This window comes from Bidens hawaiensis, unplaced genomic scaffold (genome assembly GCF_021521415.1).
Source record: "Bidens hawaiensis isolate Kalapana, Puna unplaced genomic scaffold, B.hawaiensis_p1.1 tig00019940_1, whole genome shotgun sequence".
Taxonomy (NCBI): domain Eukaryota; kingdom Viridiplantae; phylum Streptophyta; class Magnoliopsida; order Asterales; family Asteraceae; genus Bidens; species Bidens hawaiensis.
Genome location: NW_027493030.1, coordinates 1 through 127585, shown reverse-complemented (window position 1 = coordinate 127585; position 127585 = coordinate 1). Strand labels below are relative to the sequence as shown.

The window sequence follows — 127585 nt, the reverse complement described above, 5'->3', positions numbered from 1 at the left end:
ACGCACCCCTTGTTTCTCACCTCCATATCCTCTCCCCATCTATATATCTAACATCTAAACATATGCGAACGTTGATCCCCATGGATATCTTCCTCCGTTCCTCACTCTTTTCTCCACATCATGCCACGTCGGCCAGATATATCGTTAGAAGAAACCACGGAGATGTTCTTATGATATTTTGTCACATACTCAATTTTTTATATAGACACGTGTTGGTGTTCATATCATTAAAACAATGTCTTAAATTAAATATGTGATGTGTGACAAAAGCAAGAAAAGTTTTAGATATTGTTTGTTATATCTAAGAAAAAAAACAAATGAGTAACATTTATAAAGGTGACTATACCCGAACGCATCTTTAATACGTCTTTTAAATTTATTTATAACATAATTACCGATTTGGAAAGCTAGAAATGCAATGACGTTCAAGTGTTCAACAAGGTGAAGTTTACACATGACTATAAAAGATATGAACACACAGTTGTTATGATGGATTGTAGATGCATGATACTGGCTTTGAGTTGGTCATAGTGGTGTTTGTTCTTCTTCGTGTTTCTAAGGTTTTATGATCCAACCTGAAGAAACACTAAGTGACCCCGATAGATTATGGATAATCCTAGGGTTAAGTAAATGTTTCCCACGAAGGTTAGGTCCGGCAAAGATGGTTATTCTTCTCAACCTGCAAAACAGACACCGTAAGCTCGTCACTGAGAAGGGGGGGTTCCTCCTTGTGACCACTCTCCGGCGTGAGAATCAGACTAGGTTGCTCTGAATATAAGTGTATATAAAGAGAAATAGCTAGAGAGAAGATGATGATACCGTTCCAAGATGTTGGAGTATTTATAGCCGAAGGTAGGTTTCCAAGCAGGTACGGCCAGCTGTATATAATATTCCTTTTCCACCAACTATGGGCTACGTTCGTGCCATGATGAGAGTTGGTGGGTAGGCAGCGGCTGATAGTGACATTTGGTACTGGAGCGTGCTCCTCCTCGTACTATTGTCAGTGAGCTGTCACCCTGTGATTGGTTCATGGGTTGCTTTTGTCAGATCTTGTCTATTTGTCCATACCTTGGTAGGTATAGTACAAAAGATCTTCTAGAAGCGTACGGACTGGCTCTTTTAGGCGGGAATATTCCCGCCCTGCTCATTCCTTCTTCAGGTGACATTACTGAAGTATAAGAGTTAGTGCCTTATGCGTGTAGCCTTACTGTTAGTGCGGGTAGCCTTCCTTCTTGGCTTGTACCCACAGCTGTGGGGACAGGCAGGGTACTGTACCAAGGGAGGCTTTCCTGCGGGGACAGCTGGCTTACTGCGCGTAAGGTCTTCATCTCTCTGAGCATGGTGGGTTCTGCGGATCCAGTTGGTCTTTGCGTAGACGTACCTCTTCAAGGTGACTCTTGTGGGTCCAACTGGGCTTTGCGGGAACCTACCTCTTCAAGTCCCCCCAGTCCATTGTTCTTCTCATGAATTGTTAATAAGTGAGGGGAACTTTTGGGCTTTTAAAAGGGGTTTTCGTTTTTTAAGGTTCTCCGTGGGGATTCTCCCCGCAGTTTTTCTAATGTCACTTGCAGAAAATTCCCGACTTTTCTGCCTGGTCTTTGGGTATGATGCGGGTAGGTGTGTAACCTCTTCGCAAGTCGGGAGCGTTGAGTTTCACTTGTGTAGATTCTCCACGAGGTTTTGGTAGTTTTAGACATAGTGATCAGTTATGTTAAACAACCAATTCCACCTTGAAGCTTCAAACAATCTAGTTCTCAACGTTCCCCGCCATGCGGGGGTGTTATTTCTCTTTCCGCAAGCATGACCCATAAGATCGATCTTCTTGGCTTCAATTCCCTGCAAGTGCTAAGTATGTGAAGGGTTTCGCCTTGACACTGTACCCGCACTTGTCTTATGGTTTCTTGTTTTCCAAGGTAAGGGGGTATATTCCCTCTTATTTTTTAATCTTTTTGAAATTCTGAGGGTTGGTGAAAGGATAAGGACAGTCCAAACGGTTGAAAGGACGTTGGCGTCTTCTGACGGTTTCAGGATGTGCAGGAAGTTGTGACGACGTGACAGCATGTGGTCAATCTGAACGCTTCTTCAGGCGCGTGGGCGCGAGTTTCATGGCACGCGCCATTCTGACATCTGTTGCCAGCTTGCTCCTACGCTCTCTCTCATTCGCATTAAATTCATCGCATTCATTGCGATGAGTATATAAGGTGGAGAGGGTGTATTTCGTCCATTATCTTCACTTCACTCTTCTTTTACTTTTAAGCGATTTCCGGCGAATTCTCATCTTTTCCGGCGAGCATTCTCCTGAAACCGCTTTCTTTCATTCTTAACATTAAAAAATGTCTTCTTCTTCTCTTGACCCAGAGGTTAACGTCGAAGAGTCCAATAAGGACGATAAGAGTACTGCTGGCGAGTGTCAGTGTACTCTTTCTCTCGATGTATACAATTACATCGTCAAGAAATTCATGTTGGTGCCCTATGAGCCGGAGTTGCCGAAGGCCAACCAGTCGGTATACGACGCCCCTAAGAGCAAGATAGGGGTTTACGCTTCGTTCTTCATATATGGGAATCTAAGATTCCCATTAACGAAGTTCGTATACCGTGTTTTGGAGAAACACGGTGTTCATTTGACAGAGGTGCACCCAATGGCAATTGCTAAAGTTCGCCATTTCGAATGGGTGTGCCGTATTTTGGATATCGAGCCTCGAGTCGACCGCCTGATGACCTTCTATACTTGGAGGTGCGTCCAGGGTTGGTATACCCTTGTCACTCGGATCAAGGGTTTGAAGATCTGTACTACTGAGCGTAGTCTTCGTTCTTGGAAGCGTGAATTTTTCTATATTTCCGCTCGTGTCGTTCCCATTGCGATGACGTTCAAGAATGGGAGGGCACTTCCTAATCTTCCGGCTTCCAATTACCAGGAGACGGAGTGGTTCACCAAGATTTCCCAGATTCAGACTTCTGTTTATCGCTTCTCGGAATCTGGGATGGTCATGCTTGGGATGAGTCGCGTGTGGAAGGACGCCGGGTCTGGGACGCCGCAAATACCCATCGTTCTTGAATACGGTTTAAACTCTATTCCTTATGGTACGCCCCGTCCTTTGTGTTGGTTTAGGGTTTTCCTTATAACATTGTTATCATTTTTATTTCAGAATGGAACGACGTATAGTCGCTTTTGCACCCGCGGGAGACTGGTGGTCCAACGCGGTTGGGTACTCGTGATCTTGATGAGAACGAGTTGCTCGTTTTGGAGAAAACTGCGGGTAGGTTCGTAGAGGTCTATCCGCCAGGCCATGAGATTTTAAGCGTCACTCGGCCAGGTAATGAGTTCTTTAATCCTCGTCCTCTTCATGCTCACACTTCTGCTGGAATTCCTCTGATCTTGTCATCTTCTGATGAGGGATCCGCAGATGGGCCTTTTGTTGTAAGGAAAAAGAAGGCGGCTAGCGTGAAGGGCAAAACGAAGGTTTCTACCTTCATTGACTTTGGGGGATCAGTCTGATTCCGAGACTGAGAGTGAGGAGGCGGCGAGGAACCTTGGTGGTGGTGACGAGACCATTGTCTCAGAGGTTGAGACAACGACTGTCACTTCCGAGCCGCTAAGCATTGCGAAGGTAACTGGCGTGAAGAGGCCATTTTCATCGGGTCCATCTCCGTCTAACAGGACTTTCCATCTCCTGCCGCCTTCGTTTTTGATATCTTAAGGTTTTTCTTTATGCAAAAGTAGACTTATCTGTTTTTGAGGAGAGTGGTGCGGGAGGAGTTGGTTCAGGACCCACGACGATAGGTTTGGTCAACCTATCCGAGGCGATGACCCAGGCGGCTGCGTCTGTTTCTGGTACTGGTTTTGTTGCTTTTACTGTTGAAGCAACTGTTCCGGTTATGACGTCGTCTGTCATGGCTGCTGTGCCGACGATGGCGTCCAGTTTCGTTGCTGCGTTGAGCAGTTCAACTTCTTCGCCAGCCGTCAGTGCCATATTTACCACGTCATTCACCGGACCGGCGGTGACTTTTTCCATGAGCTCATCTGCGATGAGCTCATCTGCAGCGACTGCAACGGTTATGAGTTCATCTCAAATAAGTTCATCTCCGATGGTCTCTACCTCTGTGACTTCTACGGTGTCACATTCGGCGTCAACGACTATTTCGTCCTTGGCCAGTTCTTCAGGTATGTTTAGAGTTGGGACCTCTAGACTTACCTCTGTTGATGAGGGGGTCCGATCTTTGCCTCCTTCCCATCTCCTTGACCTCTTGGATGGATATCCTTTAGGTTCGGGTGATGGGTTTAGCGGCTCTCGGCCTGTTCTCGACCCTACAGGTGCGTGGGGTTACTTTGGCCTATTATCCATCCTTGTCATTTTTTCCTAATTGTATTCTATTTTTTGCAGTTTCGGATTCCAATGAGGTTTATGCTCCAACGTGGAATATCCGCCGAGGAACAACTCTCAGGACGGCTTCAGACTGCGTCGATTGGACGCGCCATGCCGCTCCAAGTGGTGCATTGGGGGAGGCAATATTTAGCTACCAGGAAGGCAGGTTGTCCACCGAGCTCCGAATTCTACTTGCCCGGATGCAGCCGCGTGTCGAATTACTTTGTCGTGAAAACGATAAGTTAAGGACTGCGCGTAGCTTGGAGGGGTCTCAGGTGCGATCACTGAGGGAAGAGAACAAGAAGCTTGCCGCCGCCGTCACTGAGAGAGAAAAGGCCTTCAAGGACCTTGAGGCCGAAATGCAAGCTAGGCATGAGGCCCGTTCCTAGGCTTCTCAAGCTGTTAACGAATAGCTTAGGTTGGCCAAGGAAACTGCGCATAATGCGACTAAAAGGGCCACAAAAGCTGAAGCTGTTGCTGAGCCTCTACGCACTGAGAATGAAGAACTGAAAGCTAAACTGGAGAAGCTTCAGCAGGCTCATGAGGCTTTGGCTTTGGAGGACGCCAAGAAACTACAAGAGCTCTTGGATCAGAGGGGTGTGCTTGATCGCACTGAGCGCAAGCTTAAAGGCGTTGAGGAAGCTACTGCCAAGGAGGTGTTGCTTGCCAACCTTAATAAGAATGAGGCCAAACGCGCACGCGATCAAGCTCAAGCTACCCTTCAAGAGTCCTTGTCCAATAACGATTGGCTTCTGCGAGAAGCGTTGCCGCAGGTACGCATAGCTCAATTATTCTTTGCTTTTTGCTTTTTATACTTAGAAAAGTTTTTTTTTTGTAGGTTGTGCATCGGATTTTCGCGAACACATCCTATGATGATGCCATGAGCACAGCCCTCAACGCTTCTCATGAGGATGGAGAGAAAGTTGGTTTCTTACTTGGCCTAGGATTTGCAGAGAAAGGCATCTCGCCTTCCAGATTTCCTCTACACGATGTTGATACTGAGGCTGCCTATGACCAAGCTGTGAACCAGTATGCTGCTTTCTCTCATCCGGTCGTGGAAAAGGTGAATGAAGTTGCTGCTGCTGATGACGGGCTAGCTGTTCTCAAAGCTTTCCTTGAACAGCCGCAGCCAACTGATGGTGCGGGTTCAAGTGGGTTTGGAGGGAGTGGTCCCGAAGCCTGAATCTTGAGATTCCTCCAAGCCGTTATGATAGATTTGCACTTTTTGTAGGCGGGTAGATACCTAGCCATTTTGTAATATTTGAACAGCTTTTAGCGTGAATATAAATGTTTTGTTAATGCCTTGCCTTATAAACATTATATGATTTGCTCATGCAATTTTCTAAGTGTTTTGAATAAGTTAACCTTTCGACGCGTGTTAGATAATAGGTTAATGTTCTGTTTCCTCTATCATGATTGTGCGGGTAGGACCATCACTTTCACTTAGTAGGATGACCAAACTTCATCTATATCTGACCTGCGTGAAGGTTTTCCTCATCTTTTCCTTAGAAATTTTTACTGTTTATTTGTGTTTATGCGGGTTGTGCCACTTTCCACACGCAACGACTTACTTCCTCCCTCACTTATTTATGCGGTGAATACCGGCATATCAGTGTGGTCAGAACATAAGTATAAAGGTAAGGCTATCAGCATCAATGTGATAAGGAGAATCATTTCCATTAGAAGTGGCTCTAGGCCTGTTCGTTACAAGTTTGGAATTGATCTACATGTAGCATCTGCGTAATTGAGCTCCATTCCATGTTCTTGGGATGGGGGGTGCCATCGAGCCTTTCGAGCCGGTATGCGCCCTTTCCTAGAACTTCTTTAATAATGTATGGCCCATCCCAGACCGGGGCCAGCTTTCCTGGGCGCTCCTGGTTCGAAGCCTCGTTGTTACGCAGTATGTAGTCTCCGACATTGAAGTTGCAGAGTTTCACCCGCGTGTTGTAGTACTTTTGCATTTGTCGCTTGTAGTTCTCTTCACGCGCTGCGGCTAAGTCTCTGCGCTGATCGGTCAGCATAAGGTCTAACCGTCTTTCCGCCTCATTGTCTTCTGGTTGAGTTATGACTCTTGGTGAGGGTAGACCAATCTCGATTGGAACCATGGCTTCAGTGCCATAGGTGAGGCTGAATGGGGTTTCGCCCGTGCTTGCTTTTTTCAGCGTTCTGTTTGCCCAAAGGACATGTGGAACTTGGTCCACCCAGCCGGATCTATGCTCCAAGAGTCTTTTCTTTATGCCGTCGACGATGCTCTTGTTTGTTCTTTCCACCTCACCATTACCCTGCGGGTGTGCCACTGAGGTAAAGGTGTGGGTGATTTGAAGCTCTTTCAGCCACTTTTGTAGCTTCTGGTCAGCAAAGTTGGTGCCGTTATCGCTCACCAAATTCTGTGGAAGTCCAAAACGACAAATAATAAATTCCCAAATAAATTTTTTGATATGTTTTGCGGTTGTTTGGGCTAGGGGTTTTGCTTCTATCCACTTGGTGAAGTAGTCGATGGCTACCACTAGGAACTGAACGTTCCCTGCTGCTGTGGGAAATGGGCCTATAACATCGATGGCCCACTTCTGGAATGGTCATGAAGAAGTGACTGGAACAAGTTCGTTCTTCGGGCGATGCGTGTTGGGTACGTAGAGCTGGCAGGACCTACATTTTCTGATGTAGGCCAGCGCATCCGTGTGCATCCCCTGCCAAAGTATCCCGCGTTGTTTAGCTTAGCTACAACTGCGCGTGGACTTGCGTGTATTCCACAGATGCCTTCGTGTACTTCCCTTAGGAGGTAGTCGGCATCTTGGTCGTCAACGCATCTGAGGAGTGGGCCAAGAAAATTACGCCTGTAAAGTATGTCATCAACAAGTTGATAGTTCAGTGATTTACAGCGTATCTTTCTTGCCTGTGTCTTTGACTCTGGTAGTACACCCGTCGCAAGGTAATTTATGATTGGCGTCATCCATGTTTCCGTGCCGGTTTGGATGACACAAATTTCCTTGTGCGGGACTGATGGTGCTCCAAGAAGTTCAACGCGGATGTCCTTTCCCAAGTGGGTGAAGGCTAACGATGCAAGCTTGCTTAGCGCATTCGCAGATTTGTTTTCGCTTCGCTTGATGTGCACAACTTTGCAATCGTTGAAATCGCGCATAATGGTTTTTGCTTGTGCGAGGTACAGGGCCATTGTGTCGTTCACGGCCGTGTACGTCCCGTTTATCTGGTTGGCTACTAGCATGGAATCCACATGGGCTTCCAAGTTTTTCACCCTCATCTTACGCGCAATTCTTAATCCGGCCAAGAATGCTTCGTACTCTGCTTCGTTATTCGTACTTGGGAAATCCAGCCGAATAGCGTAAGTGTATTCTTAGCCTGCTGGGTTAGTTAGTTTCAACCCTGCGCCTGAACCTTCGTCGTTGGCTGCTCCATCAGTATAGAGTCGCCAGACATCGTTAATGTCTTGTGCTGGAGAGGGTTGAGCCTCTTCCTGGCACTTTTTTTCCCGCGAAAAGCGGGGACTTCTGCAATAAAGTCGGCCAAGACCTGGCCTTTTATGGCTGGTCTTGGCTTGTACTTTATCGCGTATTCTCCCAACTCAATTGCCCATTTGGCTAGGCACCCTGACAACTCGGGTTTGCCTACGTTTGCAAGTTTGAAGTTGGTGAGAACGGTGATTGGGTGGCCTTGGAAATATCGTCTTAGCCTGCGTGAAGCTTGTACAAGCGCTAAGACTAATTTTTCCAGGATGGAGTACCGGGTTTCCACGTCTGTTAAGACGCGGCTTACATAGTAGATGGACATCTGGATGCCCTTTCGTTCTACTAGTAAGACTGCCCCAGTTGCTCTGTCTGTGGCGGAGAGGTAGAGAATTAATTACTCCCCCACTTCTGGTGCTGTGAGTGTTGGGAGTTCGATCAAGCGTGACCGAATCTCTTGAAAGGCTGCTTCCGCTTCTGGTGTCCAGAGGAAGTGCGTTTTCTTCAAACAATTTCTCAATGTTGACACGAATGGGAACGACCTATCCGCCTGGTTTGCCAAAAAGCGGTTAAGTGCGACTATTCGTCCATTCAGTGTCTAAGCCTGTTTGATGGTAGTAGATGATTCCATTTTCATAATGGCTTCAACCTTTTCGGGGTTCGCTCTGAAGCCATCTTTGGTAACGATGACTCCTAAGAACTTCCCCTCTTCCATCCCAAAGGAACACTTGCTCGGGTTGAGCTTCATGTTTTTCTTTCTGAGCGTGTTGAAAGTTTCTTCGATGTCTTTCAACATCGCCTCTGGCTCGAGGCTTTTGATGACCAAGTCATCCATGTAAACCTCCAAGTTCCTCCCGATTTGGGCATGAAACTCTTTGTCCATCAGACGTTGGTATGTGGATCCGGCATTCTTTAGTCCAAATGGCATCATTTGGTAACAAAATGTGCCATCGGGCGTCCGAAATGCGGTTTTATCCTGATCGTCAACAGCCATGTGGATTTGATGGTACCCTTTATACACATCAAGGAAGCATTTAAGGCGAAACGGTGCTAATGAATCTACCTTAAGGTCAACAGGTAACAATCCTTGGGGCATGCTTTGTTTAGGTCTTTAAAATCTATGCACATGCGCCATTGTTTGTTGGATTTTGGTACCATGACGGGATTTGCAACCCATGTTTGATATTTACTAACGCGTACGATGCATGCGTCAAAGAGTTCCTTGACTTGGGTTCTACACGCGTTAGCCTGCTCAGCACCCATTACGCGACGCTTTTGTATGACCGGCGCAAACGCCAAGTCGCACTTGAGCTTATGCTCAGCCTTACTTCGAGGTACACCAGTCATGTCAGCTGGTGTCCACGCGAAGATGTCGGCATTTTTTTGCAACAAGCGTTTGAGTAAGGTGCGTGTGGGATTAGTGATCGTTGGGCCAATGGTAACGGCCTGGTTAGGGTGTTTGCCATTGAAGGCCCATTCTTCTGGCTCAGAGGTGGTTGGTTTAGCCATTTTTGGTTTGGGTTTATATGAGACAGATGCGATGCATACCTGGGGAATGCCCGTGATCATAGCGACGCCCTCAGCTGTTGGCCATCCCATCATACCATGGACCGAAGACACTACGGCATTAAATCTTGCTATCTCATCTCTCCCGAAGAGAATGTCGTATGTGTGGTGTGGCTTCCTCATTACAACGAAGTCCACGTCTTCTGTGCGGGAGTACTTCCCGTCCGTGAGAGTGACGGGGAAAGATAGGATTCCCAAGGGGGTGTTTGTGCTGCCGTCGAACCCTTCTATCGAGGCGTAAACTGTTTCTAGGCGTTCTTTGTCTTCGTCGTCTAGCTTGTCGAAGAACTGCCTATACATGACCGTTGATGAAGCGTCATTATCAGCAAGGGTGCGGGAGGTGATGTAGTGCCCCAGCTGGCTTTTGATGACTATGGGGCCTTCTTTGTTGGGCCCCCCTGGCACACGCGGGAAGCGCACTTCTGCTTCCTTCCACGCACTTGGCTCTGTTGTTCGTCGTTTTCTTTCTCTGATGTTGCCGTGAACCATGTGAATGCTGATGTCGACGGGCTTCCGTCCATTGCCCTTGTACCGATTGTCTTTCCTCCCTCCGTTCTTGAATGACGCCACGAGTTGTGTGAGTTTCCCATCTTTGACGAATGTTTCGATGACATCCTTCAAGGATGTGCATTCCTCAGTGGTGTGGCCTTTTGTCCCGTGGAAGTCACAGGATTTGCTCTGATCAGCGTTTTGACGCTGTCGGATTATTGGAGCCTTTGGCCATGGGAGCTTCTCGGTGGCAAATATCTCGGTGACGCTTTTGGTGAGTAGCGTCCATATGGGATTCCGGTTCGACGACTGCATGTTGTCCCTTCCGCCTAAGAGAGGGCGAGGGCTGGATGAGGTGTCAAAGTTTACCCTTGACTGCCAAATACCAAGCTTCCTCTTTTTGTTTTGTCGGGCGGTACGGACGTTATTTTCTCTTGTTCTCTGGGTGTAGAGGTTTGTGCTCTGGGGAAGATTTCTACCCAGTTGCTTCTCCGTTTCGGCAAAGCGTTTAGCTGTCGTCATGAAGGCATCCCACGTGGATGGCATGCCGTCTTTACCTGTCAACGTGCGGATGAGCTCTGGGTACTCAGCGCCCTGGATGAAAGCGGCGCGAACAAGATCTTCGCTAATAGTGCCCAGACTTAGCTTCTTTGAGTTGAAGCGAGTGATGAAGTCTAGCAAAGATTCGTCTTCTTCTCGGATGCAGTTGAGGATCGTCCATTGCTCTTCAGTATATTTTCTTTGTTGACTGAAGTGCTGGCTAAATTTGTGCTGGAAGTCTGCTCAATCGTAGATGTGGTGGACCGGTAGACGATCAAACCACGCTCTGGCTGCCCCGACGAGCGTCATTTGGAACATGTAACACCATGTGGGTTCCGTCCAATTACTGACGGTTGCCCCCGCTATAAATCTGTTCATGTGATCGTCCGGGTCAGATATGCCATCGTAAGTGCCTATGTTGGACATCTGTTTGGCACTCTTTGGAGCGATTGCTTCCGCAATGTCCCTTGCAAATTTGGACGTTCCCGCATTCGCAACAGTTGGTCTGAAAGTTTTGGAGAAGTCACGTGGGTTTCCCCCCGTGTTCTTTGGTTTGAAAGTTTCTGCGAAATTTCTTCTCGAGTGGAAGTATGCTTCTTTACGCTTCCCTTTCGCCTTATGACGTGGGTTTGCGTCACTGTCAGATTCTTCCCAATCTTCATCATCCACATACTCGCAATCATTGCTCATGTTGAGCTGTTATCGAGTGCTTCCGAATTTGTCATTGGCCTGTTGGAGTGAACGTAAACGTTCGTCCAACTCGGCCTGGAATTATTTCTGACGTGCTTCCGCCCAAGCTTTAACTTGTTCTGGTGTTTGTCGGGGAAGTCTCGTCTGTTGTTTCCCTAACTGGGTATTAATGAATCCCAGGAGAGGATTGTTTACTGCACTTGCCCCGGCTTGGGTAACCGGGGTAGTGTTCGTAACAATCGTGTATTCACCGGTGTTCCCCCCAGTAGCTGGGGTTGTGGTTACCGAAGTTTCTTGGTTACCCGGTGGCTTTGGCATCGGAGTAACCTTAACCATCTTTCCAGAAGTTTGAAAAAACTGAGAAAAAGAAGAGTAAGTTCTAGCTTAATGCACGGATGGCGCCAATGAAGAAACACTAAGTGACCCCGATAGATTATGGATAATCCTAGGGTTAAGTAGATGTTTCCCATGAGGGTTAGGTCCGGCAAAGATGGTTATTCTTCTCAACCTGCAAAACAGACACCGTAAGCTCGTCACTGAGAAGGGGGGGTTCCTCCTTGTGACCACCCTCCGGCGTGAGAATCAGACTAGGTTGCTCTGAATATAAGTGTATATAAAGAGAAATAGCTAGAGAGAAGATGATGATACTGTTCCAAGGTGTTGGAGTATTTATAGCCGAATGTAGGTTTCCAAGCAGGTACGGCCAGCTGTATCTAATATTCCTTTTCCACCAACTATGGGCTACGTTCGTGCCATGATGAGAGTTGGTGGGTAGGCAGCGGCTGATAGTGACATTTGGTACTGGAGCGTGCTCCTCCTCGTACTATTGTCAGTGAGCTGTCACCCTGTGATTGGTTCATGGGTTGCTTTTGTCAGATCTTGTCTATTTGTCCATACCTTGGTAGGTATAGTACAAAAGATCTTCTAGAAGCGTACGGACTGGCTCTTTTGGGCGGGAATATTCCCGCCCTGCTCATTCCTTCTTCAGGTGACATTACTGAAGTATAAGAGTTAGTGCCTTATGCGTGTAGCCTTACTGTTAGTGCGGGTAGCCTTCCTTCTTGGCTTGTACCCACAGCTGCGGGGACAGGCAGGGTACTGTACCAAGGGAGGCTTTCCTGCGGGGACAGCTGGCTTACTGCGCGTAAGGTCTTCATCTCTCTAAGCATGGTGGGTTCTGCGGATCCAGTTGGTCTTTGCGTAGACGTACCTCTTCAAGGTGAGTCTTGTGGGTCCAACTGGGCTTTGCGGGAACCTACCTCTTCACAACCCTTTGATGTTATTCATGTGTAGGAGCTTGATTGAGTTGTAGTTCTTTTAGCTAGTGATTGTTTTCGAAACTCTTGTAAAAAAATCTAACTAATTCATCACACACTTCTACGTGCTTGTTAGTTGTTGGAGAGTGGGGTTGTTCACGTATGAAGCCACACAGAGTTTTGCGAACGGATGCATCCCTTGTTTCTCTCCTCCATCTCCTCTCCCCGTCTATACATCTAACATCCAAACATATGTGAACATTTATCCCCATGGATTTCTTCCCCCGTTTCTCCTCGCTCTCTCACCCACATCATGTCACGTCTGTTTGAGACATTGTTAGATGAAACCATTAGAGATGCTCATGTGATGTCTTGGCACATACTCAATTTTTTTATATAGACGCGTGTTGGTGTTCATATAATTGAGAAAATGTCTTAAATTAAGTATGTGATACATGACAAAAGCAAGAAAAATTTTAGATATGTTCCAATGAATGACTATATAAAACTTAAATGGGAGAATTTTATTATTATATCAAAAGTAGATTCTTTTAAACATTACCATTGCATTGACCCTCTTTTTGTATGTAATTATAATAACAAAGCACTAATTTTGGTCAAAATATATATTAACTAGAGTTTCAATGAAACAAAAAAACATAATCGAACTAAAAGTTCCGGTTAAAATAACCATGTCCTCTATGAGATAGATAACTATATAAATGATGTTGGTTTTTTTACAAGTTTTCTTCTTATATAAAATATATGAATTATATACATCCCACAATCTATAAATCATGTTATGATGTTACAAATTGTAGTGGTCTTTAGGTTGATTGGCTACAAAGGGAAGTTGGTTACAAAGGGAAGAAAAGTAGTCATACTTGTTTTTGGATGGCCAATAAATAATCAATCTTTATTAGACACCCCACTCCATAGTCCTTAGTATGCAAAAGAGAGCCAACAGAGAGGATTCCCCTCTTGGTGATATTTGTGGTCATCACTTTGCATCCTCTAAATTTATACCTTTTCCAAACCACTTTCCTATCTTTGTGTTTATATATTACACCCAATGTACTGATTTCAACACCTAAATATCTTATTTGTTAGGGAATTGATGCATCAACCATGACATCCATACTTTATGTTATTATAAATTGCATAAAAAATAGATTTAATGGCTAAAAATTGATGACGAGTTAGAGACAATAGCATATTTTAGTGTATTACAGTTCGAAAAGCCGGATTTCTTCAATATAAGTGAAGGTTGACGACCACTTACTCTTTTGTCTTAGGAAAAGTAGAATCCAATAGAGTGACAAGTTGGTAATTCACAATCAATATCCACTATTGGACAATGAGTCTTTTTAACAATGTTTGTAGATAATATATGTTCCGAAATTCGTTAAACGTTTGTTCTAGTGTTGATTGTGAATGTTCACATATTAATGATTGGATATTGAGGCTGCAATGTTGATGGTCTATATTTCAAGTCTTAAAAGACAAGAAATCTAAAAAGGTATACAAAGTTTTAACAGAAGAAATTGCACCCATGTACAAGGCGCCTACCAATAATAATATCAATAAAGAGAGGCTAACTATGTTAAGAATATTAAAAAATAAGATCTAATAAAAAAAATAAAAAATAAAAACCTCTTATGTAGGTAGATTCAACATAGTATAAAGTTTAAACTAAGTAGTTAATTTTAAGAAAATAGTACAAATATTGACAATTTTAAGAGGTGTAGCTAACAAGGACTATCCAAAAAATAGTACAAATATTGACAATTTTAATATGGTTAGTTAATGATCAAATTTGGTGCAAGGAATGATATTACATCCATTCAATTTAAATAACTAAATCCTAAACATGAAGAAAAAAAAAATGTAGTTGGATAATATTTAGATTTCTTGTCTTTACAATATAGACCATTAACATTGCCCTCCTTTGTGTCCAATCCTTCCCAAAAATCTGTATTAACAACGACAAAATCCCTCTCGGCTATACTCTTTTGTAATCGTTTTGAAACTACAAAGCTTTTGGTTCTGTGAGTGCAGTGAAGGTTAGAACATCAATCAAATGAGGGTTCAGTTGCAATAGATTATGATAAGTTGCACAACTATCAGCTTTATATATATGTTAAACCATGTTACTTGTTTTCCAAATCAGTATAGTTGTAATCTTTGATGACAACATTTTAACTTTCTTGTAAATAGTTATCATATAAATATCTTGACGCTTTTGTTTCTATATATCCAGTAGAAAGTTAGGGTGAGCAAAACCCGAACCACTAACTGAAAAAATTAGCCATAACCGAAAAAAACGACGGTTATGATTACGTGAATATGAATAACCGACATTCGGTTAGGGTTATGGTTAATGCGTTTTCATTAACCGGCGTTAACTGAAACCGAACCGAACCTTGTATGTTTGTGTTTTTCAAAATTTATACCTTTATTTTCATTTTATATACACATTTGTGTTGCAACTTTTTATAATGTAGCTTGGAACACCATAACCAAGCTTGAAACATACATATTTAATCTTCGAAACTTCATAACTAAGCTTGGAACAGCATAACCGAACTCCCTTCAACTAGAACAAAGAAAAAAAAAATACACTGAACAATTAATCAAACTTAATCGAAACCGATACATAACCCACGGTGGGTTATATGGTTAAGCCCCTATAACCAAACCGAACCAACTTTGCACACCTATACTAAAAACTAACAAGTATACTATCATTTGGAAGGGAGACAAATACCCAGTGTAAAGGTGGATAGGCAATCTATTGATTACCTGAACTGTAAAAATGTTTGCCCTAGTAGAATATTGAAATTGATGCAAATGTTATGTAAACATTAAGTTATTTTAAATTTCATAAAGCCATCTGTTGAGTCTATGCAATAGGTTGTAAGTGTTCCTTATTACAGAATAATGACAAACATGGTTAAAAAGTTAGGCTGCAAATTGGGCTAAACATAAAATACAACTTTTGTAATTAATTGGTTTGTTTGTGAGTGGTCTTAAATCAAACCCAAGACAAGACCTGTACCAAATACAACGAATCATTTATTGTCACGTTTATGTAGAAAAAGATGCTCCTTGGTTGGTACTAAATATTAGTTGATATAAATGAATATATATATATATATATATATAAAATTCATTTTTAATCAGCTACGAGATTTGAACGCACTAATGGCGAGACGCCATTAGACTAGATGCCCTTTGGAATTTCAGTTCATGGATGTTTTTGCCGTGTGATAAAATATTAGGGTGACTTTCAGGACAGTTTCGGATCCGAGAAAGGATGAAGATAGGAACCAAGAACCAGACCAAAAGATAGTGGGTTAGTTCTAGCTTTTCACAAGCTCACTGTAGGTTTTTGGACTATACTAGGTTTAGTATTAGAAATAGAATTTATTCCTACAAGAATCATGTTTGGTTAAATATGTGAGAATTGAAATAGAATGTCGAATTTTACAAATACTCCCAGCCACTCATGGAAAGTTTTATATGCAATGGAGTCTGTAACAAATGACAATAAAACCCCTTACGCAAACGATTTATACAGAAAAACCGAAACTAGCTGGCAAACAAGATTATAAGAAACTAAATCGAACAAAAATCATAAAAATTAATCTGTAAGGAACATCATAGTACTAAAATTGAGCCTTAATCGTCTCCAGTTGCCAACCGAAATCACAAATGCACCATAGAAAGCAATTGGTTCTCAAAATTAACCTTTTATATAAGAGTCATCAAAACAAAATATTTGACAGAAAAAAAAGGAATGAAAAAAAAACAGGAAAAGACCAACCCCACAGTTACAGGTAACTCGATTTTGATTATCATCACTATCAGTTTTTGGAAATAAATTGAAAGTTAATCACTTTGTTAATGAACACAATTTCAATAATTATCAGTTTGTAAAAACAAAACCAACAATAATGAGATAATTTATAATTTATTATCTGATGATCTCCGAAGATGTGTTCGTAAATAAAGTGATAAAGCAATCACTTTCACAGCATGACAGTGATGATGATTATAATCAAATACATGCAAACTGTTTATTGGACCTTTCTTTGTATTTTTCAAATTAAAATCGAGTATTGATGATTTGATGATTAAGATCAAATAAGCTGCCACAGTTCTTCCTTCCCACCATATGGGTGCTTTTTTTAATTATTATTGTTAACTAATTAATCCATATGGCTTAATCCTTAATGATAAATTATTTGGTTTTTTAATTACATAATCAATTTTATTAACCGAGGGCGAGAGATAATTGTTAAATTCAAAAATACACACCAAAACATTTGAAACAACAATCCGGTTTCAGATAATAAACCTCAAATTAGTTTTTAGGAAAAAACTACTCAACTGCCAGAAACATAGATAAATCCAAATGCAGAATACAAAACATCTCATACATCCTTATCTTAACCTACAAAAGGATATATAACTGTCTTCTAGATATGTTAATTCAAAGAGATGTAAAACTAGATAGAAAGGTCATACCTAAAACGTGACCTCTACTCTTCCTGCTTAATTTCAAGCTCCCTGAGTTTGGATCCCAATTCATCACCATCACCATTCTCGTCAGCATCCTCGTCCTCGTCATCATATTCTTCTCCTTCAGGGTCATTATCGTCCAAAGGCCCAAGCAAATCAGGCGAATTCTTGAAGATCTCTTTCACATCTTCAACACCTTCATCAGATATATAATTACCATTAATATTCAGCAACTTAAACCCTGGTTTACCAACAACAGTCTGAGCCAAAACCCTAGCACCAGCCCTTCTGATCATATTAGTGCTGAAGTCAACTTCAGTCAACCGTGGAAAGTCTCCTTCAAGTGCCTTAGCAATCACTATAACACCTTCATCCTTCAACTCATTCTCAGACAAAAGTATCTTAACTAAAGATTCTTTCCTCGCAGTAATGAGATCAGCCAAACCAGAGGCTGCTTCTGCAGTAATGTCGTTTCCCGCAATTTCCACAACTTCAAGAAACTTAGCAGAATCTTTTAGAGCATTAGCAATAGCTAAAGTTCCTTCATTATCCAAATTTAAGTAACTGAGGTAAATCTCAGTCAAATTAGTGAGTAAAGAAATAGTTTTACTCAAAGCAATCCCCGCTTCTACACCAAAAATATTATCACGAAGATCGAGTTTTTTCAAACCAGTACATGTGGCGAGTGCTTCAGATAATGCAATTCCACCTTCAGACCCGACCCGAGTGGACGAACACCTAAAATCCTCCAAGATTGAGCATTTTTTCAAAAGTTGAGAAATTGCAATTGCCCCTTCATCTCCAGTCATGTTATTATGAAAATGAAGGATTTTTAGCTTCCTTGTGGAAGGAATTAACTCAACCACCGCCTTTGCAGCCTCCTCTGAGATACCATCGTTCAGCAAATACAACTCCTCAAGGTTACTCTGTGAACTTAAAAGCTTACTAAATGCCCTAACTCCTTTTTCACCCAATGCGTTGTCTGAAAGGTTCAAAAACCTCAAGTCAGAACCTTCGAGTGCTGATGAAAACAAATTCATAACTTCAAGAGCCTCTTCTTCTGGTCTACCAGCAACAAAATCTGATAAGTCAACTTCTGTAAGTTGACCCTTTATAGAGGACAAAATGGGAACAGCAATCTGGGCTGCATCCAGCCCAAAGCTTCTATTGCTAAAGCATATCCGCGTATACTTGTTTCCAGGCTCGTGTAGTGGTTTTAGCAGTTCTTTCGCTTCATCTGCTTCAATGAAGGCCCGTGTCCCTTTAGAAATGTCAAAAAAGGTTTGGTGATTTGGTGCACCGGATTCAAATACAGTTTCTTGTGGTTCTTCTTTTACTCTTGGACCTCTTTTCACAGCTTCGACCATGAGTGTACTGGACTCTTTAGCATAAAGTTGAACAGCAGAACCACCATCACCATCTGGTTCCTTTTCAAAGTGTTGGTTTGCAACTTCAAAAGCTGCAGACTCAATTCGGTTAGCATCTTCTTCCGCTTCTTCCTTGCTTAAAAGACCATACTTACGAGATAAAATGGAAGGAGTTGTGAGGTTTTTGGTTATGCGTTCCAAAAGTGTTTTTCTGGTGCTTTGGCTTGGAGGCCACAGCTTAATCGAATGCAAACGGTTTTGTGGAGCTGAATCCATGTCAAAAACCCTGAAACAACAATATAATTCATACATATTTAGCTCAATACTTCCAATTCAAAAGACAAGAAATCAACAGTGTTTGAAGCAAAACCCTACATTAGCAAAATGCTTATATCCTAAGAAAGAGATAAGCATTTCATACCAAATATTGGTACTTCATTTTTCATGTTTACGATATCAACACCATATACTTTCTCGGTATTTTCAATAATCAAGACACCAATATCTACCAAACCAAACAAATCAGTACAGTAGTTGGTATTATGGAATATGAATTCACTCGTTTTCAGTATTTGTATTTTTCGATCCGAACTGGTACCGTACCGATCTCAACCCTAAACTTAAACCTCTTAATCAATCTAATATACACTTGATATACAATAGATCTTAACCTAAACAGTATACAAACTTTATACCTTAAACCTCTTAAATCTTTTAAGTCAAACCACAAATATAAAAAAATATAAAAAATAAAAAAATAAATAGATGAATACTCAAACTTTTTATCAATAAAAACATAAACTTGCTGTAAGTAAAAACAAGCAGAAGTACTCTCAAACCCTAACTCGTCCGTACAAAACACGATTTGTGGAAAATATCACACACAATCTCAAATCAAGTCGTTACACTAGTCTCAAAACTACTAAAATCAGGTTACACAAGTTAATTTCATCTCAGTACTCTCAGATCTAGTTTATAAGATGAAAAACCCTAGATTTGAAGAAAACGGATGGTTGAATTCAGCGATTAAGCATAGAGGATATTAAATTAGGTTGAAATGAAGGAGTAAATGGAAGTGAAAGAAGTTACCGGCGGTTGAGATGACGGAGTTTAGCGGCGGCAGTGGTGGCGGAGAAGAATAAGGGTTTGCAGAGAGAGAGGTTAATGATAACTGATAAGTAGGCGTGGAGTGAGTGGGGTCTGTCTGGGGTTTTATTATTTATATATATATAATTTATATTGTTTTCAAAATTGTGGTTTTTTGAAATTGAAATTGAAATTGAAACCACGACCCAAACTTATTTCCCTCTCATTCTTTTTTTTACTAACCAAAATGTATTAGGGTTTTCTCTATACACTCTCACTTTTGGGTTGGTATATAGAGCGATACGCAGCGTATAGACGGGTGTTTTTTAAATTTGGCTTTTAATAAAAGTTATATGTTATGTGGTATATATATATATAAAAAATTGGTTTTTTATTAAATTTTTTTAAACACTTTTCAATTCAAACATCGTTATCAACAATTGGCCTGAGTTCAATATTACAACGAAACAATAAAAATAAAACTGTTATTATATATACAAGTGTTACAACAAGTTCATACAAAAAATAAAAACAAAATGTAGAAATCCACCTAAGCGACACTTGTCACCTGCGTCCCGTGATCAAACTGTGGTGGTACCAGTGTGTACTCATTGTTTGTGTCTTCTTTTTCCACTTGACTTTTGTTTACGGGTTTAAGACCATATATGATTTCAACTTTACTAGTTTTGGATAAGATCAATGCCAACCTTAATTTGATATCAATCTGTCTGACTCGGGATCAAATTTTCTTTCAGTCTTCACTAATTTAATATCCATTTTACAACTTAGGATCAAATTAATATTCTTCCTTTGATTGTGACTAATTTGATATCAACTTTAATTGTTTCAGATCAAATTACTCAGACTACAGGTTTTGAGTCACATAGCGAATCAAAACCTTACTTGTGAGAATAGTACATGAGTTTCCAGGTCGTAGAACGAATCAAAACCAGAATAGTACATGGGTTTCCTGGTCGTAGAACAAATCAAAACCATTAATTATACCTAAGAAGTGTGTAAAACATAATCAAACATGGGTGTGATTTCATAGCATGTAGCGTGTCACGTATGACGTGAACATCTAATATCATATGTTATTTCACAAATTTTTAACTAATGGTACAAAACATTGTTAGACTGTCAACACATGTAACCGTGCAATAGTTGACCACAACACTAATTGCCATTATCAATATCATATCTTAGTCTTCACTAATTTAAGACTAAAGGTACAAAACATTAAGAATAAAGTGCAAAAACTATAAGCAGCCACACTGAACCCTTGAATCCAACTCTGATGCATGAATATATTTTATTCAAACAAAAACTTCGAATAGTAAGTTCGAAACAATAAACAAAATTAGATCAGACTTTTAACATAATGCCTTAACAACATCCAATGCCCATCACAAACGATAACACAACTAGTCTTAAAAAAGAACACGAAAACCTACTGACATCAACTACGAAGACTAGAATGCCATGTGGTAGAAGATTTCGATGCTTTATTATGCAGTATAGAAGTATAGATGTATATACTTAATTAAATAGCCAAGCCGGAAAAGTAGAAAATTAATAACAAACTACTACTTATTCCGTAACTAATATAAACCTTTAAATTATCTTGTATCATGAAATAAAGCAGTCAAGTAGCTCTTTTTTCTGTTCAAAACGGCTTTATTATACTTCATATGACAGTAGAAGAATATGCATTGTTGCTACACCCTTTTACCATAATATAAGTTTATAGCATTGTAATTCCAACATAGCATTGGTTAGATTGTTTACACTAGTTCTGAACTCATTTTTGAGACGATTTGTATCGATACCAAAGATCTATCTATTTTAATATCAAATTGAATTCAATTAGACCCATTTAAGCGAAATACTTGTACCTCTTAATAAACTAGACACCACTTACTCCCTTGATTGCAAAATCAACATATATAACAATAAGCTATATAGCTTATTACTCGAGACAGAAAAACTTTTCTATTGCATGCATAGCTTGTTTGTTGATGTTGCCAGCCATTCAACACAAATTAATTGGAATTTGGGAAGCAGTGGTGTACTGAGAATGCGGATTAGTTATTCTCGGTCTTGTGTAGAAGTGAAGGTCCTCAGTCTCCTAGTGAAGGGCGTTGAATATTACAGTTTAATTTTTTATTCTTGGTTTGACAACTGAATTGAGTTATTACATTTTAACTGATTTAGTGCATACGGTACATCTTTGTTGAAACAGAAATTTGATTTATGGACATAATATATTTCTTATGCAATAATGTTGATGCTGATACCTAATTAATAACAGAAGCCATTTGTGTTTTTTATTCATTCTTCTGAATGAATATATGCAGATCACCAAGCTAAAGATGCATATGTGTGCAGATCGACTATAAATAAATGTTAACCATGTTCCTCATCATTCCTTAACAAGCCAGCCAGTTAGCTAGCATAAACCGTAGACTATAGATAAATGCGTTTTGCTTCTGGTATCATATTGGCCAATGCCTATAATCACTTGCAGTGGTTGTTGGTAAAAACTAAGATGTAATTTAAACCAGCCAGCCAGCCAGCACATTTGTAGTATCAAATCATGTAACTGTATTTCTACCAAGTATTAAGCTAATATATATTTGATTATAGGAGTTTAATTAACTAAGAAAGCCAATTAACAAACAGAAAGATAACCAATAAACTAACAAAAATATAATGGCATTCCTTCATCATCTCATCCTTTTAACTTGCAATGATTAACATATCGACAGCTGCTACATCGTAAGCCGAAGCAGCGAACTAATTGGCTGACTTATAATGAGTCCCCAGGACCACCCGACGACCACGAGGATCAGTTGTTTCAGCCTTAAACCTCTTCATCTTCTGGCCCAAGACCATGACCGAGGAGGCGTGGGAGACCTCGATATAGTCCCTGCCACCTTGCAACTCGTCTTCTATCTTTTTCATCTCTTCCTTTTCCTCCTTGGACAAGTTCACACTCCAAAAACTCCTCTTTAATTCTGGCCTCGATGATTTCTTCTTTCGGGGTTTCAAAAATTAAAAACTAACCCGCAACCCGACTCTATTAAGGTTTGGGTTTGTCGGGTTACTCTATATCTTGATTAGACAAAAGACTTTTACATGTTATCTTATTTTTCTTTGACTGCTTCTGTAAGATGTACTAGTTAACAAACTGTTTTTTTCTTTCTTCATGTTCGATTTATACGTTTACAATTTAGAAAAAAAATGGGTCTAATAAACATACATGGAATATCATAATCATGTTGATCAATTAAAGTTTATAAAATTACAATTACGATACACTACGATCCAAAACTTTCACATAACAACTATTAATCGGGTTAACTTGAGACCCGATTTTTTTTTCATAAACAAACCCGAAACCTGACCCTAATAACAATGCGGGTTAATCGGGTTAACCTGAATAACCCAATTACTACTTTTTAACCCTATTTAACCTGACCCTAATTAGCTTATTCGTGGGTCGGGTCGGGTTGATCGGGTTTGGGTATTTTGGACACCGCTGGAGGTGGGTAGGTCGATATCTATCTATTATAATAAAATCCTACTATTTTTGCTACTTGTCAATACCATAGCTCTCCTTACCTTTTTTTTTAACCAATTTTCATATATAGTCCTTATCTTTTAAGTTATTTAAATATATGACATTAAAATTATAGATTTATTCCAACTAAATCCATTACTATATATAATAAGAATTCTCCATATGGATTGACAAGATACGATTAATGAATTTTGAAGTGTTAATTAAAGTGTTTATTATGGTTTACATTCAAAATAATAACAACAAACATTCAATTCATAATATGTGGAATGAGAACAATCGACTTGGACTAAATTCTGATAACGTCAGCGGCTAAGGCTTAGCCTTTAATACCTAAAAATACATATGATTTTAAAATTAAAAGTTTTCGGGATGACCCGAAACCTAGAATTCGGACCCAAGAACCAACCTGAATTACTTCGGTTCAGGTTCGGGTTAGTATTTTCTTGGGTTCAATTTTCTCGGGTCAGGTTAGTTTGGGTTCAGGTACAGGTTTTCTGGGTTGGGTTTCATGTTACGGGTAAAAGTGACAGCCCTAGTTTTAAAGATTATAAATAAAAATCACTACATTCATTTTATGCAACTTTAAATCTTCTAATATTCTTTTAACTCAGAATAATCACTATTATTTGAACATGATTTTAATGTTTGTATGTATTTTTCATTTTCCTAGCAATTACATTCATATGAAATAAACAAATCATTTTGTTATATTTAAATTTTCGGTTTTTATGTTGCTTGATTATACAATTTTTAGTTGTAAAATATAAAGTCAATTAAAAATTTGTCATACACAGAATATTAATTATAACAAATTTATCATGATTAATCAATTTCAAATTGCATCATATTAATTGATTAAAGTTCAGGTATATGGTATTTGGGACAATCATGTATATTTTTGGATAAACATGAGGAGATGTTCTCAAATTGCATCATATTAATTGATTAAAAGCTATGATATTTTATGTGTATGAATATATTCTTTTTTAATTAGTATCATGGATATATATTATATCATCAATCTAGAGTTTATATGTACTTGGAGAACCTTTTTTGTCACACGGACAACTATATATAGCTATATCAAGAGGTATAAGCAGATCTATATGTTACTTTATTAACAATTACAAGCAAACATGGATTAAAAAATTTGATTTTTGATAAACAATGTATATCTGCTAATACAATCACAAATGTAGTGTAAAATGAAGTTTTTACTTATTTGTAATCTTAGTTATGTAATTTATGTAATTTTAATTTAATTGTAATTGTATTAACAATATATGATCAATTTGTTGACTGTATTTCACTTAATGGTCAAAGTTTAAAATTTTCAACAATTACTCGTGTAATACACGGGCCCCAAACTAGTTAACTAATATATAGTTATTTTTTTAACGAATCCTTCAAATGGGCTATTGTAGGAATGAGATCGGTACCGTACCGTACTCGTACCTGTACCCGAAATATATGTACCTAAAATCGGTACATTTGGGTACCCGTGCCCAATTTTATGGCGCGAGTACAGGTACGGTGCTCGCTTTGGTACCACTTCGTTCTTATTTAAAAAAAATCTCCACCAAACCTGGTATCTGTATCGTACAATACTGACAAACAATTATCTATAATATCACAACCAATACCATAATAACACAACCAAAACATAATACTAAAACTAACAATGAAATAAACCATAATGTAAAATTCATTCATATACAAGTACTGAATTCCAAAGCATACAAAGTCTCCCAAAAAAAATTTTTATCAAAATGTTTAAAATAAAATTAACTTATGTAACGAAAGTTAACATTCATTTAATCTCCGTTAGTCATTTTCCATTTCCCCTTTTCCTTTTCTTTGTTTATTGTTTCTTCAATTTACATAGAAAAACAAGAGAGAAAGTTAATACATGTATTTAATGATACACACAATTACATATACATGAAATAAAAATATATAAATATACACATATAGATTGGGAAGGAACTGATTCAACTTATATATATATTAGGTTTTGAAAATCTCGGTTGAAAGTTAAGTCATGAGTATTGTAACCTAATAAAAACCCCTACATATTCTAAACGGGTACCGGTACCAGTAATACTCGTACTTATACTTATACATGCACCCGAAAGTACTCGTACCTAAAATCAGTAAGCTTGGGTACCCATATCCGTACCCAATAGACACGTATGGGTACAAATATTGTTAGGTAGTAAATAATATAGGGACTAAACTGTAAATGTTAGATAGTGAAGGGTTATAGTTGTAATATGTTCATATACATAAGCAGGAGTCGTGAATGAGAAGAATAGTAGAAGAAACCGTAATCGAGCTAAAGAATTGTAGAAGAAGAAGAATCACAGAAGAAGAAGGAGATGATATCACAAATCAATAGCTATTGTTCTCATTCACGACTCCTGCTTATGTATATGAACATATTACAACTATAACCCTTCACTATCTAACATTTACAGTTTAGTCCCTATATTATTTACTACCTAACATTACTTCACCCTCAAAAGATTTTTGTCCTCAAAAATCTGAATACTAAAAAAAATTAATCAAAACTATCAAAATCAAATAGGAACAATGCTTGTGCTTCATGTGTAGCTGCATCACTTTCATCCTTTTTAAGTTCAGTTTGTCCTCTTTCCGCAACATGAAGCTCTAGTCCCTCTAAAAAGTACCTGCAGAGCTCAATTTGCTCTTGAATGTTTGCCATCATTTGTGATAATCTTCTGCCATCATTCAGTTGTGCAACCACACTTTTTAAAAAATCAAGGTTTCTTGTAAATGCAGCATTCCAAAACTGTTGGAACTTTCACCTTCATTGTGTGGCACGAAACACATTCTATATCTCCAACTCCACATATAGTTTTTACATATTTTTTATTAAGGAGATTCTTCTTATCACAACCACCAATTTTCTCTACTAATTTTGCCTGAACTTCGATTTTCCTATCTAACTTTGCTAACACTAGATAGGCATAAACTTGTTGTGAGTAATCATTAATATTTTTCACCTACGATGAATTATTAATTGCACTTTGTGATTCACAATTAGTGAAATTAGCCTCTTTCCATGTCCGCTCCACTGACCCACCTCCAAATTTTCTAATACTATTAAAGTATAATCTAAATGCATTATTTTCTAGGGAGTGATTCCCATTTCCCACCATAGTACTACTGATCCACTCACCATTGTTATCATTAATATGCGTCACTAATCTTACCACCGAAATCTGTATTTGATCATGAAACCATTCCCAACCGGTATCTATCCAATTTAACTGTTTATTCCATTTCCATGAACCTAATTCTTTCATTGAACCCAATATTCCAACATTTTCAACATATTTAACCTGAAGATCTAACTCGGAACTGAGCTTATCTAACCAAGGACTGATTTGCACCTTCCCGTAATCTGTCTTTGACTTCAACTCTAATTCTTCCTTATTAATACCTGTTATATCAAGCAAAAGCAAGGACACTAACTTCTCTTTCCTTAATTCATGATCACCCATTTCAATTCTGACACTTTTATTTTGATTCAAAGTACCATCCCCATGTCGATCATGTCACTAAAAAGGGTAATATGAATCTGATTATTTTTATAGTCTTTTTCAGTTTCATTTGAATCCTCACTATCAATTGATTCTTGACTCTCATTTCTAAACATGACCTTTTGACTTAAAGAACCCATTTCATGTTCATTTTCTTTCAAATCCTCATTATTATGTAAATCTTGATCAATGGCTCCTTGAAACTGAATTTCAACCTTACTAGGCATTTCATCAAACACTTGGTGGGCAGATTCCACTTTTTTGACTTGAGACAAATAGGATGATTCAAGAACTTGTTCATTATCATTGGAGATATCAAGATTACTTGTTTGGTGTGAATCAAATATACTTACCTCAAAGTTTGATGAACCTTCTTGAATTGACTCATGAACAAAAACCCTATTTAGACTTCTTTCTTTTAATCTAGCAAAAGCGAACGCCTGTTCTAAAGTTAAACCGTTGCCCAGATTGTGATATCCCATAAGTTAAACCACTCCAAGAATTATTGTTACCACTTTCCAATTCGAGTTGCTGATGTTATACCAATGATTGTCGCCTTAATTTCTCACATACGAATTACCATTTGAGATCACCAAGAATTCTACTGAAAATTCATGCCCAATTGTTGAATTTCTTGTTGCCTTTTGTTCTTGAATCGATAAAACTTGTTGAGTTGCTGTTGATATGAATTGCTGGTATTTCTCGTTTGTTGTTGTAAAATCTGCACACTAACTGTTGATTGAGCGAATTACCCAATTGAACTGCAATGAATTTGCAGATGGCTTCGCTTGTTCTTGAATTGCATACGTAATCAACAAGACCTGAACTTTTGAAAAAAAATCGAGCCCGGTCCGAGGAAGAACTGCTATGATACCACTTGTTACGATACAAACCGTAATCGAGCTAAAGAATTGTAGAAGAAGAAGAATCACATAAGAAGAAGGAGATGATATCTCAAATTAATAGCTACTGTTCTCATTCAAGACTCCAGCTTATGTATATGAACATATTACAACTATAACCCTTCACTATCTAACATTTACAGTTTAGTCCCTATATTATTTACTACCTAACAGATATGGATACTGAACAGGTACATGTACGGGTATTCGGGAAAAAAATCTCATCCCTAGGCTACTGGTTAAATTTATCATATAGGTATACACTCGCCTTTTGATATGGGAAAAACCCTAACTTAAGTCCAACGCCCGTGAGCACTCGCCTGAAGGCACGATAGTGCGTTGAGATAAAACTCGTTAGTTCAAGGATCCAACTAGTGAACATCACCTACTCGTCTAGTCTCCCATCATCATCTGCATGAATCGAACCTGGGTCACATGGAACATCAAGTCTCTTCCTTACCACTCCACCACAAGCTTATTAACGATTAATAATAAATAAATCTACCTTATAAAGGTTTCATCCTCAAAACTGCGATTCCTAATTACAATATAAATTTTAACTCAAGTATTCATCCCAAAATTTTTCTTACATATAATATTGGGTTATAAAACGTAATGCTTTAACATATGTACCTTAATCAACATATGTACCTTAATCAATTCCTTTCAATAAGTTCGGCATTTAAAGTAATTTTACACATACATTCTATTCTAACATATGATGAGTTGAATTAACATGTTATAAAATGATTTTATTATATGCGTAGAAAGTTAAATAATAATAACCTGTTATGATGAGATTCAAAAGTGGAAGGATCTTATGGCAATTTATTAAAAATCTCTTTGACTAGTCAAACATAGATACGGTATATCTGTATATGCATGTTTTGTGTGTGTGGGCCTCACCAAAACAAAATGTGAAATAAGAAGATGATGAATAAAAAAATCGAAGTTAAAATAATCTCCATTTCATGCAATTGAGATATTTACCAACTTATGTGAATTAAATGTTATGCCTTTGCACACGTAGTAACATTACAACACTATTGCATTTTATCAACACAAAATATAAACGATGTCATGCTTTATTATTATTATACTTAATTAATATTAGCCATGGTGTCACAATATTATACATAATAGTAATAAAATGTCTTTTGAACTATTGTATAAATGAAAGAATGGTAGTGCAATATTAGGTTAAAGACAAAAGACGAATTTGCCCTACATGTGAGGGACGCATGAAACCCGTTAACGGAGTTTGGTGAATTGATATTTAATAAGTGACCAAACCCGTAAGTTATTTTAAACGTAAAGGGTTAATTTATCATAAGTTTACATGTTAGGCTGAACGAGTTAAATGAGAAAAACCTCTGTGAACAAAAACACAAATTACTTTAAAAGAAAATCTAGCTTCCCTAAAAAGGGATCATGTCAATAGGTATGCATTAGTATCGGATGCTTTATGTGATATAGGCACTTGAGGCAACATACTTTTCTTATGTTTTATTGGTTCAATTTTGCATGAAGCTTCGTACGTACATGAAGGCTCTTTACTCAATAATATAAGAAATTTAACCCTTTTTTTTCTTTTCACTTTCGACCTCACTGTTGCTCTCTGATGTCAGTTCTTTTCCATAATCTTGAACGGATTTTGATTGTTTGCTATGTTGTAGCTCGAGTCTTAGTAACTTTGGTAGCCTCTGTTAGAAGAAGGAACAGTGGAGTGGAAGTTCCTTAAAGTTGAATCTCTTGATATTTATGGTAGAAATGGAGTTATTGCAGTAGAATGATAAGTAAGCCAGGAGTGGAAATGAGGAAGAAGGGGTAAGGTGTTTGACTGAATACTAGATGCTTTATATAATATAGGCACTTGAGGTGACATACTTTTCTTATGCTTTATTGGTTCAATTTTGCATGATACTTCGTATATACAATATAGCCCTGTACTAAATAATATAACAAGTTTAACATTTCTTTTCTTTCCACTTTCCACCTCATCGTCGCTCTCTGATGTCGGTCTTCTACATAATCTTGAATATGTTTCGTTGTGTTGTTGCGCCTCTTCGACCCATGGGTCATAGTCTTCCATGACTTTGGTAGCCTCTGTCAGGAGAAGGAACGGTGGAGGAGGTGCCCTAAAGTTGAATCTCTTGCAACTCATGGTGGTAGTGGGGTTGTTGCAATAGAATGATAAGTAAGGGGAGAGGGGGTTGGAAATGAGGAAGATGTGGTAAGGTGTTTGAATGAATATTGGATGCTTTATATAATATAGGCACTTCAGGCAACACACTTTTCTTATGCTTTATTGGTTCAATTTTGCATTAAGCTTCGTATGCACAGTATAGCCCTGTACTCAATAATATAACAAATTTAGCATTTCTTTTCTTTCCACTTTCCACCTCACCGTCGCTCTCTAATGTCGGTCTTCTACATAATCTTGAACGGATTTTTATGTTTCGATGTGTTGTTCCGCCTCTTCGACCCATGGGTCATAGTCTTCATGACTTTGGTAGCCTCTGTCAGGAGAAGGAACGGTGAAGGAGAAGGAGGTGGTAGAGGAGGTGCCCTAAAGTTGAATCTCTTGCAACTCATGGTGGTAGTGGTGGTGGTGTAGTAGAATGATAAGTAACGAGAGGGGGGGGGGGGGTGGAAATGAGGAAGATGTGGTATGGTGTTTGAATGAATATTGGATGCTTTATATTATATAGGCACTTGATGCAACATACCCTCTTAAGCTTTATTGGTTCAATTTTGCATGAAGCTCTTTACCCAATTATATAAGAAATTTAACCTTTTTTTGCTTTTCACTTTCGACCTCACCGTTGCTCTCTGATGTCGGTTCTTTTCCATAATCTTGAGCGAATTTTGATTGTTCGTTGTGGTGTTGCTTCTCTTCGACCCAAGGGTTCTAGTTTTCATGACTTTGGTAGCTTCTGTTAGGAGAAGGAACGGTGGAGGTAGAGGTTCCTTAAAGTTGAATCAAGAAAAAATATATTAGGTTAAATCGAGAAAAATTATAGATTTATAGCTATATATACACTTTGTAAAACGTCATAATAATATCGAGTAGTTATATATATATGATGTAACTATATTTGTTGGTCACATATACAAAACTAGGTAACAAACATGTAAACCATATAATTTTAACAAATCATTTTAAATAAATAAATTTAAAGAAAATCCTTTGTTCATGAAAAACCCTTTAAAAATAACAAGTAACTTTTCTATAAATTTGAACATAAGTTTTACATTTATAATAACTTATATGTCCAATAGAGTTGATTTGTTCCAAGATAACACATATCATTAGATCTAAGTTTTATAACCATAAGTTAAGTGACATAATGTTGGATCCACACGTTTACAATAAGTTTTAAGTTCCATTTTACTACATCTATCAATATATCAGTTAGTTCTTGTCACTTTTACACTTGGGTGAGCATTTGTGACATAAACTCTTATATAAAAGTATATAAATAAAAGATTAGGTTAGATCTATGCTCACCATAAATGGGAAAGGTTTAGGAAGAAGCTAAAAGAAGAGATCTTGAACTTGAACACTCCAATCCAACTCCTTGTACTTGGACAACCTTCTTGGACTTGCTTACTCCTTTTTGGACTTGTTTATGCAAAGTAGCCTCTTGTTATTAAGCTTGAAAGATAAGTTGTGTGGGTTCTAGTTGGTTTCGGATCCAAGGGACAAAGATGATTGGGTATGTCTTTGGGTGTTGTTAAACCGAAGAGGTGATGGGGCTTTGAGAGAGATGTGAGTTAGTGGGGTTTGTTTGATGTTAAAAGTGTTTGGTTCTAAGCCCTCTTATATAATTACTAACCAATTGTATGTATATATGTATGTATGTTGCTTGTGTGCTTGTTGTAATTGAGAATGGAAAGGGTTAAAAATATTTTTCTCTGTGTTTGATCTGTCTAGCATGCTTCTTTAGTGTAATGTTTTTAAAGAGTATGGTCTTTTAGTCAAATGGTAATAGTGTGTACTTTTTCCTTTTGATTCTTTCACAATTTAATGTATACATGGACCTTTGAATTGCATGCATAGTGAAGGCTTGGGACATGGGTCCCATAAAGATCACAGGGTACCGAATCATAGAGGTTTAAGGTAAGGTAGGGTAGGGTAGGGTAGGGTAGGGTAGGGTAGGTTTGGTTCAATTAATTAAATGTAAATCTTTAATTAATAGTTTGAGTTATACACTTTGTTAGTTATTATTTTTGTTAAAAAAAATTGTACAATTAAGGCTTAACTTTGTCAATAAAATGTCCGTACGTGTGAATTAAGAAGACATTAGATTAATGTTTTAGGTTTATACTTATATATATTTAGTCTAGATATATATAAAGACAGGTGAGATGCAGATAAATTTTTTCTTAAAAAGATAACTAGAAAACTAATAAATAATTATTATTATTTTTTTTAGAAATATATTGTAATTTTTGTTATTTCCTCCTGATAAGGAGTTCTCTAGGATAAAATAACCAAACCAAATTAACCCCCAAACATTATGAACCTTATACCCTCTGTCGATTAAAATTGACATAGGGGTTTTAACAAGCATTCAAATCCGATCATAACCCATAGAAGGAGAATGAGGAAGTAGGTTTTCAACTTAGAACTTGAGTTCAAAAACGATCTAATTAAACAGCCTGTGTGATGCAATTTACTGAGGGGTTTGACTAGAAATGATATGAGGATGATGTGGGACAAACTAATTGCATTATGGATGGGGTTTTATAACGTTTTGAAATCAAGGAAAACGCGGTTTGATAACGAGTAAATTGGTTGTCAATTAACAATCAAGCATAAACGTGTAATTGGGTTCCAAAGATCACCATTCAAGTTGTCAAACTTGAATTAGCATTGGAGAATCAATTTTACTCAAAATCCAAAGAGATAAAATTAACACACAATAGTTTAATCAAACTTAAACTGATTATTCATTCATTCGAGCATTATATAATGTACTAATGCATATGATGTGAATGAAGCTACTTATTTTTTGTTTATTTATATAACCATGAGAACCAATAATCTAAATCTTATGACCCACCAACATTCTGCTAACCAATGAGACCAGGTAACACACAGTTTGCATCGGGCAGGCGACCCTCCAGAGCTTAATGGCATATAATAGTGGAAGCCTGATTCGAGCACACATAAATCATAGCCATATAACCACTACAGCTAAAGTAACAAACGAATCGGTAAAAACTAACTAGAAATAAGGCCATGATCCAAGAAAGGTACCGCTAACAAACGGCATTGAGTTTTAACAGCCTCATAATTTCTTACATTTTCTTTTTTGAGTAAATTTCTATAAATAACTAAATCCTAATACTAGACATTCACATGATTATGTAACACGAGTGTGAACGGGTGGTCTCTCGAGAGCTATCATACCTAATCTCCCTTTTCTAAAGTCTGACAAGACCCGAAAGGCGGCTTGATGTTCATCTCCATTGAACAAATGGACAGCAAGTTTGTGGACAAATCTGTGCATTAGAAACATAAACATTTACATAATTTGTTTTAGAAACAGGGTGCAAGTTTGTTCTTTTTGGGGTTTTTTAAAGTTATATAACAGATGGATGAAAGTAAGATGTGTTGTTTAACGGTTTGACCAAAAAAGTCAAAGGGTGAAAAGAAACGTACGTTTTACCACACCGGCCGTCAGTATCAATCTTATAACGCTCCCACAAAATATTTTTATCTACCACAAACAAGAATAATGTTGGATTATCAAAAGGGTATATATGTAATTTTGAACTTTCAGAAGGATATATAATTATATATAATCAATCAAGACATTTGCTTAAACCAATAAACCATACTTACTTGCTGTGGGAAGTTTTGAGAGCATTTGTACAAGAACACCTGCAACATCAGTAACATCGTATGACCTCTCACCAATGTCATCACATATCGCAAGCTTTATGGCTGCGGTTTGGTCGCTCATCCTCATTGGGATTATTCCAGGTGAATCTAGCAACTCTAGATCGTTTCCAAAACGAACCCACCTTTTACCAACATCATGAAACAAAATAACAAATTAAAATTTCTATATAAATAAAGTAATAACTCTAATACGGCCATTTCAACCCATTTGCCAAATTTTAAAAAGAAAAGTAACCTACTTTAATACTCGTGTTACCCCTGGTCTCGGAGCTGCAGGACACATACGCCGTTTTAGTAAACGATTGATTAACGATGACTTTCCAACATTTGGATAACCAACTATTCCAGCCCGCACCTGTTACACATTGTATCATAACTAGTAAGTGATAATAATGTTTTTGTAACTTGTTATTTAACACATAAATGTTACTCACTGGACGAGGAAGCAGCCCCCGTGCTCTGCGTTTCATATTAACTCCTGCAGCTACTGATTTTGCTAATCTTCCTAACTTCATGGTCCCCTGCATTTTTAATAACAGATTCATTAACTCCTATTATGTTATTGTTTTATATAGTTAAAAGGAATTTGCTAAAATACCATCCCGAGTTGTCCATTGGAGAAGACAACTTTTATTCCTTGTCTGCCATAATAATCGGCCCAAGCGTTCCTATCTGCAGCTGATATCATATCTTCTCTATTCAACACCAAGATTCTCTTCCTGTTACCGAGCCATGAATCCATCTAATTGCCAACATAAGCTTAAACGTATAAATATTTGGAATCAACAGCAAATAACATCAATGAGGCTTTTTTTTATATCTATATATAAAAAATAAATAAATAAATAATTACCTGTGGATGACTCGTGGACATTGGGATCCTAGCATCTCTCACTTCAATGACAACATCCATTAACTTAAGTTGTTCTTTGAGTTCTCTTTCTGTTTTTGCAATATGACCAGGGTACCACTGAAGAATATAATTATAAAAAAAATTATTAAATTTCCATTAAAAAACTCCTTAAAAGGGAAACCATGACCTTAATAGTACCTGAACTGGACGCAATGTCTTCGTCCAGTGGTAAAGATCGGTCTCAAGATCGGCCCAATCGTACTCTTCTTCAAAAGCGTCATTTGCATTACTAGAATTCATGTTACCATTTCCATACCAGCTTGCAGTTTTCCCACCAACAATCTGCAATAATTTTGATTATCTGCTTCATTAGACACTACAATGATTCTATTACATATGTGAAAGATTTCAGCAGCTTTAGAGCAGTAATAACTAATAAGCACGAGAAACAAATTCATATGATCATATCAACTTCTTCTCTTCCGGGACATGAATTAGGGGTTTGAAGTCAAATTCCTAAGAAAACTGGCATAAATTTTGCTTTTCTGACATCAGAACGAAATCAAAGTAATTTAATTATTCGTACATGAATTACCAAATATTGTCAACTGACTGGCATTTATGTTAGCCGGCAATGCGGAAGCGACAACACACAAACATGCACAAAGGATTCAAACACAGAACACAAATTGAACAACACAATAACTTTAGCATGGTTCGGTGGACCTACGTACACGGGCTGCAACTACATAATCGTGTCTTAAAACAGTTACAGCTAATATTAATTAATCAAACGGGCCCAATAGCCCTTGTTAGGGGTGTGCAAGAAACCGAAAAAACCGTTCCGAAACCCGGAAAAACCAAAAATACCAAACCAAAACAAAAACCGACGGTTTAGTTTTATGTTTTTATAAAAACTGAACTAATGGTTCGGTTTTGGTTTTTCATGTAATAAAAACCGAAAAAATCGAACCGAACTGAATCCCTAATTTTTTTATTTTTTATTTTAAGTAATTTATAATAATTTAATAAATATGTAACTCAAATATTTTTTATCAAATGTATAATAGTCTATTAGTTTATTAGTTAACAATGCACACAAATATTTATACTTAAATTCATTATTTTTTGTCAACTTTTTTTTCGGCCTAAAATATTTAAGCTTAAATGGCAAAACCGAAAAAACCGAAACCAAAATGAAAACCGAAAAACCGAAACCGAACTGTTTCAAAAAATCCAAAAACCGAAGTTTTGGTTTTCAGTTCGGTTTTAGCCCAAAAGCGCATCGAACCGCACCACAAACACCCAGCCCTTGTTGTCACCCGAACGGAAACCGGCAATTAAACCTAAACGCTTCACCAATTTTAAGAATCTACACTGTTGGTTTTCTTTAAAATTAAGTGGATGGGGTTGGTTCATATTAGTCAGTAAGAGCCAATTTCAGCAATTAAGGGAAACACGGAGGACTGAGTTTGTATATACAAAAGAAAACAAAGAGATGAGTTGCCTGAATAGTAGGTGGAGACGACGGAGTTGGGGCGGTGGCAAACACCGTTAACGGCGGCCTCTTTCGGTGTTGAATAACAACAGGTGTGTTGAGAAATACACCAGTGAGGTGAATAATAGACATTACTACCGACTGGCTGCCGTTGATTACAAGCAGCAGCTTGGGGTGTAGGTGTTAAGAGTCTGGAGAACACTTGATTCACCCACCGGAATATTTTATCTTCTTCACTTCATATCAAAAATCTGCACTTTTTTCTTACTACTAACAAAAATACATTTTCCCTTTTAAGTTTACAACACAAATTTATTTATTTATTTATTTTTTGGTTTGAATTGTATGACGAGACCATATGTTTTGGTTTAACTAGTTAAATACTTAAATAAGCTTTAACTAGACAATATTTTAACAATGGTGCTTTGGTTTAACAAGATTTAACTAGATATTAAAACAATAAAAAGAATAAAAGATACGACCGGTTGTTAGCGGGGGCGGATCTCAACTTTAAGCCCTCATGGGTGTTAACCGGTTAACAAGAAGGGGGTATTTGGTGTGACGCCCTATGTTTTTCATGGCTTGGTTTAACACCGGCCGGCGGTGATGATATGGCCTAATAAAATCAGTTTAATGTCAGCACAACACACAACTCACTAAGAATGAGCTCGGTACCGGTATTGAAAATACTGATGCCGAAAATCACAAATTCTTGGTACCGATACCGAAATATTCGTTCGGTACTGGTATAGAAGGTAAAAATTAGAGGTGGCAAATGGGTTGGGTTGGGTTGGGTCGAACGAGTCATGGGTTGAAATGAGTTATGGGTCAAAATGAGTATGAGTCAAAATGAGTTTGGGTCAAAACGAGTCAATTAAAAAAAGGGTTGTTTTGGTTTGGGTCAAAATAGGTTAGGGTCAAACCGGGTTTTGAGTTTTTTTTTTTGAACGAGAATAACGGCGAAAACATTTTAGTTTTTTTAGATTTTTTGTTTTTTACTTATATTTTAAGTTATGATTTTTTTAATTATTTTTTTTGAATTTTTTTTTTTTGAGGGGATTTTCTATTGAGATCGAAAACCCTCAAAAAAAATATTCAAAAATAATAATAAAAAAAATATAACTCAAAATATAATCATAAACAAAAAAAGTAAAACACTAAAATGTTTCATACGTTGTCCTCGTTCTATAAAAAAAATAAATAAATAAATCTAGAACCGAAACCGAAAGAATCGACAAAAATGAAACAAAGAAACAAAAAGCCAAAACCGGACCACATCAATCGAAATCGAAAAAATCAATCAAAACGAAACTAAAAGAATTCAAACCGAAAAAAAAAACAAAATTGAAAAAACGAACAAAAACGAGTCCGGAATCGACCAAAAGAAACAAAAGAAACCAAAACCCAACACGTCACGGGTGAAAACTCGTGTTGACTTGAAACCTGAACGGAACCCGTTCCGATCTGAAACCCGTTTCGTTCCGAAACCTGTCTTGTACGAAAACTCGTTCCGATCCGAAACCTGTCACATTTTCTTAGGACACTAACCCACATCGATCCATTTCTTTAAACTTGTCGACCCCTTTTGACCCGAAAATAAAAGGATGGAATTCAAATGACTCATTTTGACCCGAAAATAAAAGGATGGAATTCAAATGACTCATTTTGACCCATTTATTTAAAACCTTTTACCCAAACCAACTCATTTAACTTTTAAAACAACTCAAATTGACTCATTTGAAAGGGTTTGGGTCAAGATTGCCACCCCTAGTAAAAATTAAGGAAATACAGGTATTGTACCGTACTGGTACCGATCCCGAAATTCAAAACTTTGGTAACGAATCGGTACCGATTTCGGTACCGGTAATTGGCACCTATACCGAATTTGCTTATCTCTACAACACAAGGACTAATAGAAAGAAAATTTTAAGGTTTATACTAACCAAATAAAATTAATATTCGAACCATTATAGATGAGAGATCCATGAATCCTACAACTATATTAATGTTGTTATATTGAGATAACTATAAAGATATGTAACTAAAAATTTATGACTTTCGCGAATTGAATTATCATGGGGAAAAACAACTTATATTATACATTGTTGAATTCGGTTTGGAAAGATGATATTAGCGTACGGTTTGCACAAACACTGATAAACATCCAAACCAGCACAGAAGCCAACCCAAGAACTTAAGTCAAACTCAACAACACTACTGCATCCAAATCAATTAACTTCCATCCAAGGATATATTAAACTGTGTTTAGTACCAAATAGCTCTAATACAAAGTCAATTAAAAAAAACTCAACATCTTGTGCTCTGGTACCGAAACGAACACTGTATCCAAAACTTGCAATGAAACATACATCAAGCTTGTTTGTTCTAGCAAGCAGACCTAATCATACTCCAGTTCATCAGGTGTAACCGGCCTCTTGAGTGGTATTATAGACTTCTTATCCACATCCCGAGATAAAGCTTTTCTCATATCTGAATTTTCAAAACAAAAACAATATAATAAATATTATGTTTGTCAAAGAGTTGATGAGCAAAAGACAACAAACAATTTTTAAGACGGCTTTACCTAAACCATCTTCCTCCCCAGAATAGTAACGTAATACACGTCTATAGATAACATAATCAAGCTGCAAGATACAGGTTGAAACAATCAGAATCATCAATTTATACACATGCTAATAAGCTGTCTGTTTACTTATTTTATTTTACTTTTTAGCAGCTATACTTGCCCACACCTCTACCATTCTACTAACAATACCCTGTTTAAGATGATAAACTATCGTCAAGCTAAATGGCGACTCCTAACAATGGATCAAAATGTGTGCAAAGTTTATCCATATACCTATTAATGGTCAATTTTAAATATACTTTTATATATATAACAGGTCAAAGTGTAAAAAATGCCATAAAAGAATCAGGTAAACTGTAGTGTTGATGCATATAGTTTTTGGATAGTTTTACTAAAATAAAAATAGATTGTTGTTGAAATCATATAGTTTTCGCCATCGTTTTTTAGCATGTGGAACTTGAACTAAACGTGTTACGAGTCAATCCAAGTTGTGCCAATTATTTTTTTGGTTATGACAAGTTAGCCATTGCCCAACCCATCCATGTAGCCACCTCTAGTTTCACTCAATGGCGTCCCATCCAACTTACATTTAAAATAAACAGTGTGCATATCTTTGTTTTTGTATACGTGAGTCGGTGAGTGTTTGTGTGTTTGTATGTGTGTGAGACATACATGCATACATATATAGGAGGGGTGAAGGCAAAGGACTGTCAAGCATTACCTTTTCATACATCTTTATAGCAGGTGTATTTGATGCTCTTACAAAAAGGTCCACAAAGTATGCTTTATCACTATAGAAAAACACAGAACAAAAAAGAACTCAAATGAATGATGAACTGTGATGCTAGTCGGTCGATTACTGTTATGCATTATAAAATATAAACAAAGCAGATATAAGTCCATGAAAACATGTTTATAAACAACCGCAACTTACATTTTTTCACTGATGTCTTCAAGCAGGTTCATTAGTTTCTTTGCCAACTGCTGTCTACGAAACTCAGGAGCTACGGTGACAGCTGTCACATGGCCATGCCATGACTCACCTTGACCTTCAACTTTACCCATAACTGCAGTCAATGTAAAAAACTTTTGTTCATATTCCCTTATGATGTCGCACAATTATAAAACAGAAAAACAATGTAATCGCATAGTCAAAACCATAGTTATCAACTGCGCTAGGCGCACTCAAGGCGCATACGCCTTGCCTAGGGCCTAGGCGCAAGGCGCAAAAAAACGAGGGCCTGAAGAAAATAAAAAGCGCACTTAAATAAAAAATTAAAATATATTACGTATATGAAAAATAATACTATTCTTCAAATAAAATAAACAAAAGCTATTATATAACATTTAATATCATCTAATTAGTACCAAAAGTTTTAAAATAGTCAAGATTGAAATGTAATTCCATAACTTAAATAACTTAATGTATCAATATAATGCCTTTGACCTCTCCTAGATCTAAGTTTTAATAGCAATCCTTGCGTTTCTTTTGCTAGGCTTTTATCTTCTCATGTTCTTAGCATAGACAATGCTGAATCGCTCGCCTAGGAACTAGAAGCGCATTTATTAAGCCTCGCCTAAAAAATGGGACTAGGCGCAAGAAGCGAGGGCTTGTAATAACTATGGTCAAAACTAATAAACACCTAGTGGCTAATACTTATAAAGAAGCAAATAAACTAAATGTCTAAATCTATTGAGGCTGATTTGGTTTTCTGTCTGGGTTCGACTAATATTGTTGCTGATTGACTGATTTTAGTAATGTTGCTCTAGTGTTTTCCCTTGGGGTTTGTCATTGGGTAGCCTAGTTAGTCAGTTTGATAATTTCTGTGTTTGTATTCCTTTATTATTTCTTTCAATAAAGTTTACCATGGTTTTGCAGTTAGCCAAAAAAATGCAATAAAGTAACATTTTCTATATAAAACAATAATTTATATATTACACAAATAAAGTGACATACAAAAGGATAATATATCCAGCGGGTGTGTGAAAAGACGATTCGGTTATGGGAGCTTAACCATAAACACAACCGACTTTCGGTTATGGGTTGGTTTAAGTTAAGTTTGGTTAATTGTCCAATGTATTTTTTATGTTTTTCTTTCTTTTGTTCTAGTTCGAAATTGGTTCAGTTATGGTGTTCGTAGCTCAATTGTGAAGTTTCAAAGCTGAAAAATGACGATTTCAAGCTTAATTATGATGTACCAAAATATGTAACAGACCGGTGCAGCATAAATTTAAATGTTCGAAATTGAAATAAAGGTATAAAATTTGAAAAACATAGACATACAAGGTTCGGTTCGGTTCGTTTTGGTTAAAGTCGGTTAACAAAGGCACATTAAACGTAACCATAACCGAATGATCAGTTAATCAAGTTCACTTAACCATAACCGTCAGTTTTGTTCGGTTAAGTTTAACTTCGGTAAACAGTTTGGTTTTCAATTATGGTTCTGTTTTTGCACATCCTGTGTAAGACATCAAGTTTTACATTTGGTTACCATAATACTAGAAAGACGAAACAAAACCCTAATAAGAGCAATCCCCAAAATAAGCCCTAATATCATGGCAAACACAAGAGCAGTATCATTATTATTATGAAGTAAAAAAAAATGATGAAGTAATTAGTTACTGTATCCCATGACTCTGTTTCCAGGAGCTTCAGCAACATGAAAGTAATCAGGCCAGCGTGCCAAGTATGTCATATTAAACTGTGAGCATTAATCAAAAATCAGCATCCATAATAAATTAATAATCATAAACCAAACACATATGTTCTATTATAAATAAATATTAGCCCTAAATAATCAAGTGAGGTTCAATTTGTTATTTATTGTCTTTGATTTGGAAGGAGATGGTAATGTTTATTAAATGCTTACGGTTTCAGTTTCTTCTTCCTCTATGATTTGGATCGAATGAGAATGAGAGACCTGTTTTGCTTGCTGTTTGTGGGGTTAAGGTACATAGACGGTGAGTTACACTTAACACCTTCGAGGTTACACAAAATGTCACTACACATTTTTTTTTCTTTCTGAAAAGTCAATTTATATAGAATAAAACGGGCAACTTACAAGCCGTAAGAGTCCACACAAGATACAAGAACAAAATCAAAATGAAACAAACAAACACATACACGCTATAATGGGAAATTGACAAAGTTGAACCTACACCAATCCTCCTAATCCAAACTCGACCTTCGCATCTGATGTTTGATGTTTCCCCACAAGAACAAAGTTGCTTTGATGTCGTTAATTACCTTTCCCACCGAAACCGGTAAGTTTTTGAAGATCCTATTGTTTCGAGTTCTCCATATCATCCAACAAGTGACAAATGAAATTGCTTGAATAATTAAAATTACCTCCTTTTTGCCATTGTGTTCTTTATAAATTTCTAGCCAATTCATAATGTGTAGGCATGGTAATTTTATCCACTTGGCCACCCCACACTTAACCATTAAATGCTCCGAAGATTCCGGGAACATATCGCAAGGCACACATGTATCGTTGCCAACGTTTATACGTCTTTCAAGTAAAACGGTTTTTGTAGCGATGCGATCCAGTAATAATCTCCATATAAAACAATTTACTCTAATCGGTACCCATTGTATCTAAAAATTTTGTTCTACAACAGGTATTTGAAATTATCTAATTCACATCTCAAGGCATTCATAAGGAAAGTGTTTTCCTTACCCACTGTATCTTTCCATACCTAAACATCCGGTCCCATCTTCACCTGAGCAACTGAAATTAACTCTACACACATGTCAAGAACCTCTCTAAGAGTTCTCGTGTTCGGCTCTATGTTCCATCTCCAAAGCCATTTCACCTCATTATTTACCCAATAGTAACAATCATGCACCATTATATCTTTGTGTTTTTCCAGTAAAAATAAGGAGGGAAATAAAACTTTTAACAGTAAATCACTCACCCACTTATCTAGCTAAACCATCGTTTTGTCTCCCATCCCTAAGTTAATCCACAACTGATCGACCAACTTTATATTCTCCAAATCATAATCCTTATCCAAACACCCAATATTATTCCACATTCCACCTAAAGATTATTTAAACGAAAAGGGACGGCACTCTTGAATATTCGTATGAACTGTTGTTATAACCCTTATCCATAGAGCCAATCTACTATTTTTGAATTTCAACCACCATTTAGCAAGTAGAGCCACATTCAACGCTTTTAGGCTTCCAACACCAAGGCCTCATCTGTTCTTGTCTAAGATGATTATTTGCCACGCCATCCAACTAATTTTATCTTTATCACCGTTACTCCCATATGAATCTCCTCCTCTTCGATAAATGTCACTTTACATGATAAGTATTTTCTTCAATGTTTTTTTCTTTTTTCTTATGGTAATATAGTTATTACTTGTGAACACGTAATTTAACCCAAGACATAGGACAAAAGATGTAATTTCCTCTGGTTATTATTAATAGTTTTGTTTAAGGCAAGAAGTGAACCATCAAAGCATCATAAACATTGTATCATTTTAACAAATTGTAGCATTAGTGTTCGTGTATATAAAAACAACATGAAATACTTTTACAAACTAAGTTATTCGTATCAAACGGAAAATATAACTGTCACTGTTATCAGATAATATTCACAAGTCAACTCTTGTTTGCACGTGGTGGGAAAAAAAGTAAAAAGTTTACTTTCTCTTTTTAAATAAAAAGCAAGTATTTATTTTATTAAGTTTAACCAGTCGATATAACATTTGGTCTTTTTCATTTGCATCTCCTCTATTTTAGTCATTGGTTAAAATAGGTTTTAACCAACGTTAGAACCGTTAAAGAGTAGCCAGTAAGCAATATCTCGTGAATCTTGACGATAAGTTTGGAGTCCACGACGATGGTAAAATAGTGTGTGTTTTTAAAGATTAAATATGGTTTTAATAAGCTAAAGTGTGTTTGTTAAACTAAAACTCACCAGCGTAAGCCTATCCGTTTTAGTACATGTATTTAGGGTGAGTTTAGGTGTGCAGTGACATAGAATCTTTGGACTATCTAACAAGGACATTTAACATCCATCATCATGCAGTTTGTGAACTTTAATGTGTAATTTTAAACTACGTAAATTGTATGTAACTTGGGGTTTTAAAGTCTTCCATAGTGACGTTGTACTTTGTGTGTAAATCTAGTATCAACGTCATGCTAAAATTTTGGGATTTGACATTTATATGGTGCAGTTACTGTACGCTAATGTCTTAGCGTACAGTATTAGCGTACAATAGGTACGCGAGACGCTCAAATGCAAAAAACAAAGACAAAACCTAAAACGCTCACAAAAACTTAAACGCTCAAAAACGGTCTTTGTGAAAAAAAGTGAAAAATTGATCGATTAACCATCCAAAACTGTTTTTTCCGGTGAACCAATGATTGATTGGATATGTATTGACGATTCCGAGATGTTTGGATGTGATTTCATGGATCGATTCGTGAAAAATGGATTCGTGTACGTAATGTACGTTAAGACATTATTGTATTGGATCTTTTCCCGACATTTATAATGATGCATAATTTAAAAAAAAACATGTATAAATTTTACCAAGTATTTATAACCAGTGCTTCTTTTCTAATAAGGAGGACGGGACACTCATATGGATAGGGTGTATGGCTTTCAAATCACATAACACCACCACCCCATCCCATGTGGGTAAAGTGCATGGCTTCATTCAATGGCAAATGTTTGCCACACAAAATTGATTCATTGTTGACTTGTAGAATTAAAAAGAATTAATATAGTTTTAGGGTACTTGTGGGTAGGTGCTGCCTGTAAGTTTGTGAGTAATTAATTATAGAAATAAGATGACAGTACATGAGTAATCAATGAATATGTAATACCCATAAGTGCCCATTCTTTTTTAATAAACGTATTCTCCTTTTGTGTTTATTTTGTAAAAGCTTCACCATCCTTTTTCTTTTGTGGTAACTTGAAACTTCATATTTCTTTATTGCTATTGCCCATTATTTGGATAATTCTTTATTGCCATTGAGATTTGTTAAGTTTGGTCCGGTTCACTCAAAACCAGCCGGTTCATGCACCCTATTGACAATAGCCAGTTTAGCCGGCCGGACCATCAAACTTGAGCAACTTACATGGTGTACATTAAAGATTATTAAGTTATCAATTCTTTAAGGCAATACACAAAATCTATACAAACCAAAAGATCAAACAAGACATAAAACACAACAAAGATTGAATAAACTCAAAACAATATACCAAAAACACACACTCCTAGTCCTAGCTATTCACTCTTCCACGCACACAACACCAAACAAAACCCCATATGCCCATCTTTACTCAACATTCTCGACCAACACTCATCCTCACTCGCCCACAACTTCTTGGCAGAAACACAAGTCTTAAAACAAAAACACCGCGTTCCCTGTCCACTTCTCGAACAACCAACTATGAATAAAAAAAATACAATATCAGAGAAAATTTTCTTCCTTCTTATTTCTTATTATGCCAATCATATACAAAGAACATATATATGAATATGTTCTGTTCTATCTCAACCCAAAGATCTAGAAACAAGTTATAACCAAACTCAATCTCTATACTATCGGATAATAACAAATAAATAAATATAAAGGATGTTTTTTTAACTTAAAATCCAATACATCCCAATAAACTTCCACGGGTAACCCGTCAACCAAAATCGTATAATTCCCTCTAAACTTCCACCTCAAACACTTCACTTGCATCACCGGGTTCCCATCAATCCGTATCATCAAACACGAGTTATCGTTCACTCCCATCGCGTCACATTCTATTAATATGTCATGAACTTGACCCTTACCACAAAATTGAGCCCGTGTCGAATACGCCTTCTTTTTGAAACAAAAACAACATTTGGCGCCAAACTAGTTGCGTCATGAATTTGATTTAATTTCTTGTGCACTTCCTTATTCATATCCCCTAAAACAAGAACGATTTCACGATTCATAGCGATTGCTAGATAGAAGCCTGTGACCGGTTCGGGTGATGATGGACAAAATTTTGCATATGTTAAGTCCCGGTAAATGTTGATCAATTTGGAACATGCTTTTAGGGTTCTAAAGCCTCTTCTTTTGGAGAATAGCCATGTCGAGTTTACAGAGAGATTGGTTGTTTGAATTGTTGATTTCGACGGAAAGGCTTTGGCTCATTAGGTTTTTAGTCCAAGTGAGAGTGATAATGATGTAAGATGAATTGTGCATTTTGCATTGGTATACACAAGTTACAAGATTTTGGGCATTTCTGGTTGTAGTGGTGGGAGTTTCTAATGAAGATGAAGCTTCACCAACTTGAACACCATTTTCACCAAAACAAGAAGGAAAGTCCTTCATTTCTAACTTAAATAAACCAAATTATTATAGTAAAAATATGTAACTATGATCTTGAATGTAAGCAACAATTTATGGGAAGAGCTTTTTAAAAAGCTGACACGAAATCGTTTCGTTTGTAAACAAGTCGAGCTCAAGGTAAGATAAGCCCGCTCGTTCACTTGACTCATTTAAATTATTAAAGCCCAAATTTTAAAATATACAAATTATAAATCTGTGTACATTAAAAATAATTATTCCTTTGTCTTTATTATATATATTGTAAAAAATACAAAATAATTATTTTTTAAATAAACTAGCTGACTCGAGCTTCTAATGAGCCAAATTCAAGCTCAACATTATAAATTGACAAGATAAACGAGCCAGCTCCATTGGCTTGGTTTGAAAACGAGCCAAACCCGAGCCCACCCTGGCTCGGCTCGCTTGCATCATTGTTTATGGGTAACATCCAAACTTATTTAAAAAAAAACAAAAAAAAAACAGGATTTTAGTCGGTGATCTTTACCTTATATTCAAAAAATATAGTGGTGGGTAACCTAGCTCCAAGATCAAAATTCAATATTTCTTGAAGTGTAAGAGAGAAGATCTTGAATCATATGATGCCATTGTCTTTAGATATATTGCATGTAAACTCCAAAATCATTCAAAGGTTTAGATTTGTTGAAGAATAAGATTCATGCGTATGGTGCCATTGCTAAAGAATCATGTGAGAAGGAACTATTGCTTCTTTATCCACTCAACTTCTCTCACACACAAACACCCAACACACAGTGGTGCCATTAATGAGTATGGCTTTTCATGTTATGGGTAGCCTTTTATGATTTAGCGTAATAAATGGTGGTTATGAAGATTTTTTTATTATGAAATGACTCATGCTCAAAAGCTATCATTTTGCTCATGTAGAGTGGAAACATCTACAAATGGGGTATTATATAATACATTGTTCCTCCAAGTTGTAACCAACTTTTTTCTTGAGTTTTTTAACCAAGGAAAGGAGAGGGAATGATAAGAAAGAAAAAGGAAGTTAAGAATTTTTTTTTTTAATTTAGGTGTGTTTTAAGTTGGAAGGAAATTAGAGGAAAGGAAATGATAACTATGTTAAAAAATAGTTATCCTTAGTATTCATCACATTTTTTGGAGGATAACTTATTGGGAAAATACATTAATATAATCTCTCCTAACTCCTCATACTCTTTTCCTTTCCATCCTAAAAAAACTCAAGAACACCCGTTTTTTAACTATCCTTAGTTTTCATTTCCTTTCCCTTCTTTAAAAAAAATTTAAGAACGTGGCGTTAGGAAGATCTTGACCCTTGAAAGTAATTAACTTTTTATCACAGCCATTCAAACCCCCAAAATTTCTTCTAGAAGCAGCAGTTAATAATGGCAGTTCCACACTCTCTCTCCTGACGGTTGATTTTGCTTGATGAAACTGTCCATCCATTTTCCCTTTCTAAATCAATCACAACAGTTGTTTGTTATTTCATTATTATTATTGTATTGCTATGCTATAATCTTAAACTCAGGAACCTGAAAGTTTGTACTTTTTCTGTTAGATACTTTGAGAGATGTGTTTGTTTTCTCATGTGTTTTTGTTTATATCAGTGTTGCTGGAAATTTATGTGTTAAAAATTGCTACTTGTGATTGCAGGTTAATGCTATTGAAAGAACTCCCTTTGTGAGACTATGAGTGAACTTAATAAAATACTTTTTGGACAGGTGCATATTAAACTAATTAATAAGTTTCATTACAACATTGTTTGATTATTTTTGCAGTTTTACTGCTAAAAAATAAATAAATGAAAGCTTGTGGTTGTGACTTTCGTGTATTCAAACCAATCTGTTTGACAAAATAACTCTTATCTAAACTCATAAATTATTTAACCCATCACACTCCTATTTTCTTAAATGTCATCTGTTAGCATGCTCATGATTTTCATGGTTTTGCATAAACACCTTAAACAAAGTGACCTCTCATTCATATTCAGGCTACATGTAATCTATGGACCCCCTACATATTTATTTCTTTAGGTATAATTTTGTCAGTTTTGGAATACTTCCAAGTAATTTAACATTTTAAAATTTGTTTCGGCACATGTATATTGGTATTTTTATGTCATGTTTTACTGAATGCTTCAACAAATATGACTTATTCTTTATGTCATTACATTTTATTGGGTTTTGAAGTTTTAGACTATGTAGGGTGCTGATGATTCGATTCTATATGGTTGTTGTTTAGTAGCTGATGAATTGGTGCACAAGCTGTCCATATTAATTTTCATGATGTCTTATGGAGAACATGTTCGTCCAGTTTCCAGTCGCCGTATTTTAACGACTCGCCTATAAAAGCTAGAAAAATATCAAGTTAATTATTCAGGTAACGCATAAGATATGTTTTTAAATTAGTGATCTTATTTAACATGGTAATTATTTTTTTAATGTCAAATACTATTTGTGGCTCATTAATATAATACCTAAATAATATGATTTTTCGTTTCCATTAGTGACCGTCGGAGTTAAGTTATTTGGACAAGATAGCACATAAGTTGTAATGGAATCTTCTGAGGCTGCACCAACAAGTTTTTACAGTTCATCCAACAGTTTCTTATAAACATTATAATCAAAAATGTCATATTGAGGTAAGCCCTTTGGATCATAGTTATTGACATGTAAAATCGAGTAATTTAATGTGGGTTAAAAAATGTTGTACATATGTACATTGGAACATAGACCGATAAACATGAAGTCCTTAGCTCATGTGCACATATATGATGATGAAATTACCTCTTTTTCTGTCCTTCAAAGTACCTTTTACATGCAACCGTTTCCCAAACTCATAAGGGTACTTTTAAGATTGTAAAGATATAAGCTTTAAGGTTATAGTATTTATATATGTCATCAATAGGTATGTTGGTGACACGTTTGGTAATGCTTCGCTTATGAGTTTGACAAAGATAGCTTACATGAAATTCTGAAATCCTTTTGCAACACTAATGGTGAGCATTTTTTTAATACTTACATCAGTGCCCCTTCACTTTCACTCAATTTATATTATAAGATAGAAGTATGCAGGCGTCTTTATACTATCTTTGACTTTTGAGCGGTCAACCTAATAGGTGATTCAATAGAGGTTCACCATGATGTTGTTGTTAATCTGCCTTAACCAGCAGCTAAAAGTAAAGGTGATGCCCAATATAATTTTCCCTTCTCACTGCTAATGAATGTTAAAAATCTATCAAATCTCACATTATGGATAATTTTTCAATTCAGGGCTCTTATAATGTATTAAAATAGAATTGCTACACTATTGTAATTCAAGATACTAAACCTATCTTGACAACTAGAGAACCTTTGATTTACTCACTAAATTTGACAACAAAAAGGAGAGCTGCATCTTGGGCTAGTCCCTTTGAAGCAAAGTAGTTATGGCCTTATGGGATACAACAATGGAGACTTTCTAAATGGAGTGTTCTTCATTACATAGACTAAAAAACTGAACTTCCAACTGACAAGGAGCTGCATGTTTCCGAGACTTTAAATAAGCCGAGGAAGAAAACAAGGGAGACTGTTAACGGTTTGGAACGAATTGTGTTACATTTTTATGTTAAACAAATACTATTTTGGTTTTGAATGAAAAGAAAGAGAGTTTTGCTATTATGACTTTAAACCACCCGACCACCGGACGGGTATAAAACTAGTTATTATTTGTTATGGCTATGCGTATTACCTGTTTAGCATTTAAAACCATAGTTTATACATGTAGCTCTCTTTTTGGTAATCAGCTGTTTGTATATTATTCATGTTAAGTAAATCAATATTATCTCAAGTACATTTAAAATCATGTAACTCATACATGACATGTTTAAGGGGCTGTTTGTTTACATTTACATCTTAATGGAACCATTCAGATGTAAACATTTGATTCATTCAGACTTCAGATTGTTTGGTTCCAAACAAAAAAACATCTGAATGGTTAAAATTAGGTCTGAATCATTCAGACTTATTGTTGTTGCTGAATGGGACATAGGCTCATTCAGATCTGACTCATTCATATCTTAATAAACCAAATAGTCCCTAACTCATTTGTTTAAACATGTCAAACTTATTGACATGATAGCATTGACTAATCAAGTTGTAATTGGATTGGTGTGTGTTGATCGCTTTTTTTTCCTTTTTTTCTTTTTTTTTAACTAAATGTGCTCAACAAGTCAACATGAAATGACATTTATTAAACATCTTAGCCCGAACAATGTCTTTGATATGAAAACACAAAATTTAATTATTTTCGTATCGTGTAATAAATTGTCACCTTGGGTTTAAGTGGCTAAAACTTACAACTACTTTGTTATACTTAAAATAACATACCATTTATGATACAATTGTTAGATGCTAGTTTAGTTATTTAACAAACAGTTATCGTTAAACATGATTTGATTAATGATAATTGTGAATCCGTAAAGTTGTAATAAGAACAATATAGTGAACTTGTGTCTGACTAGTCGTTGACTTGTCCGACTTTGATGTGAGAATAAGGCAACGATGAGGGGCCAAGGGGCGGTGTCCCAAACCCAACAGGAGGGGTGTGGGTAACTGTTCAAAAATGCCTAAATCATTTTTAAGTTAACAAACCCGACACACTATGAACTACATGTAATAAAACAAACGTGTTGTAGAGTTAGGTCTGTTCACAACACTTATGAATCAACCCAATAATTAACAAAGATTAACATACACCGCTCGAGTCAAAATTCTTAACACTTCTTTATATTACCTTTTTATTTAAAAATAGCTAGTTTTAATGTGATGATTAAAATTTTGAGTTATCTAATGTACATAGTTGACAGACTTAAAATATAATTTAATAAATATGAAACAAAAAATGTCAATTAGATGAAGCAACCTTTTTATTTCTTGAAATATTACTGAATGGCATACCAAATTACCAACTACTAATATTATTTGGACACTTGGCATAAAGTGATTGAAGGTATTTGTTAGCATTTGACACTGAACTTCATACCAAAAAAAAGCTTTCTTACTTATCATTAGATTATTTCATTAAAATATCATCTATGATCATCAATTGAGGAGTGGAAGCTTTTAGATGGGGTGGCTTCAATCCTTATTCTCCCCCATCAAGAACATGTGGAATCGAATTCACTCAACTCGTACACGCTACCGAAAACGTATGCATTTAAGGTTTGTTAGTATTGTTATTGATTACGGTTCTTTTGATGTCTAGACTATGTTTCGATTTGTTTGTAGGTAAAGGCTTGTATGTGTTGTATGAAGATGATAAGTGTTGCTCGTGTGAAGATGTGCAAATGTTGTGGTCGATTTTGGTTGGACCGGAACCTAGTTTTTCGATCTAAAATTTGAAGTAAACAGTAAATATGGGATTATGATCAATGTTTATAACCAAACAATCAACTTTATGTCTAGATTTTCTTTGTGTATGCTAGAGAGATTCATGATGATTCTTCAGAGCATACTTGATTGGTTTGTAAATTGTTACCTAAATACCAGTGTGCTTGATATAAAATTATAATGATTAATAGTAAATAGTTTTGTTTACATAATTAATTTTGTACTTTTACGTTAAAATGGATTATGACTTTTGTTTGGCCCACTAGTTTGATGTGTTGTTCTAATCGAACAATTGAAATAGTTGGTACATATGAAATATTAACTTTTTAATTATGTGTTACATCATATGTTACATTTAATTCATCATGTTCAATGGGAGTGTAAATAAGTCAAGCCGGATTACTTGTAAACTATTACATATCGGTTTGTTAAAAAAATGAATCATGTCTATTTCAAACGAGTTCGAGTCAATGCCACATCTAATTAGATCTCATTTATACATGGCCGGGTTTAAGTAAAAAGGCACATCAAGGTTGATTAGCTCGCGAGTGGTAGTAAACTTTTACTTAAAATTATAATAATAGTTATATAATACAAAATATAATTACACAATAAATATTTATGTTTATGGTATCTTTAACGTATAACCAACTTCAAGTATAGAATTGTGAAACCCCCATAAACACTTGCACACGATACTTAAAGTATATAGCGAGAGAAAAGAAACCCGACCATACAGCTACACATAGCCGCCTTATTTATAAAAAAATTGTGAGTTTATCGCTGGTATTTATCATAGCCGCCTTAAAATAATTATACATACAAATACAATTTGTCAACTAATAATTAGACGAAAAATTAGTTGCGTCAGAATCATGCTCGAGCATGTAACATTATTCACCAACCGAGTTTATGTTACAACACCAATCCATTAACATCATCCATTAATACCGTCATGCCAAAAACTGATAAAACATATTCCATTAAAACCCTTGTTATATTGAAAAGTACGTTCTTTTTCACATCGATATCAAACAACAAAAATAAATAAATAAATAAAATCAATAAAAATGCTTAATAGCATAAAAAAACATTAGATTGTTTAGTGAAACAAAAAAAAACAATAAACTTTGTATGTTGAAATGTTTTTGGTCACAAATAAAACAAGTGTTTTTTAATAATATTTTGTGTCACACCTCACAAATATAAACATGACTCTTAACGGGCTACAGTCTGATGCTTATAATAATCGGCCCAGCCCACTAAATGAACCACCATCATTATATTCGTGTGCAATTTAATCGTTAGGGTTTCTTCTAATCTGTCTTTGCCTACTTGCAAACGCCGTCGTCAACCGGAGTATCTGATCTACGGTACGCCTGCACTAAACTAATCTCATAACATATTATTTATTCCAGCTGAATCATAAATATTTAGGAATCTAATGGCGTAATCAATGTGCTAATTATTGTATATTAATTCAAGTCTTAAGCTGGTTACTGCACTTAGAAGTTGTATAATTGACTAGTTGTTAATTAATTATACATTTTATAGTTTATTTTATTATTGGTTTGATACTTAGATTTAGGTTAAATAAAACTGGCTAAAATTTTGAATTTTGTTTGCTTATGTGTTGTGTGTGTAAATAGAGCAATTGAAGTTTATCTACATGCACAATGATTTGAATTCAGTTTCATTATATTATTATTATTATTATTCATGGTTTACTTAAATGGTGTAGTGATTTTATATTGTTTTGTCTTTTTTTGTGTAATTTAGTGAAAATGGCGGACACGAAGGCGGTGACGATTCGCACCAGGAAGTTCATGACTAACAGACTTTTATCCAGGAAGCAGTTTGTGAGTTTTGTCTAACTTTTAGTTGTTTTGGTTTATAAATTTGCAGATTGTTTTTCGTGCTTATGAATTGGTTGTGTTGATGTAGGTCATTGATGTGCTACATCCAGGCAGGCCAAACGTCTCTAAGGTTCGGTCTTTATTGTTAGTTTTTCATATATGTTTTTATTTCTTTTGTGCGTGTGTTTTGTATTGTTTGTTACATGTTGAAATGCCATAACTAATGGCTTATTAATCTTGTACAATTTTGGATGTGTGTTTAGATATGAATGTTATGTGTAAAGCTTAGATGAACAATTATATTTTTTACGTGTATCCTCTGTCTTGTGATAAATTTTCTAATTTGGGTTTCGTTTTTTTGTAAAGGCTGAGTTGAAGGAGAAACTTGCTAGGATGTATGAGGTGAAAGATCCAAATGCCATCTTTGTATTCAAGTTTAGAACTCATTTTGGTGGTGGCAAATCAACTGGATTTGGTTTGATTTATGATTCTGTTGAGAATGCCAAGAAATACGAGCCAAAATACAGGCTTGTCAGGGTAACTCTCTAAACTTTTTTTTGATATGTGTTTTAGTCATGATGTTTAGAGGTGTTGGATTCAGGGTTTGGGTTCGTTCAAAGTGAAAAGTTTTGTGGATGTGAATCATATTTCTAATAATGGGCATTTGCTTATAAGTACTAAATGGATTGAGCTTAGGAATTGATTTAGGATCCCAGTGTGGGATTATGATCTGCAAGCCAAACACCACCTTACATTATGTTTGATGTGGTATTTACTCGTGGTTTATTTTTCTAATTTTCTCTATGAATATATGCAGAATGGACTTGATACCAAGGTTGAGAAGTCAAGGAAGCAGTTGAAGGAAAGGAAGAACAGAGCAAAGAAGATCCGGGGTGTAAAGAAGGTTAGTATTTCATGTTGTAAGCGTTATTCATTAGAACCCAAGCATTATGTTTTAATGGAAAAATATACATATTTATGAGATTAAAACACACCCTAAAAGGTACTTTCTTACTTCGCAGACCAAGGCAGGGGATGCTGCCAAGAAGAAGAAGTGAACAATGAAACTGGTGGTACTTGTTTTGTTCTTATGAGAGCTATTCTGTTTTCTTGGTGCAACATTTCGGTTGGTTTTTGTTTAGGAATTCTAAATTAAAAGATCTATATCTGTAGCTTTATGTTGGATATTTTTGGCTGTTTTTTATGGCTTAATGTTTTGCAATACATGGTTATCTTGTGTTAGTGTTTTTTGTGTTGTTTAGTTTTCACTGCAAGCTCCTTGGGGGACTTGTTTTCTGGAAATTTTATGTGTTTCTTGAACCTGGCCTTGAGTTGGGAAGGGAGAACTAGTGTTTAGTTTAGATATTTTGATTCATAACTAAATGTAAAGTATCTGTAGGTTTTTTAGTTGCTTGTTAGGCTAATTAAAGAGTTAAGTAGTAATCGCTTTAAAACCTATCAATGAGCCGAGCCCAAGTTTACACTTCTGATAGTCTTATTATACCCACGGACCCACCCTTTTTTTACATATTTCACTCTTAAAGGACTTGAGAAGTTCGATTGTGGAAGCAACCCTATTGCAAGCATGCGAAGTTTGTTTGAATGCTTATCAACTTGATGTCTTACATTTTTGTGTCATGCTGCAATAATATAATATATAATGGCATTAAATACATATGAATTAAAACTTTTGAAAAACCAATACAAAAAATTACTAGTTTTGGAAAATTTTCAGGCTTTAAAAAAACAATGAAATTCTCATTCTACAATGTTTTAATTATTATATTGGAAAACTATGTATAGAAGCTATTGGGCCTAAAATATGTTTGAGAACAATATATGGTAGAAGAATGAGCTGGCACGACAAACTCGTAACTTTTTAATACACCTTAATTATCTATATAGAGTAAATGAGAAAGTTGGTGCCATAAAATTGACAAAAGGTTCCAAGACTTTCATATATATAAGATACTTGTGCAATCTAGAGCATTAATTCAGCTTTGGTCCATTGGCTTGGTGGTGTTGTTTGAAGTTGGAGTTCCTCTGATCAGCCCGGGTTCGATTCTCAGCAGAGGCACATAAAGCTTTTTAAAACCCTTTTTTTCCAGTTGTGTCATTATTCTCAGCATGGGCAAATAAAATGTTTTTGAACCTTTTTTTCCCATTTGTATCATTATTAAGGCCATGAGGTTTACCAATCGTTTTTTTTTCTAGATTCGTAACAAACGCTTTATTTTTTGTTTTACCGAATTTGTGTCGTCTCACCGCCACAATGTCCGAGCCTGACAATGTTCGGATTTTACCGACTCACCACATAACGTCCAATACCGACAACACTCGGGTTTTACCAAACTTTAATTTAGTTCCGTTGCTGTAACAAATGTAAACGAAATCAACATAATTTTTGTTGACCCACCGCTAAGAAACTCGGATTTTTACCCGCGCCATGATTTACCAACTCACCACCACAACTCTCGAATATGAGTCGACTCGCCGTTGCAACGACCGGGTTTACCATTGTTTTAAATATGTTGACAAAAAAATTATAATATGTTATACGATTGTCGTTGACTCATTGCGTTAGCGTTTGGCCCCGACTAACGCCACCCCAGTGGCTCACCTCTATTTCTATTTTTTGTTTTCAAATTGTTTTCGTTTCAATAACGTAACGAACTTAGCTAATATTGACTAAATTCGCGTTGACTCCCCGTTGCGACACCCAAGTTTTGCCGGCCAATTTTACCGCGCAACGCGCGGGTAAATCACTAGTTAAATTTAAAGAGGTATTGCTAGAAAAATCAAAAGTAGGATATTATTTTGAATAACTTTTGAAGTATGTTAGAGGTATGTTATTCGGAAGAATGTGTAGTGGTTTAATTAAAAGTGACATGTTCTATGCATGGATTTTCATTAACTCTTTCGGAAAAAAAAGCATAATCATATAAAACAACATAATTATTATTTATTTATTTTTTATTTTAAATAAACATAAGTTAAGCGAGTTAAGTTTGATTGAGCTTTTGCCTCGGTAATGCAGTGGCGCCTAAAGGGACTCAAGCCCCTTTAACGCCCCCTTTAACTTTGGTTGTAAAGTCGTTGCTAAGAAATTGTCGGTGAGGTGGTAGGGACTCCACCCCACTAGAGTTGGTGTAAGCAGGTGCATAGGAAATTCAATGAAAGATAAAAAAAGAGTGCATCTCATGGGCCCGGTCCATTATTAATTGTAGGGGTATGGTACTAAACCCGGTTTTACGACCCTAAATTTATTATGTTTGGCTTATTTTATTATATGGACTAATACAATGTTATTGGGCTGAGGGGGTTTTGTGGAGGTAACCCTAACTGGGCTAGGCCCATTAGGGTACCATGATGGTGGCCATGAGGCTCTCTATATAAGGAGGTCTCCACCTCCTTATTAAGGGGTCATGCTCAATAAGAGCCACCACCACTTTTTTGTGTCTGTAAACAAGAGATATTTGAGATTTCTTAGCAGTCACCTCCACACCCCCTAAAAACCATTGCAGGTCTCAAGCAACCGGAGAAGAAGATCAAGACGTGGTTCGTTTCATCTCGAAAATCCGTGGAAACATCGTCATGGATCAGGTCAGATTCATTTCATGCTTCGATATTGGCGCCATCCGTGGGACGGCAACGAACTACCCTTCGATCTTCATCTCGGCTGTCAGATCTCTCCCAGGAAAAACCCAGATCTGGAAGTTTACAGAAAAAGGCTTCAAGGCTTGTTCTATTAAAGCTCAAAAAGATCCATAGATCTAAAAGAGGCTTCCAGATCTGTGCAAAAAGAAACTGCCTGACTCGAATGATCAAGTCTCCGGATCTGTGATGGTTTTAAATCCGCTCCGAGCTTCAGATCTATGTAGATCTGATTTACAGATCTAGATCTAGATTACAGACCTGGATTTTAGGTTTAAAATTGCAGATCTAACTCTTAAATTGCAGATCCAAAAATTACCAGACTTCCGCCGCCATGAACGCGCAACCGCAGATTCTCACTCCGCAGCCGTGCATGGATCAGGTCAGACTTCCGCCACCATGAACGCGCGCCCGCGGATTCTCACTCCGCAGCCGTGCATATGCCGCCGCGGGAACCACCACGTGGGTTTCGCGCAAAAGACCTCCATCATGTGGGTTTTGCGCAGAAGACTGCCATCACGCATGCTCGCCAGCGGGTCACCATTCCGCCGACATGCGTGAACGCCCGTGGAAACCACCGCGGAAACCACCATGTGGGTTTTGCGCAAGAAACCTCCGCCATGCACGCGCGCTCGCGAGTCACCACTCCATCGTCGTGCATGCGCGCATCAGGCCTCGCGCCAAAACTTAAAGGTTGGGAATCCTCATAATATCCCATATGGCTACGCGCCAAACTTAAAGGTTGGGAATCCTCATAATATCCCATATGGCTACGCGCCATACTTAAAGGTTGGGAATCCTCATAATATCCCATACGGCTACGCGCCAAGCTTAAAGGTTGGGAATCCTCATAATATCCCATATGGCTACGCGCCATGCTTAAAGGTTGGGAATCCTCATAATATCCCATATGGCTACGCGCCATGCTTAAAGGTTGGGAATCCTCATAATATCCCATATGGCTACGCGCCATGCTTAAAGGTTGGGAATCCTCATAATATCCCATATGGCTACACGCCATACTTAAAGGTTGGGAATCCTCATAATATCCCATATGGCTACGCGCCATACTTAAAGGTTGGGAATCCTCATAAACCCACCAGGCCACGCGCCAAACTTAAAGGTTGGGAATCCTCATAAACCCATACGGCTTCGCGCCGAATACAAGACCGAACGCGGCTCCGCTCCGTTCAACATGCACACCACCATGATGCTTGGGCGCAGTCGCATATCACATGCTCATGCACCACATATGCTCACGCACCACATATGCTCACGCATATTACATATGCTCACGCATCACATATGCTCACGCATATTACATATGCTTACACATCACATGCTCTCACATATCACAGTCTACGCGCACGCGCACGCAACATCTGCGCATGGCGCATGACACAGAGCCTATGTGCACGCGCATGCAACATCTGCGCGTGGCGCGGGACATAGTCTACGCGCACGCGCATGCAACATTTGCGCGTGGCGCGGGACATAAAGTCTACGCGCGCGCGCATGCAACATCTGCGCGTGGCGCATAACACAAAGCCAGAGCCTATGCGCACGCGCACGCAACATCTGCGCATGACGCACAGTCTACGCGCACGCGCATGCAACATCTGCGCGTGGCGCATAACACAAAGCCAGAGCCTATGCAACGCGCATGCAACATCTGCGCGTGGCGCATAGCACAAAGCCAGAGCCTATGCGCAAGCGACATAACAAATGAGTAGTCTAATCCCAAATCAGGATAAGGACAACCTCATTTAGCAGCAATGAATTAGGGGACTGTCGTGGTATCCCACCACCACGTCATCGCAATAAAAGACATCCGAATCTTAGGGCGGGAGCCTAATAATATCCCACATGGCCACGCGCCAGCTTCATCATTCTTATAGCTCGTAAGTCGCCTCTCGCGCAAGCTTCATTATTATTATAGCTCATAAGCCGCAACTCGCGCAAGCTCCATTATTATTACAGCTCGTAAGTCGCCTCACGCGCAGGCTTTATTATTTTTATAGCTCGTAAGCCGCAACTCACGCAAGCTCCATTATTATTACAGCCCGTAAGTCGCCTCACGCGCAGGCTTTATTATTCTTATAGCTCGTAAGCCGCAACTCGCGCAAGCTCCATTATTCTTATAGCTCGTAAGCCGCAACTCGCGCAAGCTCCATTATTATTACAGCCCGTAAGTCGCCTCACGCGCAGGCTTTATTATTCTTATAGCTCGTAAGCCGCAACTCGCGCAAGCTCCATTATTCTTATAGCTCGTAAGCCGCAACTCGCGCAAGCTCCATTATTATTATAGCTCGTAAGCCGCAACTCGCGCAAGCTTCATTATTCTTATAGCTCGTAAGTCGCCTCACGCGCAAGCTTTATTATTCTTATAGCTCATAAGTCGCCTCGCGCGCAAGCTTTATTATTCTTATAACCCGTAAGTCGCCTCGCGCGCAGTTTTTATTATTCTTATAGATCCGTAAGTCGCCTCGCGCGCAGGCTTTATTATTCTCAGATCCGTAAGTCGCCTCGCGCGCAGGCTTTATTATTCTCATAACTCGTAAGCTGCCTCGCGCGCAAGTTATGTTACATTATTATCGAGATGCGCGCTCCATCTTTTATCAGGCCTCGCGCCACTATGATGCGTGCTATATCTTATTTATGCCAGGGCACCATCATTATCATAAGGACCGCAACATGTCACCATCATGAAGAAAACCTCCCAAAACTCAAAGACAATAAGACAAGGCCAAAGAAAAGGGAAAAAACCGCCTCATAGCCTAACACACCTCATAAAGTCCAGCGCTCCACCTAGACGCTTGCGCGACCAGGAGCAACGCTGGACTTGGGGGGCTTGTAGGGGTATGGTACTAAACCCGGTTTTACGACCCTAAATTTATTATGTTTGGCTTATTTTATTATATGGACTAATACAATGTTATTGGGCTGAGGGGGTTTTGTGGAGGTAACCCTAACTGGGCTAGGCCCATTAGGGTACCATGATGGTGGCCATGAGGCTCTCTATATAAGGAGGTCTCCACCTCCTTATTAAGGGGTCATGCTCAATAAGAGCCACCACCACTTTTTTGTGTCTGTAAACAAGAGATCTTTGAGATTTCTTAGCAGTCACCTCCACACCCCCTAAAAACCATTGCAGGTCTCAAGCAACCGGAGAAGAAGATCAAGACGTGGTTCGTTTCATCTCGAAAATCCGTGGAAACATCGTCATGGATCAGGTCAGATTCATTTCATGCTTCGACATTGTCGGTGAGGTGGTAGGGACTCCACCCCACTAGAGTTGGTGTGAGCAGGTGCATAGGAAATTCAATGAAAGATAAAAAAAGAGTGCATTTCATGGCCCGGTCCATTATTAATGATTTGAACTTTGAAGAAAGATAAAAAGCAAGAAATTTCCAGGAAAGAGGTCGAAACGAGTGGTAGTTAAATTAAATTTCGTGGAAAAAGAGTCGAAATTTAACAAACACGTTCCATTTTATATATATATATATATATGTATATATATAGGATGAAAATGAAGCCTTTATTTTTATAATGACCAAATTGCTGTCTGTTTAATAACACTTTCCGGCAAGAATCAGTGTCTTCTAAGAATCAGTAATCTTCTTTCTCATTATTCTACTTTGATATGTGCTTGGTCTTGTGGGATTGACTGTTTTACCCATGAGCTATGTTTCTTAAATAATGAATTTATCAACTTACAGATTGTCTATTTATTAGAGTAACAATTCATAAGAATGACTTATTTCTGCATGTGCAGTTTGTTTTGGCAGAAAGGGGACACAATACGTGTTGTTTGCTTTTGAAACTCAAAAATGAATCCATCCTCATCATCTAAGAGGAAAAGGGATCCAAGTTCTTTTGATGATGAACGACCCAAATCATCTAAGAGGCTAAAGAATGACGTCTTCATTAGTTATTCGTTTGAAGATATTGGCAAAACCTTCATCAGCCACCTCCGGGCAGCGCTTGATCACAAGAGTTTTGCCATATCTGACCACACCTTGCTCCCCCCTGGTCAAGATACGCGTTTAGGACAGTCGAAAAATATTGAGGAATCTGAGATGTATGTTGTTGTATTCTCCCCTGATTATGCTTCTTCTGTTAGAAGCCTCGATGAGCTGGTCGATATTATGGACAGTTCCCACAAGTTTAATGAAAGGAAAGTTCTTCCGATATTTTATAAAGTGGAGCCATCCGATGTTAAAAGTCAACAAGGTCCTTTCATGAAACCTTTCGAAGCTCACCAGACCAACGCTAACTTAGATCCACAGAGAGTTCCAAAATGGAAACAGGCCCTAAAAGATGTAGGCAAGATGTCTGGTCTTACCTTGCAAAATGGGTAATTTTTTTCTCCGTTTTCAGTTGTTACATAAAAGTTATAGTTCGTTTGTTGAAGTACCCCGAATGAAAAGATAGAAAGACCAAAATTTTTTATATTAATGTGTTTCACTCTGAAATTTGACAGGGATGAGGCGAAATTTGTATTCAAAATTGTTAAAGAACTAGAGAAGATGCAAAGACCACAAGAGTTGTATGTTACAGATCATCCTGTTGGGGTAGGATCTCGGGCAGAAGAACTCATCTCAACCTTAAGGTTTTGGTTGTTGCGGTTTTTGGATTTAGTGGGATCGGTAAGACGACTATTGTCAAAGAGGTGTTTAATAGAATTGCTCCAAGTTTCGATCTTAGCTGTTTTCTTGCGGATGTGCATTCCTTCTGTCAGGTTCTGAATTGGAAGGTTGAGTTGCCAAAGGCGCTCATATCTTGCCTGACTCGTGAAAATAAGTTTTCAATCATGAGTAATCATAATGAAGGCGTTACAAAGATAAGGAGGCTGGTAAGTCGTCAGAAGGTTCTTTTGGTTCTGGATGACGTTGATCACTTTCAGCGGTTGGAATCATTAGGCATTTCTCCTAATTGGTTCCATGAAGGAAGTAGAATTATTGTGACAACGAGGGATAAAAGGTCCCTTGGTAGCATTCCATATGCACTATACGAAATAAGGTTGTTAAACAGAAGGGAATCTCTCAACCTCTTCACTCGGCTGATGTTTGCAAGAGACGGCCCTATTAACACAAAGTTCATAGAAGAAGTAGCGGGTCGTGCTGGAGGGATCCCCTTGGTTCTTAAGGTGTGGAGTAGCCATTTTCAACGGTATGAAAGGGAACAATGGCCAAGCATATTGGAGACACTGAAAGGAATCCCGCATGGTGATGTTCAAAAGCAGCTCTAGTTGAGCTATGATTCACTTCCTAATAGATCCAAGAAGTTATTTCTGGATATTGCTTGTTTCTTTGATAACGCTTGGGAGGATAAGCATTTAGTTGTGAAAGTATCACAAGATGAAGACTTGGGATTCTTCCCAAATATCGAAATTAAATATCTAGTTGATAAAAGTCTTGTTGAAATAACATCAGACAACGAATTGTGGATGCATCATGCGATTAGGGAAATGGGACTAGAAATTGTCCGACAAGAAAATGAAGATGAGCCTGGACACCGTACTAGATTGTCGGATAAAAGGGATGTGATGCGTGTATTGACAGAATGTTCGGTATGATATCTTTGTGTATATGTACATTAAAGTAATAATTATCTTTCCCCTTCATATTTAACAGGGAACAAAGTCAGTTGAAAGCATTACATTTTATTTAGAAGAGACCTGGAGGCATTTAGAAAGATGAGCAATATGAGGCTGATTAGGTTTGATGGTAGTTATGAGTGTTTAAAGATTAATGGTGAAACGACTCACTTATATTTCAAAAGGTTAAAATACATGAGGTGGGATAGTTTCCCTTTGAAAAGCTTGGACAATATTGAGATGTGCAATGTCGTGGTTCTAAAACTCATCAATAGCAAACTGGAAAGACTTTGGGAAGGAATAAAGGTATGTTTGCCTCACACTTATCCGATATCCACTACAAGAATTAGAACAATAAAACAGAGGTAACATGTCCTCAACATTTTCTTATTTACTACAAACTAAAACAGAGTTAAGAGAAATATGGACGTTTAACTAATAAAATCGGTATATAATTTTATGTAATTTACCCGTAGCTAGGATATTTCAATTTAAAAGAAGCTCGTTGATTTGAAATTTTAGTTTTCAGTAGTTTGTATGTGCTTATATGATTATTTTAAACATATTGAATATCTTTGAAAAAACGAGGTTAAACAGAGGACTTTATCCTATGAGTATGTCAAGAAGTTAAGTCGCTCATGAGTAACTTGAAATCGGCTTGTTTTAAGCTCGAATTAAGCCAAGCTTCGACGAGCTCGTGCCTGAAAATGAGTTCGATCCCGAGCTTCGCGTATCGAGCTTAAGCTAGCTTGTGAACCTAAACAAGCCTAATATTTATAATTTTTGTTTAATTTATCGCATTGTATATATTAGTGTTGGATAAACAAATATTTCTTTCAGCACGTTAAATACATTACTTTTTTGAAAGCTAGCGCGCATTGCAACGGCGACGCGACGGGAACTCGGTTAGTATCGGTCATTACAGTAAAATTTTGTGCCCAGAGTTAAATATCTAAAAGTTTTTAAAAGATTTGTGGAAAAACTGAACGCCTAAAAGTTTTATTATAAAACATAATTATTTTTATCAATGTTGAGAGACAAAAAGTTTTGTGACCAATGTTTATGTTATCAAATTTGAGGAACTAACATATAAATGTGTGAAACTTCAATGAATAAAATTTGAAAGGGACCAAAGTTTGAGGGGCTAAGATGTAAAGTTTTGGTCATCCAACATTCCAACCCATTAATCTCTAGCCTTCCTAAGAGCATATTCAACTTATCTATCAAATTTTGTGAGAAAAGTTTTTATAATGTATGAAGTGGTTTAGGGTGTTGTGAGTGATGAGAGATAAAAGATAATGATAAAGTTATAGAAAAGTATTATTTAACTGAACAGGAAATAAATAATACAGTTAGTTAATGTATTTTTGGATACAGGAATAGGGGATTAGATGCTCTAACACCTTAAGCAACCTTAACTACTTCCACTTCTTCCATTAAACTTGACAAGTATAGATGCACATTGGTGTCCATTAATAGATGTGATTGTGTCATCCATAAGTCACAGAGAAGTATTATTTAAATGAACAGAAGTGAGAAGATACAATAAATTTTATTGTAATTTTAAATTTAAAGACAGAGGATTAAATATGAATGCTCTAACACCTTAAGCAACCTTTCTCAACTTCTTCCACTTCTTCCATTAAACTTGACAAATATAGATGCACATTGGTGTCCTTCATTAATAGATGTGATTGTGCTTCATTAACGGATGTAAATTGGTGCCAATGTGAATGGGTTGGTTGGATTTGGATGATGGTTCAAGATGGGTATGGATCAAGATGGGTATAGGTCAGAATGTATTTTTAAAATAGAGGGTTAGGATGGATATGGGTCAAGATGGGTAAAGCTAACCCATCTTGACCCAAGTGAAGGTTGACATACAAAGGGTTTTAAAAACCCTTCAAAAAAATATTCAAAAAATAATAACTCAAAATATAAATAAAAAACGTAAAATGTAAAATAACTAAAATGTTTCCCACGTCATCCTCGTTCATTAAAAAAAAAGTTTTGTACCGGTTTAGGTTCGAGTTTTTCAGGGTTTTTTTTTCAGTTTTGTTTGTTTTCATTTCGGTCGGTTTCGGTATCTGCTCGGTTTTTATTTCTCGGTTTTTTCGGTTTCATTTCGTTTTTTTTGTTTCGTTTCGATTCATTTTGTTTTGTTTTGGTCGGCTACGTTTCAGCTTTTTTGTTTTGTTTTAGTAAGCTTTTTAATTGCATTTCGTTTTTTTTTTTCATTTTGGTCAGTTTTTCGGTGTCATATCGGTTTTTTGTATCGTTTTGGTCGTTTTTCTATATCGGTTCAGTTTCGTTTCAGCTTTTTTGTTTCGTTTTGGTCGGTTCGGTGTTTTTGATTCGTTTTGGTCCGGTTTTTAAATTGCATTTAGTTTTTTTATGTTTTCCGTTGGTAAGTTTTTCAGTTTCAATTCAGTTTTTTTTGTTTCGGCCGTTTTTCTATTTCGGTTCAGTTTCGTTTCGTTTTTTTTTTCGTTTTGGTCGGTTAAGTGTTTTTGTTTTGTTTTGGTCAACTTTTCAGTTGCATTTTGTTTTTTTTTTTTGTTTCGTTTTGGTTGTTTTCTATTTCGGTTCAGTTTCGTTTTGGTTTTTTTTGTTACGTTTTTGTCGTTTTTCTATTTCAATTCAGTTTCGTTTCGGTTTTTTTGTTTTGTTGTGGTCAGTTTGGTGTTTTGTTTTGGTAAGCTTTTCAGTTGCATTTCGTTTTTTTTTGTTTCGTTTTGGTCAACTTTTCGGTTTCATATCGGTTTTTTTGTTTCGTTTTGGTCGTTTTTCTATTTCGATTCAGTTTTGCGTAGGTTTGGTCGATTCGGTGTTTTTGTTTAGTTTTGGTTAGTTTTTCTGTTGCATTTCGCTTTTTTTGTTTCGTTTTGGTCAGTTTTTCGGTTTCATTCCGGTTTTTTTTTGTTTCGTTTTGGTAGTTTTTCTATTTCGGTTCAGTTTCGTATTTGTTTTTTTGTTTCGTTTTCGGGGTTTTTGTTTCGTTTTGATCGTTTTTTGGGTTTCGGATGAGTTTTGTTTCACACGTGATAGTTTGGGTATTTTGAATTAGATAAATTTTAGATAACTTGTATATTTTGTTTTGATCCATTTTAACCTATAAATGAAACTCACTTGTATATTTCCAACCATCCTAACCCACTTGAAGAATTTTTATGATCCATCATAACCCATTTTACTCTTAAAATTTATCCATCTTAACCCAAAACAAACCATTTGGGTTGAGTTTGCACCCTTAGATGTAATCATGTCATCCCTTCAATACTATTATTAATAAATAATTTTTAAAATAAATAATTAAAAACAATAATTACTTTTATTAATAATTTTGACGTCGAGGCTGACATGTCGAGAACCACATTTTGACGATGGGGCTGGCCGGTTAGCGCGACGACAATGCTGCTTTCGGCTTAGATAGATAGATTTATTTGTTTTGTTTTGTTTTATTTGTACGAACTCGTTGTAGAGACGGGTGTGACATACACACATATATGCAGTTTTATTTATATTATTTGCAATTTATTTTTCGTTTGTTTTGTTGTAATATTGAATTTGAGCTGATCGTTGATGACCATGACCATATTTAATTAAAAAGTGATTTTTTTTAGAAAAAGTGTGTAATATAAAACAAAAAAAGACATTTTTTAAATATTTAATAATACCAAAATATATAAAACACATCTATACGTCATGTATATGCGTCATATAAATTTAATTAAATGTCCCCTTCGGGAGAGTCGGAGAGACATCCACCAATATACCAAATATAGCATTAAAGCACTATTTGCGATATCTAAGTGGGTGTTCCGTTTCTCAAAAAGAGGGGTGTCTAGAAAATTGAATTGACATATGTAAAAGCGGTTGGTGTTGAGAGTTTGTAATTTAAAATATAAATTTACTTCTTTAGTTTTAAATTCTAGAAAATTAAGAGACACATCATGAATTTTGCTGCCATAGCATCATGAGGGATTGACGTCTGGCAATTCATTTTCCTGACCATATGATAAATAAAGAATGGAAGCGACGGCTAATTTTATTCCAAACTATACAATATAAATTTGTATGATTTAGTATTATATGTATTTTATTTATGTGTTTTCAGAGTCTGAAGAAGCTAAGGATTCTCAACGTGAGTGGGTCATGGTCATTAGCCAAGACTGGCAATTTATCTGGTCTTGAGAATCTTGAGGAACTGGACTTGAGTTATTGTAGAAACTTAAAAGAGTTGCATAGCTCTATTGGTGACCTTGAAAAACTTGTTATCTTGAATTTAAAGTCATCCGTGCCGTTAAAGAGGACCCCATGGAAAATGATAGGCAAGCTACCATCCCTACAAAAAATCACTCTTGGAAATTATGATAAAAAAGACAACATGGAATCATTTATTGATGAGGGTAATGATCCTATGCCGTACTCTTTTAAAGAAGGCCACGTAACAACACTAGAGCTTCATGATTGCAACCTATCAGAGATCTCATCACGTGGAGTCGTAAGTCTAGCATCCTTAAAACACTTGTACTTAACTTGTAACATCCCGAAATTTCAAGATAATATTAATTATATTACTTAATAATAGAGGGAAAGTTTACTCGGGTTATCAGGAAATAAATAAATAAAAGAATAGGAGTTGGTATGGGTCGGGCTAGTGTCGGGTAATGGATGTGGGTTATGGACTTGGATTAATAGAGATGGGTTAAATGAGAATGGGCCTTAGGTCCATGGGATTTCAGGGATATAAATATCCCCTAAACCCAAAATATCTTTCATTATTCACCAAACTCCCTAACACACACACCAAGCACACCCAAAACCGCCGCCGGCCGGGCCGAGAAAGAAGGAACGATCGAGCGAGGTCCGGGTAAGAGAGAAAGATTAGTGGTGATACCAAGATAAACGAGATCCAAACAAGCTCAAAAGGTGTGATTCTTGATCTTGGAAGTTTAAAGATCCGAGCTTTTAGTGTATAAACGACCAAAAATGGTCGGGAAGTGTAGTGGGTGGTATTGAACCTTAACAAGGGTGTTAAAATCGCCCGAAATGTTGATCAGAAACCGAAACAGCGGACATCTGGGCAACTTCGCCTTCATCTGGGCAACTTCGCCTTCAAGCGATGAACTTCGCCTGCAGGCTAAGTTCGCCTGATGAACTTCGCCTGCAAGCTAAGTTCGCCTGATGACAAGTTCGCCTGAGGTTTAAGTTCGCCTGATGATAAGTTCGCCTGAGGTTTAACTTCGCCTGATGATAAGTTCGCCTGAGGTTCAACTTCGCCTAAAGCTAAGTTCGCCTGAGGTTTAACTTCGCCTAAAGCTAAGTTCGCCTGAGGTTTAACTTCGCCTGAAGCCAAGTTCGCCCGAGGGTTAACTTCGCCTAAAGCCAAGTTTGATTAGAAAATAAATTATAAAGCGATAAGTTAAGTAAGCTAATACTAGGCCACCAGATTAGATCAGACGAGTATTGATACGTGTATCTTGTACAGTCAGCCGAGCTCAGATAGAGAAGGGATTTACAGCTATCAGAAAAAGAAGCAGAATTCAGGTGAGTTTCTAGCCCCATTTATGTGTTACGTTTTCGGGGCTGTGTGCATACTCAATATGTTTGTTAATACACTTATCCTAAGAGATAAGTGTATGCCTTATATGGATATTGTGAAATATATGAATGATTGCTTGACGGTACGTGAACGATCTTCGGATATTGCACGTACTGTCAGGTTGCAGCGCTAAGAATAAGGTAAGTATGTTATGTATGTTTATGTGTATGAACATGATAGAGATAATAGAAGAAAGAAATGATAACGTATGGTTGTATGGTTACGAAGAGGGTACCGAGCCCTAGTAATACTCGAGGAATGTAGGGGGTAATACTCTTTATAACGTAAGATATGAAAGTAAGATAATACTAAAGAAAGTAAGAAAGTATGAACGAAAGGATATAATTTTATGTGTATGCCTTATATGGATAATGCGAAATATATGAATGATTGCTTGATGGTACGTGAACGATCTTCGGATATTGCACGTATCGTCAAGGAAAGTGACTAGCTCCTTACATGGATATTAAATAATAAAGTATAGTGTTCCTTTTATGGAAGGTATAGTGTTCCTTTTATGTGACATCTGACCCGATCCGACCCGACCCAGGTACCCGTTTCTCTTATCCGATCTCTTTCTTTTGTGATTTAATATTTATTTATACTTATATTTTATTTTTAATAATAATAATATATATTTCCTTCCCGCCTCTTTCTCTCTCTTTCTTTCCGCCGTCCCCTCCCTCTTCCTTCTCTCTTTCCGCCTTGTTTCCCTCTTTCTTCTAACTCTTTGCTTGTCCTTTGGTTCTTCCCGCCTAAGGATGTCTGCAGCTCCACGCGCCAGACTCCTTACATGGAAGCCTGCGTGAAGACATCTTGTTCCTGCGATGCGTGAAGAGAACTCTTCTCGCAGCGCGCTAAGAATGCATGTTCTTCCCGCAATGCGCTAAGAATGTATGTTCTTCCCGCGATGCGCTTAGAATTCCAGGTTCTTCACGCAGCGCGCTAAGGATTTGTGATTCTTCCCGCAGCACGCTAAGGTTTGTTGTGCCAGCCTTCGCGCTCGCGCACTCAGCCTTCTCGCGCTTGACCCTTTAGTCTAGTCTTCTGTTTATTCTAGCCGTTTGCTTTTGTAATGTCTTTTCTTCTGAGCTGTTGACCTAACCTATCTAATGTCTGAATAGTTACTTTTGGCGCAGCATGCGTACCAACCCCATTGGTTGGTAGAAAAAGTGACTGACATTATCTTTTGAGATCTGCTTTTGCCATGCTTGACCAGTACCTTTATCTGAACCGCCCATGCCTTTTTTACTGTTCCCTGACAGCTTTATCTTGCCCCCTGCAGCTGCCATATCTTTTGATATCTTTTGTTATCTTTTGTTTTGTCTTGTTCTGTTTGTCTTGGAATCTTTTCCCCTTTTTCTGGATTTATGTCTCCTAGGGTTTCTCTATAAATAATAGTATTATTTTTCCTAACACTACACACACAAAACACTTACTCTCTCCTGACCTCCTCCTTGCTCTCTCTGCCGCCTCCCTCTCTGCCTCCGTCTTCCTCCCTGATCTGCCCTGCTTTTCCGGTAATATATATATATAATAATTTACTTATTAATTATGCTAACTTGTAATCAAGACTTAAAACCGATCGTTAAAACAATAATCTTATTTATAGGTTAACTTGTGCTTGTTTAAAGTTGGTTCTTGCTTTATCTTACACCGCATCGTTTATCAAGTGAGTAATCTCGTACCTAATCCCTTTTTATTTTTAATGTTTTGGGATGTTCATGTGTTCATACAAACTTAGAGTCTTAAACTTGTTTATGAACTTTAGTCGCGCAGTATCCCATGTGTTGAGGACGTAGACTTGGCTGTTTATTTGTATGTGTGGATCATTAACCGTCTTGTCGGTCTATTCCGCAGTTTTCATGGTACCATTAGATGAACACGGGAGAACTATCGTTTATGATTTTCTCTTTTATTTACACATGCACAGTTAGTCTTGTTTGTGAGCTCAATTGTGAGCACTGGCAGTCTTGTCTCTTAGAGTTGGTCCCGATCTGATTACACCCTTGTTGAAACCCAGACATACACATGTTGCGCGCAGATTTATTGTTATCTATGTATTGTATTAAACTTGATTTCTCACCAACACGCAAGTGTTTGACGTTTATTTTAACACATGTTCAGGTTTGCAGTAGCTGTTTTGGAGCTTGTGGACACATAGGACGTTTTTACTTTTGGACCTAGATTAAAATGTATCAAGACAAGTTATTGCTGTTCGAATATTTTGATTTATAATATATTGATTTATGTTGATTTATATTGTGTTTGCTTTGCGTGTGCGTGAATGAATGTATTTATTAAATATTGACACCCAATAGTGTCACGAGTAATGAAACAATATGTGGCGCCCCGATGTATAATCCGCCTTTGGTCGGGGTGTTACAGATTGGTATCAGAGCTCGTTGACTTTAGGATAGGTGGTTAGACGTAACGGCCTAGAATACCTAAGAGTCCATTCTCGCGCATGAGAGAAATCTCATGTTTGCACGCTTATTGTTAATTACTCGTTATTTATGAATATGCTCGCACTTGCGCAGTATATGATTTTATGTTTTATTTCGCGATATTTCGATTTTTGTTGAATTTCGATTTTTATTGATTTTACTTACATATTCGTTTGTTGGATTTGAAAATCCGAAAAGTCATGGTGATACATGAATAGTTGATTTTCAATTTCCATTTACGATTATGTTCTGAGGTTGGAGACTTGAAAAGTCATGGTGATACATGAATTGTCAACCTCCAATACTCATTTTCTTGTATATTTTATATTGAGGATTGAAAAGTCATGGTGATACATGAATCGTCAATCTCCAATACTCGTTTACTCGTATATTTTAAATTGGGAATTCGGAAAGTCATGGTGATACATGAATTGTCGATTTCTGATTCGAATTTGTTACCTTTATTAAGTCTGCATTTAGGATCATTTATTTTACTTAAACTGTTGACTGTAACTGACTCCGTGAACCCAAGCTTTATAAGATTAAAACTTTGCGCTAAAACCAAGATATTAACTAAAATTAAAATTTTTATAGAATGCCTCCGCTATCTCGCCGATTTCAGAGAAGAGAAGCCTCGCGCATGCGTAGACAGCAACGTTCCCAGGAAATGGCCGCCGTGATAGCCCAAGCCTTGAGCCAAAACAATACCTCCAGTTACAACATTAAGTCCTTTAACGCGGGTAACCCTCCAAAGTTCACAGGTCTTGAAGGAGCCACCGTGATGCTCCAATGGCTCGAAAAGATTGAAAACACTTTCCTCCATACCCAATGCCCCTCAGACAGACGAACCCTATTTGCTTCCAGTGTCCTGGAATCCTGAGCGCTTACATGGTGGAATGGAGTAGCTCATGCGCGTGGCGCAGAGGCTGCTTCTAGCATGACATGTGAGGAATTCAAGGAAATTCTTACGCGAGAATTCTGCCCTCCCAACGAAGTTAAGCGCCTGGAGGAAGAATTCTGGAACTTGAAGCAATACAGCGGAGAAACGCGCGAGTACGCGACGCGCTTCCATGAACTAAGCCTGCTTGTCCCTCACCTTGTTACCCCTTCCCGCCGAGCCATAGAGAAATTCCTTGGGGGTCTCCCCATGGAAATTCAAGATTCTGTATGGGCCAGAAACCCAGTTACCCTCTCTGACGCCATCGAATTGGCCGCTGTGCTCAGCGACAACCATGTCAGAGCAGGAACCCTGTTCCTGCGGGGAACAGAAAAGACCAAACTCACCAAGACTGTCCCTGAACCAACAGAAACCAAACCTGAACCCTCAAACCGTAACAACCTCAAGCGCAGGCGCAAGGCCTATGCGCTTACCAACCCGCCCATTGTCCAGCAACCCGCATACCAACCCCCAGTTTACGCGCCTAACCCTCTGTCAGCTTACCCAACTCCCCCTGTAGTTCACAACTATGCCCTAACCAATCCAGCACTCCCTGCCCCGCCAACTAAGAAACCTTACACAGGAAACCATCCCTTTTGCCCAACCTGTAGATTTCACCACCCAACCCAAACCCCGTGTCGACTTTGTAACCGATGTGGCCGTACTGGTCACACTGCTGAGAACTGTAGAGTCCTTCCCGCCAATCCAATTGCGCCAACACCACCAGTCTACCCGCAGAACCCACAATCAATCTACCAAAACCCACGACCCAGATCGTGCTTTAACTGCGGTGATCCCAGTCATTTCCGGAACGCGTGCCCGAGACTACAAGTGCAAATCACACAAGCGAATCCGGTGAACCAGATTTCAAACCAAGTGACGCGTGGACGAGCTTTTAACATAACCGCGCACCAAGCGCAAGCGAATAATGACGTAGTTAATGGTACATTTTTGCTTAACGGATTTTATGCTTCTGTACTTTTTGATACTGGCGCCGATCGAAGTTTTATCTCTCGCGCCTTCGAGCAGAAGCTTGCGCGACCGCGCAACGATTTAAAAGAAGATTTTTCAGTTGAATTGGCTAACGGTGAAACTGTTTTAATTAACTCGGTGATTAAAGATTGTACGCTTAACCTTAACGAAAACGATTTTCTGATCGACCTCATCCCCATGCCTCTTGGAAGCTTTGATGTTATTATTGGTATGGACTGGCTCTCGCATAATCGCGCCGAAGTTAATTGCGCCAAGAAGTTGATTCGCATTCCTCGAGAAAATGGTGATCTTCATATTTACGGCGAAAAACCCTCCAGTGGTCTTAAACTTATGTCTTGCGCCGAAGCCCAAAGACTCATGCGGAAGAAGTGTATTGCATTTCTAGCCCATGTGGTTAAACCTGTTGAAGAGAAGAAGCTTCGCGATATCCCTGTTGTGCGTGATTTCCCTGAAGTTTTTCCTGATGATCTTCCTGGTATCCCTCCCGCTCGTGAAGTCGAGTTCCGTATTGATCTTGTCCCTGGTGCTTCCCCCATAGCTAAATCTCCTTACCGTCTTGCACCCGCTGAGATGCAAGAATTGGCCAGCCAACTTCAAGAGTTGACTGCTAAAGGATTCATTCGCCCTAGCTCTTCGCCCTGGGGTGCTCCGGTGTTGTTCGTTAAAAAGAAAGATGGATCGTTCCGCATGTGTATTGATTACCGCGAGTTGAACAAACTCACCATTAAAAACCGGTATCCCTTACCACGTATTGACGACCTCTTTGATCAACTCCAAGGTGCCTCTTGTTTTTCCAAGATCGATCTCCGCTCTGGCTATCACCAGTTGCGCATCCGCGATGAAGATGTTCCGAAGACTGCTTTTCGAACTCGTTATGGCCATTTTGAATTCTTGGTCATGTCCTTCGGTCTAACCAACGCACCCGCTGTTTTCATGGATCTAATGAATCGGGTGTGTAGGCCTTTCTTGGATAAATTCGTGATTGTGTTTATCGATGATGTTCTGGTGTATTCTAAGACCAAGGCCGAGCATGAGCAACATCTTCGGTTGGTGTTGCAAAAGCTTAGAGCTGAGCAACTCTATGCTAAGCTTTCCAAGTGTGAATTTTGGTCGGATGAAGTACAGTTTCTTGGCCATGTTGTAAATAAGATGGGTATTCATGTCGACCCATCCAAAATTGAAGCAATCAAGAACTGGATTACGCCATCCTCTCCTTCTGAGATCCGTTCCTTTCTGGGCTTAGCTGGTTACTACCGGCGATTCATTTCGAACTTCTCGAAGATCGCTTTGCCTTTAACAGCTTTAACGCACAAAGGTAAACCGTATATTTGGGGCTCGAAGCAAGAAGAAGCCTTTCTGACGCTCAAGCGTTTGTTGTGTGAAGCTCCTGTTCTTGCGTTACCTGAGGGTAATGAAGATTTTGTCGTGTACTGCGATGCCTCCAACCAAGGTCTCGGTTGTGTTCTTATGCAACGAGGCAAGGTTATCGCTTACGCATCAAGGCAACTTAAGGTTCATGAAAAGAATTATACAACTCACGATCTCGAACTTGGTGCAGTTGTTTTTGCCTTGAAGATCTGGAGACACTACCTTTATGGTACTAAGTGTATCCTCTACACTGACCATAAAAGCCTTCAGCATATCTTTGATCAAAAGGAACTTAACATGAGGCAACGCCGATGGAACGAACTCATCAGCGATTACGATTGTGAGATCCGGTATCATCCTGGTAAGGCTAATGTGGTAGCCGATGCGCTCAGCCGAAAACCCTGCCAGCTTAACTGTATTTTGCCGCGCACGCAGCTTCACTTCGCGCCGATTCAAAGCAACCTTGAATCGCGTATTCGTGACGCGCAGCGCGCATCCATCAGTAATGGTAACCTTCGCGCCGAGTTAGCGTGTGGCGCGGAAGCACTCTTTGTCCCTAATCTGAGTGGAATTCTCTGCTATCTCAATCGCATCTGGATTCCCTTTGATGAGAATCTTCGCGCTGATATCCTGAGTGAAGCGCACAAATCTCGGTATTCTATTCATCCTGGCGCTGATAAGATGTACAAGGATTTGCGCATAACTTATTGGTGGCCCGGTATGAAAAAGGATATTGCTGTGTTCGTAGCTAAATGCCTGACTTGTTCTAAAGTAAAAGCTGAACACCAACGCCCATCTGGTTTGCTCGAACAACCAGAAATTCCTACGTGGAAATGGGAATGTGTAGCGATGGACTTTATTACCAAGTTACCTTTGACAGCAAGCAAACATGATAGCATTTGGGTAATAGTGGATCGATTGACTAAGTCTGCTCACTTCCTGCCCATTCGTGAAAACTACCGTGTTGAGCAACTCGCGCAGCTGTATGTCAAGGAAATTGTCTGCCGCCATGGTACTCCTTTGAGCATCATATCCGATCGCGATGGCCGTTTTATATCTCGCTTTTGGAAATCTCTCCAATCTGCACTAGGAACTCGCTTGGACATGAGTACGGCATATCATCCTCAGACCGACGGACAGTCTGAGCGAACTATTCAAACTCTTGAGGATATGCTCCGATCTTGTGTTCTTGATTTTGGAGGTAATTGGGATTCACACCTGCCTTTGATTGAGTTCTCTTATAATAACAGCTATCATTCCAGTATTGGTATGGCCCCATTTGAAGCACTTTACGGTCGTAAGTGCCGCTCCCCGATTTGTTGGAGCGAAGTGGGAGAAGCTCAAATCACAGGACCCGAACTTGTTCAAGAGACAACTGATAAAATCGCCAAGATCCGTGATCATCTGCTGACTGCCAGGAGCCGACAGAAGAGTTACGCAGATCGTAGGCGAAAGCCTCTCGAATTTCAAGTTGGTGATCTTGTTCTCCTCAAAGTGTCGCCTTGGAAAGGTGTTGTCCGCTTTGGGAAGAAAGGTAAGCTTGCTCCTCGTTATGTTGGTCCATTCAAGATTCTCGCGCGTGTGGGAAAAGTTGCCTACAGACTTGACCTGCCGCCCGCGCTCAGTAATGTGCATCCAACGTTCCATGTATCCAATCTCAAGAAGTGTTTAGCTGACGAGAACCTTCACATTCCACTTGATGAAGTTCAAGTTGATGAAACTATGCATTTCGTTGAGAAGCCTGTTGAGATTATGGATCGCGAGGTTAAGCAAACCAAGCGCAGTCGTATCCCTATCGTGAAAGTTCGCTGGGAGTCCAAGCGCGGAGCCGAGTTTACATGGGAAAGGGAAGATCAAATGAAGATCAAGTACCCGCACCTGTTCTCTGCGCAACCTACTTCGAGATAAATTTCGGGACGAAATTTCTTAAAGTAGGGGAGACTGTGACATCTGACCCGATCCGACCCGACCCAGGTACCCGTTTCTCTTATCCGATCTCTTTCTTTTGTGATTTAATATTTATTTATACTTATATTTTATTTTTAATAATAATAATATATATTTCCTTCCCGCCTCTTTCTCTCTCTTTCTTTCCGCCGTCCCCTCCCTCTTCCTTCTCTCTTTCCGCCTTGTTTCCCTCTTTCTTCTAACTCTTTGCTTGTCCTTTGGTTCTTCCCGCCTAAGGATGTCTGCAGCTCCACGCGCCAGACTCCTTACATGGAAGCCTGCGTGAAGACATCTTGTTCCTGCGATGCGTGAAGAGAACTCTTCTCGCAGCGCGCTAAGAATGCATGTTCTTCCCGCAATGCGCTAAGAATGTATGTTCTTCCCGCGATGCGCTTAGAATTCCAGGTTCTTCACGCAGCGCGCTAAGGATTTGTGATTCTTCCCGCAGCACGCTAAGGTTTGTTGTGCCAGCCTTCGCGCTCGCGCACTCAGCCTTCTCGCGCTTGACCCTTTAGTCTAGTCTTCTGTTTATTCTAGCCGTTTGCTTTTGTAATGTCTTTTCTTCTGAGCTGTTGACCTAACCTATCTAATGTCTGAATAGTTACTTTCGGCGCAGCATGCGTACCAACCCCATTGGTTGGTAGAAAAAGTGACTGACATTATCTTTTGAGATCTGCTTTTGCCATGCTTGACCAGTACCTTTATCTGAACCGCCCATGCCTTTTTTACTGTTCCCTGACAGCTTTATCTTGCCCCCTGCAGCTGCCATATCTTTTGATATCTTTTGTTATCTTTTGTTTTGTCTTGTTCTGTTTGTCTTGGAATCTTTTCCCCTTTTTCTGGATTTATGTCTCCTAGGGTTTCTCTATAAATAATAGTATTATTTTTCCTAACACTACACACACAAAACACTTACTCTCTCCTGACCTCCTCCTTGCTCTCTCTGCCGCCTCCCTCTCTGCCTCCGTCTTCCTCCCTGATCTGCCCTGCTTTTCCGGTAATATATATATATAATAATTTACTTATTAATTATGCTAACTTGTAATCAAGACTTAAAACCGATCGTTAAAACAATAATCTTATTTATAGGTTAACTTGTGCTTGTTTAAAGTTGGTTCTTGCTTTATCTTACACCGCATCGTTTATCAAGTGAGTAATCTCGTACCTAATCCCTTTTTATTTTTAATGTTTTGGGATGTTCATGTGTTCATACAAACTTAGAGTCTTAAACTTGTTTATGAACTTTAGTCGCGCAGTATCCCATGTGTTGAGGACGTAGACTTGGCTGTTTATTTGTATGTGTGGATCATTAACCGTCTTGTCGGTCTATTCCGCAGTTTTCATGGTACCATTAGATGAACACGGGAGAACTATCGTTTATGATTTTCTCTTTTATTTACACATGCACAGTTAGTCTTGTTTGTGAGCTCAATTGTGAGCACTGGCAGTCTTGTCTCTTAGAGTTGGTCCCGATCTGATTACACCCTTGTTGAAACCCAGACATACACATGTTGCGCGCAGATTTATTGTTATCTATGTATTGTATTAAACTTGATTTCTCACCAACACGCAAGTGTTTGACGTTTATTTTAACACATGTTCAGGTTTGCAGTAGCTGTTTTGGAGCTTGTGGACACATAGGACGTTTTTACTTTTGGACCTAGATTAAAATGTATCAAGACAAGTTATTGCTGTTCGAATATTTTGATTTATAATATATTGATTTATGTTGATTTATATTGTGTTTGCTTTGCGTGTGCGTGAATGAATGTATTTATTAAATATTGACACCCAATAGTGTCACGAGTAATGAAACAATATGTGGCGCCCCGATGTATAATCCGCCTTTGGTCGGGGTGTTACATTTTATGGAAAGTATAGTGTTCCTTTTATGGATAGTAAAGTGTTCCTTCTATGGATAGTATAGTGTTCCTCCTATGGAAAGTATATATGGTAGGGTAATGGTAATGGTTCTTCTAATAAATATTACGTGACGATCCTCCTATGGATATTTATACAAGGTTAAGGTAGTAATATGTGTCTTCGGATACGGGAAGTAATATATGAGAATAGATTGTATGTTGCCTGATTAACTAGAACTCACTCAGCGTAGCTGACTTTTAGTATGCACGCAGGTGAGCTGATTATAGAGTTAGCATGAGGATGACACACGGCATGGATTGAACGGCTGGCATCTGAAGAAAGAAGTAAAAATGTTTTGGATATAAAGTTTTGTGTTATGGTATCAAAGAAAAGATTTAATGTTTTATAACAAATGATGGATGTTTTATATTCCGCGAAAAGTTTTAATAAACTCTGATTTGATGGACTGTGTTTATGAGTAAATCCGACGCTAAAGTAGGGCTACCGGGTTCGGGGCCTTACAAGTTGGTATCAGAGCATAAATTCGAGAGATTTAAGCATCCTACATGCTTAGACTCGAACAGAGAATGAGATTTAAGTAAGAAAGGAAAGAAGATGCCAGTTCAAGAATGTCATGTGTCGCTCAAGCAAGATCAGTAAAGGTAAAGTGTATGATTAAATGATATATGTTAATGAGAAAGAAAAGATATGTGAACGATAGGGATAGGAATAATTGATTGTTTGATTTGACTAACTGCTTAAGTAGAACCAGCACAAATAGACTCATAAAGGGAAGTGTATAGGACACGGAAAGCAACGTGATCAGCTAGTCACAGCTGGCCAATGTTATTACCTGTTAGCCTTGCTATCCTTGTACTAAATAGTTCCTTGAGTGATGATGTTTGTGTTTTCCCTTTTAGAATACTAATGGCTGGAGCTGGAGAATTTGTTGGAACTGGGGGTCGCACTGGACGTCGTGGTAGGCCTCGTCTTGTTCGGCAACCCACGGTAGAAGAAGCTTCCCACACCGAAGATGAAGGAAGCGCAGCTGGAGGAGGCCAGAACAACAACGAAGAAGTTCAACTTAGCCCTGCAGTTCAAGCAGCCATTGTTCAAGCTGTAGTTGCTGCTGTGAAGAACCTGAATCCCGAAGGATCTGCTGGAAGCCGTGAACGAACTGCTGAAGGGGCGGGTGGTGATGGTAGGAAGGATGGGGAAGGAGAAAGAGGGGCCTCGAGTGAGGATAAGTCTGTGAAAGTCGATGACAGGAGAAGAGGCCAAGGTGGGTGCAACTATAAGTCCTTCAAAGGATGCGACCCGCCAAAGCTGACTGGGTTGGGAGACGCAATCGCTACTCTCCAATGGATAGCCACTATGGACAAGGTTATCCGCATTAGCAAATGCCGTCCCGACCAAGCTGTGGGTTATGCTACTCAGTCATTTGAGGAAGAAGCTATGTATTGGTGGGAAGGTGTGGAGCAGAGAAAGACTAGGGATGAGATCAAGGCGTTGAGATGGGACGATCTGAAGGAGTTGGTGATGAAAAAGTTCTGCGCAGATGCCGAGGTTGAAAGGACGGAGATGAAGTTCCTGAATTTAAAGGCCGGTATGATGACGCATCGTGAGTATACTACTGAATTCAACCGACTATCTAGGTTGGTGCCTGATATGGTTGACACTGAGGTCAAAAGAATCAAATGTTATGTGAGGGGATTGCCACAAAAAGTCCGCATGTTGGTCAGGGCAAATAAACCTGCTACTTTTGACTCTGCCGTTGAACTTGCAGAAGTGGTTTATGCTGACCTGGCTGAGGACGATGTGGTGGTGGGGGAAAAGAAGGAAAAGAAATGGGCTACCTCTGCTAAGCGGTCTGGCGAGATGGTGACAACAACTGATGAGAGGAAGGCCAAGGTTGGGAACAAGGATGCGTGTAAGACGTGTGGGCGAGTGCACCCGGGGGAATGCAGGATTGGGACAGACAGGTGCTATCGGTGCGGAAAGGGTGGGCATTACTCTCGAGACTGCCCTGATCGTCCAAAGTGCTACAAATGCGGAAGAGCTGACCACATGGCTAGGGATTGCAAGGAATCAGGGGCGGGAGGTGCGGAAAGATGAAGACTTGGGGAAACTGCAGAGAGGAACGCTTGATGAAGGAATAATTGTTCATGCAATGGTTTTATTAAGTTGCTTTTGCTTAAGGACTTGTTGTGTGTTAAGGTTTAAAACTTATGGTTATCAGTGACGTGTTATATATATTGAGTAGGTTATGAATGATTATTATGTTATGATGAAATGTTGTTTAGACAATAGTGTTAAAAGTACTAATCGAAGCCCTTGGAGGTATGAGATGAGTTGTGGTACATCGAGGGTCTCATGGACAAGCTACCTTAAATAGCTAAAACACATGACCACCATTCGATGACTGCAAAGTCGGAAGTAAGAAGGATAACTCAGAAAGCGAAGGCGATTCAATAAAGCGTGTAAATATAAGAAGTTTTCCTTTTATAGGGAATAAGTTAGGTTTCGGGGACGAAACCTCTTTAAGGAGGGAAGACTTGTAACATCCCGAAATTTCAAGATAATATTAATTATATTACTTAATAATAGAGGGAAAGTTTACTCGGGTTATCAGGAAATAAATAAATAAAAGAATAGGAGTTGGTATGGGTCGGGCTAGTGTCGGGTAATGGATGTGGGTTATGGACTTGGATTAATAGAGATGGGTTAAATGAGAATGGGCCTTAGGTCAATGGGATTTCAGGGATATAAATATCCCCTAAACCCAAAATATCTTTCATTATTCACCAAACTCCCTAACACACACACCAAGCACACCCAAAACCGCCGTCGGCCGGGCCGAGAAAGAAGGAAGGATCGAGCGAGGTCCGGGTAAGAGAGAAAGATTAGTGGTGATACCAAGATAAACGAGATCCAAACAAGCTCAAAAGGTATGATTCTTGATCTTGGAAGTTTAAAGATCCGAGCTTTTAGTGTATAAACGACCAAAAATGGTCGGGAAGTGTAGTGGGTGGTATTGAACCTTAACAAGGGTGTTAAAATCGCCCGAAATGTTGATCAGAAACCGAAACAGCGGACATCTGGGCAACTTCGCCTTCATCTGGGCAACTTCGCCTTCAAGCGATGAACTTCGCCTGCAAGCTAAGTTCGCCTGATGAACTTCGCCTGCAAGCTAAGTTCGCCTGATGACAAGTTCGCCTGATGATAAGTTCGCCTGAGGTTTAACTTCGCCTAAAGCTAAGTTCGCCTGAGGTTCAACTTCGCCTAAAGCTAAGTTCGCCTGAGGTTTAACTTCGCCTAAAGCTAAGTTCGCCTGAGGTTTAACTTCGCCTGAAGCCAAGTTCGCCCGAGGGTTAATTTCGCCTAAAGCCAAGTTTGATTAGAAAATAAATTATAAAGCGATAAGTTAAGTAAGCTAATACTAGGCCACCAGATTAGATCAGACGAGTATTGATACGTGTAACTTGTACAGTCAGCCGAGCTCAGATAGAGAAGGGATTTACAGCTATCAGAAAAAGAAGCAGAATTCAGGTGAGTTTCTAGCCCCATTTATGTGTTACGTTTTCGGGGCTGTGTGCATACTCAATATGTTTGTTAATACACTTATCCTAAGAGATAAGTGTATGCCTTATATGGATAATGTGAAATATATGAATGATTGCTTGATGGTACGTGAACGATCTTCGGATATTGCACGTACTGTCAGGTTGCAGCGCTAAGAATAAGGTAAGTATGTTATGTATGTTTATGTGTATGAACATGATAGAGATAATAGAAGAAAGAAATGATAATGTATGGTTGTATGGTTACGAAGAGGGTACCGAGCCCTAGTAATACTCGAGGAATGTAGGGCGTAATGCTCTTTATAACGTAAGATATGAAAGTAAGATAATACTAAAGAAAGTAAGAAAGTATGAACGAAAGGATATAATTTTATGTGTATGCCTTATATGGATAATGTGAAATATATGAATGATTGCTTGATGGTACGTGAACGATCTTCGGATGTTGCACGTATCGTCAAGGGAAGTGACTAGCTCCTTACATGGATATTAAATAATAAAGTATAGTGTTCCTTTTATGGAAGGTATAGTGTTCATTTTATGGAAAGTATAGTGTTCCTTTTATGGAAGGTATAGTGTTCCTTTTATGGATAGTAAAGTGTTCCTTCTATGGATAGTATAGTGTTCCTCCTATGGAAAGTATATATGGTAGGGTAATGGTAATGGTTCTTCTAATAAATATTACGTGACGATCCTCCTATGGATATTTATACAAGGTTAAGGTAGTAATATGTGTCTTCGGATACGGGAAGTAATATATGAGAATAGATTGTATGTTGCCTGATTAACTAGAACTCACTCAGCGTAGCTGACTTTTAGTATGCACGCAGGTGAGCTGATTATAGAGTTAGCATGAGGATGACACACGGCATGGATTGAACGGCTGGCATCTGAAGAAAGAAGTAAAAATGTTTTGGATATAAAGTTTTGTGTTATGGTATCAAAGAAAAGATTTAATGTTTTATAACAAATGATGGATGTTTTATATTCCGCGAAAAGTTTTAATAAACTCTGATTTGATGGACTGTGTTTATGAGTAAATCCGACGCTAAAGTAGGGCTACCGGGTTCGGGGTAACTCATGTCAATTTCTCTAGCCATTGTGATATCCTTCTCCAACTCCATCAATTGAACACAATAGAGTTGAACCATTGTGACCTCATACAATCGATTCCAAACCTTCCAGAAAACGTTACATCCATCGCAGCATTTGCATGTGAAAGTCTGGTGAATCTTCCTTGTAACATTTCCGAGTTAAAATCTCTAACAGTACTTGACTTTTTCGAGTTACAACTTAGAAGAGTTGCACAGCTCTGTTGGTGACCTTGAAAAACTTGTTAACTTGAATTTAAAGTCATCCGTGCCGTTAAAGAGGACCCCATGGGAAATGATAGGCAAGCTACCATCCCTACAAAAACTCACTTTTGGAAATTATGATAAAAAAGACGACATGGAATCATTTATTGATGAGGGTAATGATCCTATGCCGTACTCTTTTAAAGAAGGCCACTTAACAACACTCAAGCTTTATGGATGCAACCTATCAGAGATCTCATCACGTGGAGTCGTAACCCTAGCATCCTTAAAACACTTGTACTTAGAGAATGTCAATATCTCTAGCCATTGTGATATCCTTCTCCAACTCCATCATTTGAACACAATAGAGTTTTACGGTTGTCACATCATACAATCGATTCCAAACCTTCCAGAAAACATTATATGTTCAAGTCTGGTGAATCTTCCTTGTAACATTTCCGAGTTAAAATCTCTAACAGTGCTTAAGTTTTATGACTGCGAGAAACTTAGAAGTGGAGACCCTCATTTTCTCATGAAGGTCACAGGACTAACGAACCTCACTCATTTAACAATGTGTGATTGCAGCGTCTCCCAAGTACCCTTCGAGATTGGGAATTTGGTGTCATTAAAGGAGTTAGACCTTTCAGACAACCCATTCTGTAGCCTTCCTGACAACTTAAGCAACCTTTCCCAACTGCTTTACCTCAACATAGAGGAGTGTCATCAATTAAGGCTGCTTCCACTTCTTCCACCAAACTTGAAATATATAACTGCATTTGACTGTCGCTTATTAGATGTGACGTCATCTGCTTTTCAATATCTTAAAGTGTGCTACAAGGTATGCAATCTCTCCCTCGTAAATTAATTCAGTTTCTAATCATCTATTTTCTTTTATCTTTTTAATGCATTATACGTACTGCCTGCCTTCTTGTAACACACTTTAGTACGTGTTCCTGACAACAACAGGAATCACCCTTCAGTAATGGGTTTATGATGAGCTTCTCAGGGCAGAAAGAGGTTCCTGACTAGTGCAGTTATCGAAACAGGGGAGATGTTTTATCTTTTGTAGCACCACTCAACTTGGAGGACAACATCTGTGGTTTCATCTTATGTGCCAACACCCCCACATACTATTACACCAGCATCAATATTAATCCTGAAATGCATAATAAAACGAAAAATACAAGTCATAGCTTCGAAGATTATACAAGTTATCCGTTCACAATAGTTCGAGATTGCATGTGTGTTATGTCGTGTCCCCTTAATGATACGACACTTTTGGTAGAACCCGGTGACTCTGTGGTACTTGAATTTCCTCAAGGATCGGTTTCGAGTTGTGGGTTACGTTTGATATACGAGAATGATGTGGTAGATTCTAATTTAGTTACTCAAACGGCTACCGAGCCCACACCCCATATCCCCTCGGAGACTGGTGTTACTCAGTTGCATGCCATTTCCATCCATTCACAATGCGATGATTATTCATTTTTCATTGATAATTTCTCTTCAGATGATGAATGTCACACCCCAACCAAAGGTGGCGGAACATGCCGGGGTGCAACGTGATTGGACAAATACACAAGACACTATTAAAGTGACAATATTTAATCAACTCATTAATTTCATTCAATCACCAAAGTAACACATATTGTTCATACAAATAACATCAAAACATAAGAAATAGATATTGTTCATTCTTCTAATAACCTAGCGGTATCAAAATAGAATGACGTCTTCAAACTCCAACTCAAGTAATAATCAAACCTGTAACATGCATAAAATAACATTTGTCAACACGTATGTTGGTGAGCAATTTCATAGTTTTGAGTATATATAATATGAGTGAAATCCACAAACGTATATGAGACTATAAATAAAAGCATCAATCATGGTATATAAAACATACGTAAATGAGGATCCTTTCTAATCGGTAAGAATACCGACATACTTGGATAATGAGGCCCTATTCTACTAGCACAAGGCTAAGTAGTTAGGGGAGCGTATGATCATACTTAATGAGGCTCAACAACAACATAAAAATAAACACTCGCGCACGTAAAGCATATGAGACATATAACACACAATAGAGCAAGTATTCTAGCATCAAACACCCTAAAGTTGGTGGTTTGAGAAATGAGTATAATAAATCATTTTTGTTTGAATAAGTATGCATGTTACCCCCAAAAGATAAAAGTGAAAACGGGGGATGAAATGTACTCACGTTAACTAAGTAACTTGAAAGATTGATTCGTGAATAATCGGAGATCGGGTTTAACGAGCAAGACCTAGATTAAACGGGTCTTAAGTTAGTAGGTAGTCTTGGAAGGGTTTAAAATAAAATATGACAAGTAAAGTAAATAAATGAAGTTTATGGTTTAAAAATGTAAATACTTGGGAAATTAAAGACATGTTCTAAAAAGTAGGTTCACTCGAAACCGGGTCTTGGTATTTCATTCATAATTATTACTCAACCTATGTTAAGTAACTTATGTGGGTTATAATGCACTAATGCAAGACCCTTTGGGTATATGAACACCAAAACAAGGTTTTAATCGAGTGTTCGGATTTGTTAACTTGGGTCTAGATAATTAACTAAACTCAAAGTTAACTTTCCAAAATGTTTTGAGATAACTCAATAAAATCGAAAGACTTAACCAAGTATATAGTTATATTATGAAGAACCTTAACGTCCGTTAAGTGTGTATTTGGTATCACCGGTCCAAGCTTGTTATAAGATCAAGTTGGATACCGACACACCAAGTAAGTTGATAAAATACTTAAAATTAGTTTAAAATGCATTCTTGAAGAAAAGATGAGTTTCGATGGCCAAAAACACACTTGTGTGTCTTAGGCAAGTGAACTCGGTTTAGTTCGGTTTTGGTTCGGTCCTTGACTCGGAATGATACCGAGGATGGTTGCCACATACCCAAATACCATAGAACTATCAAAATGGTTTTAGAAGTTACAAGGTTCAAATCTTTCATAAACATGTTTATTTAACTATTTTAAACAAAACTAGTAAACAAAACTATTTAAAACAAAAGCTAGTAAACAAGAGTTCGGTCTTGGTTCGGTCTTGATTCGGGTCTAATCTCGGGATAAAACCGAGACTAGTGACTTCATGCCCAAGACCATGAAACTCTTTAAACATGAATTAAAACTAAACTACTTACAATATAAACAAGACTAGTAAAGCATTAAAGGAAAATAGTATAATCAAGAACTACAAAGAGTTCTCCATGAAGCCTTGCCTTGTAGCATATCACCTTCCGAAGAAGATGAAAGCCGAAGGAAACAAGGGGTGCATATTATATATATGTTGTACCACAAGATATGAATTAGTAAGTAACAAAACAAAAATTAAAGAAGGTTGTTGTTAGATAATTATGAACCTTGAAGGTTAGAGATAGTGTTCTTAGTTTGAGAGAGAAAGAAGATGAATGAGCAAGAAGAAGTGAAGGGGATGAGGTTGTTTATATAGGGAATGAGTCAAACTTGTTTTCCTTGTTTTATATCAATACTTGCATGTGCTTTTTTTTTAAAAAAGGTTTAAATAATACAATCTAGTAACAAATCCAAAAGGTAAGAGATGATTATGAAACATAAAAATCCAACATTTTATATTAGTGAAAGATTTGGTTTACAAATCGGGTCGGGTTTTGATACAAATACAAATACAAAAAAGATCGAAAATGACGAATGTTACAGTCTTCCCTACTTTAGGAAATTTCGTCCCGAAATTAAGAAGAATCCGTAATAAATAAGTGCGGGTACTTTTCCTTCATCTCGTCTTCTCGTTCCCAAGTAAATTCAGCGCCACGCCGTGATTCCCAACGGACGTTAACTAAACGGATGCGGCTACGTTTAGTTCGTTTCTTATTGCGGTCCACGATTTCAACGGGTTTTTCGATCATTTGCAAGGTTTCATCGATACGTACTTCGTCGAGAGGTATATGGAGGTTACCTTCGGCTAAGCACTTTTTTAGGTTTGAGACATGAAAGGTGGGATGAACACCGGCAAGTTCTTGCGGTAAATCGAGTTTATAAGCCACTTTTCCAATCATTTCGAGGATTTTGAATGGGCCTACAAAACGGGGTGCTAGTTTTCCTTTCTTTCCAAAACGGACTACCCCCTTCCAAGGGGATACTTTGAGAAGGACAAAGTCGCCAACATTAAACTCGAGAGGTTTTCGCCGTTTGTCGGCATATCTCTTTTGGCGACTTCTAGCAGCAAGGAGATTTTTGCGGATTTGATCGATACGATCGGTAGTGTCTTGAACCATCTCGGGACCGGTGATTTGGGCTTCACCAATCTCGTTCCAACAAATCGGAGAACGACACTTACGACCGTAAAGAGCTTGGAAATGAGCCATCTCAATGCTAGAATGATAGCTATTATTGTATGAGAATTCAATAAGTGGGAGATGAGAATCCCAATTTCCACCAAAATCAAGAACACAAGATCGAAGCATATCCTCGAGAGTTTGGATTGTGCGTTCGGATTGGCCATCGGTTTGAGGATGGTAAGAGGTGCTAAGATCGAGGCTAGTGCCCAAGGCTTCTTGAAGCGATTTCCAAAAACGGGATGTGAAACGAGCGTCACGATCAGAAATGATGGTCAATGGAATACCATGGCGGCATACAATCTCACGAACATAGATTTGAGCGAGTTGTTCAACGGAGTACTTCTCGCGGATCGGGATGAAGTGAGCCGATTTGGTTAATCGATCAACAATGACCCAAATGCTATCATTTTGCTTTTGAGTGGGAGGCAATTTGGTGATAAAGTCCATAGCGATGCCTTCCCATTTCCAAACGGGGATAGGAGGTTGCTCGAGTAAACCAAAAGGTTTTTGATGTTCGGCTTTAACCTTTCAAAAAAAAAAATTGTCCATATGGAAACTAATGTGAATAAGAAAGAGAACGATAATTCTTACGATCTCCTGATTCCAAAATCCGCGTTCAAGGAAGGACACCCAAGTCTGTTTATGTGAGAGGTTGCTTCAACATGCCACATAAAAGAAATAAAAGTGTTTTAGTGATTGCTTGGTAGTCTCTTAACGATTCTATTGAGATGTTATATCTGAACGAGTCATAACAAGAGTGCTTAATTACACCTCTTAATGGCCCATGAAGTCTCTTACGAATTAAGTTTTCAAGACATGTGTATGATTGAGAAGCTACCTCTTTGTAAGGCCCCGAACCCGGTAGCCCTACTTTAGCGTCGGATTTACTCATAAACACAGTCCTTCAAATCAGAGTTTATTAAAACTTTTCGCGGAATATAAAACATCAATCATTTGTTACAAAACATTAAATCTTTTCTTTGATACCATAACACAAAACTTTATATTCAAAACATCTTTACTTCTTTCTTCAGATGCCAGCCGTTCAATCCATGCCATGCGTCATCCTCTTGCTAGCTCTGTAATCGGCTCACCTGCGTGCATACTAAAAGTCAGCTACGCTGAGTGAGTTCTAGTTAATCAGGTATCATACAATTTATTCCCATATATTACTTCCCGTATCCGAAGACACATATTACTACCTTAACCTTGTATAAATATCCATAGGAGGATCGTCACGTAATATTTATTAAAAGAACCATTACCATTACCCTACCATATATAATTTCCATAGGAGGAACACTATACTATCCATAGAAGGAACACTATACCATCCATAAAAAGGAACACTATACCTTCCATAAAAGGAACACTATACCTTCCATAAAAGGAACACTATACTTTATTATTTAATATCCATGTGAGGAGCTAGTCACTTCCCTTGACGATACGTGCAATATCCGAAGATCGTTCACGTACCGTCAAGCAATGATTCATATATTTCACATTATCCATATAAGGCATACACTTATCTCTTAGGATAAGTGTATTAACAAACATATTGAGTATGCGCACAGCCCCGAAAACGTAACACATAAATGGGGCTAGAAACTCACCTGAATTCTGCTTCTTTTTCTGATAGCTGTAAATCCCTTCTCTAACTGAGCTCGGCTGACTGTACAAGTTACACGTATCAATACTCGTCTGATCTAATCTGGTGGCCTAGTATTAGCTTACTTTAACTTATCGCTTTATAATTTATTTTCTAATCAAACTTGGCTTTAGGAGAAGTTAACCCTCGGGCGAACTTAGCTCTAGGCGAAGTTAACCTTAGGCGAACTTAGCTTTACAGCGAAGTTGCCATCAGGCGAACTTGGCTTCAGGCGAAGTTGTCATCAGGCGAACTTGGCTTCAGGCGAAGTTGAACCTTAGGCGAACTTAACTTTACAGCGAAGTTGCCATCAGGCGAACTTAGCTTGCAGGCGAATTTCATCAGGCGAACTTAGCTTGCAGGCGAAGTTCATCGCGTTGAAGGCGAAGTTGCCCAGATGAAGGCGAAGTTGCCCAGACGGCCGCTGTTCGGTTTCTTTCAGCATTTTGAGCGATTTTAACACCCTTGCTATGGTTCAATATCACCCACTACGCTTCCCGACCATTTTTTGGTCGCTTATACACTAAAAAGCTTGGATCTTTAAACCTCAAAGATCAAGAATCATACCTTTTTGAGCTTGTTTGGATCTCGTTTAACTTGTTAACACAACTAATCGCTCTCTCTCGGACCGCCCGATTCTTCCCTTGTCTCAGCCGGTTCCGGCGAAGTTAGTGGGTATGTGTGTGTTAGGGAGTTTGGTGAAATATGAAAGATATTTTGGGGTTTATGGGATATTTATATCCCTGAAATCCCATGGACCTAAGGCCCATTCTTATATAACCCATCTCTATTAATCCAAATCCATAACCAACGTCCATTACCCGACACTAGCCCGACCCATACCAACTCCTATTCTTTTATTTATTTCCTGATAACCCGAGTAAACTTTCCCTCTATTATTAAGTAATATAATTAATATTATCTTGAAATTTCGGGATGTACCAAGTCTCGTTTCGATCTTTAAGAGGCTTTGTCTTATATCATATTAATGCTAAAACCTAAGTCGACACTCTATCACAACACGTCAATTTATCATGACTAACATGCATTCAGACAATTCGTACCATAATTAATAAACACCAGTCTAAATTTCAACATAAAACAACACGCATCGAGTCATCAATAAGTTACACATAGATTTAATACTTATGGTTAGCATCTAGCCTTCTTGAATGTCTTCTCTAAGCATACGGAGGAATCTGTTAAACCTCAAGCACTCTTCTCTCTTTCATGTCCTCCCTTTGGCTTCATGCAATCCCTTGCTAGGTGCCCACGTCCTCCATAGTTGTGACACCTATGGTAATCATTACATTCCCAAGAGGAATGTCCTGCTCTTCCACACCTGTAGTAAACACCTAATCCCTTTCTGCACTATCCGGGGTGTCTCTTCCCACATTTTTCACAAGCAGTGAACCCCTCTTGCCTTGCCTTCTTTTTGCGTGGATCCACCTCATTGGCTTCCTCTGGTTCTGGGGTTGGGTTCTTTTTCTTCGGTTCCATCTTCTCCCCTTCACAGTTGGCAAGGTCCTCATAAATCATCTCGGCCAATTCCACGGCTGAGTCAAATGTTGCGGGCTTACTATACTTAACCAAAGTGCGAACATTCCGCGGAAGTCCCCTTACGTAACACTTGATCCTTTTAGCTTCGGTGTTCACCATGTCAGGTACCAACCTAGACATGCGGTTGAATTCAGTAGTATACTCCCGTTGTGTCATCTCTCCCGCTTTCAAATTCAGAAACTTCATCTCCACTATTTCAACTTCTGTATCAGCGCAGAACCTCTTCATCACCATGTCCTTTAGGTCATTCCAACTCATCGCCTTGATCTCTTCACGGGTCTTCCTCTGCTCCACACTCTCCCACCAATACATAGCCTCATCTTCAAAAGATTGAGTGGCATAACCGACAGCTTGGTCAGGACGGCACTCGCTAATGCGGATAACCTTATCCATGGCGGTTATCCACTGAAGAGTAGCGATTGCGTCTCCTAAACCAGTCAGCTTAGGCGGGTCACAACCTTTGAAGGACTTATAGTTGCAACCGCCTCGGCCCCTCTTCCTATCATCATCTTTCACAGACTTTACCTCACTCGAGTCACCCCTTTCCCTCTCGTCATCCTTTCTATTATTACCACCTGCCCCTTCAACGGTTCGTTCACGGCTTCCAGCAGATCCTTCGGGATTCAGGTTCTTCACAGCAGCAACTACAGCTTGAACAATGGCTGCTTGAACCGCAGGGCTAAGTTGAACTTCTTCGTTGTTGTTCTGGCCTCCTCCAGCTGCGCTTCCTTCATCTTCGGTGTGGGAAGCTTCTTCTACCGAGGGTTGCCGGACAAGACGAGGCCTGCCACGACGTCCAGTGCGACCCCCAGTTCCAACAAATTCTCCAGCTCCAGCCATTAGTATTCTAAAAGGGAAAACACAAACATCATCACTCAAGGAACTATTTAGTACAAGGATAGCAAGGCTAACAGGTAATAACAGTGGCCAGCTGTGACTAGCTGATCACGTTGCTTTCCGTGTCCTATACACTTCCCTTTATGAGTCTATTTGTGCTGGTTCTACTTAAGCAGTTAGTCAAATCAAACAATCAATTATTCCTATCCCTATCGTTCACATATCTTTTCTTTCTCATTAACATATATCATTTAATCATACACTTTACCTTTACTGATCTTGCTTGAGCGACACATGGCATTCTTGAACTGGCATCTTCTTTCCTTTCTTACTTAAATCTCATTCTCTGTTCGAGTCTAAGCATGTAGGATGCTTAAATCTCTCGAACTTATGCTCTGATACCAACTTGTAAGGCCCCGAACCCGGTAGCCCTACTTTAGCGTCGGATTTACTCATAAACACAGTCCATCAAATCAGAGTTTATTAAAACTTTTCGCGGAATATAAAACATCCATCATTTGTTATAAAACATTAAATCTTTTCTTTGATACCATAACACAAAACTTTATATCCAAAACATTTTTACTTCTTTCTTCAGATGCCAGCCGTTCAATCCATGCCGTGTGTCATCCTCATGCTAACTCTATAATCAGCTCACCTGCGTGCATACTAAAAGTCAGCTACGCTGAGTGAGTTCTAGTTAATCAGGCAACATACAATCTATTCTCATATATTACTTCCCGTATCCGAAGACACATATTACTACCTTAACCTTGTATAAATATCCATAGGAGGATCGTCACGTAATATTTATTAGAAGAACCATTACCATTACCCTACCATATATACTTTCCATAGGAGGAACACTATACTATCCATAGAAGGAACACTTTACTATCCATAAAAGGAACACTATACCTTCCATAAAAGGAACACTATACTTTATTATTTAATATCCATGTGAGGAGCTAGTCACTTCCCTTGACGATACGTGCAATATCCGAAGATCGTTCACGTACCGTCAAGCAATGATTCATATATTTCACATTATCCATATAAGGCATACACTTATCTCTTAGGATAAGTGTATTAACAAACATATTGAGTATGCGCACAGCCCCGAAAACGTAACACATAAATGGGGCTAGAAACTCACCTGAATTCTGCTTCTTTTTCTGATAGCTGTAAATCCCTTCTCTAACTGAGCTCGGCTGACTGTACAAGTTACACGTATCAATACTCGTCTGATCTAATCTGGTGGCCTAGTATTAGCTTACTTTAACTTATCGCTTTATAATTTATTTTCTAATCAAACTTGGCTTTAGGCGAAGTTAACCCTCGGGCGAACTTAGCTCTAGGCGAAGTTAACCTTAGGCGAACTTAGCTTTACAGCGAAGTTGCCATCAGGCGAACTTGGCTTCAGGCGAAGTTGTCATCAGGCGAACTTGGCTTCAGGCGAAGTTGAACCTTAGGCGAACTTAACTTTACAGCGAAGTTGCCATCAGGCGAACTTAGCTTGCAGGCGAAGTTCATCGCGTTGAAGGCGAAGTTGCCCAGATGAAGGCGAAGTTGCCCAGACGGCCGCTGTTCGGTTTCTTTCAGCATTTTGAGCGATTTTAACACCCTTGCTATGGTTCAATATCACCCACTACGCTTCCCGACCATTTTTGGTCACTTATACACTAAAAAGCTTGGATCTTTAAACCTCAAATATCAAGAATCATACCTTTTTGAGCTTGTTTGGATCTCGTTTAACTTGTTAACACAACTAATCGCTCTCTCTCGGACCTGCCCGATTCTTCCCTTGGCTCAGCCGTTTCCGGCGAAGTTAGTGGGTATGTGTGTGTTAGGGAGTTTGGTGAAATATGAAAGATATTTTGGGGTTTATGGGATATTTATATCCCTGAAATCCCATGGACCTAAGGCCCATTCTTATTTAACCCATCTCTATTAATCCAAATCCATAACCAACGTCCATTACCCGACACTAGCCCGACCCATACCAACTCCTATTCTTTTATTTATTTCCTGATAACTCGAGTAAACTTTCCCTCTATTATTAAGTAATATAATTAATATTATCTTGAAATTTCGGGATGTTACACTCTTACTTGGTTACGCCTTTTATTGATTTAACGTTGGATTATCAAATAGGTAAAATTAATGTAATGATGTTTGGATGAATAATATATGGAGATGGGAGGGAAACCAAACAATAAAAAAGCCCTGAAAAGGAGGAAATCCCGCCTAATTTTATCAGAAGATTCGAAATCAAAACCCCCAAAATCTTCCATCTGCCTGCCAACCAATATTCATTATTATTATTATTATTATTATTATTATTATTATTATTATTATTATTATTATTATTATTATTATTATTATTACTTCACTTCAATTCAATTCAATCGGTGCTTCTTTCTTTCTTTCGTATCCCCTTTACCTTTATTTTAGGTTATCGGCGGCAGCTTCAATCGACATTCCGATTATTAATCAGGTAACATGTATCCGTACTATTCACTCCACCTGATTTATTTTTATTTACTTACAACATTAATTAATCTGTAGCTCCTACCGTCCATATGTTATTTATATTATTGATCTGTGTGCCGATGATGATTTCTAACTATAAACCGATTCGATTGGGGTTTTAGCTTTTCAATTCGATCTAACTGATTAAAGCTTCTGATGTTTTATTTAGGGTTTTTGTTATTCCTAGCTCCTACAGTGTCTGTGTGTGTGTGATTTGAATTATGCTCTTACAATGTTTTGTGATGATGGTGTTTAGGGTTTTTAGCAATGCGGCTCAAAGCAGGTGCCTTTTGCTGATATATTCATTACTTCAACTCTGTATAAAGAAATTGTTGGAAAATGGATGCGGTGTGATATAATGGTTTAATGTTTACTTCGGCTTTGGTGAATTTGAACTCGTTGGAGTCTGGTTTTAGCTTAAGGTTTTTGCGGACAATTAAACTCATAAAGTAGAAATGGAATGTGAAAACAAGTCTGAAGTTGTAGAAGGTGAGAGCGGAGTGGATATTGGTGATGACATGAAGGTTGTCACAGGTGGACAAGAAGAATGTAATAAAGTGGCATCTGATGGTTCTATGGTCGTTGGTGAGAATAATGATGATGGTGTTATGACGCTTAGAAAGTGTAGTACAAGGGGGAGGAAGAAGAAAGTTTTGGAAAGTTCCGATTGTAATGGAGATACGAATCCTAAAACGGTCAAAGTTGATAAAGATGAAGTCAAAGTCACGGGTCGGGTATTGCGGTCAAGGACTCAGGCAATGAGTGGTAGTGCCAAGGTGGATGAGAGTGTTGTCGGTTTCAAAAGAAAAATGGAAGCTGAATGTTTTGACCACTCTGAGTTTCAGAAAGAAGTCATTAAAAGCACCCGTGGACCAAAGAAGAAACAAAAACGTCGCGGGAGACCTCCCAAGAATGAAGCTGGTCTCAGAAGAAAGACAAATGATGAATCTTTTGATCAAGATGAGAATCTAAAAGAAGTCGATGAAAGAAAGCAACCGGTGGGTAGACCACCAAAGAAACAAAAACGTCCTGGAAGACCTTTCAAGACAAAAGATGTATGCTTGAATCAAATTGACCTTCAGAAAGAAAGCAGTCAATTAACGGGTAAACAACAAAAGAGAAAACACAAAGATACAACAGTTGAGCATGTGCAAAATCAAGATCAAGAATTTGATATTGCTGGTAGTGGTGACAACAATGAAGAAGCTGTTACAGATGAAAGTACGAAACAGTTGAACAATACCCTTACAGGGGAGGAGAGGAAAAAGAAACAACAAGCTGTTAGGGAACAAATAAGTGGTATGATTACGAAAGCCGGATGGACAATCGAGTATAGACCAAGGCAAGGAAGAGATTACTTGGATGCGGTATATGTTGATCAAAAAGGGAGAACACATTGGTCTATCACCAAAGCTTATTTTTCTCTAAAAAAGAAAATAGAAAACGATGATGCCGATGATAAAGAAATCGCTGCATTTACTCCAATACCCGATGAAGAAATGAACACTTTATTAAGAATTGTTTCCAAGATTAGAAGTGATAAGAATAAGAAGAAAGGCAAAAAAGGCAAGAATATAAGTAAGGCTGAAATAGTCATCAGTGGAGATGATGCGTTGTGTAAAATACTCAACAAGAAGCGCAAAGACGGTAAAAAGAGGAAAGCTGTTCAAAAATCTACTGTAAAATTGGCTAACAAAACATCAAATGTCAAAGTGAAAAAAGATAGTGTTGTTGCTGAGTCAGCAATCCAAAGGCGGCCAAAAGTAAGTCAAAACGGTAGGCAAAGTAGAAAGCCATGCCTGGTGGCTCGTAGCTCTAATAAGGGTGTGGATCAAGATGATGATGACTTTAGCCTGTTTAACGGGAAAAGAAATATTATCTCTTGGATGATAGATTCAGGTGTTATTGTGGTAGGTGGTAAATTTGTATATGGGGAAGGTAGAAGGAGAAACAAGTTGCTTGAGGGCCAAGTTACGTGTGATGGGCTTCATTGTAGTTGCTGTAATGAAACTATGGATGTATCAAAGTTTGTGTCTCATGGTGGTGGGAAACTTGATCAGGCGCTCAAAAGTATACATTATGAGTCCGGAGCGTCGCTTTTTACGTGTTTGCTGAACTCCTGGAAGAAAGAAACGGCGTTGACCGATATTAAATTCAGTAATGTTGATGTTAAAGGTGATGATCCTCATGATGACACATGTAACATTTGTGGAGATGGTGGTGACTTGATTTGTTGTGATGGATGCCCTTCGACATTTCATCAGAGCTGCCTTGATATTGAGGTAATCCGATTTTCTTTTCTCTATATTAATAAAAAGTTTTTAGTTTGGTGTGACGATGCCATATTATTATCGTAATCTGGGCTCGCTTTGTTCCCTAACTGAGTGCAACCAAATATTCTTTTGGCGTTGCATACAACCTTTTATATTGTCTTATTTAAAATTTAGATAATTATTCAAACATCATTGACTTTTGTAATCGTAGTTAACTATCTTGTTATCTATAAAGAATATACAAAAGGTGTTTGCTGTCAACCAAACCGAGCTGCTCATTTTGCCACTTTTAGTCTTTTACCATATGCGACTAATGAATATAACTAGTTTAGATGCTAAATTGATAAAGTTTTATGTTTTTACCTTATTGATTCTAATGTAGTTTGTGTGCATTGTAGAACTTTCCTTCTGGTGACTGGTACTGCATATACTGCTGTTGCAAATTTTGTGGGCTAGTTGCGTGTGGTGCGTCACATACTTCTGAGATGGTCAAATGCTGTTTGTGTGAGGAAAAATGTAAGATCTAGTCATTGAAGATGCTAGTTTCTTTCTTTTTCGTATCTTTTTTCTGGATTTTGTTTTCTGATAATTATGTTAAGTTGTTAACAAACATTTTGTTATTTACAGTTCACCGCCCATGCTTAGAAGAAGAAAACGTGGCAGATGCTGGTTCTAGTAGCCTATCTTTTTGTGGGAAGAAATGCCTGGAGGTATGTACATAAAAGATAGTTTCTATATAGGCACATTTTTACAGTTATGTTGGTTTAATTAATATAAGATATAACCCTATTTGTGTTGATGTCAGTTAGATTTCATGATATCCATAAAAATATGCATTTTGTTTTTGAGTTAAGAGGAGAGGTTTTCTAATTTTGGATTATATTTCAGTTGACTATAATGCCAATTGATTTTTTCAGTTGACGTTGCATTAACAGTTTTCTGTTTTAAAATAGTTTTCGTTTGCGATCTTGTTATCTAATATTTTGTTTTCTCATAGCTCTATGAGCAACTGCAGACGTATATTGGGGTCAAGTTTGAACTTAAAGAAGGTTATTCATGGACCCTACTCAAGTGTTATGATCTTAGCCAAGATCTTGATGATCCAATGAAAGTTCACTGCAATTCCAAATTGGCTGTTGCGTTCTCTGTTATGGATGAATGTTTTGTGCCAGTTATGGATGAAAGAAGTGGAGTCAATAGGATCCACGATGTTGTTTACAACTGTGGGTAAGTTCTCATTATTCGTGCGTGCGTTACTTTTTATGCTAGGTAGGTTTCCAAATTAAGATTGCTGTCTATCTTAGGTTGAAATGCTTTTCTAGGTGTATTTTATTGGCTTTTTTAAACTCAAAGTGGAGGTGGTTTTAAAATATTCACATTATCTATTTTTTTGTTTTAATTTTAATTGTTGAGTGAGCAACAAGATATCAAACACATTGTTTGAAAACAAAAATCAATTCTAATATAGAAAGCGATAAAGATACAAACTAAATAAGTAATTTTAATGTGAATTTCTAAGATTACGAATCGGGTTTAGGGTTTTGAATGCGCTTTAAACAATTTTTAAGGAGAAACTTAAAGATGAAAGTACAAAAATAATTTCTAAAATTAACATCCTGTTAAAAAATCTTGCCAGGTCAAACTTTAGGAGGTTGGATTATTCCGGATTCTATACAGCAATTCTGGAAAAGGATGGTGAATTAACCGCAGCAGCATCTATAAGGTTCCAATTTCTAATTTCATTTGTTCGTTTTTTTGTTTTCATTTCTTTTTTAAAATTTTGTTCTCACATTGCTCACCCGTGTTTTCACCATAACAGAATCCATGGAATCCAATTAGCAGAAATGCCCTTTATTGGAACCCGTAACATGTATCGACGCCAAGGGATGTGTCGTCGACTCTTGGACGCAATTGAAGGCGTATGTTATTTTTAACGTTTCCAAAAAAAATTTCATGCTTGATTAGTAGCTATTTTTCAGTGCATTTATGATCTGTAATTTATTTTTATTCAGGCTCTTTGTTCTCTTGGTGTTGATGAGCTGGTGATTCCTGCAATCCCTGAACTTTATAAAACATGGACCGAAGTGTTTGGTTTCAAGCCATCCGAGGAATTGGTGAGGCAGGCAATGAAGGGAATCAGTTTGATAGTGTTTCCTGGTACAGATATTCTTCACAAACCTCTCATCAAGAACCAAACTTTGGAAAATGACTATAATACCCTTTTCAACGAGCAAGCTCTTGCTACACATCCTGAACCAGAAACACTCACAACCTCGTTGCAAACGTCTGAATTCCAATCTGTGCAGTCCAACGATGAACATAAACCGGCGGGTTCAGTCAACGATGATGTCACTGGCGTCGACATGTCTCAGTTGACATCCGAAGCTATTCCTAAGAACAGTTTTGATTTGAATCTTCAACCTGCTGCAACTGATGTCGATATCCAGTCAACCGAAGATGAAACTATTTCAAGGGAGCCACAAGTGTGCAAAACCTCATTTGAGCTATCTGATCCAATGGTTCAAGTTGACAACGCTGCAACTCAATCTCTTGTTTTGGTTTAACTGGTAATCCCCATCTTTGGTTTTATTTTAGGTGTTTAATATGATGTATCAGTTTATGATTCTTGATTACTTAATGCAGGTGGATTGCTGTAAAAAGAAAGCAAGTTAAAAGTATTGGGTGCTTACTTTTTAGAGAGTTGGTTGGCTTTATTAGAGGAAGTTTTTAAATTTGTTGTCTATTAGTAAATCTCTGTAGTGAAAGCTTTTGGCTGCTATGTTATATGCTTTTTTCAGATTTTAAACTGTTGTTTTGAGTTCATGTTGATATTAATATTAGATAACTTTTGGGGCATAAAAGATATTGTATGCATCAAGATTTATCATTTTAAAAAGGAGTTTATCGAATCGGTTTTTGGGTTTTCAAGTTATTTGCATTTAGACTGGTTCAGATATATTGAATGCCAAATTTGGTTTGGATGCTAATCAGATTTGGAAACTGATTTTAAATTTCTTTTGATTATTCAGTTGTCTAGTTAAATGTGAAGACTCCTATTTCAATCATGGTTGCAGAAGTTATTAAGCAATGTCAAGTCGGTTTGTTGGTGAGTTGCGAGTACTCAACCTAGGTGGGGAGTACTTGGTGCTTAGCCATGATTTTTGCAACCTCTATTTAAGTTATACTTTTGGTGTTTTGAGTTGATGCAAGTTTCTTTGAAGGCTAGATAGTATCATTGTTTTAAAATTGTTATACAAAAGATAAATAGGGGATTGTCGGTGTCACAACTTTTTTTTTCCAACTTTATCTAGACTTTTAATGAAATAGTTTCCGTATTTTGACAAATGTTATTTGTTAGTGTGATGGTTACGTAAAAAATGTTAAATAAATAATCTTGATTTCTTCCTCACAAGTTCGAATTTGTTAATGACTAGTTTCTTTTTATTTATTTTAGTAATACTGGTGGACCCATGAGCCTATTAATAAAATGTCGGGACCGTTGATGCCAACCGAATTCACATTGGTTCATAGCCAGCGTGGATTTCTTCTTGTGTTACTTTTTTTGGGATCTTACTAATTCATGTTTACGATTTAATGTCGGTTTGTTGGCGTAAGACGCGAGTTTTTTTTATTGTTTTAAACATGTTAATTTGTTGTGTTTGGGTGGCAACGAATTTATTTTCAACTTCAGCTCTTGTGCCGTAACTCGATACCGACCAAGTTCGCGTCGATTTGCCGTTGCAACGTCATGTTTTGTTTTCTTTTTTGTTTTAAAAATATGTTACTTTGTTTGTGCTTATATGTTAACGAATTTATTTTTGATTTAGTTATGATGTGTTTACCCAATGCTGATCAAACTCACGTTGTTGGGCCACCCAACGCGACGGGCTTTTCACCTGGTTTATATAAATTTTGAAATCTTTAATGCAAGTGTATAGTTGAAAAAAAGGCAAACATATCTAGTAATATCTCTTTTATAAAGTAAAATTTTGAGACTCTCTTACACAAATAATATTTAATTATATAATAATCATTCGTTATATTTGATATCATAATGATTTTGGTACATGTGATTTGCACTTCTAATTAATTTTTCTTTTCTTTCCTAAATAGACACTTTTCCCATTTTATTCCTTTCATTCTAGACTATGTCGGACTCTTAAATAGCCCAAAGCTTAATGTGTTTAATCTTTATAACCCTTTAACTATAAAATAAAAATAAATTAATAAAACAAATCAACATTTTGTTTAATAAGAGGTATAACAATACCCATTAGTCTAGTGGTATGACTAATGAGGTCCGCTCTCGCAAATATAAAATTATCAGTTTAAATCTTTATGATTATAATGTGAGATTGTCGGTTCAAATTCTTACATTTGTGTAAAAATAATAATAATTTATTAATGATGATGCATCTCTCTAATGTTTTTATGTTATTGATTAATTTGAAAAGCAAAGCAAACTAGAGTTGCACAAAAAACTCGAACCCGGAATCGGGCCTGAAAAAAAACTCGGAACCGGCTTTTTTTATACCCGGGTTTTTAATACGCGGACCCAATTTGTACTCGGTAATACCCAAAAAACCCAAACGGTTCCATACCCGGAACCGGGTTTTTCCAATACCCGAAATTAGGTTTTTCAAATACCCGATCTATACCCGAAATTACCGAAAAAATAACTAGAAAATACCGAAAAATACCCCTAAAAATTCCAATGCTTACCTGGAAAAAACCCGAAAATATGGTTTTTTCAATACCCGAAAATAGGGTATTCAAATACCCTGTTTTAGAATACTCGATTCAATACCCGACCCGAACTCGATACATAGGGTATGGTTTTTAGAGGCAATACCCGGACCCAGAACCGACTCGAGTATTGCTAATACCCGATATTTCAATACCCGAACCCAGTTCCATACCCGAATCCGGGTTTTTCAAATACCCAATTTGTGCACATATAAAGCAAACTATAATATATAAACTTTAACCAACCCAGGCCTGGCCCGGCCCATCCCAGCCCAGATACGGTTTGAGGTTGGGAGTCATTTTAACCTGAAATTAGGTTTCATTTGATACTTCTCTGGAGAACGAAAGTAGCCGTCCGCCGTCCATCGGAGGTTTGGCGCTAATGCAACTAGCTGTTATATTCTATTGTTCATTATGTCCATTTGGATACCTGAATCGTATAGTTATTTACTTGTTAACGTCCTCACACAGTTAGATCATAGCTCAAACCGTAAGCTAGGGTTTCGAAGCTATAATATCATTTGTATTACCGTATATGCTTATTGTTGATTGCTTTTAGAGCAGGTGTTTACAATTGTATTAGAGATTATGTTGCTTTGCTGAAACTGGAAATTTTGATTACCGCTTATGTGGCTATATTTTGTTTGAAATTAGGGTTTATGTGTAGCATGTAATATAATAGTTAATGCAGTTATATTTACTTGAACTAAGATCCATTATTTTTGTGCTGAATAATACTTAAGTTGTTTTATAATTCATGTACTTGCATTAAACTGTATGCTTGTTAAAGTATTTTGAAAATTTATTAGGAAAATAGTTTCAAAGGTTACCATTTGATTGTCTGATAAATCATTTTGAGCTGGCTTTGGACGGTTTACATAATTTACATGGTCGTTCCCAAATGGACGGCTGATATACTAAAACGGTTTGTTCTACGCACCGACGTTAACATTTTCGATCTACATTGCAGGTGTTTGCAGAAGAGAAGGAGCTCAATCACATTTCAGCCATGGTAATAATTAGTTTTTGTTCACTTTTTCATGTGCTTGTTCTTTTCATGTGTGGGTAGTTGACGTATTTGTGCATAAATTTTCAGTCTCTTGTTGCAAATGAGGACTTCCAGCACATTCTTCGTGTTCAGAACACAAATGTTGATGGCAAACAGAAGATCATGTTTGCTATGACCTCTATTAAGGGTATTGGTCGCCGTTTTGCAAACATTGTTTGCAAGAAGGCTGATGTGGACATGAACAAGAGGTAGTTTTGAATAAAAATGCAGCTTTATTTTATTATGATCATTCTACGAACTTTATTTCATGCAGAGCTGGCGAACTTTCAAGTGCTGAGATTGATAACTTGATGACAATCGTTGCTAATCCTCGTCAGTTTAAAATCCCAGACTGGTTTCTTAACAGAAAGAAAGATTACAAGGATGGAAAGTACTCCCAGGTGACCTCTAATGCCCTTGACATGAAGCTCAGAGATGATTTGGAGCGTTTGAAGAAAATCAGGTTCGTTTTATCCTTAAAGCAGCTCAAAATATTTGATTTTTAACCTGTTACTGTTACTCAACTTGGGTTGGTTTGACACTTACAGGAACCATCGTGGTCTTCGTCACTATTGGGGTCTCCGGGTTCGTGGACAGCACACTAAGACCACTGGTCGCAGGGGAAAGACTGTTGGTGTCTCCAAGAAGCGATAAGTTATATTTCACTTATTTTGGTTTAGAAGATATCTTCTTGAACCTTTGTTCTCATTTATTTGAAAAGATATTATGGTCTTTTAAGTTTTAGAGATTTCATATGAAGAAATTGTTGTTGAGTTTTGTTCTCTAGCTTGTTTGACCTTAAATCATTTATTCGGCTTGTTGTTGGGGACCTGTTTTGTTTTCCTTTTCAATGAGTATATGTTTTAAGTAAACATGTTGGTATTTGACACAAAATATGGATTACATATTTATAACCAGTTTTATAAATGAAAGACACCATAAACACCCATTGTGGATGCTCTTGATATTTTAACGGAAAGATGAAAAGAAAATTGCAAGCAATTTGACACATACACTTAATCTTCCCTGTAATACATGCTAACCAAAATCTTCAGATTTACACAGAAAATATGATTGTGGTTTGAACTGATTTGCATGGTGAGTTTAATGGTGGTATAGGTTGAGTTTAGTATGTATTTTGTGTATATGTATATATCTTTTTTAACTCTCACGCCCGTCTACTCCTACTTATAAATTACATCAATGGTTTACTTCATGACATGATTTGCACCCTGGTCTTCTCACTAAGGCCATATGTAATGGGCGAACTTTTGGGGCGAATCCGGCGGGGGCAATTAGGGGGGGGGGGTAATTCTCGCCTATGTTGTGTATATTATTATTATTATATATGCGTGTTATATATATATATATATATATATATATATATATATATATATATATATATATATATATATATATATATATATATATATATATATATATATATGGGGCTATAACACCATTACACCACAAAAACAAAAACATACCCTTTACTGACTAGACGCTACATGGCGCAAATCGCCCCATTTTGTAGCCCCTTTACCACACAAAGCCTTAAAGGCAAGAGTCTCTCACCCAACCAAGGATGGAATGATGATTTGTGTGCATTCACGTTCACACTTTTTTCCTCTGCTAAGATTTGTCTCAATGAGTCAGTAGGTGTTTAATGATACAACAAAACTGATCCAAAAGTATCACCTACAATCTACGTTGTGGTAAGGTGTTGCACGGCGTGGTGAGGTTTCGTATGGGTTGGTAAGGTGTTGTATAGTGTTTGAAGGTGCATGTGAACGAACTCGGTGAAAAGTTTGCTTGTAGAGACGGTTTGGTACTAACATAATGACTGCAGTTTGTTGGTTTATGTGGTTTGTTTGTGTTCTATATGGATTGTTAGGATTTGAGATTTTATCATTAGGGTGTTTGATTTTTTTTTAAGTGGACAGAGAGAGTTTTGCCAGTAGGTTTTCTGTTGAATTGTAGTGAGAGGAGCTGGAGCATTGTGACAGCATTGGTGGTCCAAAATTTGTTGAACTGTAGTGAGACTAAGGGTGCGGTGGTGGTGGTGGATGAGCGAATGATGGAGTATAGGGTTGTTTACAAATCATCGTAACCAAATCGTTCGAACTGTCTAACTAAATCAAACTAGTCCGTTTGAGTTCAGTTCTTTCAGTTTACGGTACGAGTGGTTTGCAGATTTATCAGTCTAGTTTGGAGTAAAATGGCCGTGTAACTTTTATTATATAATTTTTTATTGTTAGTTTATTGCAAATTAATGATTAAAAAAATCTAACCGGGTTGGTTTCGTAAGTATAGCCATCTGTTCAACCCAAAACTTTTTATCATGAAAGCAATAGTGCAGCAATGCTGAGATAGTGGTTGGCAAAGTTAGGTATTAAGTAACACTTTTTTTAACCACCAACAAGGTATTTCGTACGAGGTGACTCAATGGCAAAAGGCCACTGTCAACTGGCTCATCCAGTTGTACGAAGCCCTTAAGCATCTCCAAGTTATCTTCAATTCTGGGGAATAATCCACCCGTCCGAAGACCAACTAGTGGTAAAACCCGGACGCCCTTAGGATCGAACCGGATATCACAAAAATCCTAATTTTCCTTTATTGAGTCACCCATATCCCTCAAAGTGTTGTAAGTAAGGATTAAACTTGGGTATTCATTGAAAAACCCATATTTCCTACCGCTACACCAAAATAACAATGTAATGTAGTTATTCAATAATTAAAAGAGTTAATAGCCATTTTCGTCCCTGTGGTTTGCTACTTTCGCCACTTCAGTCCAAAATTTGTATTTTTGTCAATTTAGTCCTCATAGTTTTAAATATTAGCCAATTACGTCCTATCCGTCTAACGGCATCCAGCTATGCCGTTAGTTCAGGGGTATTTTTGTCTTTCTCCTTTTTATTTTGAGTTATTGGTCATTTTCGTCCCTGTGGTTTGATACTTTTGCCAATTCAGTCCAAAGTTTGAAATTTTGTCAATTTAAGTCAGTTTTTTTTTCTATAACCCTAGAGAGCATTATCCAAGCCCAAAACAAGTCTGCATTTACTCTGTCGACAACAGTAATCATACCCCCTCCTCTCGTATTTAGTTTCTAGACGGTTCCTAAACTCTCCCCCATGGTGGAATTCAATGGTAAAGTGGTCAAAGCAATTATGTGAAACCGAATTGTACGGAAAAAACTAAAAATCGTTTCTTTGATGAATGCATAATATTTAGGGTTTAGAGATTAACATATCATAACGAAAATCTGGGTCGTAATCAACTATTATACATTAATCAACAAAACAATTTTTAGTTTTTTCTGTATAATTCGGTTTCAGGGAATTACCTTGACCACTTTACCATTGAATTCCACCATGGAGAAGATTTTAGGAAATGTCTAGAAACTAAATATAAGGGGAGGGGGGGTATGATTACTGTTGTCAACAGAGTAAACGCATACCATTATTTGAGGTTGCTCGATGGTTTTGGGCTTGAATTATGCTCTTCAGGGTTATAAACAAAAAACATAAAAAATAAAAAAAACTGAATTAAACTGAACATTAAATTGACAAATTTTTAAACTTTGGACTGAATTGGCAAAGATATCAAACCACAGGGACTAAAATGACCATTAACTCAAAATTAAAAGGAGAAAGACAAAAATACCCTTAAACTAACGGCATAGCTGGATGCCGTTAGACGGATGGGACGTAATTGGCTAATATTTAAAACTATGAGGACTAAATTGACAAAATTAAAAATTTTGGACTGAAGTGGCGAAAGTAGTAAACCACAGGGACGAAAATGGCCATTAACTCTAATTAAAAAGCCAAATTTGAATTTTTAGAATGTTTGTCATGTCGGCAAAGTTATTTTCTTAAAACATAAATAATCAGCTTATAAATTGCTTTGCATTTATATTTTACGTTTTAAATTAAAAGTATAACTTAGTTGTACTTTATTAGAATTTGGTTTAGGTGATTTAACCTATAATTTATGTTTTCCCCACAATTCAAAAAATTAAATTTGTTTATTTTGCTTTTATTATATAAATGATTATAGAAAGACAAGATATTGAGACATTAGAATCCGTAGTGTTCTATTTAGACTGTATATAATATTGTATTTATTCAATCAACTAAATAATAACAATGCTATTTCAAAACTTTATTTAATCAAAAGTGTTACTTTCAACATGATTGTAAGTAGTTTCCAGGAAGAAGCCCTCCGCTAACTTGACAAGAGACTGAGTTGAGCTCCACCTGAGTTGTAAAGAGTTACAAATTTCTTTACCTAACACAACAACTTTGTAGGCCACATTGACACCAATCCCATCATATCATGCATTATGCCCAAAAGCCCATAACATTACCCTACAAAAAGATCATGTTTCATCACTACAATTATTATAAAAAGGAGTATGCAAGTTGGCCACGGTTGTAGTGTGGTGTCATGGTGATTCAACTCAAACCAGATCAATTTGAGTTGTATTTCATTGATAGTGGATAACGTACTTAAGAAAATAACTATAAAAGAAACATGTGAAATTTTCTAAATAGTTCATTTAAACTTTGAAGTCGTTTTATTTGAAATATGTATTGCTTTTTACTACTTTTTTTAACCAACGGTATACTCTTTTTAGTCCTATTTAATATAACAGGTATTTATTGACACCGAGCAGAACCAAGAAAATAAGAACTGAGATAATTTTTTAAAAGAAAGTTTATGAATTCTGAATGCTCAAAACAATTACAATTGTTCCCTTATGCAGAGTTATTCTAAACACAAGAATGTAAATTATATAAATCAGCCAGAGAACGCGTAATGCTAAATTTAAGGGTATGAAGATTGCGAAAACTGGATAAATGTTTTATTTGGTGAAGTTGAAGCACAAATGATAGAATTTAGGTCTGACATGATAGTTGGGCTTTGCCACACAGTCCGACCCTTCGAGACCTTCCCGTCAACTGGTAACAAACCCGCCCCGTACTCGTGGCCCAAGTTATACCATTTTTAAATTTGGGTCATTTCTGCGTGGTTTTCCTCTGTAACGTCGGTCCATATAAACGTTTTCTAATTCTAACTCTTAGATCAGCTGCTCATCATTTATAAGATGCAAGATAAGTACTACTAGTCAACCCAACTCCAACAACCCACATTCTCACACTTAAAAGTGACTTAGGATCTCTTTTAACTCTTACCCAACCGTATTGAGGATATGATAGATAGTACACAGATAAAAGCTGGTACCTGTACAAACTGATTTTTGTGTGTGAAGCATAAACAATACCTATATTTTAGAACAAGGATGTTCGTTATATTACAAATTTCGTTCATACGTCGTTTCTTGACAACTAGGATGCGGTGTTGTACTTGGAAAACTTCAATATATCATTTTCATGTTTTGGACCATCATTATATTTGCACAATTTGCTCACAAGTTAGATTTCGACAACTTGGTCCCGGTGTTACACGCTAGACACGCCACAGACGAACTTTATAACTAGTTTCAATGTACTATGTAGCTAGTTTGGATGCAACATTGCAATCAACACCGCATCAACATATAATATGATGCCATGGTTTAGTTATTTGCCACCTAAAAGCAAGGTTGCAAAAATCGCTAGGCAGACCCTGGCGGTCAACTGGGAGTTGGGAGTACTCGACCTTAGTCGGAGAGTAATCGGGGATGCCTCGGGGATTACTCGTCGAGTACTCGACGCCTAGGCGCGATTTTTACAACCATGCGGCTAAAAGTATGATGCTAAAGATTTAATCCATAACTTTAAGATAATCAACACCAACAACAATTATCATAAACAATTGAAACAATCAGGCAAATGATAAACCATCAAATAAAGATATCATCATCATTAATTCATTAATAATAATAATAATATTCCTGTACAATAACAAACCATTACCTCCATCCTACACCGATTTCGGCACGGTAACCACAAGCTCTCCATCACTAAACGCAGCCGTAGCAAGCTCCGGACGCGTGGACGCCGGAAGCCTAAACCGCCACACATTCAATTCCACCTCATTAACCTCAAAGTTACCTATCAATCTCACACCTCTCACTACAATCTTCGTAACGCCTGGCAAGATCTCAATCGTGTGAGCTGTGATGTCGGTGCCGATATCGTCGTCTGTATCGACGACGAATTTGAACGAATTGGCGGTTTCTTCGACGGACACGTCGGCGTCGGAGTAGAACGGGAGTTCGAGGACTTTGGCGAAGATGTGTGGGAGCCGCCGGAGCTTCTTTTGACGGCCGGCGGCGGTGGTGGTGGTGTCGTAGCGGAGTGTGAGGTTGCGGGTAGGTGGAGTTGGGTGGACTTTCATGGTTGGATGGAAGTGAAACGAAACCCTAGGTTAGGGTTTGGTAATTGGGGGTGGATGGATGGATGGATAGACTCAGTGAGGTGGTGTTGACAGTAGACAGAAGAAAATATTATGTGTGTTAAAGATAAACAAATATAATTGAACAATGGTAAATGTTTGTTTATTTAAGATTGAAATGAACATAAACAAATATAATTGAACAATGGTAAATGGACATAAATGAATATGTATGAGCACACGTAAACGAACACAACAAACATAAACGAATATAAATAAACACACTTAAATTAACACAAATGAACAAATATAAAACATTAAGTAGATGATTTATTCAATGTTTTATCCAAAAATGTACATAAACGGAACATAAAACATAAATGGATCAAGATAGGTTCAAGTATATTACAAACTTTTTTATAATAAATTAAATTAAAATGCAATATATATATATATATATATATATTAAACAAGAAATGTAAAAAAATCCCATAATACGAGAGGTAAAAGCTAGTTGTATAAATATAAAAATGGTATTTATATGTATTGTTAAAAAAGTATTGTGTGTGATTAACATGCCTTTATTGTATATATAAAAATGGTTATTTATATGTATTATTAAAAAAGTATTATGTGGTGATTAACATGCCTTTATTGTTCTATATGCTACAATGCTATGTTTATTTTTCTTCTTTCTTTTTTTTTTCTTGTTAAATTTTGTCATCATCAGAAGCAATAAGCTGGTTGTCCGTCCTCTTCCATTGCTGTCCCCTTGTATGTGTTTTTATCTCTCCTTTCTTATATTGGCGTCGTCTCGTGTTGTAGTCCTAGTTTCTCAAGCATAACTATGTTGTTGTACCTTTCGTTGCCCATTACTATGAGGTTACTCTACCACTATAGTAGCTACCAAATTTGTGTTTTTGTTACTTTGTTGATTTAATAATTGAATCAAACCAAAACAATACTAAACTTTCTGACCAAAAGTCACTTACAACTATTTCTTTTAATATGTTTGTATAAATAATAATTAAATTTTACAAATTTGTTATATTAATTATATTTTTTTAACAAATTTAAACTTATTATCAAGCTATCCGGTTCAACCGGTATGAGCGATCCAATCAATGAACTAGTAAGACGTCATGTTTATTGTATGATCCAGTTCTAAAAACATAACCAACGACATCAATCATCAAACAATATAAATTGTCGAGCTTCGGTATGTCATGTTATTTAACAAATAGCCTTTGGCATCCTTTCACACCATCACACGGGTTTTAACACCCCCCCCCCCCCCCAACCTTAGTTTTCTGACAATACTTTTAAAGACCCTACTTAACCTGTTTGAGTAACTAAATTAAATTAAAAACTTTCATTATACCCATTTTTGATATAAAAGTATATATACATGTGTTGTATAAAATATAAACTAGTGTTATAGTCGGCGCGTTGCGCCAAGTAGGTTAGTAAAACCCAGACGATGATAAACGCAAACGCTGTCGGTCCCGCACGTTGAGACGGTTAATTGACGCAAATTTGGTCGGTTTTGGTTAAGTGTGTTATGATACCGGAACTAAAAACCAAAAATAAAACAAAAACATATAAATTTTGAGGTGGATCAATGGAGTGGCGTCAGTCAATAACACTTGGGCGTTGGGAAGATCCGAGCATTGCCGATCCCAGAAGTTGAGGCGGTGAGTCTACGAAAATTCTGATGTCCGTCACATTGGTTACGATACCCTAATTAAATCAAAATGCAGTGAGCCTACACGAATTCGTTCGGTTTTCGTTATGTTTGTCACAATATCAGAACTAAAACGAAAAATAAATAAAATTCAGGATTAGTGCGGTGCCGTCAAGTGGTCCAATCGACACTTAGCAACACCAAAATTTGTAATTGATATATAATAATAATAATAAGCCGCCTTAGATTCACGCTATCCAAAGACATGCACATTACATAGCCAAGACTAATTGAAATTGTGATCCAAAAAACGAAATAATAGTTGGGAAATTATCATAAAACAAATGTTAAGTTGAAATGAAAGTTTAATGATTGTTTAATAGTGTTGTAGGCGACAAAAAAAGCTCCCCAGGTTGTCGCCCCATTTATCGTTGGGGGGTGTTCCCTCCGAAAATCGCCCATCGTCGCCCATTACGCAAGACTCACCTTAAACAGGGACGTCTGCGCAGAAACCAACTGGATCCGCAGGACCAACCATGCTCAGAGACGTGACGTCCTTACGCGCAGTACGCAAGCTGGTCCCGCAGGAAATGCCTCCCAATGGTGAAGGACTCCGCCTGTCCCCGCAGCCTCGGATACAAGCCATTAGGGAAGGCCACCCGCGCAGCAAGGCTACACGCACAAGGCACTTAGCTCTCAATCGTTCAGTGTCACCTGAAGGAATGAGCGAAGCCGGGAACAATCCCGCACAAGGGCGGGAGGGGGAATACTCCCGCCCAAATAAGCCAGTCCGTACGATACGGGAAGATCTTCTGTACTGTACCTGACGAGGTATGGGAAAAAGATCTGACTAAAGATACGACAGCTTATAGACAACAGTATGCGCGAGCAGCATGCTCCTACACTGTATGTCACTATTAGCCGCTGCCTACTCACCAACTCTTGTCATACCACGTGCGTAGCTGACAGTTGGTGGAAAAGGAATAGTATACAGCAGGCCTGGTCGCTATCAGCCGCTACCTACCCACCAACTACCAGCAGGGCACGTGCGTAGGCTACTGTTGGTGGAACAGGAACACTGTTGCAGCCGGCCATACCTCCTTGGAAACCTACCTTCGGCTATAAATACCACAAATGGTATGACCATCTCATCTTATCATATCTTATCACATTATCATCATATTATACCTGATATCTGCTCTAGCAATCTCTTAATATACTTTTATATTTAAAGAGCAATCTAGTCTGATTCTCACGCCGGAGGGTGGTCACAAGGAGGAACCCCCCCCCCCTTCTCAGTGACGAGCTCACGGTGTCTGTTTTGCAGGTTATCAGAAGAACCATCTCCCAAGGGTCTAACCCCTCGTGGGAAACATCTATCTAACCCCCAGGTTATCAGTAATCTGTCCGGGGTCCGGTTAGTGTTTCTTCATTGGCGCCATCCGTGCATAAAGCTAGAACTGCATTTTTCTCCAGTTTTTTCAAACTTCTACAAAGATGGTTAGAGAAATTCCGGTAACCACAACCGCAGCTACTGGGGGGAATACCGGTAACACAGTTTTTACAAACACTACCCCGGTTACCCAAGCCGGGGCAAGTGAAGTAAATTTTACGAACACTACCCCAGTTACTCATGCTGGGGCAAGTGCAGTAAATGATCGCCTACTGGGATCCACTGATACCCAGGTTGAGAAACGAAGACTCCCCCGCCAAACTCTCGATGAAGTCAAGGCATGGGCGGAGGCACGACAAAAGGAATTCCAGGCATAGTTGAACGAACGCTTGCGTTCCGTACAACAGGCCGACGAATTCGAATACTGGGAGGATGACTCGGAGGAATCCGACTCCGACGCGAACCCTCGCCATAGGGCAAAAGGGAAGCGTAAGGAAATGGAATCCCAACCGAAAAGGCATTTTGGACAAGCCTTCAAACCAAAAAGCACAGGTGGAAGTCCACGAGACTTCTCCAAAACGTTCAGACCAAACGTTGCAAATGCAGGAACGTCCAAGTTTGCAAGGGATATTGCAGAAGCAATCGCCCCAAAGAGTGCCAAACAAATGCCTAACATAGGCACATATGACGGTATATCTGATCCAGACGATCATTTGAACAGGTTCATAGCGGGGGCAACCGTCAGCAATTGGACGGAACCCACGTGGTGCTACATGTTCCAAATGACGCTTGTTGGGGCTGCTAGAGCTTGGTTTGATCGTCTACCGGTCAACCACATCTACGACTGGGCAGACTTCCAGCAGAAGTTTAGCCAACACTTCAGCCAGCAACGGAAGTATACCGAGGAGCAATGGACAATCCTCAAATGCATACGACAAGAAGATGAATCTCTGCCAAACTTCATCACTCGCTTCAACTCAAAGAAGCTAAGTTTGGGCAATATCAGTGAAGATCTTGTTCGCGCTGCCTTCATCCAGGGCGCGCATGACCCAGAGCTCATCCGCACCCTAACGGGTAAAGATGGCATGCCATCCACATGGGATGCTATCATGACAGCAGCAAAACGCTATGCGGAAACGGAGAAGCAACTGGGTAGAGGTCTCCCACAGAGCACAAACCTCTACACTCAGAAGACGAGAGAAGACAATGTCCTCACCGCCCGATTAAATAAAAAGCGGAAGCTAGGCATTTGGCAGTCAAGGGTAAACTTTGACACCTCATCCGGCTTGCAACATCGATTGGGCGGAAGGGATAATGTACAGCCGCACCGAAACTCCAGATGGACGCCACTCACCAAAAGCGTCACTGAGATATTCGCCACTGAAGAGCTCCCGTGGCCAAAGCCTCCAATAATCCGACATCGTCACGATGCTGATCGGAGCAAATACTGTGACTTTCACAAGACAAAAGGCCACAACACTGAAGAATGCATAGACGTAAAAGACATGGTCGAAGCATTCGTCAGAGATGGGACGCTCGCGCACCTCGTGGCGCAATAAAGGCTGAGCAGGCGGGTGCGTGTAGAACCCCAGCTGGGGAAAACACGAATAAAAATTCCAGCTTCAATGTCGAGACTACATGCTGCGTAAAGAACGAGATCCCGAACCAGGTGCGTATCGGCTCGATGGCACTCCCATCCCAACAACATGGAAGGGAGCTCATTTACACAGTTTGCATGTAAATCAATTCCAATTTGTAAAGAAGGCCAAGAGCCACTTCTAATGGAAATGATTCTCTTTAGAACATCGAAGCTGATGATTTTACTTTTCTGCACTAATATGACGATATTCACATTATGTGAAGTCGTTGCGTGGGAAGGCGGTTCCACCCGCACAAACCCAATAATGTGAAAAAACCTTCACGCAGGTCAGTTGAAGGGGAAAGGTTCAGCACCCAAAAATGAAAGTGCCGGTCTATCCGCACGAATCATAATGAGGAAACTGAACAATAACCTATCAACAACCGCGCGTCGAACGGTTAAACTATGCAACACTGGTGACGGCATTCACATTACGTGAAGTCGTTGCGTGGGAAGGCGGTCCTACCCGCACAAACCCAATAACAGGAAAAAATCTACACGCAGGTCAGATATGGGTAAAGTTTTGCCATCCTACTAAGTGTGACGGTTCTACCCGCACAATCACGAAAGAGGAAGCAAAACTTCACACCTATTATCAACCACGTTCAAAGGTTAACTTATCCTCAAAGGATGAGGAAAACCTACACGCAGGTCAGATATGGGTAAAGTTTTGCCATCCTACTAAGTGCAAGTGACGGTTCTACCCGCACAATCACGAAAGAGGAAGCAAAACTTCACACCTATTATCAACCACGTTCAAAGGTTAACTTATCCTCAAAAGATGAGGAAAACCTACACGCAGGTCAGATGAAGGTTAAAGTTTAGCCATCCTACTAAGTGCAAGTGACGGTTCTACCCGCACAATCACGAAAGAGGAAGCAAAACTTTAACCCATTATCAACCACGTTCAACAGGTTAACTTATTCTAAACACTTGGAAAATTGCTAATTTAAACTAAGTATGCAAGTCATAAGTTTATAAAGCAAGAAACCCAAAGAAGGAAATAACAATCTTATACGCAAAAAGATTTGTGTTTCACAAACGAATTATTACAAGAATGGCCGGGTAACTACCCGCCTACGAAAAGAAAATAAATACATCTGTACAAGACTATCCTAGCAATGGGAAGGGATCTTCAGGATCAAGCTTCAGGGCCGCTTCCACTTGGACCCGCTCCATCAGAAGAACGGGGCGGTTCGAGGAAGGCTTTAAGGATAACTAACCCATCATCAGCAGCAGCTACTTGGTTCACCTTCTCCACCACTGGATGCGGGAAGGCGGCGTATTGATTTACTGCTTGGTCGTATATGGCTTCAGTATCAACATTGTACAAAGGGAAGTTGGAAGGCGGGAAGCCTTTCTCAACGAACCCTAGACCAAGCAGGAAGCCGGCCCGTTCCCCATCCTCGTGAGAAGCGTTGAGGGCTGCGCTCATGGCATCATCGTAAGTAGTCTCTGAGAAGACCCGATGCACAACCTACAAAGAAAATATACAAGTGTCAAACACCTTTTCTATGTACAAAGGAAAGCGTGAAGACGTAAAGCTAAACATACCTGAGGCAACGCCTCTCGAAGAAGCCATTCCTTGGCAACCAGAGCTTCTTGGAGGGCGGCTTGAGCTTGGGTGCAGGCGCGTTCGGCTGCGCTTTTGTTAAGGTTGGCAAGTAGCACTTCCTTTGCAGCAGCCTCTTCAACGCCCTTAAGCTTCCGCTCGGTGTGATCAAGCACACCCCTCTGGTCCAGGATTTCTTGAAGCTTCTTGGCATCCTCCATCGCCAAGGCATCATGAGCACGTTGGAGAGCCTCCAATTTGGCCTTGAGCTCCTCGTTCTCCACGCGTAAAGGCTCAGCAACGGCTTCAGCCTTGGTGGCCCTCTCGGTTGCGTTCCTCGCAGTCTCCTTAGCCAGCCGAAGCTGTTCGTTAACAGCTTGGGCAGCCTTGGAGCGGGCCTCGAGTCGCGCTTGAACCTCAACCTCGAGGGCCTTGAAGGCCTTCTCCTTCTCCGCAGCAGCTGCGGCCAACTTTTGGTTCTCCTCCCGAAGAGCCCGCGCTTGAGATACGTCTTTGGCGCAAGCTGCTTTTAACTTGTCGTTTTCACGACAAAGCAGCTCGACGCGTGGCTGCATCCGGGCCTGGAGAACCCGAAGCTCATTGGTTAGCCTACCCTCCTGGTAGCTAGCCATGGCTTCCCCCAACGCACCATGGGGAGCAGCGTGGCGAGCCCATTCCACGCACTCCACAGGGGTACGAAGGGTTGTTCCTCGGCGTATGTTCCATCGCGGAACATACACTTCATTGGAATCCGACACTACAAAAAAAAAAAAAAAAAAAAAAAAAAAAAAGCAGTTAGGAAAAGATGATAAAAAATAAAAGTGAAAAAGGGCCAAAGGAACCCTACGCACCTGTAGGGTCTATAACAGGCCGATAGCCGCCGAACCCATCACCTGAACCCAAAGGAAACCCATCCAAAAGGTCAGGCAGATGGGAAGGTGGCAAAGATTGGCGAGTACTCCCATGCGTACCTGATGGGCCGGCCGTCGGTGCCGGTGGCGGGGGCATGGTGGCAGCCGCCGCAGTCGCTGCCGCAGAATCCGCAGCAATCGTAACCGCCGGCTCGGTGAAAGATGTTGTAAAAATCGCACTTACCACCGGCGGTGACGTCATCTTGGCTGGAACAGTCGGCTCAAGGGACTGAGCAACTGATCCAGCGGAAGCAGGCGCAGGCGCCTGGGTCGTCGCCTCAGGTAGGCTGACCGAGCCTACCGTCATCGGCGGAGAGGTACTCCTCTGCGCTCCACCCTGGAATGCGTCAACATCCACGCCTGCACAAGAAGTGTTAATAAATTTATGAAGTATGATAAATCTACAAAAACAAGGATGTTTGTACTTACGGGTTTTCTTGAGCCTGAACGTACGGACGGGCGGGGACGAGCCCGATGGAGCCGGTCTCTTGATGCCGGTCACCGTCGTCGTCAATGGTTCTCCGGAGGTAACAGTCGTAGCCTCCGGAACAGTGGTCTTCTCACCACCGGGGTTCCCCGCCACCTCTTCACTATCTGACTCGGTGTCAGATAGGAGCACCGGATCAGCTGTGGAGGCCACCTTCTCCTTCCCTTTCCCACCCGCAGCCTTCCTCTTCCGCACCAGCGGAGGACCATCTGCGGATTCCTCAGAAGAGGACAGGATGTCAGGAATTCTAGCAGCGGGTACAGCATTGAGGGGTTGAGGATAGAGTATCGCCTTACCTGGCCGCCGTTGGCTCAGGATCTCGTGGCCCAGCGGATAGACCTCCACAAACCGATCCACCGTTTGCTCCAGGATGGGCAACTCGTTCTCGTCTAGAGCAGGAGTGCCCACCCGCACGGGACCGTCAGCTTCCCGCGGGTACAGGAGCGACTCCAAATCGTTCCCCTCTGAAAGAAAAGAAACAGTTAGAAGACAGACTCATATCAGCAAGAAAGACAAGACATACCATAAGGAATAGAGTTCAAACCGTATTCGAGAAGGATGGGAAACCGGGACGCATCCTTCCATACCCGACTCATCCCCAGCATCACCATCCCGGACTCCGCAAACCGGTAAACCGGAGATTGGACCCGGGATATCTTCGCGAACCATTCCGCCTCCTGGTAGCTGGAAGCATGAAGGCTCGGAAGCGCTTGCCCCTTCTTAAACTTCATGGCAATGGGGATGGCGCGGGCAGAAACGTAGAAGAACTCCCGCTTCCACGATCGGAGACTGCGCTCGGTCACGCAGATCTTCAAACCCTTAATACGGGTTGTAAGGGTGTACCACCCCTGGATGCACCTCCAAGTATAGAAGGTCATCAGGCGGTCCACATAGGGCTCAATACCCAGAATCCGGCACACCCACTCGAAGTGCCGGATCTTGGCAATCGCCATCGGATGCAACTCGGTTAGGTGCACACCGTGCCTCTCCAGGACACGGTACACAAACTTTGTCAATGGGAACCTAAGGTTCCCATAAACAAAGAATGCAGCATATACCCCGATCTTGCCACTGGGGGCATCGTACACAGTCTGGTGGGGTTCAGGAAACTCAGGCTCAAGAGACTCAAGTATGAATTTCCTGACGACGTACTGGTACTGATCGACAGGTAGAGCACACTGGCACTCGCCAGCAGTACTCCTATCGTCGGCTACAGCTTCAGCATCATGGGAAGACATATTGCAGAGAGAAGAAAACGATTTCGGGAAAATGCTTGCCTGAAAAGGGGAGTATTTGCCGGAAATCGCTAAAGAAGAGAAGGGTGAAAGTGTGGATTACAAAGAACCCTCTCCCCCTTTATATAGTAATCGCAATTAATGCGGTGAATTTAATGCGGAGGAGAGAGAAATCGAAGGTGCAATGAAACTATGACACGTGGCAAAAAGCAAGCTGGAAACAGCTGTTGAAAGGACGTGTGCCAGTAATTTCGCGGCCACGCGCCCCAAAATCGCGCCTACGCGCCAGAAAAGCGTCTGGAATGACCATGTACTGTCACGTCACCATAACTTCCTGCACGTCCTGACACAGTCAGAAGAAACCGTCGCACGACGTTTCAGAGGTTTGGACTGTTCCTATCTTTCCACAAACCCTTCGAATTTCAAAATTCAAATTTTGAAAATATTAGAAAGTAAGCGGGAAAATACCCCTTACCTTGGCAAACAAGTAACCATAAGACGAGTGCGGGTACAGTGTAAAGGCAAAACCCTTCACATACCTAGCACCCGCAGGGAATTGAAGCCAAGTAAAACCTTGGCAAACAAGTAACCATAAGACGGGTGCGGGTACAGTGTAAAGGCAAAACCCTTCACATACCTAGCACCCGCAGGGAATTGAAGCCAAGTAAAACCTTGGCAAACAAGTAACCATAAGACGGGTGCGGGTACAGTGTAAAGGCAAAACCCTTCACATACCTAGCACCCGCAGGGAATTGAAGCCAAGTAAAACCTTGGCAAACAAGTAACCGTAAGACGGATGCGGGTACAGTGTAAAGGCAAAACCCTTCACATACCTAGCACCCGCAGGGAATTGAAGCCAAGTAAACTTTGGCGAACAAGTAACCGAAAGACGGATGCGGGTACAGTGTAAAGGCAAAACCCTTCACATACCTAACACCCGCAGGGAATTGAAGCCAAATATTCCTCGGCAACCAAGTAACTATAAGACGGGTGCGGGTACAGTGTAAAGGCAAAACCCTTCACATACCTAGCACCCGCAGGGAATTGACGCCAGGAATACCTTGGAAGTAAAGTAACCGTAAGACGAGCGCTGGTACAGTGTTAAGGCAAAACCCTTCACATACCTAGCGCTCCGCTGGGAATTGAAACCAAGAAGGATCTTCTGGGCAATGCTTGCGGAAACGGAAATAACATCCCCGCATAGCGGGAACGTCGAGAACTACGTTGTTTGAAGCTCCAGGATGGAATTGGTGGTTTTAACATAATTGATCACTATGTTCAAAACTACCAAAACCTCATGGAGAGTCCACACAAGTGGGACTCAACGCTCCTGACTTGCGAGGAGGTTACAGACCTACCCGCATCATACCCAAAGACCAAGCAGGAAACTCGGGAATTTCTGCAAGTGACAAGGACTTCCGCGAGAAGAATCCCCATGGAAAACCTTAAAAAACCCTTTTCAAAACCCTTTGCTTAAGTCCAAAAGTTCACCTCACTTTATTAAACACGCATGAGAAGAACATTGGACTGGGGGGACTTGAAGAGGTAGGTCCCAGCAGAGCCCAGTTGGACCCGCAAGACTCACCTTAAACAGGGACGTCTGCGCAGAAACCAACTGGATCCGCAGGACCAACCATGCTCAGAGACGTGACGTCCTTACGCGCAGTACGCAAGCTGGTCCCGCAGGAAATGCCTCCCAATGGTGAAGGACTCCGCCTGTCCCCGCAGCCTCGGATACAAGCCATTAGGGAAGGCCACCTGCGCAGCAAGGCTACACGCACAAGGCACTTAGCTCTCAATCGTTCAGTGTCACCTGAAGGAATGAGCGAAGCCGGGAACAATCCCGCACAAGGGCGGGAGGGGGAATACTCCCGCCCAAATAAGCCAGTCCGTACGATACGGGAAGATCTTCTGTACTGTACCTGATGAGGTATGGGAAAAAGATCTGACTAAAGATACGACAGCTTATAGACAACAGTATGGCGAGCAGCATGCTCCTACACTGTATGTCACTATTAGCCGCTGCCTACTCACCAACTCTTGTCATACCACGTGCGTAGCTGACAGTTGGTGGAAAAGGAATAGTATACAGGAGGCCTGGTCGCTATCAGCCGCTACCTACCCACCAACTACCAGCAGGGCACGTGCGTAGGCTACTGTTGGTGGAACAGGAACACTGTTGCAGCCGGCCATACCTCCTTGGAAACCTACCTTCGGCTATAAATACCACAAATGGTATGACCATCTCATCTTATCATATCTTATCACATTATCATCATATTATACCTGATATCTGCTCTAGCAATCTCTTAATATACTTTTATATTTAAAGAGCAATCTAGTCTGATTCTCACGCCGGAGGGTGGTCACAAGGAGGAACCCCCCCCTTCTCAGTGACGAGCTCACGGTGTCTGTTTTGCAGGTTATCAGAAGAACCATCTCCCAAGGGTCTAACCCCTCGTGGGAAACATCTATCTAACCTCCAGGTTATCAGTAATCTGTCCGGGGTCCGGTTAGTTTTTCTTCACAAGTCGTGAACGAGTCTATTCATAACATGTTTAATCAAACAAATGTAACGTATCAACTAAAAGAACGATATTTTTTAATTAAACAAGCTAAACTATCACGCTATTCTTCATATAAATATACAAAGGTAAAATTCATGTTAACAATGGCTTATATTTATTTATATTGTTATCAGTGAAAACTATTATTATTTCTTCTCACCTCGTTGTTAGATGTCACACACTTGGTCATCATTTAACACCTAACGGCAACATTACCTCATTTTTTGGGTTTTTAAAACAATCATAAACTATAATAAGATACATAAAAATAAAAAAATATCCAGAAAAACGAGCCAAGTTGCAACATGTGAGGTGAACAAATCACGTATACATACAATGGCACACCCCAAAATACCAAAACAAACAGTGTCCACATCCGTCATTTCACATTCTGCCACGTTACACAGGGCGAGTGGGTCTCATCACGTCACCGGTTACAATATCCGGACTCCACAAACCCATTTAAATATAACTCAATACTCATTTCAGATCCGCTTTTATCTATTTCTATTTGTATTCTCTCTCATCTCATATTATTATTATTATTCCCCCAAAGCTCCATACATACATACATTCACAATTAACTCAAAAAATCAATCAAATTCATATTCATCCAATTGCTTGCTTGCTGACTAATACTCACAGATCACTCATCCACAACAACAGATCAGGTAAAGGTTAATCTCTTTATTTTATATATGCTTTTTAATTATATTATTTTTAGCTATGAAGTATGAATTTAATCGTTATACGTGTATAATTTTGTATAGATCTGGTTGTTTGAGCTGCGAATTGCGTAAGTATATGTTTGTTATCACTGGATCCAACGACGTCGTTCTGCTCAGATTCGGTTGGTTGTGGAGACGATCTAAATAATAATAATAATAATACAATAATAAGTTTGCTAGTAGTTTAGATCTGTGCTTAAATTCGTTAGATCTGTTATTAGTTGAGTTGTAAATGGAGACGCTTGTGGTTATTTCGCAGCAGGATCAATTTCATACCAGACCTAGGGCTCGTAATCATCATCATAGTCTTGGTTTTAGGGATACTAATTGCCGTACGTTTCAATCGGGCTCCGGTGGCTTACTCCGGAGCCCACAGAAGGCGTGTTCGCCACCGATTACTGAACAGTTGTTGCCTAATTCCCCGAAAACGCCAGCGTCGGCTAATGTGAAGAAACATGACCAAAACTCTAAGAATAGTAAGCGGATTACGAAAAGTAGCTTGGTTCCGATTAATGTTAAGAGTGGTAACTTTAGGGATTCTTTGAATGGTGATAACTTTTTTTATTCTGAGCTTTGGGCTGGACCGGCTTATTCGAATTCACCGCCGCCTAGTTCGTTGCCAATACCTAAGTTTTCGATTATGCCGAAGAGGACTGTTTCGCTTGAGTTGCCTTCGGTTACGGGTGAAATTGATCTGTTGACTCATTTTGCTAAGTCTGCTCCGCCTTCTCCTACTAGGGAGCATCATAAGGGGTTTCGTAGGGATGTTTTTGACGGCGAGTATGAGTTTGCGACCAAGACTCTTCGTCGCATTCTTAATCTCGATGAATGACATCTTAGGAGTGGCTTGTCACTCCTGTAAATAAAAATATCTGCTTTTTCGTTTTTTAGTTTAGTTTGTGTATAGAGTGAATAAGTCGGTTGTTACTTCTGATTGCGTACTAGTTTCGGTGTAGTATGGCTGGGTTGGGGTGTGATGATGCAAGTATGGTTGGTTAGGTGGTTGGTGGTAGGTCAGTATTACAAAAGTTGTTACAATTTCATAACATGTCAAAGTTTCTTGGGAGTTGAAGCTGGGATTGAATGGCTGTTTAGGTGGTTGGCGGTAGATCAATATAGTAAGAGTTGATACAGAATTACAAAAGGGTATGGGATTGATGTGGCAGCAGTCGTTGGGCATGTGGTGTGATCCTACAAGTATGACTGCTCGGTTGGTTGGTGGTTAATCAGTATTTTAATAGTCATTACAGATTCTTAGCTTGTCAAAAATTTGTTGGGAATCAAAACTTGTAGCGGGAATGATGTGGAATGGTTGGGTGCTTATATGGTTGGCTGTAGATTTCTAACCTGTTGTAGTTTTCTTTGGAGATGTGGAAGCAGATGTTGGGATGTGAAAAGGTTTGGTTGTTTTGGTGGCTGGTGGTTGATACTATTGTGAAGGCTGATAAAGATTCACAATGTGATGAAGTTTGTAAGGAGATTGAAATTGAGTGGATCATGTAGCAGGGGAAGATGTTGGGTATATAACAGTTTAATGTTGGTGTTGCAAACTTTGTGGCTAACAAACGGCACTGCTGCGAGTATTGATTCTCCTGGTTCAGCATAGGTTTCATGGTCAACACTCTTGTATATAGTGTGGTGTCCTTTATGGTCATCCATATTCTGCAGGGCCTTGCTTCATCACTGGCCCGCATTCTCTAGTCTAATCTTATAAGCACCAAAATGGTCTTGTCCCACATCATGTTCTTCGTTTCGTAGTTACCCAAGTCAGTGGCTAGTGACCTCTTTCGTTTCTTATAGTTTCGTGTCTTAGTGGGTCCATCTTCTTTTTCAGTTTCAGTTTTCGCTTTTCTTATTTATTTCCTCAAGATAGAATTAGGATTTGCAGTTTCTAAAGTTAAGTTGTAGAATTCCGTTTCAACATCTTTTCTGGTTTTTAAGAAAGAAAAGTGTGAAGGGAAAGTAAGATAGTTGTATCTTCTGTCGTATGATCTGTATGAGTCAGCAGCAACTTACAATACTCTTTGGAAAGAAGGTCAATGCCACTGGTCTTTGGGTCTTTAAAAATGGTGTACACATTGTCTTTTAAGATAGATCATCTTGCCAAGCCACTTGCAGGTGAGGGAGTTTCTTGAATATCTTAAATTGTACTTAAGTTGTATATCTTATAACTCTAACCTTTATTATGTTTTCTTTAAACAGGAGAATCATCTTCAGGAGGCTGTTCTTCCATAATATACTGTAGTTGTCTTTTTAATATTGGTTATCTTGCCAAGCCACTTAAAGGTGAAGATCTTGAATACCTCGTTAAATATTTATTTTATTTTAACCTTTAATAGGTTTTTCTTAAACCGCATAAGTCATTTACAGCAGGCTGTTCTTCCGAAATTTGTTGGCTGTGATAGTGTGATGTGGTTTACTTGTGAACTGGACTTGTATGTGAAGGTTGGTTAGTCTTTCCTTTTTTGTTTATTAATTATTATATATCTTATTATCACTTTAATTTATGAGACATGTACTATATGATTCCATTGCAGTTGAGGTAACATCCGATAGGATAGGAAGGAGAAGCATCTTCATGAGTGTGTTTTTCAGAACACACTGGTGGCTATTGTGGTCCGTTTTTTTGTTTTGTTCATTGTCTTTTTTACTTTCGAACCTTTGAATTTTTAGTTTGTTTGTTTTTTGCTATGTCTCATGAAATGACTTTGGTTTTGACGCTTTTCTGTTAATGGAGACTACTTATTTTATGTTTTCATCTTTGTGTACTGAAGTGAATGGTTGCTATATGTGGTTATTCAGATTCTGAATTTGGTTATATGCTAAGGATGTTATGTGTGGTGTTGATATCGCATAGGATATTGCATAGAATATTAGAATGTTGAAGTGTTGAACCAAAAAACTCTTGCTGCTGGGCAAACCAGGTTTTCCAGATTCTGGAAACCGGGTAAGAACTGGATTTGGGTTTGGTTAACAAAGTCAAGAACCGAGTTGAAAGTCAAGAGCCGAGTTGGGTAGGAACTAGTTCTGGGTGTGGTTGGGTGTCTGACTCGCTTTTAAACCGGTTTTGCTAGGTTTTTCTTGGGTTTTGGCTGGGTTGGGATTGGGTTTTGATTGAGTAGAGATGAAATTGGTTCTGGTGGGTTGAGCAAGGTCATACGATTTTTATTGAGAACTAAAATCTGGTTTGTACATGTTGGTTGGATATCCTGGTTCCAAGTAGGGCTATTTAAAAAACTCGAGGCTCGGGCTCGTGGCTTGCTTGATAAAAGCTCGAATAAAACTAGCTAAAAAAACTTGATTTGAAACATTCTGAGCTGAGCAAGCTCATTTTTGTAACCGAGTCTAATCGAGCTAGGCTCGGCTCGTTGGTTCGATCTTAATCTTGTTTAACTTCAAAATCGAGCTAAATGCTTAGCTGAGTTGCCTCGTTTAATTTCCGAGCTTGAAACCACTCTGGCTCGCCTTGGGCTCGACTCGGGAACAACCCTAGTTCCAAGTCAGGTACATCCGGTATGGGTCCGGAACCGGGTTTTACGCTTCTTTCTAGTCACTAGCCTCTTCATAATCAAATATTGTCTTCACTGGTGATGTAAACGAGTCATTAGCTTCTTCATGCTCTTATCAAATAGCGTCTTCTTTGGTGATGCTAATGAGCTGAGCCCGAGCTGGTTTGAACTCAAATTCAGCTTGTTTTAACTTACGGGAAGCCTAACGTAAGTTGTGGCTTTTTTATACGTGTTTATAATTATAATCCTATACAACTTCATTGTATATACTAAATAGGCTCGTGCAGCATATCTGAGTCGATAAGTGCACCTTGTGCTAGGGCTTGTTTATATTTAGGCTCTTGCTTTCTTGCTCTTTTAAACTATGCTTGATTTGAGCTTTTAGTAGTGTTGAGTGGCTTACACTCTAGTCTCCTAGCAATTCAGCATTCAAGTTTCAACAACCAAAAGACAAAGTGCTTTCCAAAATAAGTACTTTCCAAAATACCATGAACAACATATTGATTTCAGTATTAATCCTAAAAACCTTGAAAGCAAAAAGCCTAAAAGGTGCTTGTGTGACAGGTTCTTTTGAGTAATTTTGTTATTAAAAAGAACTAATGGACACTAAAGGGCTTCCATTGTACATATGGGTGACACAAGTAATGAAGTATACATATTAGTTCAAATTCTTAACATATTGTACTCCAAGCCACAAGTTTTATTTGCATAATTTACTAACTAACAACTAACTTTTAAATATTTTTCTCATCCAGGAAACCTAACTTATTTCTTAAAAGGACACTAAGCAAAACTAAACTTATGATTATGAACATAATCAGTTTCAACTACAAGACTGAATCCAACTCCATTAAACAATCTGAAGGACATTTCTCTGAGTTCATCAATCCATCCAAAACCATTTCTTGACATCTGCATTCTTCACTGCAAAAAGCTTTCTCACCCCTACAATCACACAAATCAAGAACTTTATCCCATCATTATTAATAATAATCCAAATCAAACTAAAATCTTTTTGGTCAAATTTCATAACAAACACTTCAAATTCTACACACTTAACAATTAAAAATTCAAACTTTAGACTAACCTGTACATGAAAATGTCACAGTCATCTTTAAGATTCTTCTTGCAAGTATGACAAAAACTAATAAAACTCTGCCATGGCGATTTCGGAACATCACAGCAACAATCCACAACACAATTATCATAAATATGTGTCGTTTTTGCGTTCGACCCGTAAGTGATTACCCTTGTGTAATCCTCTGAGAGCTCCATCTCACTCAAAGATAGAGCTCGAAGAGACTCGGGTCCCGGAGAACTCAACTGACCAGTAAAATGCGATTTCGGAGTCTTGATCCCGAAATCACAACATAACTGGTCAGATGATGGGATATTAATAGTAAGACCTGAACCGAACAGAATCTTTCGGTTAATAGTGTCAATAGGGTTTTCTTGAATCAAAGCAAGAGCAATTCCATTTCTTGATTTTGATTCAGATTCAGATTCATATTCATATTTCTCAAATGGGTTGTTGATTTCTTCAAAGATCTTTCTGGGTTTGACTGGGCTTTGTCTAAATCCAAATGGGTTGTTAAGAACTGAGGTTGGTGATGATTCTACATCAAATTTTTTTGACATGAAGAAGCAATTCAAGAATCTTGGAGAACCAAGAAAAGATGAAATTGGCTTTGTGGGGTTTTGGGTGGTAGCCATTTAAGCTTAGTTAAATAATAAAAATGAAAGATTTGATGTTTTTAACAATACCCAAGTGATCTTGTATATATTTATATATTTATGAACAAGAAGAGATTAATTCATGAAAGAAAGGTGTTCATGGGTTTGTGCAATGATTGATCAAAAGCTTATATCTTTTTACAAGATTCAAAAAGTAGAAAGAAAACACATGCTTAATTTAAGCATTAAAGAAGATTGTTGGACTTTGGAGTTTGGACCTGTCAATTTTTGATGATTAAATGAAATGAAATTCATCTGCAAGATATAAAAAGAAATTGATAGGTGAGGCTATACACACCACTCAAGTTCTATGCATACTCAATATTATTATTGGTTTGATATTAACCGGTAAAGGTGGATTCCAAATTTTTTTTACTGTTGTAAATGATTTACATGATTATGATTATGGTTATGGTTATGGTTATGATTATGATTATGATTATACGTCTGTTTAATCAAAACCGTTAAAGCTAAATGCCCGTCTAAAAGTTGAAGTAACTAATATGACGGATAGCCAGAGGCGTGCATGCCACTACATCATTGAAAAGTGGTATAAATGTAAAAACATGTACAATTGATGATAATTTTTTAAATGGTTAGAGCGTTGTAGCCTCATAATTATATAAAAAAACTATTTTTTTTAATGATGGGTGCACTTTTGCACTTTTATTAGTTAGTGTTTTATATATAAATAAAATTATTTCTTTAATGTATTAGTGAGTTACTTTACTATTTTTTAAGTCACTCGGTTGATAAAACTATGTTTATTTTGTTTCGATTATGCTATTATTTTGTATAGTTTTTTATACATAATATTATATATAATTTTAACATTTTGTAGTAGCTATATAATACACAAGATGATCGTTTTTATACAATGATAATGGTATTATAGAAAAATACAAGTTTAATATATAATAGATAAAAAAAAAGAACACAATGCGATATTTTAGTCATTCTATTACTACGATTGATACACCTAAAAAATGCCTTGCTATTCCATGTGATAAACCATATTAATAGCTAGTAACAAACACTTCTGTACTGCCGTCTTCGAGAATTTAAATACCTCGGCCGAGTCAAAATAAAAAGGCCCGTAGGCCTTAACGAATTTTTTTTATTCGCTAATGTACATGGATAAAACTTTTATTGACCGCTTTATTATAAGCAGAAACCAATCCGAGCATGTAATCTATCTATTCTAATAAAAGCCTACCATTTTTGCCACTTGTCAATACCATAGCCCTCCTCACCTTTTTTTCAACAAATTTTCATATATGGTCCTTATCTTTCAAGTCTTTTCAATATATGACATTAAAATTATAGGTTTATTCCAACTAAATCCATTACTACATATAATAAGTATTCTCCATATGGATTGACAAGAGACGATTTGTGAATCTTGAAGTGTTAATTAAAGTGTTTATTATGGTTTATATTCAAAATAATAAACAATAAACATTCGATTCATAATATGTGGAATGAGAACAATCAACTTGGACTAATTCCTGATAACGTCAGCGGCTAAGGCTTAGTCTTTAATACCTAAAAATATATATGATTTTAAAACTAAAAGTTTTCGGGTTAACCCGAAACTTAGAATTCGGACCCAAGAATCAACCCGAATTACTTCGGTTTAGGTTCAGGTTAGTATTTTCTTGGGTTCAAGTTTCCCGGGTCGAGTTAGTTTGGGTTCAAATACGGGTTTTCTTGGGTTGGGTTTCATGTTACGGGTAAAAGTGACAGCCCTACTTTCAACGATTATAAATAAGAATCACCATCTTCACTTTATGCAACTTTTAATCTTCTAATATTCTTATAACTCAGAATAAGCACTATTATTTGAACATTGTTTTAATGTTAGTATGTATTTTTCATTTTTCTGGCAATTACATTCATATGAAATAAACAAATCATTTTTTTATATTTAAATTTTTGATTTTTATGTTGCTTGATTATACAATTTTTAATTGTAAAATATAAAGTCAATTAAAGATTGGTCATACATAGAATATTTTTTCAGTGACAACAAATTTATCATGATAAATCAATTTCAAATTTTAAAGATTTTAAGGATGATTATATCATTAAAGTTTAGGTATATGGTTTTTGGGATAATAATGTTTTTTTATAAACATGAGCAGATGTTCTTAAATGACATCATATTAATTGATTAAAAGCTTTGATATTTATGTGTATGAATATTATTAGTATCATGGATATATATTATCATTTATCTAGAGTTGGTATGTACTTGGAGAACCTTTTTTGTCACTACGGACAACTATATATGGCTATATCAAGAGTTATAAGCAGGCCTATATGTTACTTTATTAAGAGTTACAAGCAAACATTGACTAAAAATTTTGATTTTTGATAAACAATGTATACCTGCTAATACAATCACAAATGTAATGTAAAAGGAAGTTTTTACCTATTTGTAACATATTTGTGTAATCTTAATTATGTAATTTCAATTTAATTGTAATTGTATTAACAATATATGATCAATTTGTTGACTGTATTTCATTTAACGGTCAAATTTAAAATTTTCAACAATTACCCATGTAATACACGGGCCTCAAACTAGTTATCTCATAAACCATTGCAAATAACCTTATTTTTAACAGCAAAAAACATATATATGTAATATATATATATAAAAAAGCTTGTGCCCCCGAAACTTATGTGCCCCGGCCGATGGTGCGGCTCGCACAC

At 38.3% G+C, this 127585-nt stretch overlaps 10 protein-coding genes and 1 pseudogene across 16 annotated transcripts; 6 read left to right on the top strand and 5 right to left on the bottom strand.

Annotated features, from left to right (window-relative positions):
• Positions 1–16680: 16680 nt before the first annotated feature.
• LOC143559593 (RAN GTPase-activating protein 2 pseudogene) lies at positions 16681–19439 on the bottom strand (annotated as a pseudogene). The gene is made up of 2 exons (XR_013139967.1): positions 19347–19439; positions 16681–18543 (listed from the first exon to the last, which is right to left on the bottom strand). The product of XR_013139967.1 is annotated as an RAN GTPase-activating protein 2 pseudogene (transcript).
• A 13178-nt stretch (positions 19440–32617) lies between these two features.
• Positions 32618–35925, bottom strand: LOC143559564 (DAR GTPase 3, chloroplastic-like). Its single transcript, XM_077048097.1, has 9 exons — positions 35672–35925; positions 34363–34506; positions 34165–34281; positions 33910–34053; positions 33746–33832; positions 33551–33666; positions 33252–33433; positions 33069–33126; positions 32618–32908 (listed from the first exon to the last, which is right to left on the bottom strand). Exons 1-9 carry the CDS (start codon positions 35792–35794, stop codon positions 32770–32772), a joined length of 1110 nt encoding a protein of 369 aa, XP_076904212.1. The 5' UTR covers positions 35795–35925; the 3' UTR covers positions 32618–32769.
• Positions 35926–37596: 1671 nt separating this feature from the next.
• Positions 37597–45015, bottom strand: LOC143559582 (N-terminal acetyltransferase B complex catalytic subunit NAA20-like). The gene is made up of 6 exons (XM_077048109.1): positions 44878–45015; positions 40873–40951; positions 39184–39316; positions 38971–39040; positions 38247–38307; positions 37597–38152 (listed from the first exon to the last, which is right to left on the bottom strand). The coding sequence occupies exons 1-6, from the start codon at positions 45013–45015 to the stop codon at positions 38061–38063; spliced, it is 573 nt and encodes a 190-aa protein (XP_076904224.1). The 3' UTR covers positions 37597–38060.
• A 7218-nt stretch (positions 45016–52233) lies between these two features.
• On the top strand, positions 52234–54054 carry LOC143559563 (small ribosomal subunit protein eS24z-like). Its single transcript, XM_077048096.1, has 6 exons — positions 52234–52321; positions 52728–52807; positions 52893–52934; positions 53171–53341; positions 53622–53708; positions 53827–54054. The coding sequence occupies exons 2-6, from the start codon at positions 52733–52735 to the stop codon at positions 53860–53862; spliced, it is 411 nt and encodes a 136-aa protein (XP_076904211.1). The 5' UTR covers positions 52234–52321; positions 52728–52732; the 3' UTR covers positions 53863–54054.
• Positions 54055–60123: 6069 nt separating this feature from the next.
• Positions 60124–66589, top strand: LOC143559592 (toll/interleukin-1 receptor-like protein). Of its 2 annotated transcripts, XR_013139966.1 has the most exons (4): positions 60124–60815; positions 60942–62030; positions 62095–62363; positions 66175–66589. XR_013139966.1 is itself a non-coding variant. In XM_077048121.1 (2 exons), exons 1-2 carry the CDS (start codon positions 60289–60291, stop codon positions 61204–61206), a joined length of 792 nt encoding a protein of 263 aa, XP_076904236.1. In that variant the 5' UTR covers positions 60124–60288; the 3' UTR covers positions 61207–62082. The 2 variants fall into 2 exon arrangements, 1 of the variants encoding a protein (XP_076904236.1); XM_077048121.1 differs by lacking the exons at positions 62095–62363; positions 66175–66589 and having other exon boundaries at positions 60942–62082.
• On the top strand, positions 61272–82958 carry LOC143559600 (TMV resistance protein N-like). The gene is made up of 4 exons (XM_077048126.1): positions 61272–61630; positions 61736–62030; positions 66175–66561; positions 82068–82958. The coding sequence occupies exons 1-4, from the start codon at positions 61272–61274 to the stop codon at positions 82956–82958; spliced, it is 1932 nt and encodes a 643-aa protein (XP_076904241.1).
• A 9920-nt stretch (positions 82959–92878) lies between these two features.
• LOC143559591 (increased DNA methylation 1-like) lies at positions 92879–98237 on the top strand. 2 transcript variants are annotated; one of them, XM_077048119.1, is made up of 8 exons: positions 92879–92984; positions 93276–95301; positions 95691–95808; positions 95920–96002; positions 96290–96519; positions 96929–97211; positions 97305–97859; positions 97936–98237. In XM_077048119.1, the coding sequence occupies exons 2-7, from the start codon at positions 93475–93477 to the stop codon at positions 97854–97856; spliced, it is 3093 nt and encodes a 1030-aa protein (XP_076904234.1). In that variant the 5' UTR covers positions 92879–92984; positions 93276–93474; the 3' UTR covers positions 97857–97859; positions 97936–98237. The 2 variants fall into 2 exon arrangements, with proteins under 2 accessions (XP_076904234.1, XP_076904235.1); XM_077048120.1 differs by lacking the exon at positions 92879–92984 and having other exon boundaries at positions 93066–95301; positions 96929–97015; positions 97112–97211.
• A 2118-nt stretch (positions 98238–100355) lies between these two features.
• On the top strand, positions 100356–101872 carry LOC143559590 (small ribosomal subunit protein uS13z/uS13y/uS13x). Its single transcript, XM_077048118.1, has 5 exons — positions 100356–100409; positions 101009–101050; positions 101135–101295; positions 101361–101549; positions 101635–101872. Exons 2-5 carry the CDS (start codon positions 101048–101050, stop codon positions 101738–101740), a joined length of 459 nt encoding a protein of 152 aa, XP_076904233.1. The 5' UTR covers positions 100356–100409; positions 101009–101047; the 3' UTR covers positions 101741–101872.
• Positions 101873–105256: 3384 nt separating this feature from the next.
• Positions 105257–107513, bottom strand: LOC143559561 (uncharacterized). Its single transcript, XM_077048095.1, has 2 exons — positions 107008–107513; positions 105257–105456 (listed from the first exon to the last, which is right to left on the bottom strand). Exon 1 carries the CDS (start codon positions 107429–107431, stop codon positions 107015–107017), a length of 417 nt encoding a protein of 138 aa, XP_076904210.1. The 5' UTR covers positions 107432–107513; the 3' UTR covers positions 105257–105456; positions 107008–107014.
• Positions 107514–119235: 11722 nt separating this feature from the next.
• LOC143559589 (uncharacterized) lies at positions 119236–122380 on the top strand. 4 transcript variants are annotated; one of them, XM_077048115.1, is made up of 5 exons: positions 119236–119567; positions 119667–121742; positions 121827–121910; positions 121998–122069; positions 122162–122380. In XM_077048115.1, the coding sequence occupies exon 2, from the start codon at positions 119857–119859 to the stop codon at positions 120454–120456; it is 600 nt and encodes a 199-aa protein (XP_076904230.1). In that variant the 5' UTR covers positions 119236–119567; positions 119667–119856; the 3' UTR covers positions 120457–121742; positions 121827–121910; positions 121998–122069; positions 122162–122380. The 4 variants fall into 4 exon arrangements, with proteins under 4 accessions (XP_076904230.1, XP_076904232.1, XP_076904229.1 ...); XM_077048117.1 differs by having other exon boundaries at positions 121998–122073; positions 122167–122380; XM_077048114.1 differs by having other exon boundaries at positions 121995–122069.
• Positions 122381–123954: 1574 nt separating this feature from the next.
• On the bottom strand, positions 123955–125128 carry LOC143559560 (protein MARD1-like). Its single transcript, XM_077048094.1, has 2 exons — positions 124221–125128; positions 123955–124078 (listed from the first exon to the last, which is right to left on the bottom strand). Exons 1-2 carry the CDS (start codon positions 124844–124846, stop codon positions 123961–123963), a joined length of 744 nt encoding a protein of 247 aa, XP_076904209.1. The 5' UTR covers positions 124847–125128; the 3' UTR covers positions 123955–123960.
• Between the last annotated feature and the right edge of the window lie 2457 nt (positions 125129–127585).

Bases quoted from the DNA above. Each gene is read 5' to 3' on its own strand.
- LOC143559564 (XM_077048097.1), bottom strand. From the start codon at position 35,794: ATGTCTATTATTCACCTCACTGGTGTATTTCTCAACACACCTGTTGTT. The intron at 33,667-33,745 runs GTGAGTAACATT...AATGTGTAACAG, and splicing joins GGGGGCTGCTTCCTCGTCCA to GTGCGGGCTGGAATAGTTGG. The intron at 33,127-33,251 runs GTAAGTATGGTT...TGTTTGTGGTAG, and splicing joins CTCAAAACTTCCCACAGCAA to ATAAAAATATTTTGTGGGAG.
- LOC143559582 (XM_077048109.1), bottom strand. From the start codon at position 45,015: ATGGGAGTGAACGATAACTCGTGTTTGATGATACGGATTGATGGGAAC. The intron at 40,952-44,877 runs GTATTGGATTTT...TAATGCTCACAG, and splicing joins CCGTGGAAGTTTATTGGGAT to TTTAATATGACATACTTGGC. The intron at 39,317-40,872 runs GTAACTAATTAC...CATTGACTGCAG, and splicing joins AAACAGAGTCATGGGATACA to TTATGGGTAAAGTTGAAGGT.
- LOC143559563 (XM_077048096.1), top strand. From the start codon at position 52,733: ATGGCGGACACGAAGGCGGTGACGATTCGCACCAGGAAGTTCATGACT. The intron at 52,935-53,170 runs GTTCGGTCTTTA...TTTTTTGTAAAG, and splicing joins GCAGGCCAAACGTCTCTAAG to GCTGAGTTGAAGGAGAAACT. The intron at 53,342-53,621 runs GTAACTCTCTAA...GAATATATGCAG, and splicing joins CAAAATACAGGCTTGTCAGG to AATGGACTTGATACCAAGGT.
- LOC143559592 (XM_077048121.1), top strand. From the start codon at position 60,289: ATGAATCCATCCTCATCATCTAAGAGGAAAAGGGATCCAAGTTCTTTT. The intron at 60,816-60,941 runs GTAATTTTTTTC...GAAATTTGACAG, and splicing joins GGTCTTACCTTGCAAAATGG to GGATGAGGCGAAATTTGTAT.
- LOC143559600 (XM_077048126.1), top strand. From the start codon at position 61,272: ATGAGTAATCATAATGAAGGCGTTACAAAGATAAGGAGGCTGGTAAGT. The intron at 62,031-66,174 runs GTATGATATCTT...ATGTGTTTTCAG, and splicing joins GTGTATTGACAGAATGTTCG to AGTCTGAAGAAGCTAAGGAT. The intron at 66,562-82,067 runs GTAAGTCTAGCA...AATCTCTAACAG, and splicing joins AGATCTCATCACGTGGAGTC to TACTTGACTTTTTCGAGTTA.
- LOC143559591 (XM_077048119.1), top strand. From the start codon at position 93,475: ATGGAATGTGAAAACAAGTCTGAAGTTGTAGAAGGTGAGAGCGGAGTG. The intron at 95,302-95,690 runs GTAATCCGATTT...TGTGCATTGTAG, and splicing joins AGAGCTGCCTTGATATTGAG to AACTTTCCTTCTGGTGACTG. The intron at 96,520-96,928 runs GTAAGTTCTCAT...AAATCTTGCCAG, and splicing joins GATGTTGTTTACAACTGTGG to GTCAAACTTTAGGAGGTTGG.
- LOC143559590 (XM_077048118.1), top strand. The intron at 101,296-101,360 runs GTAGTTTTGAAT...TATTTCATGCAG, and splicing joins GATGTGGACATGAACAAGAG to AGCTGGCGAACTTTCAAGTG. The intron at 101,550-101,634 runs GTTCGTTTTATC...TGACACTTACAG, and splicing joins GAGCGTTTGAAGAAAATCAG to GAACCATCGTGGTCTTCGTC.
- LOC143559561 (XM_077048095.1), bottom strand. From the start codon at position 107,431: ATGAAAGTCCACCCAACTCCACCTACCCGCAACCTCACACTCCGCTAC.
- LOC143559589 (XM_077048115.1), top strand. From the start codon at position 119,857: ATGGAGACGCTTGTGGTTATTTCGCAGCAGGATCAATTTCATACCAGA.
- LOC143559560 (XM_077048094.1), bottom strand. From the start codon at position 124,846: ATGGCTACCACCCAAAACCCCACAAAGCCAATTTCATCTTTTCTTGGT. The intron at 124,079-124,220 runs GTTAGTCTAAAG...GTGTGATTGTAG, and splicing joins TGTGACATTTTCATGTACAG to GGGTGAGAAAGCTTTTTGCA.